At 38.1% G+C, this 144,179-nt stretch overlaps 3 protein-coding genes across 11 annotated transcripts in view; 2 read left to right on the plus strand and 1 right to left on the minus strand.

The window, feature by feature from the left end:
- irf6 (interferon regulatory factor 6) overlaps positions 1-6,389 on the minus strand; it is a 12,968-nt gene extending 6,579 nt beyond the window's left edge. The window contains 4 exon segments of one of the 2 annotated variants that reach the window (NM_001030322.2): positions 1,117-1,227; positions 3,102-3,306; positions 3,592-3,768; positions 6,376-6,389. In NM_001030322.2, the coding sequence (NP_001025493.1) occupies positions 1,117-1,227; positions 3,102-3,306; positions 3,592-3,765 (490 nt within the window). In that variant the 5' untranslated portion in view covers positions 3,766-3,768; positions 6,376-6,389. 2 annotated transcript variants of the gene reach the window in all.
- Positions 6,390-18,537: 12,148 nt separating this feature from the next.
- Positions 18,538-31,858, plus strand: irf6.2 (interferon regulatory factor 6, gene 2). Of its 5 annotated transcripts, none has more exons than XM_012963072.3 (8): positions 18,538-18,717; positions 23,142-23,318; positions 23,911-24,115; positions 26,151-26,261; positions 27,977-28,123; positions 28,610-29,002; positions 29,816-29,934; positions 30,367-31,858. In XM_012963072.3, the coding sequence occupies exons 2-8, from the start codon at positions 23,145-23,147 to the stop codon at positions 30,595-30,597; spliced, it is 1,380 nt and encodes a 459-aa protein (XP_012818526.1). In that variant the 5' UTR covers positions 18,538-18,717; positions 23,142-23,144; the 3' UTR covers positions 30,598-31,858.
- A 4,774-nt stretch (positions 31,859-36,632) lies between these two features.
- On the plus strand, positions 36,633-80,522 carry ibtk (inhibitor of Bruton tyrosine kinase). Of its 4 annotated transcripts, none has more exons than XM_031902136.1 (29): positions 36,633-36,725; positions 39,884-40,553; positions 41,938-42,034; positions 48,100-48,224; positions 48,421-48,531; positions 51,040-51,210; positions 53,414-53,531; positions 54,118-54,298; positions 54,408-54,531; positions 54,740-54,905; positions 55,285-55,441; positions 55,802-56,401; positions 58,471-58,557; positions 59,547-59,629; positions 59,708-59,745; positions 60,728-60,824; positions 61,310-61,411; positions 64,874-64,991; positions 66,241-66,301; positions 66,934-67,061; positions 67,389-67,501; positions 69,388-69,527; positions 70,090-70,253; positions 71,502-71,594; positions 72,550-72,693; positions 76,231-76,377; positions 77,946-78,011; positions 78,782-78,914; positions 80,030-80,522. In XM_031902136.1, the coding sequence occupies exons 2-29, from the start codon at positions 40,230-40,232 to the stop codon at positions 80,153-80,155; spliced, it is 4,014 nt and encodes a 1,337-aa protein (XP_031757996.1). In that variant the 5' UTR covers positions 36,633-36,725; positions 39,884-40,229; the 3' UTR covers positions 80,156-80,522. The 4 variants fall into 4 exon arrangements, with proteins under 4 accessions (XP_031757996.1, XP_031757999.1, XP_031757997.1 ...); XM_031902139.1 differs by lacking the exon at positions 36,633-36,725 and adding an exon at positions 36,738-36,823; XM_031902137.1 differs by lacking the exon at positions 36,633-36,725 and adding an exon at positions 36,938-37,258.
- Positions 80,523-144,179: the final 63,657 nt, after the last annotated feature.

A 144,179-nucleotide genomic window follows, 5' to 3' on the forward strand; every position in this document is an offset into this window, starting at 1 on the left:
GGGGATGACTGGTATAATTGGTGCTTGATTACTATATGATATTATTTGGGACATCTGGTTACTATTGGAAAACTATAAGAAAAACATAGCAAAAGAGCATCCACTAAAGTTTTGTAAAATTTTTATAACATTGACCATTCCCCTTTAAGCTAAAGGAAACTCTCCCAATGTTTCTATCTTCAGAACAATGATGAAGCATTAATGTACTTCAGATCTTGTTTCTATGAAAAAAAAAGTATTGTGGGTATTTTGTCTAGGGATACATTACACCATTATGTAAAACTATTACACAATTATGTAATTTTAAGAAAAAAGGAGAGGCGGTCACAAGTTCACATAACTGAAGCAAACGTAACTGCTTATCAAACCCTTAGCAGACAAGCACTTTACAGATTTCACATTCCTAAGGAAATATTAGGGTATCAAGCAAATTATTATGAGGAAAATATACCCAATTTTTACATGAACTCATTCAGTTGGACTTATTTAGAAAAAACAACTAACTTCAAATTTTTTTTTATTGTTATTTTTACACAGACATACCTTATCCCACAGATTGAAAGGAAACAATAACAGTCTAATAACACCCTCTTTTGGTTTACGTTGTAACCCCTCCCTCATCTTGTCTCACTGAACAGAGGGACTTCAAGTCTCAGAATTGATCACTTTACAATATGAGGAAGGGGTGGGTGTGCAGAACTGGTCCATGCAAGCATAAACAGACTACGCTGGTACTGTCTGCTTAAAACAAAAAAAAAAAACCCTAAAATACTAAAAAATTACAATTTTGGATGTTCAGATAGTGTTTATGCACCTGTTCTACATAGGAAGAATCCCTTACAGATTCTTTATAGAAGTTACATTATTTAATAAAAAGTGGATATATGATGGTTTATCACAAGACCTTCAATTTAACTTTCAGAACGTTACAGATGAACCTATTCTATGAAACTTTTCAAATGCTTTTCATTTTTTCACTGTATTTTTTTTCAACTGTTTGCTGTCATATTTTGCTTCTTTACAGCAAATAAAGTTGCAACAGCCTGTTACTATACATCTTATTTCAGTACATCACTCTAATGGAAAAAATGGATAACCAAATACAATTATACCCACCATTAATATTTAGACAGTTAAAGGGCTCTTGGATTGGTACATGGTTCTGAGACTGATTTAGCTCATCCTCTTCAAAGTCATCATCATCCCATGGTACAGATCCTGTGGAACCTGCAGCAGATATGTCAAATAGGACAGTGGAATGTAACAATGGTAATACCTGGTCACACAACAATGTAACAATTGATATTACAATTGATATTAAAACCCTACATGGAGCTCAAGTGACAATAATAAACAGGCTGCAGCTATCTACCTTTATGTGCTCTAGATTTTAAGCATATGTAGTATGATAGTATGTGCTAGACATTTCTGCACAGATGTGGATCACACTTTGATTCCAATGGATTAGAGGCTGCTGCTGTAAATCCAGATTTAAATAGATAAAAAGGTTTAATGCAAGCATTCCACGGTCCCCAAGTTCTATTACCATATAGAAATGGTCAAGACACGTACAGTATATGCTCTATTTGGTCTGCTAAAAATTGTGATCTTACTTTGGTTACTTCTAATTCTCATTTTACCATAACAAAAAAACAAACATGAAACAAAAGCTGGAGGCATAAAAACCTGAAAAACAAGTTTCTTAGCAGCAGCAGAATTTTAGTAGCTTTTTGTAAAGGACTTTAGTAGGACACCCTTAAGGGCATAGTTACCTATCTAAAAGTAAAGCAGTCATCATCTAAATATCAAAGAAACACCCTATTGACATACCCAGGAGGCTACAAAGGTTGCAAAGGTAGCCTTTTTAATGCAGTAATGTGTATTTGGCTCAACTACCCCGAGGCTAAATTCTGGCCAAACAAATGGAAGTCTATTTTGATGCAGATTTTTGTCTCTGAATGTATACCCCTCGAAAATACAATTCCGTCTTTTCAACAGACTACTGAAACAAGGATACAAATGGAAATCTCACGAAAATATGGCAGTGTAACAATTAGTAAATCCTAAGTGTCAAATGCTAAATGTCAAGAGTCAGTGTATATTTTTATAAATACAAATTACTTAATAACAGGCTTCACTATCTGCTTAACATAACTTTATCACATAGTATGGTGACAAGACTGGCCAGTATGGCTCTGGCTACAGTTGTTGGTGCAAGACAAGTTGCAGTCTTGTGCTACATTCACCCAGACAGCTGCCGTCCATTAACAAGTTTGCTGAAGATATAACAACACTCATTACACTGTAGTAGAAATGTGTAAAAGTCCATTTATTCCCTTGCAGTCTCACAGGTTAAGTCTTACTTTCAACTCAAAGGAAATCAGCAGAGCACTCTGACATCCAGACAGTACATTTTTAACCCCACTGTTAATATACAAAATACCAAGTGTTCTCTTCTAGAAACAGGTATACTAATACAGAAAGTTTAAGGTGCCAATCATGCACCCTCTCCAGCTGACTGGCCATCAGGAAAAAATGCACAACTTTGCCTTGTTTGCTATAGTTTATACAGAAGAAGTGGTAAGTTCCATGTTGTAGCTCCCACCCCTCCTAGCTATAGTCAGGTGATCCCAGTGGAGCCAATAAAGGGGCAACTATTTAACCTTGAAATCAAGTAAGTTGCAGGTAAAACTCAGTCCTTTTGTTAAATGTATATTGAAGCAACAAAATTTTTAATCAGATAAAAATGAATGTAGGACTGTCTAGACCAGGGTGACTTTGACGTAGTTGGCCAGCTTGAAGTATATTGCAATAAATGGACAAACAATCCCTGTTTGCTTAAAGGGGAGGGCATTTCTTGGTAATTAATGCACAAAATGTCTTATATATATCGGTAATGGATGAGTGCAGAGGAATTTTTCTGGCAACCTATTCCACTAATTAGCAAAGTTTTGGCTCCATTTCACTCCCTTATCTTCTGATGCACCAAGCTGCCCAATTCCCAAACAGACCAATATCCATAGGGGAAAGGTGTGGGGGGAAATCAGCAGGCCTCCATACATGCACAGAAAAATGCCACCTAAGTTCATTTTGTTGCTTACCTGGGTTGATGATGGATCCTTGGGACTGGGGGATGTCACGCACCTCATAAATTTTAACTGGGTTCATAGGAACCTCTTTGGTCCCATCATACATAAGTTTAAACTCTCTGCTCTTGTTTAGTGCACAGCGCAGCTGAGCTTTCCATTTGGCTGGGTCTGGTTCATCAGCTCCTTCTTGGTATTTGCCTGTCTCAACAGCCCAGGCCTAAACAAATACATAACTAGAGTGTTAAAAGTTTGCTTTTTTATGTCAAAATGAAGAAAACAGAAACTTTTGTAAACCCAGGGAAACAGATCAATTAGCATATTCAATGAATAAAACTATTATTTGTTTTTTAACCACCCAAAAGACACGTGGTTAATTCCTTTTCCACTGATTTGCAACTTATGACTCTACAGCAGCTAATGGCTGAAGGTAGATTCTCAAGTTCTATTTGCTACACTTATCAGAACATGTTGGTGCACTGGTTTATTGAAATTATATTTTTACCTTAAATATTGTTTTCTCTTCTTCCTGCTGGGGGCTATGCCTTGTGGCATGTTTCCACGGGATCTGGAACCTTTTGGCTTCTCTGTTCAACCAGATGAGACCAGGGTACATTCCACTATCTACCTGGGCCACCAGCCATGGTTTTAGCCGAACACGACGGGGGTGCATAGCCATGACCTACAGTAAAGCAAGAAGACAATTTAACCATGTGCTCCAGTCTGCACATGCATTAATCTTAGTTAATTACTCTGTGTTTCTTTCTACATTCTTATATTAAAAGGAGCAATTCAACTCCTTGTTCAGCATGCGTTAAATGAATAAGGCTTGTGCTAAACACCCTTTTTGCCTATTGTTTAAATAACAAAAATATATTTTGATTTCTTCCAACAGAGACAAAACTAAGGTCTTGTTCATGTGGGTATATGTGCAGCGACTAATCTCCCCGTGTGTCACAGCCCTGAATCCGAGCATTTTCAATGCTTCCCAGTGCAGGCACAAGTAGGAGAATTTTACAATAGTGGGGCATATTCTAGGCAAGCATTTTTAGGCTTGCTAAGAATAAGCCATGTCTGCCATAGCTCTTTGATCTATACCGCACATTTGTTTACATGTCACTTATAAGAGAGACATTGCTGGCACTGAAAGGGTTAAGAGTATCAGGTTTATAAATTATTTGTGTCTCTACATGAAACTCCTAGCAGTAATTGCAGCCACCATCACCTGCTTTTAAGAGCAACTTAGTATTTGCTTTACATGAAGAGATGACACTGACAATATCTTATTCTGAAATTAAACTTGGACACTCACAGACCTAAACAAAACAGTCATTGACTAAAAAAGATCACACAGTAATGAATACAATGCAGTTAGCAAGATTATTATGGGAAAAGAAATGAAAAATGTTTAGAGTTCTTTACATTTTGTCACCTGAGTGCTGTGCCTACTGGGCATGAAACTTGATCTTAGAAAATTACTGTTGCAGCCGAAGTTTTTTTTTCATTAAAAAAGGCACTGGATGACATTCATGAACAATTTTTTCATTAAAATGGCTAAATATAAGAAGCTATCACTTTAAATATTTTTTTTTTGTACCAGTGAAAATAATTAACCTGAAACTGAATTGTGTGTAGGTATATGTGTGTGGGGAGGGGGGTGATTGTTTATGCAACAGATTACAAATGTCTGCAGACAGAAAAGATAAGAAAACAGTACAATGAATACAAGGACTTTCACTCCTATGAACACACTTTCCGTCTCTACCCTAATGAGTAGGGGATATTTTCTGTACTTTCAGTCCTTCTTATATATTAGCAAGATGCTCCATTTCAGCACTCACTTCCATATGCATAACATTATGTCCCAAATGCATTAAGGAAATTAATAACTTTTGGAACCCACGCTAAACTGTGTTGAAGTGACTACATCATGATTTTCATGAGTCCAAAAACTAGATGTATTTGATACCCCTGTCATGGTTTCAAGTGGTTTAATGAGAACCAGTTTCTTTTGCATTGGTAATTAAAATATCAGTCACATCCTGCTGTTCTTCACATCATGAGTACAACAAGAGGCCAGCAACAACTTCCTGTACTAACAAACAAAAAGATGCGTGGATGCCACAAACTACATTTTCTGGGTGACAGGCTGTGCATCTGTAGGGTAACTGTCTCTTGCACTGCACTTATCATGTAATAAAGCTAAAGACGAGGATAACCCTAAATGTGCACAGCCCCATTTTAGCTATTTTGTATTTGTTGGCATGTATTAACATATATTTTCCCCAATCTGCAGGATAAAAAAGGCAATACAGCTTACAAATAAAATCAAAATGGAACAAAGCATCCAATTCCTGGCTGTATAAAGGGGAGAATCTGTTGCTACTGAATCTATGAAAAAGCTAAAATGAATTTAAATGAAGCTACTAATAAATACAGGACACTGTACAACATATTAGAAATAAAGAGAAGGATTTAATATCCAGGGGAAGTGAAAAGAAATACTTGTGAGGTGAAATTTCAGCAGCTATATGGTTGCTAGTATCCAATATCCCCAAGCAACAAGGTAGTGGTTTAAATGAGAGACTAGAATACGAGTCATAGGGTGACTATATAGAAAGATAAGCAATAAAAAGTCAGTAACCATAAACAATAAAACCTTAGCCTCACAGAGCAATTGTTATGGCTGTTGAGGTCAGTGACCCCATTTAAGGGCTGAAGATGGAGGAAAATAATTCAAAAACTATAAAAGACCAATTAAAAGGTTGTAAAGAATAGGCCATGCTATAACATACTGAAAGTTAACATGAAGGAGAACCACCACCCCTTAAAAGTGGCATGATCACCCAAACCTTAGGGTGACAAACTGATACAACATATCCCCAAATGAGATAAAACCAGCAGCATAAATTGGATAAAAACGCTCCCACATTAGAGAAGCAAAATTAGTTTGTTGCTGTTTGTTTTTTTTGCTAAAGAATGTCACAGTTTGTAATATTGCTTATCCTCATCAGATTGCCTGTGATAAGCGAGTTATCTGGCCCATACCCATTTGTACTGCGCTATTGATTCTGCCAGTTATAATGATCTACCTTTTACTATATGTGAATACATTTAAGGACATTAACCAAACAAGTCTGCCGGCAGCACAAGGAGCAATGCGGCTGTAGGTGAGCGCAAACAGCAGCGAATGAGACCCTCCCAGCAAGCAGCTTCCAGAGGTTTCCAAGCAGGAAACGCACAGCCCCAGTCCCAGCCTTCCCCCCACACACTCCCTTTTATAACTCACCTCTGCCCGGGGCTCAGATCACTTCTGCAAGTTTTGTGCGGGCCCTGTAGGTCCGAGTGTTAAGTGCCAATATTTCCAAACCGTGAGGAGGATCAACAACACAGCTCTCCTCCCACTGACTCCCGGACTGATTGCCTCTCCCCCTTTTCCAGCCAGCCCGCCTCCCTGCCTCAGGTATGTGATGACGTCATGCAGGCTCAAACCATTGACACACCTTAGGGACCGCGTCTGTACTGCCACCTACGCTCCTGGTTTGGTTAGTGCATCATGAATCAGCGCGCTGGGAACAGGAAGGGAAAGATGCTGCTTAGTTTATTGCTCAACTTTGTACAGACGAGCAATGGGATTTTGCCACGCATAAAAAGACATTAATGGATAAACATTTATAACAGGTGAAACTTCAGAAGAACTTTAGTAGAAGATATCATTACGTTAAATGATATTGTGTTACAACCATGTACTGTGAATACTCCATTCACAAACCTGACATGGCTGGGTGCCAAAATAATGAGGGATGGGTGCAAATGTAGTGCAGAGAGCTGTACTAAAAGCTATGAAGGAATGCAGTGGGCATGTTTCCTAAATATTCCTGCTGGAAGGTTGAAATTCTTTGCCATACTTACAAACATCATCCTAATTTTTTAAAGTGATTGTTTGCATTTAAATTACCTTTAAGTATGTATGTATGTATATATATCTTTATTTATAAAGCACTACTTATGTACGCAGCGCTGTACAGTAGAATACATCAATACAAACGGGGTTATTAAGATAATAATAGATAAATACAAGATACAGTTTCAATAAGTTAACAGTCAAAGACACAAGAGGATGGAGGTCCCTGCCCCGTAGAGCTTACGATCTGTATGGGAAGGTAACTTACAGACACAAATAGGAAAATATAAGTGCTGTAGATCACAGTGGGTGACAATATAATATAAGTGCCAGTTCCCAGATGTAGACATTACTATTCTTAGACAATTTGCAATTGGTTTTTAGATTATATTATTGTGTTTTTTCAGGTATTTAGCTTTTTGTTCAGCAGCTCTCAAATTTGAAATTTTAGAAGCTGGTTGCTAAGGTCTTGTCTACCTTGGCAACCAGGCAAAGGTTTGAATGAGAGACTGGAATATAAATGGGAGAGGGTCTGAATAGGAGCATAAAGAATAAAAAGTATGAATAATAACAAAATTGTAAGCTCACAGAGCAATAGATTTTGGCTGCTGTGGTTAGTGATCCCCATTTGAAAGCTGGAAAGATGTTGAAGAGGAAGAAAAAACTATAGAAAAAAAACAATGACCAGTTGCAAAGTTGCTAGGAACAGGACATTGTATAACATACTAAAAGTTAACTTTAAGGTAAATAACCCCTTTAAATTGCAGCATTGCATCGTAGCACTTTTGGCAGCTGCAAAGTAGGTAGATCAGGGCAGCCATGTCGAGAATAGTTACAGCTGCATTGTGCTGCCATTCCAGGTACATTGAAATGTTATATTTAGTATTGTTTACAAATAACAGAGGGCTAGGGGTATGTGCATTATGGCTCAAAGCCTATGTAAAGGTAAGCAAATAACTCTTTTATGTAATCAATAAGCAGACAATAGAAAAAAAGCATTTCTTCCAAACTATAGCAGACCAGACAGTTTATCATAGGCTATATTTTAGTTCTTTGGTAACACTCAAATAACCGTAAGAGATTGTAATACTGAGCCATGTGGTTGCAGTTCCAGGCTTCATGATCCTTATTAAGTAGGGATGCACCGAATCGAGGATTCCGTTCAGTATTCAGCCAGGATTCAGCCTTTTCCAGCAGGATTCGGATTCGGCCAAATCCACGGTCCTGGCCAAACCGAATCCTAAAAATCACATGACTTTTTGTCATGTTAACATGGAAGTGGAGAATTCCAAATCCTATATGCTAATCAGGATTTGGAATTTTCCACTTCTATGTTAACATGACATAGGATTTCATTTGGTTCGGTATTTGGCCAAGTTCCTTATGGTGGATTCGGGGGTTTGGCCGAACCCCAAAAACTGGATTCGGTGCATCCCTAGTTTTCAGTGAGATGAGGCTTCAAAAAAAGACAAAAATATCAGTAACAGACCTGAAGAACACAGGGAGATTAATTAATGAATAGGTGTTATGTGTGACACCTATTCATTTTTTACTACATATCTGCTGCATGTGTAGCAGCAACGATAGGGAAACAACAACATCAATTAATCAAACTTTCTAACTGTAGACTCTGGTTATGGGCCTTGGACAACCTAGACATTAAGATTTTTTCAAAGAGCAAGGATACAGTGAATGTATTAAAACCACATTGTAGTGGGCTTAATGTTATTACCAAAAGATTAGATTGAATGAAAAGAATACAGCTGGCAGACAACCTGGTGCTACCTGGTGCTACTACAAGCTACTACAAGGATGGCATATAGGGGAGATTAGTTGACCGCAACAAGGGAGATTAGTCGCGGGCGACTAATCTTCCCGTCTTCCACGGCCCTAAACACCTTGCAAGCCCCTTGCTAATTAGAAAATGACATTACCTTTCAAACTAAAATGTCTTGCAGTTTAACAGAACTGCATGGTTTATTGCATGGCTGCCCCATTAGAACAACTGATGGACAAGGCCAAACAACAAACACAAGGCAAAGTTTACTATTGACCAGTGGTGTTGCATGTAAGGAATTACAGGACAACTCAAATATGCCTGGGCTGCACTTCCTGCAATTGAAATGGAAATCAATTTAAGCAATTTTACCATTCTGATATGTGGCCAACTTGCACTTAAATACTTATACGTCGATTGTACCTCAGGACATTCCATTCCATAGCTTGTATGTTGATATTTTAATGTAGAGGAGCTAGCAGTGAACAAGTAGTTCAAATTAATCTTTATCCAAATTAAATCTCTGTGTAAGGTGATATTTTTGTTACTTAACGGCATTTAAATATGTAATTGCATGAGCTCATTCCTAGAAGCTGGGGAAGTCTGTGACTGTTGGACTCCTCCTATTCATGGCACTTCCTGCCCACTATCTGTGCAGTAAGGCATTTAATAAGTGGCGCTATAGTAAATAGCTTCTACCACTTGCTCCAAATGTAAATATATATACAATTCCAATATATTTATATTTCACATAAATATTTGTGAATGCTGCAGACTATCACAGTATCAAATATAGATCTAGATTTCTTTTAGTGATATTAGTCTCAGCACTGAAAAAATAATATTGCCCAATTTCATTTTTAGCAACAGAAGCGGCAACCCTTCATTAATTAGTTTTGCTTCTTTTTGACATTTTAGTATGATTGTTATATGGGTTGCCCAAAGTGCAACATTTCCATGAGGTAATCCTGCTTGCATGCGACAAATATATTTGGCTTTTCAGCCTCATAAGAGACTTGTTAAAGCACTGTTCTGCCTGGAGAGAATTAAAACTGATGAGGATTAAAAATAAATTGATTAAGTGTTAAACTTTTTAGTTCTCTAAGGGCTTCTATATGTGTGAAGAGGTTTTCATCAAAGAAACATAAACCAACATGCAGTCTGTTTACATATGTAAAGACTTAAAAATGTAATTAAGTCCTTTGCAGCAAACTAGTGCATTAAAAAAAGGCTGGCCCCAGTGTTTGACCCATTGTTTAGTGGGCCTGGCCACTAACACCTTTTCTTTTAAAGGAACCAGACAACAAAGTGATTGATAAGGACATTTTAAAAAAAACTACAACAACTTGGCTTACTGGTATTGCAGCAAGGTAAATAAAAATTTACATTTTTGGTTTTATTTGTTTATCAACTGCATACTATGATTTTTCAAATTGTTTTTATGTAGGTTTGGCAATGAACATTCAGGTCTTTCTGTATACATTCTTTGACTTTCACAGGTACAGTTATGATGTGCATAAAGCAGTAAACAACAGGCAAATTTTTGGCATTCACACTGATTGCAGACTTTATCATTGAACAACCAAATCTGTCCAATGGATTTTCAGAATTATATTAACCAGAAACAATATGATAACTTTACAAAGTTATTGGATCATCATGAAATCGGTCTCCTGAGAGTACAAAATATGACCATGTATGACCACCGATCTTTGCATTCCAAAATTTATTCAGGCCTCCCTTATTTCAAAACAAAGTCACAGATATAAAAACATGATTGTCATCATCACTGCAACTATGCAGCCAGAGGCCCAGAGGAAAGGTGGCCTGGACTAGTTAGTACCCACTTTCCAACTCTGCTTGCCCTGTCCCTGCTGTCTGCACCCATGCCTCAAGCATGGCCCAACCCCCTCTGCCCTTCCCAAGTGCCACACAATGCAAGCATGGAGGCAAGGGGAAGGGGGCTGCAGGGTCTTCATAACCTGGTGTGGCTGGAGGGCCCAGCTAAGTTACCTTACACCACTGGTTGTAATACTTACACTCCTATAGTTCCAGAGATATCCAAAACAGTAATAAAAATGTGTATAGAACCTCTAACTTGGCCACATTTAACTGCAAAAGTCCACTATGTTTTTTTGTTTTTAAGGGAATTATTTCTCACCATAAAATTATGAAATAGTCGCATTAGTCGCAATAATCAAGCCTAGAAATATGTTTGTCATCCTGTAGTTTGGAAGAAGGTCATGGTACAGGTATAAACCTACAAGTGACGTTCGAGTATCAGCCATTAACTGCAGTTATTGCAATTAATATAACTGGAACTCATTTATTAATAAGATTACATTGGTTGATTATATAACAACTTTGCTGGATGCTAGAAAGGCACTTGGTGTGGCCATATTTCAAAACAGGCTTCATGTGGTGTACCAAATAGCTAAATGACTCAATTCTTAACCAAAATGCCTGACACCTCCCATAGTATTTCTACCCATTGACATCAGCTGGAAGAAACATAAGTTGCAATATACCTAAGAGTTATTGCACAAAAACTTGGTGGTGGACAGCTTGGGCAACAATGACTAGTGCAAAGTGACTCAAAGCAATTCCAACACATGGTAGCAACACCAGGTTTGTAGCAAGTGCAACCGTCCTAAAAGTTCTTTGATGCTGTTTTGAACATTGGACTTGGGTTATCTTTTATGTAGTCTTAAGTAGGGATGGACGATTTAAATGGGGTAGACTATCAGGTTGGGGTTGTTCTCTCTGGGAAAAGTGGAACAATATGCTTGTGTATTAAACAAGGAATTTTGGTTATCTTTTATGTAGTCCTAAATTGTGACTTCCATGCCAGGATGCTAGCATGTGCATAATTCATGGGAATTAGTCATTATCCTAGAGTGATATGAATCTTCCTGGATATTTTTATGCTCATGGTGTGCCATTGTCCTCAATGTTCCTGTTCTGTCTCAGCATCGGTTGTACCTGCCACAAGCCCAGTGTAGACCCAGTCTGTGAGGATGAGTGCAGCAGGTTGAATGATCACCTTGACAGATAGCTTACTCAATGAATAAAGACTCCAGAAGTGTTTTTCCAATGCTTCTTTATGCTTCAAGGTAGCAAGGGTATAAACATAGAGACTTTTCCATAGGTAAATTTCTAATGAAGCTACACAGCTTACACACACTGCAGTCTCTTCATAACACACTAAACCAAAGGGGGAGTTACAGCAAGAAAATGGAGGGCGGGAGCAACTATCTTGCAAGAAACAGCAGGGGTGAACCGGATGATACCAAATATCATTATAACAATAACATGTAATAACAACTGCTAGGCAGTAAGAAGCTGCGTGGCAGCACAGTTCCCTTATGCATCATTTGAGACCTCCAATTGCACTGGTAAAAAATACATATGCACATGAGCCATGTGTCAGTATATTGCAAGTAAATAGCAGATGGTGTGCCTCACTAAAGTTTGATTAGTAACAAGTGGCCAGTGGTGCATATCTTTGAACAGAATTCTGCCTTATCTTATCTATTGAATTCAGCTGAGTGAGATCCAATAATATAACTATAAAATGAAAGAAAAGATACTTGAACACATGCAAGTTCTGCATACATCCATGTTCCATCTACAGGTAAACTGTAATATAATATATGTAAATATATAAGTATAATTCAGTGATAATTTGTTGTTTAAGATTAAAATTATTGGATGATGAATCATTTTTTCTTTATTCACACTAGCTGAGACACGGTGCATGCCCTTAACTTTCATAAAGTGAACAATGTTTTGGGCTTCTGTACCAAGGCAACTGCAGCCTATTAACAGTGAAGAAATTTGCCTCTAAATATCGGGGTATATCCCCTTCTTCAGGTGAAATAAATATGTTAAAGGCATTCCCGGTATGTTGGTTTGCTTCTTCCCTTCGTAAAGGTATATGGAATGGCTTGGGAGCAGCCGAGGAATTGAAGCACCCTACTTGAATATGTAAGTGGTGTGCTGAAGATTTTTTCTATAGTTCCCGATCACCTTCACGTTTAAGTGGAGGAACATGTTCCAAAACCTTCAATTTCTAATTCAAATCAGTGTGTCCACTTTCCGCAAAATGCTTTGACCCTGGCAGATTAACATTGCCTGTTTTAATGGTAGATGTATGTTGTGATATGCGCTTTTTAATCTTTAACGTGGTCTCCCACACATAGAGGACCAACACGTACTCCACAGATTTAGCTAAACAAGTGATAACCTTTCATGCAATAACCATCCAGTTTGAGGATGTATAAATGTATCACCCTTACTCACACACCTACATTGGTTACAAGACAGACAGGAAAACATTCCCTTCGATTTAATTCTTTGGTCCAGTGGTCCTATGTGTATCAGAGTGTACTAACTGATTTCCCAAAGTTTTACCTCTACAAAATGAAATCAAAGGAGGTTGATTGAGAAAGAGAATTCTGCAATAGTAGGATAGACAGACTCCAAAATTCCCCAATATTTCCGCAGCACAGTTACAGTGTCGCCACTGTACTGTGTCACAAAGGGAATACGTAGATCTCGTTCTCTCTGTTTTATCCTCGTATCTTTAACTTTTATCTTAGCCCTGTCCAATACACGTTGGGGATACCCTGAATTTCTCATACATCTAACCTAGCTGTTGTTCCTGTGTATCTGATTCACTCACAAATCTCTCCACCCGAGAGAACTGACTAATAGGAATGGAGTCTCTAATGTGTGTAGGATGGTAACTCTTACAGTGTAATAAATGTTTCCTATCCGTAGGTTTAGAATACAGCTCCGTTTCAAAGTTTTTTTTTTTTTGATAACCTTTACATCCAAAAACTGTATAGAAACAGGATCCATATGTAAAGTGTACTATATATTCGGATGTACCCAATTAAGTTTCTGTTGGAACCGCGATAAGGAATCCAGGTCGCCCTTCCATATGACAAATATATCATCGATGTATCGCCACCAAACAACACAGTGTTTAGCGAATGATGCCCAACGATATATACATGCCTCCTCTTGCCTGAGCAAGAAGGAGTTAGCATATGAAGGGGCGACATTGGACATTCTGTGCATTAAGCTATCAAGAAATGCCCTCCCCTCTAAGCAAAACAGGGATTGTTTGTCCATATATTGCAATATACTTCAAGCTGGCCAACTACGTCAAAGTCATCCCTTCTGGCCAGTCCTACACTGACTTATGCGATTCATTAAGAATTCTACTGCTTCAATATACATTTAGCAAAGGGACTAAGTTTTACCTGCAACTTACTTGCTTTCAAGGTTAAAACCCCCAAATGGTTGCCCTTTTATTGGCTTCAATGGGATCACTTGACTGTAGCTGGGAAGGGTGGGAGCTACAACATGCAGCTGGCCACTGCTCCTGTATAAACTATAACAAAAAAAGGGAAATTTGTGCTCAACCACTAAATTTTAAACAATTGGGGGTGCAATGAGGTTGTAACCACAAAATACATATAGCTCCATGTTCACAACAAATGCATTATAATGGTAGTAGTAGTAATGTAGTAATATATAAATACAGCAGGATGAAGTTACAATGATGAAGTGACTAAGCTTGTATGGTTGAGGCAGAGTCACAATTTTAAACCTTTTTACGGACCCATATGCCCCTATGGCTTTAAGCCCTACCATTTCCTATATCATCCTGTTACTGGGCAGAGGCCCATGTATCTAGTGTTCCATTTGCATATGTGCCTTATTGGTTAACAGGGAGACCAATCCCATGGCATTCTAATATAGTGCTTAGCAAAGGGGTGGGTCTTCCTCTTTGGCTCTGTTGATCAACTAGAGGCTACGTTTAGCTCTAGTGAAGTTGGGGAACCCCATGAATGAGAAGTAGTGAGTATCAGGATAATTTAGAATTTATAAGAGTACTTTCTAGGAAAGTGAGATAGTGAGATTAGTTAGAAAGAGCAGTTTATGGCTCCAACCAGGAGAGGTTAGCTGGAAGTAATCTTCCCTACAGGTACTGTTGCCTTAGAGCAGGACAGGGTTAAGACACAGGTATCAGGTCAGTTTCTATTCCTGATCCATAGTAGGCTGTAAGGGATCTTTGGCTACTAAGGTGTACACCCTGAGGACACAGATACTTGTCCAGGCTACTCTCCGCAGGGAGGCTGTGGTGGTTGGTGGTCCTTATCTTACCCTACCTGGTTGAATAAAAACAAGATTTACTACCAAATAAAGCCCCCTGTAAGCTGATAGTGTGCATAGAGGCTGCCTAATAGCCAATCTTAGCCCTTATTTGGCACCTCCATGATATTTTATGATGCTTGTGTTGCTCCCCAAGCCTTTTTACATTTGACTGTGGCTCACGAGTAAGAAAGGTTGGGGACCCCTGCTCTAATGCCTATCTAACTGGTATTTCCTGTTGTCTAGAGTTCTCATTTGCATTTTTATAATTTTGCTTTTCCTAGCTTCACAACAATGATTAAGTTGTGTAGATGAATGGAATTTTAGCCCTATAGGTATATGATTCCTAAAACCAGGGCCGGAACTAGGGGTAGGCAGAAGAGGCACCTGCCTAGGTTGCAACAGTGGGGCGCCAGGCAGGTACCTCTTTTTTCACCTACCACTTGTTCCGGGCTCTTTACCTGTACTTTAAAACTGTACGGCGTCTTCTATTTTCAGAACAAAAGCACTACAAAATATTTGGCATGCTTCACTGATTTTAATTTCAGTCATACGTTTGCCTTTTATATTTAGTATTAAAAAGAGTACGAAACTACGAAAAGATGTTTTGTTTGTATGAGCCATTTGTTGCAAAAATAAATTGCACATGAAACTAGATTTGAATCTCTGTGCTCTTTTTACAGACAGCAGTACAAATGTAATTTCATGAACTACACCAAAGGAAAATCTTTAGTGTGAAAATCTAAACTGCTTAAGGTCCCCATACACGGCCCGATTCTAGCTGCTGATATCGGTCCCTTAGACCCTTAAGCACTACCGACGGGCCTGGCCGACTGATATCTGACCTGAAATTGGCCAGATCTCGATCGGGCAGGTTAAAAAATCCAGTTGGATCGGGAACCGCGTCAGCTCGTTGATGCAGTCCCCAGACCCGACTTTCCCTGTACCTGCCGTTATAATTTGATTGTTCGGCCCCGGGGCAAAACAATCAAATTAGCCTGGATTCTCCCGATATCGCCCACCCGCGGATCTTAAGGTGTATGGGCACCTTTACACATGAAAATGTACCTAGAGAAAGTTACAGTGAATTGTTTGTCTGGAGCCTCACATGGATTTTTTATCTGGATTTACTGATACTGATCGAATAATGAATCTCTACTTAAATATCCACATTCATTTTCTACAATTTATATTAGGTGTATTTAGATTCTCAGTATTTAAAGTACCAAGGACAATTTAGCACAGGGTGATTTTGAGCATTTTGTTGCTCTGCATTATTGCTCTAAATAGTGACATAATTATACTCACCCGAAGTATCATTGCCTAGAGCAGTGATCCCCAACCAGTGGCTCAGGAGCAACATTTTGCTCACCAGTCCCTTGGATGTTGCTCCCAGTGACCTCAAAGCAGGTACTTATTCTTGAATTCCTGGCTTTCAGCCAAGTTTTGGTTGCAAAAAAAACAGATGTTCTGCCAAACATAGCCTCATATAGGCTGCCAGTCCACATAGAGGCTGCCAAATCTCCAATCAAAGTCCCTATTTGTAACCCCAGGTACATTTGTATAGTCCAATAGTGATGAGCGAATTTTTTCGGCAGGCATGGATTCGCAGCGAATTTCCGCATTTCCCCATTGGCAAATTGTTTTGCGAAGCTTCTGTGAAAATTCGCCGTGGAGAAATTTGTTGCGCATCAGAAAAAGTGGCAGTTGCATAAAAAATGGGCGCGGGCCCACCAAAAACCCCCACAGGCGACAAAAAAAGATGCGGACAACAAAAAAAAGATGCAGGCGACAGAAAAGTTGTGCGGCAAATAAGTTTCACAGATTTTCCACCGTTTGGCAAATTTTTTTGTTGTTTCGCAAATTTTATGGAGAAGCGAAATGGGACAGTTTCGCTCATCATTACTTTCCAACTCTTTTTACATTTGAATATGGCTTACAGGTAAAAAAGGTTGGGGATCCCTGGCCTAGAGTAATTCTATTCCATTTCCCCGAGGCAATTACAATATTTTCTCAATTGCTGTTAATAATTAATTTCCTATTGTTTTTCTAGATAAAGGGCCTTATTTACAATCAGCTGGCAAGGCTCAAATTGCAAAATATGGGTACAAAGTGCCATTTTTTTGCACCCCACTCCCTGTCCGTGCTTATCTCATAAATACAGTGTTGTCTGTGTTTGCCAGCACTGTATACATGAGAAGCAGGAGGGGGCATGGGTGCATCATTTATATGTGCCCTGTACTTATAGCCTATGCATTTATTCCACCGCTTGGGGACAATATGGTGGACTGAACAAATAGTCAACCCTATAGCACGTGTGTAAGAGCCCTTAGTATCATATAGGACAACTGCAGTTTCCAACAGCATCCAACCAATTATTTGTTTTGTTTGTAGCTTACTGCTAGTTAGTGCATTAGTAAATTAGTCTGTAACAATTTTGAAATAAAAATAAAGATCCTATTAGTAGCTAAGGGCAACTAATCACATATAATTTAGCACCTTTGTTAGTAAATTAGCTCAAGTGTTCTATAAGACAAGGCAAGGACAACTTTCTTTAATTAATTGCAAAGATTTATTGATGTCCTTCATTGCTGACTGTAAGAGCAATGACAGATGGGTTTCTTTGTTGTCTGATGGGAAATCACCTCACCAGCAGGTGACTAGTCACATGAAATAAACTGTATGGATCCACTAAAATCACTACATATACTTTTCATGTAGCAATCCTGGGAAATCACATGAAAAGGCATTACATGCAGTGATTTTCAATAGATCCAGAGGGAAGGGTATTTTCGGAGTGGTTGGTCACTGGTAGCAAGTGCAGAAATCTTGCAAATAACACAGCACCCTGTGTTTCATTACCCTAAAAAGCCAGTGGTTGTTTTACAAAGAAAATGAAACAAATAAGAAAGTTTAGTTAAGGCAGAAAAACAGGAGACATACTGTAAAAAAAAGATATTTGTGATCCCCTGGAATGCAAAAGCACTAAGGGGCACTACTTTGCAAAAAAAGGCAGCCACAAGTATCTATGATCTGAAACAAAGAGCAGAAGCCTGTGGCTATTTGCACATTGCACCACACATAAATAATGGCCAACAACAGCATTTAACTAGATGTGGTTTGTGACAGAGTGGGTGTTTTTTGGTTGGTTGTGGGTGGGGAGTAACCATTATGTGGCATGGCATAGGCAGATTAGCATGGTTTTGAATGGGCAGGCCATTTTATTCATTGGGGGCCCATCCTACTTTACAGCAGGGCTCTCTGCTCAGGGGGCCTGGGTACTGCATGGTACTGGCCCCATGGAGAAGAGTCCTGATAACTTTATTATATGAATTCCCTGACCCCTGATGGTGGCCCTGGTTAAAGAACAAGAAATTTCCCTCTTTAAATGCATTTTAAAAGAATCCCTAAACTTAGTGGGCTGACCATATTTATCTAAATATCTGTCTGTTCTAGCTTCATCAATCAACAGTCTAATATTAAACTAGGTTGCACAGCGCTGATTCACGATGCACTACCCAAACCAGGAGCGTAGGTGGCAGTACAGACGCGGTCCCTAAGGTGTGTCAATGGTTTGAGCCTGCATGACGTCATCACATACCTGAGGCAGGCAGGCAAGCGGACAGGAAAAGGGGGAGAGGCAATCAGTCCGGGAGTCAGTGGGAGGAGGAGTGAGTGAGGGGGACAGCTTGAGTCTCCTCACGTTTTGGGAATATTGGCACTTAACAGTCGGACCTACAGGGCCCGCACAAAACTTGCAGAAGTGATCTGAGCCCCGGGCAGAGGTGAGTTATAAAAGGGAGTGTGTGGGGGGAAGGCTGGGACTGGGGCTGTGCGTTTCCTGCTTAGAAACCTCTGGGAGCTGCTTGCTGGGAGGGTCTCATTCGCTGCTGTTTGCGCTCACCTACAGCTTCACTGGTCCTTGTGCTACCTGGAGGCTTCTTTTACTAAACATCAGGCCATTTATTTTTTACTTTACCGAAACCTGCCTAGAATGTATTACAACAAGGCAGTGTGTGGAAAAAATACATCGCGCAGGGCTGTACTGAAAACTGTTCACCCACACATTTCCCATTAGTGTGCCTTATTGACAATTGTTTTGTTTAGCCTTTACTAGAGGTTCCTGATACATTTGGGCTGTGGTTCTAAATTGTACTTAAAAGTACTTAGCTCCTGGACTTTATATTTTTATGTGTGTTCTTCCTTTTGCTAAAGTGAAACTTGAAAAGCAACTTAATGCTAAGGTCAGTGCTCCTAGGAGGCAAAAGTCAAACTGATCCTTACCCTTTCTTTATTTTGACACATTTATTTCTGTCCAAGGCCTGTCACATTCAGCCTTCTCTCTAGCATACAGACAGATCCTTGGTTGTTAAGACACCTTATATTCCAAACTGCAGCTGGAGCATTAACAAATTATATCATTCAAACATCATCCATTTAAGAAAAACCAAAAAAAAAAAAAACCAAACAAATAGTCATGGAATTAAACCATCATTGTGCTAAAAGTAATATTGCCCTTCATATTATACACCTTGGTGTTTCCATCATGGTAGTGCTTTTATAACAGCCTTACATGTATATGCAGGGGTCTGGAATGGTTAATAAACATTAAAATACATATGTACACAGTGGTATGCACACAGTTATGGACTGGAGCATCCATACCCGCTTTAGGGGCCTCCCCTGGCCCTGTAATCAAGGAGGGCTGGGAGAAGCACTACAGTTTTCGGTGAGGATTGATTCTAGGTCAGTGGGGCCCCTGTGTTTTTTCACGGTATACTGACTGCTCAGTTAACCCCAGATGCACATCTTATTTAGTCTTGCAACTTATTTAAAGGGATTTTGTCGTGAATATTTATGGTGTGCTTTTTAGGAGCCAGCACTACGCAACAGAACTGCTTTCAGATAATCTGTTGTTTCTCCTACTGAATGTACTGTTAATGGGACCCAAGTCCTATAATAACATAACAGGGTTTCTATTGCATGCAGTTATTATGTCTACCACTAGGTGAGGCATGTGAGCACGGTTAGCAATGCAAACAATTTCTAAATTCTTTTTGAAATCATTGCCCCTATGTATTTGGGGCTAAAGTTCCCACTGCTTCTCACTGTATTTAATGTATTTTTTTTTGTGCCACTACCCAATGTCTTTCACTATAATTAATGTATTTTGAATGCCACTACTTCTGCCCTTAACTGTATGCATGTAGGATCTGAAGTTATTGTTCATAGAAGTCAATGTACCATTATTTACAAGTGCATACTGTGTGTGTATATCTATATATCCCTCACTGTACAAACTAAATGAGGCTAATGGCAGACGGAGAAGTTTTCTTTACACAGTGTATTTTAGCTGCTGGAGCTGGAGCCACCCTAAATTACTGGCAGGCAGTTTTGCCTGTTAACCACTCGCTAACTTTCAGGACAGTACTAGCAGTGCTATTAGGCTATGGAGGCAGTATCAGTTCAGGCAGCTGAATCCTTCAGCAGAGGTGTCCGGAAGCTGCTATCTTGCTACCTTCCCATTGTTCTGCTGATCAGCTGCTGGGGGGGAAATGGAGGGGGTTGATGGCACTCCAACTTGCTTTGTAACAGTAAGGGCTGTGGCACACGAGGGAGTTTAGCCGCCCGTGACAAATTTCCCTTGTTGTGGGCGACTAAACTCCCCGATAAGACATCCCACCGGTGAAAATGTAAATCGCCGATGGGATGGCATACGCGGCGGCTCGATTTGCGGAAATCGCTGAAGTTGCCTCTGTGCCATCCCACCGGCGATTTATAGCTCTGTGGTATATCCTATCCTAACATTTGCAACAAACAAACTGATTTTGCACTATTTATTTTCATTGAACTAATTTTGTTTTCCTCACGTATTTCCATGAGTGACACAATTTCATCCTTCGCAATGTCAGTTTATGTGATAAAGAAATGCATGATTATGACACTTATTTGCTTTAAGGATTTTTTTTTATCATTGCAGTTTTGCATTAAAAAAAAAAAGTGCTTCATGCGTATGATGTGTTACCTCTGAACCAATTAACACATAACTGTTGCTTTGTAGACATGCAGTTTCTCCAAGGTAATGCAGTTCCTCCTACAGTTTGTTGCCAACAACTGGTTGTGTAGACTCAGGAAATGCCCTACATGTATCAACAGTAATTCCATCCAGCTGGTATTTTTAAATAGGTGTGATCACTATTGCTAGCTTAATGTTAAAGGAATTTAACCATTAAAGTGTTATGTAATGCTTCATTAAGTAATAACTGTTACAGCGGGTGTCTTTTTTTGTTCACTTTGATATTCTCATTCTGTTCTAATGGAATGTTCTACTATTGGTGTTATCTCCCTTTGTTTAAAACAAAATCTGGGGATTACACTACAGGTGCATTTTCATGGATAAACAAGTAAAGGAAAAGTCCTGAGACAAGTGGTAGTAAAGGTGCTCATACACCTTAAGATCCTACGGGTGGGCGATATCGGAAGAATCCAATCCTGGGGCCAAACGATCGAATTATAATGTCGGGCATAGGCAAAGTCGGTCCGGAGACCACATCAACTAGCCGATGCAGTCCCCGATCCGACTAGATTTTTAAACCTGCCCGATCGAGATCTGGCCGATTGTAGGCCAGATATCGGTCGGCAGTCCGGTCTGCAGTGCCCATACACTTGCCGATTAGCTGCCGAATCGGTCTAAGGGACCGATATTAGCAGCTAGAATCAGCCTGTGTATGGGGACCATAACACAGTAAGTCTGCCGTCTCATTGATTTAAACCTGAACTAGACAAGAGATCGTCAACCAAAAAAAAAAGAATCTTACAACAGCACAAGATTTTATTTGATTCTACACATTCCATGTTGTAATGAAAAATCTAATAAGATCAAGTTGGATGGTGTTTTGTTTGATGGGTCTACATTACATCTGACAGCCAGTATGTTTGAATAAGAAACAACTGTACCACTTTATCTTGTTGGGAGAAAACACAGCATTTCCTTCTGACAGTCATGTCATGTTGGGGGGGAAATCTTTCATGTAGTTTTCAGATCACATTTTAATACAGTAATCAGTTACATTATGTTTAGACACGTGCAATTACATCTGACTTTCTGGATAAGTCCAGCCTATAGTTCTGCTCTAAAACTACATACAATTACATAAGTTCTTGGGACAGATGCTGACAAAATATTGGGCTTTTGCAAGACTCTTTTTTTATCTGATTGTTGGCCAAGTTGCACCAGTCCAGTCATTTGACATGTGGGTCACATGGGTAGAAAGATCCCTCTATAAAGTATAAAATGGAGCTATCCATCAATCAGATATCACGTTTTGAGCAAAGAAGCAATAAATAATAAACAAGGTTGGGGAAATTAATAAAATTCAGTTAAATAAAGTCCTGGGGTGGATCATGCCTGTAAGTATATAATACAGTGCCAAGAATATATGCAGTGCAAGTATGCTCATTTAACTGGTTAACTCAATAGAGTGGTTATGCATATAATAAACTTCTTCATCCAATGGGATCCAAAGAATGTTTCTATTTATATGAAAGCCACTTAGAGCACCTAACAAATTATCAACCAGCTGGTGCAGGACATACTGTGGGATTTACGCAGCTTCATTTCAATCAAGTGCTGTTTTATTATTACTAAGAATAAGGAAATTTGTCAAAAAATAATGCTATGCTTAAATTGGATGACATTCCTGAAAAATGGGTTAGATCTTAAATGTGAGAAACTAATTGGTATTGATTTTATTGTTTAGTCGGTTAGCCATGTCAAAACAGATACTATGTGCAAAAATAGTCTCTGTTTATCCACATAAATGTACTATATTAAGTAGTTGAGCTGGCCATTGTGTTGACTAATGACACAAGCATGCTTGACAAAGCTAAATGTCTGCATGATGACAAAGCTGAAATACAGAAACAAATACAGTCATGCTAACTTGCAGAGATGATAACAAGAAATATGTGTGTAAGCCTATTATTAGCCTCTTCTTAAATGTAAAACAGGGCTTTTCCTGTTACCTGCAGGTTTAGCTTACTCTTGCAGAACAGAAAGTAAAAATTAAATCAGTTACTGGTATTGATTTTTTTTTTTATATTTTCTGCAAATGACCCCTGTGCAAAAAAAACATCCCCCAGTGATTTGGCCTTTCCTTGATTTTTAAAATAATGGAGAAATGTACTTTGCCTTTTTGCATTGCTGTAGGTCATGGCTTTGCAACCGCGACGTGTTCGGCTAAAACCATGGCTGGTGGCCCAGGTGGATAGCGGAATGTACCCTGGTCTCATCTGGTTGAACAGAGAGGCAAAAAGGTTCCAAATCCCGTGGAAACATGCAACAAGGCATAGCCCCCAGCAGGAGGAAGAAAACACAATATTTAAGGTAAATATTTATGGTTGCAATAATTGTATGGTTTTACAGACAAGTAAATTGAATATAAATTGAATGTAAATGAGGGATGCACCGAATTCTAGATTCAGCCTTTTTCAACAGGATTGGGATTCGGAATCCTTAAAATAATATGACTTTTTGTCACATAAACACGGAAGTTCTCACTTACTTTCTTGTCCTAATTTACATATGCAAATTAGGATTAGGTTCGGTATCAGGACAAATTTTTTTCAAAGGATTCAGGGTTCGGACGAATCCCAAAATAGTATATTCTGTGCATCCCTAATGTAAATGTACTATAATACCCAAATTATTTGCCTATTGCATAGCAATATTTGTTACATTTTTGGGGCTTATTTACTAAAGGGGAGTGTGTATTTCCAAGTAAAAATTGAAAAAAATTATACTTCTGTTTTCCATCATGTTTTTGTAAACTCACACAAAGAGCAGTTTTATAACTGTATAATACTAAAGAATATACTGGTGGTTTATCCTCTGCACTTTAATCAACCAGTTAAGCAGGCCTTCAATGTTTTTTATTTTGACAAAGGCCAGACTGTTAACAAGTTATATTATTGTTCAGGCCTGGGCTGTTGAGACCAGTAAATACCAAGAAGGAGCTGATGAACCAGACCCAGCCAAATGGAAAGCTCAGCTGCGCTGTGCACTAAACAAGAGCAGAGAGTTTAAACTTATGTATGATGGGACCAAAGAGGTTCCTATGAACCCAGTTAAAATTTACGAGGTGTGTGACATCCCCCAGTCCCAAGGATCCATCATCAACCCAGGTGAGCAACAAGCATAATGGTCCAGGTTAATGATGGGAAATGTAGTCAATCTGGTCAAGTAGAAAACTCCCAAAAATAACAGTTAATTAAAGATTGAGTTAAGTGATGTTCTTACCTGAGGGGAGGGGAAAAAACAGAAGATCATATTTCCAAAATAGTATCATCCATCATTGAGTCTTGTACCTTTGCAGGTAAAAATGTGGTGATTCGAATTTGGTTACACATAGTAAAATTGCACTGTAGACCAAAGCACAATGTGCAGTCATAAGAAAACCAGAAGTGGTCTGACAACGATTAAAAAAGATGTAGCTATAATGGCAAATTGTAAGGTGTGATCTTCAGTACCAAAGGAATGCTCAGCTTTTGAGCCTGTACAGCCCTTTGCATGATTTTCCTTAAAAAAAAAAAGTTGTAATGTTGAGTACAATATAGCAAAAATGATTTACTTTTAAAACTAAATGTGTCCCTGAATGCAGCAGTGTTGCTATAAATGAAGGCAAATACACTATATGGACAATAATATCCAGACACTTCCCTGTATAACATTTCATTCCAAAATCCAGTACTTTAATATGAAGTAGATCCATCCTTTTGCTGTTATTAGCTTATCAACTTGACATATATGGTTTTCCTCTAATGTTGGAACACTGTTGTGGGTATTTACTTCAGTTTATACCCAAAAACATCACTAAGAGCACAGGCTTACTAATGGGCACTGATGTTTGATGATTAGCCTTGATTGCATTTGGCATTTCAATTCATCCCACATGTCTTTATTTTGTTTGAGTTCACAGCTCTGTGCATGTCAGGTCTAACACTGTAGCAAACAGTACAGACCTTGCTTTGTGTATGGGGGTATTATCAGATTATTAATACAAATGGGCCTTCCTAAAACTGTTGCCATACATAGGAAGCACACAGTTGTCAAAAATGGAATTGGATTTTGTAGAATTGAAGGAAAACTAAACCCTAAAAATTAATATGGCTTTAAATGCCATATTTAATATACTAAACTTACTGCACCAGCCTAAAGTTTCAGCATTTCTAAAGTAGTAATGATCCAGGCCTTCAAGCTTGCCAAATGAAGTTACCATCTTGGATTTTGTTGGAAGTGTCATTCTGTTAAATGTCTAAATTCACATTTCATAGTAGCTCATTTTAGGGGGTTGCTGTCAATACAATGAACATGTTGCTGATATACATTGTATACATAACATGTACACAATGTATATCAGCAACATTATATGTTGGAGAGGTCCCCCTCCACTTCACACACATTTGGTTATACAGTGTAGGAAGAACGCTGTGAGTTAACCACTGCAACATTTTGTATGCTTAATTGTGCAGTGCCTCATGTACATTCAGCATACATTTGCCTCTACAGACATTTTGCCACAATGGTTGCTTTCTCAAAATGCTTTAAAAAAAAAAAAAAAAAAGAAAATGACTGATAAAGGGATCGCCTAGGTATACATTAGCGCCGGTGTGTAACCATGGCAACCACCTAACAACTTAAATCAAAACGATTATGTATTGTTTAAAATTTCCATACTTGTTAAGTGTTTATTTTTACATGTGGGATAAAAAAAACCCAGCTGTTGGCTGTTTTGCTGTATTTTGAATATTCCTTACAAAATCATTCCATTTTAAAGATCCAGAAGCAACTATACCCCAACCCCTTATCATTAGGATCATTAGAGTATTTCACCTCTGTTATATAAACATGACTGTACTGTGTATTTTCCATTCCATTTGGCATGGATGAATAGACCCACTTAGAAATACAGGATACCTACATTAGTGAGTAAGTGCCTGACTCTCTAATTTGATTTATCTATGCAGTGCTTTGTGTGAAGTTTTTAGCATAAGAATACTGTAAAGCCCCACCCTTCTGTTATTTTTTAGTGCATCTTTATGTTGTGCAATTTATGTTTTACTTTAAAAACTACATGGGCTCAATAATCAAGCAAGATCTTTCAGCTAGCTATATGGCAGAATGTTTTTTTGTCAATAATATATTTTTAATCTTTGCTAGGTTCTGCAGGATCTGCACCGTGGGATGATGATGACTTTGAAGAGAGCGAATTAAATAAATCTCAGAATCATGTACCAATCCAGGAGCCCTTTAACTGCCTGAATATCAGTGGTTTGTATTGTTTTGTTTTATTTCTAAACCTGAATACAGTAAAACATTTGCAAACCACCTACCGTATATACTATAGTATAAGCCGATCCGAATATAAGCCGAAGTACTTAATTTTACCTAAGGAAACTGGAAAAACGTATTGACTTGAATATAAGCCTAGGGTGTTTTTTTTTTTTTAACTGTCAGGCAAGCTTGGGAAGGCTAAGGAAGCTGCCATACTGCCACACATGCCGGGCGTGTGGTGATGCCATATATACTCACACAAGTTCCCCCGTGCTCCTCATATACACGCACCCTAGCACGAAGAAGTTCCCCATGCTCCTCATATAGGCGCTCCCTTGCATCAAGCTGTGCGCGCGCTGCCGGCGGGACCCGTCCAGCCACGGGGGCGGGTCCCGCCGAGGGTGTCTTTTCCAGCACATTTTTGGTGCTGAAAAACTCTGCTTATACTCGAGTATATACGGTACTCTATTGACACTGGGGTTTTTCAATCCTAGGCTGCTTCAGTCCACAATATCCACAACAAACAAATGGAGGAATTCTTATTCTCAATTTCAAGAAGCATAATTATACAGAATGCAAAAAAAACTAACTCTGTGTCTTTTCCCTAGAAAATAAATGAAAAGATGAATACTATTTAAATTTGATTAGCCATTGACCAACTTAAACAAATAAACAAGCAGGGTAAATTCATGGAATTTAAATATCCTTCATTTCAGACTGCTCTAGGGCAATATCCACCACAAACATAGAGATAAGGCACACATAATTCATAGTGGGCTATCTCCCTACAGTGTATATTGCAAAGCAGAAACTGACAGTACAAAGTCTCTGTCCTCTGTTTCTGCTTTACTGATACTAGTACTGACATGGAGCCTACCAATTTAAATCTGGGAATGTGAAATTACATTCCTTAAGAATATAATAATGTTGACCAACCTGTCTGCCAGGGTTCTGGAATGAAGTTACTTATGCTTACTTAGGTTTGTTGCTATAACATAGTCATAAAATAATACATCCTTTTTACTTTGGTTAGCTATTAGAGTACCAACAACATAGCCATTACACTATCTCCATATCTTTTGCGAATGAAACTACTGTCGTGGCATTTACTTGAAGCAGTCATTTAATAATGACACTGAGGCAAGCACAGTGCATATATAGTTGCACCATCTTAGAAAGAAAGACAATTAAAAGGGAATAGGGAAATAAAAAAAGGAAAGGATGTGCAGCCTCCAAACCTGTACTTTTGTAGAACATATATGTGTGCATATTTTGTGCATTGCATAGTTGTGTGTGTAGTCTACATATTTGAGTAGGCATTTATATTTTATTATGTATGCAAGTTTGTAGCGTGTCCTCATGCAAACTGGGGAAATTGATCTGAATCTCTCTGGAATTGGATCTGAGTTAACTGACAGCAACAGTATCTACCATAGGCAGAGCATTTCTAATATAAAAAAAAATAGCAGCTGCAGGTGGGAAACTGCTCTCTGCAAGGATCCTCACAGACAAGACCTTAGTAATCATCTTTATAAAAAATAATTTAGATATAGTTAGAAAAAATCGATAATTGCTGGGTCTGCTTCACAGGGTGAATCTGGAGTCAACATAGGCCTTCCAGCAGGCCTTACTATAATTTTGTTAAAGATAATTAGTCAGTTTCTGGGTAAAGCTAGCTAATTGCTTACTGCTATTTTTATATCTTGCAGCAGACTCACCCATGGGATCAACTAGCACAGGCAGCTGCACCCCTGAGCAAACATGGCCAAAGACTGAGCCCCAGGAGATGGAAGTGCCCCCAGCAGCAGGCCCTGCTGATTTTTTCAGTTCTCCAGAGATGTGGATCAGTTCCCTACCAAGTATGTAATGTTTAAATCAAGCTACAGTGTTACAATACAATAGAACCTTGCTGGCCCAGTGTTTATTATGTTACACTTTTAATGTGTTGTTATAGCTTGTAATTATAGGGTATGGATTCTCTCAATTTTTTTGCTTTGCTTGTCTGCGTGTACTATGCTTTCCAGAGGAAGATTAGAACCATTTAGCCACAATCATAACATAAGAATGTTCATAAGCCAGAGATTAACAGAGCAAACAAATACCTGGAAGAAACACATTAATATGACATGAAATTGCTAAACCCAGCTTTTTAGTGTAAAGGTTAGGTTTTAGTGTAAAGGTAAAAAATGTCTAATTTGTGGTTAACCTGGTAGGTATACAGCTGTAAGGTATATTCTGAGCTGCAGAGTGGTCCTTCTTTCTCTTAAAATTAAAAGAAAACAAAATGCACATAGTTATGTATCTGCTACACCATTTTGAATTGATATCAAAACTTTTGTGCTTAGTGACTGACTTAGAGATCCAGTTCTATTATCGGGGGAAAGAGATGGGTCAGGCGACGACAGTTAGTAACCCTCAAGGCTGCCGGCTTTTCTATGGTGACCTGGGACCAATGCCCAATCAGGAGGAGCTGTTTGGACCCATCACTCTTGAACAGGTTCGCTTCCCTGGAACAGAGCAAATTGTAAATGAAAAACAGAAGCTCTTTACTAGCCGTCTCCTTGATGTCATGGACAGGGGCCTGATACTAGAGGTCAGCGGGCATGCCATATACGCAATCAGACTGTGCCAGTGTAAGGTCTACTGGAATGGACCCTGCTCACCATCTCAAACTACCCCAAATCTTATTGAAAGGCAGAAGAGAGTAAAACTTTTCTGCCTGGAGACTTTCCTAAGTGGTAAGTATTCTGTCTTCATACACTTGTGAAAGAGTTTGAAAGCCCTTTTATTTGTGATATGCTGTATTGTGATATTATGCTGTATGTTTTTTGCTTGTTTGTATGACTAGTATGGTCTGTTTCTGATAAAAGAAGATGCTATTTTTTTAAAGTACTGTTGCGGTTTTAGCAGGCTGAGTTTGTGATATACTCCTATCCAAGTATGTTTACTTTTTAAGTATTTATACTTAGAGTAAGTACTTACTATGGACATAGCCATGATTTATTTCAAGAATTCCTGTGGGGACAGGTTCCTACTATAGGCAGTCCAATTGTTTCTGCCTTCCATTCCATGCTTCCTCTCAGCAGACTTATTAGTATTCTCTAATAATAATATACATAGAACTGTTTTATTTTTACTAATAATAAATGTTTCATCTCCCTCCTAATGGAGATCACCAAAAGTCTATTACTCTGTAGTGAAAACATTACTTGAACAAGTAGTTGCAGTATTAGAGTATTAAGCTAATTTATAATTCAATATTGTTCTTTGCTAAAAGAATATTTAAACATTAAATAAACCCAATAGGATTGCATATTTTAGTTGGGATCAAGAACAGGGTACTGTTTTATTATTACAGAGAAAAAGGAAATGATTTTTAAAAATGTAAATTATTTGCTTAAAATGGAGATTGCCTTCTTGTAACTTTGGATAACGTGTTTCTGAATAATGGATACATACCCTGTATTTTCACACATAAAGTTTGATCTGTTAGGAAAAATAATTGTCTAAATTGTGACTAAATAGTTTTCTTAATTTCTTCTTGTATGTAGAACTTATCTCTCATCAAAAAGGGGTAGTTACAAAGCAACCACCGTATGAAATCTACTTGTGCTTCGGAGAGGAGTGGCCAGATGGCAAATCCAAAGAAAGAAAGCTCATAATTGTTCAGGTATGCTACTCAGATGTTCATTCTGTGCATGTACTATGTATGCATTGTTATCAGGTTAAAAAGCAACGTATAGCTGGAAAACTGATTCCTGATGGAATAAAATGACAGTGGTAGTGCAATAAATGACTGTGCTGGAAATGTTTTTGAATTTGCTAAATAGATTTTTGAATTTACAAAGACTTGCATTTTACATGTTCTTATGTAAGTTTTGCCATTTTGGGTGAGGATAACCGTATCGTTTTTGGTGGTCCAGAAACATAATAAAGTTATTTTTTAAAGGGGTAGCATACCCTGTTGTTTAAGTTTAGTTCAATTAATAGAGGGTGTGCTGAACAAACTTTTAGCTCATTGTTTGAATTTCTTGCGCTAGGCTGAGGAAACAGGAAATCTGAACCTACTCCTGGTTTATTTTTTTTTATTAATTCTTCACAGATAATACCAATTGTGGCACGTATGATACTCGAGATGTTTAGTGGGGATAGCACCCGTTCCTTTGACAGTGGCAGCATTCGTCTGCAGATTTCCGTCCCTGACATCAAAGACAACATTGTTGCTCACCTGAAACAACTGTATCGCCTTCTTCAGAATCATCAAGGCCCAGATGCTTGGCCTCTCATGCAGCCACAAAACATGCACCTGGCTCAGACTCTTCAAGCCCAGTGAGGACTGGTTCCTCTGCAGAATAACTCTTGTCTTTTTAAAGCAGGACAAGCAACTGTCCCTGCTGGAATTTAACTATATAACTATAGAAAAGGATACGGATTAAACAAATATCTTTTTTATGCCGGGAAACTCCCCTCCCCCCGCCAAGATAGACCCTAGCAAGCATGTACCATTCGCACATATATGTGACGTGTATCTTTTGTAGTGTTATTGTAACTTTAAAAGCACAGAATATTTCTGGGTTAATAATAATTAGGCTGTTTTCTTCAGGGGATCCTGCAGCTGCTCCATGTGTTTAGTAACAGGATAGTATGATGCATGTCAGTGTACACACGGGGGATTTTGGACAAAAAAGCAAACACTGTGTGAGCAGTAACAGGTGGATCTCATTCAGTCCTGTCACTGAACATACAGTATGGAACTGAGGTTTTTTCTGCTGGTGTTTTTCCGCTGTAGAAGAAAACGCTTCATCTACCATTAGCCTTACCAATATATTTTGGCTGACTGCCTTGACAGCTGGCTTTTCTATGGCATGTTTAGAGAACCCACAGGCTCACCCAATCTTTCTATATAGTAATACTTTGGTGCTCAGTACTGAGTGGCATTAGGATTCACCTGGAATACTCAATAGAAATCACAGAACTAGCACACGCAATTGAATAAACTGAGCTTCCTGAAAATTTTACCACCATTTAAAATTGTTGCTACTTATTTATTATTTTTAATGCATTAAATTCTATTAACAATCTTCTCCATTAATTAAATGCATTTAATAAAATACTTTTATAATATGTGTATTCAGTGCTGTTAGTGTGAAATCATAGGGCTAAATGCAAAACAAATAATAATATCAACTGAACAAAATGGCTTTGCTGCCACCTAAATTACTACTACAATTTTAATTTGGTGGTTGGAAAAGACAAGATATAAATTTACTTAAATGTAATGCTGTTTAAAACATGCTAAAGTTTAGGTGAACATCGCCCTAATCTTTCTTTTAATAGCCAAATGGTGCTATTTGGGAAAAAATGTTGACTGCAATTAGTTTTTTTTTTTTTTTAATATTTAATTATAACCGTGCAAAATTTCTATGATTCTTTCTATACAGTTTCATGTTCCGCTGTGTAATTCCAAATTGTCTGCATAGGAAGTATGCAAATTAAAATCATATAAATAATTCTTTGGTGGAAAGAAATGTGTTCATAATCTGCTTATAAATACCCTTTTTACCTAAATAAATGAATTGGAAAATTGGTTGTAATTGTATTGTTCACAGGCTGTACATTGATGTCTTACAGTGACTCAAAGACTGTGTGTATCAAGTTGTCATAGTGGAAAATGTGGCCCCTTGTGGCATCTCTTGCTGTGCTTTTACAATTTTTCTTTTACTATACTGTGCATGTGCTAATCTAGGGAGTCTGCACAAGGGATCCCTGGGAAAAGAGGCAGAATGGAGCATAGATGAAAAACAACAAAATGGAAGAAATCCACACGCAAGGCAATTTCAACAGGAACCAAGTCCAGATGCACAAGTTTATTGTGTCTAAAAGTACCAACCACGTTTCGGCGTTGTGCCCCTTCAATAGGTGATATCCCCACCACTTCCCACACCTGTTAAATAGGCACCAATCCCTTCCCTCTCAAGAATACTAAATCAGTCACCAATTCCAACAATTAGAAAAATGTCCAAATATGTCCTACTTGAGAAAATTGTCCATGAATCCAACAACAGAAATAAATCCAAATATAGCAAACAACCTAGAATGACGGCAGTGAAAGCAAAAATTGACAACCACTATCCCTGATATAAGTAAGGAAAGTTTACCACACCCTGGATGATTCTCATATTTAATTAAATTTTCAAAAAATATTCTGAAAGCAAATGTGAAAGTTGCGCAAAGCCGCGATTTTTTCGTAGCGTTAACACTTGCGCGCAAAGTCGCGCCTTTTTCGTATCGTTAAAACTTAAAAGGTGCGACGTTTCGCGCAAGTTTTAACTCTACGAAAAAATCGCGACTTTGCGCAACTTTCGTAATGGCTACGAAAAACTCACGTTTTTACGCAAAAATCGTAAAGACGCCGAAAAAATCGCAAAAAATACGAAAAAAACGCAAAATTACCGATCATTACGAAAAAAACGCAATCGGACGCATTCGGCCCGTTCGTGGGTTAGTAAATGTGCCCCCAAGTGTACATGCTCAGTTAGTAAGACTATGAGGAAGCTTCCCGCTGATTGGCTTAGATCCACATTTCTAAGGGGGGGAGTTCTTAGCATTCTTGAGGGAGGGAAGAGCAGGAGAGAAGAGAAAACAGAGAGCTGCGTGGAAAACAGACACAAGAAATCTTTTGACAGAGAACTCAGTGCAGCGTTTCTGTGAGTGCTTATGGCTGTATTTACATAGACCTTTCTGATAAAGTTTACTTAGTTTTTACCTTTCTTTCTCCTTTAAGGCTGCTCCTTTGCTCGTTCCCCAGCCCCTAGGTAATGTGCAGAGGCAGGGAACAAGTGGCCCCTGGGGTGTGATTGCCCAGGGGCCCCTAGGCAACAGCAGGCATGTGTAAACTACATGCATTTTTGGATCCCCCCAGCGCCGCCCACTGACCCGATCCTTCCTGAAGATGCTTTACTTTTCATCCCCGGTCCTTCCTCCTCTTCCAGATGGATCTGCCTGCTACCCCAGGTTAGTGTAACACACAAAGCACATGGGATGCACCTAAAATTTATTATTTTTGGGTTTGGCTAAACCCCAAATCCTAAGTGAAATATTCAGCCGAATACCACACCGAATCCAAATTTGCATATGCAAATTAGAAATGGGTGTCAATTCTTGATTCACCTATATGTGTACTTTTCAAAAATGTATGGTTTTGGGGGGGGGGGGCAACTTATTTTTCTGTGTTTTTACCCCACAAAAAATGCAGCAATTTTTATGCACAGACTTTCTTTTGGGGTCTCTAAAATTCAGTAATTTACTGCTGGGAATTTTTAATCTATAGAAGTCAGAAATCTCCATGAATCTTCATAAAATGAGAAAACACAAAATGTTCAAAAAATGTCTGGCACTGACTGTAACTGAAATGTGAAATTCTGCTGGCAATTAAAGGGTTAACAAAAGTATGCGCAGAATAAATATTAATTCCTTTTTATTACAAATATAAGTGCCAGTAAAATTAGCAAAGAAAAAATGCCCTTAATTCATCTACACACAATGTTCTAATTAGGGACCAAACAAGGGGGAGCAGAACCGGTGTCCACAAAGTGGACCTGATAGGTACCCACTCTGCTCTCCCTTGCTGTGATTGCCTGTTTAATATGTTTAAGATGTTTTTGATACCCACCAAATATAAATCTACATTTTAACATGCATATTTGGTGACATCTAGTGGTGATTTCATAGTATTTTTACTCTTCATGATTTCTACTTTTTAACTACACTTTTAATTTAGAAATGTGTATGTTTTGTTCCTTTTGACACTAAACAAAATATGAAGCTAGTCTCAATTTAGCACTTCCTGTCACTTTGTAATCCCACAGAGCAATGGAGGAGTTAATAATGAATGAAGTGCCTCCTGATAATGAGCTGCTCCAAGGCTACTGCTTAGGGCTCTGGCACAAGGGGGAGATTAGTCGCCCGCGATTAACTCCCTGTTCGCGGGCGACTAATCTCCCCGAGTTGCCTACCCCTGCCATCCCACCGGCGAACATGTAAGTCGCCGGCGGGATGGCAGACGCGGCGACGCGATTTCCGGAAATCGCCCCGCCGCGTCTGTGATGTAATAACATTGTAAGTTCTTGTAGAACTGTAGGAGCATGGAGAAGATGCAGGCTTACAGTTTGAGTGAAAGCCTGGATACTTGCGACCCAGTAAAGTTCCATTTGTGCCTGTTAGGGTAGGAAACCCAAGTTATTCACCGAAAGTACTGTGCCAAGGGCACAAGATGGTCTTAAATTGCTTAAGGATTTGTAGCAACATAGATACAAACTCTTCTTATCAACTCTGAGTATCCAGAGTCTGTATAGGTTTCTTCCAGGCATCCTACCCTTTGTATGCAAAAATAGAATCTAAGACCATCGGTCGCACGAAACATCGTCAGATCCGCCACACACACTCAGGGCTGAAACAGCAGATAAGGAGGTAGAAACAATAGGATTTCTACCTCCCTCTGCCGATTCAGCCCTGATGGCAGTTTTTGTTCAGGCGCCTTCTATGGCGCCCGATCAAAATTTTTTAACCTGGCCGATTGGCGAGTCGTCCGATATCAGCAGCTTCCTGCGATATCGGTCGACTCGCCGACATGCCATACACGCACCGAATATCGTACGAAACGAGGTTTCGTACGATAGTATCGGTGCGTGTATGGCCAGCTTAAGTCTACAATATATGACTATATCCATGCCCAGACTGGCAATCAGTTTTACTTTTACTGAAACCAGGCAATTTTCTCCATTGCCATGACATAAATTACATCAAATTGCAGGGAGTAGCAGTAGGTTTCCCCAAAAAACTCTGCCAACCCAGCACTAAACTTATCTAAAGCCACCAATATAACAGTTCATTCATTATTTCCAAACAAACTTATTGGGGCTTGTCAAGACTGCTTCTGCTCTGCACTCTTCTCCTTTATATGCTGATCCAACAAAGTAGCCAGCTTTACTGAGTGCTGTGTGAGCAAGGAAGGGGTAGGTGATGCCACCAGTGCCATTCCTGCCAGCATCTGCCCCTGCAGAACCTCTTAAGCTTGCCAGTATCAGGTAGTTTACCACTCCCTGGTGACTGAGAAGTCTATTCTCAATGTAGGCACCCAAAAGCTGGACTTGGGGCAGGCTTTGGACACCAGGGCTGGATTTCCCAATTGGTCGCCCGAGACCGTCCCCGGTCGCATGCCCCCCCCCCCCGAGTGCGCATGCGCTGTAGGCCAAATCATGCATACGGAGCAGTGGGGAGAAGTCCCCAAGGTTTCTGCCGCCCTAGGCCCGGGCCTTTGTGGCCTTTCCACAAATCCAGGCCTGTTGGACACACTGCAACATTTCCTTCACCTTCACTTGGTGGCTCATTATAAGGAATGTGTGCTGTATAAATGAAGGCAACATAGAACTTTGATGGGATTCGGCTAAGGTAGGGGTGCCCAAAAGGTAGGTAGACCTTGAGGTAGAATGCACTGGAATGACATCCCGCCACTTCACTTTTGAGTGCGGCTGCGCAAGCCATCCATCTTTGTAGTTTCATCCCAGTATAGAAGATTTTCCCCACCGGGCCACTGTATATATTTGTTCCCACTTTATATATGTTTCTGTGTGCAGACTACAAAGTACTACAAATACTCTGTCAGGGCCATCATTTTCTGCCTCTTGCAGTGCATATTCTTTCTGTGGTGGGTAACAGCTTTGGAGCCATGAGGACACAATGCAGAGACGAAAGCCAGTCGACCTCCCTGACAGCACCTCGAACCAATGTATGATTTGATATTGTACAAGGTTCTTAAGGTGCTTTATGAAAAGTGCGTTGCTAGGCAATTCCTTAAAGAAATGAAAACGCGTCTGATTGCTACAGAAACACTGATATAGTTTATATGAATAACCGCTGTATAGCCAAGGGGGCAGCCTTTCAAGTTGAAATAGGGCTAAATGACCCAGCATACCTAACAGGTAAACTATGTACAATTGCACTGCAGACTGGTTGGGACTGAAAGGTTAGAACAGCAGCAAAGCAGAGTAGAAGAGGGACCTTCTTTCCACATCATTGCATTCTGGGTAATGTAGTTTTACGTTACCCTTGGCTGCATACTAATGGTAAAGCCAAACTACATTACCCAACATGCACTGGGAGAGACATGCCAGGTATACTAGGTAAAAAAAAAATTGCCAAGTTTTCAAAGTACACACCCGCCAAGGCTCCAAAAAGTATCCCAAATCCGTACCTTGGCGGGTTTGTACTTTGGAAACCTGCCTGAGCTTGAAACTAGCAGCCCAATTTGGTAACCCTGTGCAGAAGGCGCTTCAGAACTACTGCGCATGACCACATCTTTTCTGCTGTTTTGCAAGCTCTGCTCCGATTGGTGGGTTATGTTATCAGGAAATAACAGGCTCTTACAAGCTTTGCTACAGTTGGGCTATTGCTGCTGCTGCTGTAAGTGAGTGAGGGAGGGAAGGAGGCAAAGGGGGGTGGTAGCACATTTGTTTCAAAGAGCTGCTTTTCATGCAAACTATCAGAAAGATCTAGGCATGGTAATGTCTTTTGCCACACATGCTGGGGGAGGTGGGGGGCATGTTTGTCTCAGTGAGCAGCTTTCTTACGATCGAATACAAATGCTGGGGAGGGGGGAGGGATAGTAAGGGAAAGCACAGTCTGTGACGTCGGGAAGCTCTGCGTTGCATACAGGATAAGCGATCCGCCCCTTGGAAACTTTCTCTGATAGCTCTCAGAATTGCAGCTATTGCAGTAAGTTTTAAATGGCGCATTCTGCTAAATAGAGACATAATCTGTGTGAGACACAGGTTAGCAGGTTTAGGAAAGGTGAACAAATCCTTTAAGTTTACACATTTGTGTGATTACTCAATTCCTTTCCATTGATTGCCCATGCCATTCTTGGCTTGGATATCTGGTTTTCTCCCCTTGCTATGGGCTCAGGGCTGCAGCAGCTGGCTCACTAAAGCTTTTTGGTGAGTTCTAACCTGTTCATTGTATTAGAAGTTAAGTGATTTGTTACATTTAAAGTGAATCCAACTGAAGGCTAAAGTGACAGGTCTTGAGCACCCAAACCACTACCACCGTTAGGTTTATATAACTGCTTAAACTAGTAGCCATTTAAAGATGCTGTTATTTAGTAATGAATATTATCTTGTAAATGTTTATAAATATATATTTAGTTTTTATAAATTACATATTATTTCTACTTAGCTCTGTCATAAATTGATTTATTTCACCAGTTATATTGCTGTGCTCTCTGGCCTTCCCTACAGAGAACAGAGTTGCAGTTGCTATGGTAGGTGTGCTTGTGTGCCATGCAACAACTGGGACTCTTAGCTATTGAGATACAAAAAGTAAATATACAGCCGTGCTAGTTTCCAATAAGGCAAGGTGCATTCTCTTATGTGTTGCTCTCTGTGATAGACCCAATTCTAGTGTAGCCATAGGGACATTTCAGCTGGAAGAAGGAGATAAAGCACAGGTTACATAATAGATAACACATAAACTCAGTAGAACACAATTGGATTCTGCTGCAGCTTATCTATTATCTACTGTGTATCCCATGCTTGAATGGCTGCCCCCATGGCTACAGAGCAGCTTTTTATATAAACTATAGTAGGGTTTCTGAAGCAAAGTTTTACCAATGCAGGGCAACAGTACATTATATTGCCATTCCCTTAAAATACTGGAGGTGGGCATTGAAAATATTGTTTCTATTTTTGCTGACACTAAATTGTGCAAAACTATAAGTTCCATGCAGGATGCGGTCACTTTGCAGAGCAATTTTATAACATTGGAAACTGGGCAGCAAACTGGAAAATGAGGTTCAGTGTTGAAAAATGCAAAGTTATGCACTTTGGTCGAAATAATATTAATGTGAGTTATACACTAAATGGTAGTGTGTTGAGGTGATCCTTAAAGAAAAAGCAACACTAAAAATGTTTAAGTAAAAAATCTATTCTACCCTGCCCCAATAATTGCCCTGTCCTGCACACCATTTATTATTTTGAATGCTTTATTAGAAAATACCTGCTAAAACTTGGCTTCCGGTCATTTGAAATAAGGCGATACGGCGATGCAGGAAGAAGAATCTACTATGCGACAATCAATTGATTGATCCTAGCCTTTCTTCTGTATAGGAAGGAGTCGGGTTAGGCTCGATCAGTATAGTGGATCGAGCCCTGCATCGCTGTATCACCCTATTTCAAATGGCTGGAAGCCAAGATTTAGCAGGAATTTTCTAATAAAGCATTCAAAATAGTAAATAGTGTGCAGGACAGGGCAATTATTGGGACAGGGTAGAATAGATTTTTTACTTAAAAATATTTTAGTGTTAATTTTCCTTTAATTGAGAAGGATCTGTGGATTTTTGTAGATAACAAGTTGTCTAATTCTAGGCAGTGTCATTCTGTGGCTGCTTAAACAAATAAAGTGCTGCCTTGTATAAAAAGGCATTAACTCATTGAATGAAAACATAATTATGACTATGCAGTGCAGTTTTGGGCTCCAGTCCTTAAGAAGGATATTAATGAGCTGGAGAGAGTGCAGAGACTTCAACTAAACTGGTAAAGGGGATGGGAGATTTAAAGTGATACTGACACGAAAAAATTACTTTTAAAAATATTAATATACATAAAAAGTTACCTATAGGTCGTGTTGACTGTTTTTCGCTCACAGGGTTGCTTTTGTAAATAATTGTTACTTGAAGTTCATGAACCTGACTGTTTTGCCAACCTGACTGACCCTTCTCAGCCTGTCAGTTACAGATTTCAATGCTAACAGACAAATATGGCTGCCCCCTCATAGAGGAACATGGGGGATCAGACAGGTAATGTAAAAGCATCAGGCAAATACTTTTATGGCAAAATTATAAAGTTCTTGCAAAGACAATATTATGAAAGATGTAAAAAAAGATTTAATTTCTGGTGTCAGTATCTCTTTAAACTATGAGGTTAGACTGTTAAAGGTTGTTCTCTCTGGAAAAAGGCACTTGTGAGGGGACATGATTACTCTGTACAAGTACATTAGAGGAGATTATAGGCAGATGGGGGATGTTCTTTTTTCCTATAAAAACAATCAACGCACCAGAGGTCACCCCTTTAGATTAGAGGAACAGAGCTTCCAAGCTTCCATTTGAAGCAGCGTAGGTGGTTTTTCACGGGGAGGGCAGTAGGGTTGTGGAATGCCCTTCCTAGTGATGTTGTAATGGCAGATTCTGTTAATGCCTATAAGAGGGGCTTGGATGATTTCATGAACAAGCAAATTATCCAAGGCTATTGGGATACTACACTCTACAGTTAGTATTGATGGTGGCATAAATGGTTTATGTATGCAAGTGTGTAGATAGTGTAGATGTGTGGTATTGGTCTATGTTTGTGTGCTGGGGTTTGCTTAGAGGGGTTGAACTTGATGGACCTTGGTCTTTTTTTCATCTGTGTAATGAATACATTAAAATGTGTCTTTCTTTTACCACGCCCTAGTGTATGACACAGTTAAAGAATATATTATGTTTGATGGCTTTTAACAATTCTATTGCATTCTTTCTTACAGTATATTCTTGTATATAATCTGTGTTTCTTTTTCTTTGTTCTGCACAGATATATTTGCAATCATGGAGATCTGAAAGGACAGAAGTTTGAGTGGAGGGTTGTCCCTCCCTCTACATTCTTCTCTATATTGCTGCTGGACTCATGTCTTGAACATAAGAACAAGATTATATTGCACAAACATTTTCTTATAAACTTGTGGAAGTGGGTTGTAAGGGATTGCTTTGTAATAGTAATATTTATTATTAATTGTAATGAAGTGCCAAATCTATTTGTATAGCACAAAAAAACCATAGGGATATCATGGTATGAGTTTTCTATGGTACTTGGGCTCTTTTTTGGAATTTGCTTCCACTGCAGTGACATTTGCAAAGAAGAAATGTCAGATTGAAAAGAAATGGAAAGAGTATGGCCTGAGTGCACTACACGTTGTCGCTCTCTCCAGCATGCCTTGGATGTTATTTCCGTGGTGACTAGAGGAAGTGAACAGCAGATAAAGATCTTCCTTTCTTCTTACTGCTGTAATGCTACTACACTAAAAGATACCTTTGGGCGGAATGTTACTCATATTGCAGCATCCTGTGGGAAGAAAAATGTACTTGATTGGTTAGTTACAGAAAAAGGTGTTGACTTGTCAGTCAAAGACAAAGAATCAGGATGGACAGCACTACACAGAAGCATTTTCTACGGACATATTGATTGTGCATTATCCCTCTTAAAGGTTAGTAGTGTAGATACATTGTATTTAAAGGGGAACTAATATAAGGTTTAGCTCACTTCTATAAGAAACTTTCTAAATATAATAATTAAATATTGTATACTATGTCTAAAGTAACTATTTACTATTCCTCAGTCTGTGTCTTTATTCTCTCCTCATGCAGTAGTTGGAGTCAGATTTTGATTGTCCGTAATGTCTAATAGATGCTTTAGAAGTGCTCCCTTTGCCGAAAGATGTATTAGGGATCACTCTTTGAAAATAACCAGAAATACTCTCTCTCTACATTTAGGATTTGTGCTGGAGTCAGTTGTTTTGTTCGATCTTGTTTGTGCAGGAGTTGGTTATCTGAGTAAGCTCTAACACATATGCTAGGAAAGGAACTGCCCTCCCCAAAGTATTGTAACCACCTGAAACTGGTCATGTCCTTGGGATTACCCATACTTCCTTAATTCACCCAAAAAAACCCCCAAATGAACATCTTAGTATAAGAAGTATCCTTGGGTCACCAGCATTTTTGAGGGCTTGTCCTAGTCTTAGTTTATATTTTGACTTGTTAGCTTGAGCTTAAATAAACAAGAAATCTGGATTTACACAGTACTTCAATTTTATAGGAGGTGAAGAGGAATATTATAACCAGACAGCTTTTGAAAAGTGGAGACTTACACCAGGCTGTATATAGAAATGAAAAAAAAAAAAATATGAAGTGCAAGTGAACATTTGAACATTTGTGAATATTTATTTCTAAAGTTTTTTTTACATTTTATCTTAAAGGGGTTATCCACCTTTTAGTATAACGTAGAAAGTAATATTCTGAGACAATTTGCAATTGGTTATTTTTTATTTGTAGTTTTTTAAAAAAAAAATCAGTTTTTTTGTTCAGCAGCTCTCCAGCTTGGCCTTTCAGCTGCTATTAGGTTACTAAGATCCAAACTACCTTAGCAACCAGGGTGTGGTTTAAATGAAAGACTGGATATAAATAGGAGAGGACCTGAATAGAAAAATAAGTAATATAAAGTAATAATAACAATTTAAACAGTAGCTTCACAAAACAATAGTTTTTTGGCTCAGTTGTCAATGACAACTAAGCTGCAAAGAGTTAGAAGAAGGCGGTAAACAATTCAAAAACTATGAAAAACAATTAAGATCAATTGAAATGTTGCTTAGAACTGGCCTTTCTATCAAATACTAAAAGTTAACTTAAAGGTGAACCACCCCTTTAATGTGAATTTATACATGTATATCAGAGAGTTACGTCTTGGTTACTTATATAAAAGGAAATTTGGCTTTAAGACACTCTTGTAAAATATTGATGATCTTGTATTGCAGTGAAGCCTTTTTTAGTATAGCGATTATAGTATCTCACTTTTACTTGTCTTTATTTCCATAGCATGGCAGTAACCTTTACATTCAAGATAAAGATGGATATACTCCGTTGGATGTGGTAATGAAAGACAGACCTCCCCACATTATTTTCAAAACTAGCGGTATGACATATTATCTCTCTAGTTTCTTTCCATAACTTCCAAGCTTAAAACCAGTTGCAAAACTGTAAGGAACTCCTTTAATATTGTTTATTTATTGATTTACTCAGTGCAACTTTCAATAGGCTGCTCAATGTAAACACCAGTATGCCATGAACATGTATAAAAAAAAATGATTATTAATTGCACACCGCACCTCTCACAGGTAACAATACTTGCTTTTTGAGTTTTCGATACCACATGAAACAATGATAGTGTAGTACTTTCCAGTACTCATTATATTACAAAAATGTCTAGTCTGATATTCACGTTCAACTGGGGCACCGAGAACATACACCAGAGTCATACTGGTGCAGCACACTTGCATTGAATTCCTCTCTCCTTTCTAGAATTGCAGATTCAGATTTATGAATTTCTTATAGGAAAATTGTCATAAACCAGTTTAAAGGAGAAGAAAAGTCATTTTGGCCTTTTACTGCCAATAGATGTGCCACATTAGTGCCACCTATAACAATATATTTATTATGCAGAAACCATTAACATACCTGAGTAAACAGCTTTAGAAGCTTTCTTAATATAGCAGCTGCCATTTTAAAGTGATACTAACAGCCAATTAAAAAAAAATTTTTACGCCCTCTGTTGTGTTTTAATTTGTATCAGCTTTAAATTCCTTATAAACTAAATCTGCAAAGTTTTTTCGCTTCATAATTATGGTAGCACAAATTACAGACCCACGGAGCAGCAATGTTTGTTCCCCTCTTCCGGGGTTTAATTTAAATGCCTCCCAAGTGAATAAATATGCCCAATAACAAACCTGCAATGCCCCTTCTGCTTTCTGCCGGTGTGTGACAAGCTTCAGCTCTGTTGGAGAGAGCGGGGAGAGCCCTTAGAAGCAGGCCCGCTATTTAAATTCTTCATGCGAAGAGCAGAGGGGGGGGGCAGCCCTTTGAAGCAGGCAGGCAATGGAAAGGTCAAGCCTGCCTGCTATCTAGTTCACGATGCGATGCGAGGATCGAGGGAGGGGGAGCTCGTTGAAGCAAACGGCAAGCTGAATCCTCACAGTTTATGATGTAGTCCTTTGGACAGATTGAGAAGCTACAGTCGGGTTGCTTTTAGGAAAAAACAGTCTACATGACCTATAGGTAGGTTTGGAAGTAGGTTCATATTTTTAAAAGAAATTTTTTGGTGTCAGTATCACTTTAAGTTGCTTTCATCATGCAGTCTCTAGCCCTTATAGCTGAGATTACACATTCCTGGTGAAAAGAGAGGAAGGTTTGAGGGCACATTTTGGGACAAGGTTGGGTTATTTAAAAAAAAAAAAAAAAATTGCCGATCTGCTACAGGCAAGGGGGCTCTACAATATATTAAGGGCTTTGGTAGAAGCCTTTCCTTGCTCTTTAAGGATGTTTCTGAGAGAGGAAGTCAGACACTGGAACATCATGTTTACAAAAGAGAGACAAGAAAATCTGTGTTTCTTTTGATAGAGTACTCTATCAAAACTCTAGGTGCTCAAGGCTGTATTTACGTAGACCTTTCTAAAGAAGCTTACTTACCTTTTTACCTTTTCTTCTCCTTAAAAGTGATAATGACATTTATGTCAAAGAAATTGTGTCAGTATAATTTAAGATCATTCCTTGCACTGCATTTAAATTGTGTTTAAATAACCCTCCGCCCAGTGGTGACTTCAGGTGATGGGCTGTGTCCAGTTTCTTATGTAACAGCATTAGGTTCAAGCACTGCTCAGTTTGCTTATTTTACATGTTGGTGTAGTTACACTTGAGCCTGGTTTGGTCCCATTTAAATCTATGAGTAAACAGACTGAGCAGACCCAGTATTGTTGGTTTTTAGACTGAACATTTCTCCACTAGCTGGAATAAGCTGGTGCAAATATTGCCCTTTGTGATATGAGTCTTACGTGTAGGAGAAAACAGTAGTTCCAGGATGCAATTTTTGTATTGTATTTTGTATGAAGCATACAAATAAACAATGTTTATTTAATGTCGTAAGGGAAGTGACACACTGGCCACTAAAGAGTTTTAAACAAGTGCTTTCAGGCAATTGCTATATAATTTAAAGAATAAGTAAACCTTTTTTTTTTTTCCTATGTGTAAAATTACTCTAAACAGCCTCCAGAATTACCTAGGAACCAGGTCAGAGAGAATGCTGGGACAAAGGTAGGTAATTCTGGAGGCTGTCTAGAGTAATTTTACTCATAGAAAAAAAAAAAAGGTTTACTTATTCTTTAACAGAGGTGCTTTCACACACTGTGCCGTCATGTTCTTAGTCCAAAGCATTTTGTGTGTAGTTACCCTAAATTTTATTCTGCTTCATATGTGTGAGTGTAAATCTGCTGGGCAGCTAAAAGGAGAACCACCCTAGGGGGAAAATTAGCAATCAAATTCATTTTGAGGGTGCCTAACATATTAATACTATTAGTGAATTCAGCTTTGTCCTTTAACCCTTTACTGCCAGCCGTTTTGGTCAAAGCGGAACTTGTATTGCCAGACAGTTTTTGAACATTTTGCACTGTTTCACTTTAGGGGCCTTTCCTCTGGGGACTTTTAGTTTACCCAGGAAAACAATATATAGTTTTTTTCAGAACAACCTAAGCTTTCAAAATATGGTAGAATTTTTGTGTAATTCCAATTCTGTAACAAGATATGTCTAAAAATGCAAAAAAAATCAAATTTTCCATAATATAAACACACATACTAGAAACAAAAATTATTTTATGCACGAATATACAACTGATTTGGAAAGTCCCATGTCTCCTGAACGTGCCAATACCAAATATATATAGTTTTATGGAGATTTCTCACTTGTATAGGTCAAAAACTCCCAGCAGTACCCTACCAAATTTCCAAAGCACTGCTCCAGAAAGCTGCATACTTAAGATTTCAAGGACAAAAATTCCACTAACAGAAGGTTTATCCCAGAAAATTGTACATTTTTTGGAAAGAACAGATTCTGGGGAATACAGAATAGGCACAACTGTCTGTCTACTCCAAACTATCAAGTCACAATGCTTTCCTAAAGTTTAGTTTTTATCAAAATTTGTGATTTTTTTAAAAAATCGCTTCAAAGCTTCCAGTCTATAGTATCTTATCTCCTACAGGTCATAAAGTAACCAAATAAAACACCCTAAATATGAACGCCAGGGGTCCACTGAACAGTGTGATGCCCAATAGGTTTACTTAAGTATGTGGCATGTAGGGGCCCCAATGTGAACATACCCCCATATGTACTGTCATTTCTGTTATTTCAGCTCCTGCAAAATCAACACATTTACATCATTATATGTGGGATAAAGCTAGTAAAAAGTACGCTCACCCCAGAAAGTCATATATTTTTGAAAAAGTACACATTCCCCCGAATCTAAAATGGGTACCCATGTCTTTCTACTCCAAAGTACCAAGCCACACAGCTTTTATAAAGTTAGCAATTTTGATGACATTTCCAAAAATCCCCTCAAAGCTTCCACTTTGCAGCATCTTATCTCCCACATAGTGTTAGGTACCAAGATAAAACACCCTAAATTTGAACGCCAGGGGTCCACTGAACAGTTTGATGCCCAATATGTATAGGTTTACCTAAGTATGTGGCATGTAGGGGCCCCAATGGGAACATACCCCCATATGATCAATCATTTCAGCTCCTGCAAAATCAACACATTTACATCCTTTATGTGGGATAATGCTACAAAAAAAGTACACTCACCCCAGAAAGCCATATATTTTTGGAAAGTACACATCCCCCCAAATCTATAATGGGTAAACATTTCTTTTTGCTCCAAAGTACCAAGCTGTAAAGCTTTCCTAAGTTTGCAGATTTATATGACATTTAGAAAATCGCATAAAAATTTTGCAATTTGCCGCATTTATCTCTCACAATTTCTTGATAAAGATCAGATAAAGGCAAATCACCCCAAATAGGAACACCTATGGTCTACTGAACAGTTTGATGCCCAATATGCATAGATATACCAAAGTCTGCGGTATGTACTGACCCCAAAACCAAAATAGTGCATATGGATTTCTCGCCTGCCAGCTCAGCTTTTGCACACGGAGCCCCCTGGCAGCGTATTATGTGCAATAACCCCCCCCCAAACTATACAGAGACCCCCAGAAAACCATATATTTTTGGAAAGTACACATTCTGATGAATTCAAAATAGGTAAAGTTATTTTTGTACACCAAAGTTACACCTGGCAAAGCTACGCTAAAAACAGATTAGGAACACTTATACAGGGATAAAATGCGATAAAACCACAAAAATTGTGCAAATCAGTGAAACAACAAAATAAGTCACATGACAGTGTAATTAGTGGTCAGAATATCTGATCCAATAGTCAAGCTGTCAATATAAACAGTTTTTAGGTAAAAGAAACTAGAAACAAAGTGGTAAAATTAAAAAAACCAAAACAAAAACAAAGTGTCTGTGTATACATGTGTGTAAGTGTGTAAAAGTTGTGTGATAGGGTGGAAGTGTGTATATGAGAGTAAATAAGTGTATAAAAGTGTGAAAAATGAAAAAAAAACAACTGCTAAATTGTGTGCTGTAAGTGTGTATAAATGTATGTAAGTGTGTGTGTGTGTGTAAGTGTGTAAATGCAAAAAAAAAAAAACAAACACCTTACCTGTCCTGAAAACCCGATCGCCTCCTCCTCCAGTGGGCCGGCACTAGGAGGGGAATCGCTGCTTCCTGGAGGGTGTCGCAGGACCCACATGACAGCCCCCCTGGCTCTTTGCCCAGGGGGGCTGTCATCGATAGAAACTCTCTGCAGCGGCAGAGAGCGGCAGCGGCAGAGAGCAGCCTTTAAATGCCACTCGACGTATACGTCATTGGCAGTAAAAAGGTTAAAGGGGCCAACATATTCCTTGGCATTATTATGTTTTATTTATAGGTCTGGGGATCATTAAGAGGGAGACTATATTATTTGTTCAAACTAAACATATATTACGGAGGTTTACATAAATATATCCACCTCTTCACTGCTCCATGTTACTTATTTATTTTAAATAATATATATTTTTATAAAAAAAGAGTCTGTGATTAATACAGAAGAGGCTTTTGTAGGCTTCTGTAAACTGTGGTCTGCTGAACATGGTGGCTTTGTGGGGTTACGCTTCGCTACTCCAGGGCCAAGCACAATGACATAACTGCATGCGGTGTAGGTCACCCTATGCAGAGAAGGCTTGCTTTTTGGAGAAAAATCGCCCATTAAGGAATTATCCCCTATGCAATCAGTCCCGCAGAGATGCACAATTGTTGTAGAAGAAAAATAGGGGGACTTTTAAAAAGGCATTTATCATCTTAATGCCTATGCCTCCAAGTACCTTGCATTTACAGATAAGAAGAGCTGTTCCACATTTGTTACTAAAGGTGCCCAATATCTGTCCCTTAGACCGATTCGCCCTTAAGCCAGATATTGATCAGACAGGTTTGAATTTTAGTCTGATCAGGGACTGCATTGGCTCTTGATGTGGTTCGCGAACCGATGGACGCCTATACCTATTATTCTAATTTGATCGTTTGGCACCAGGGCTAAACAACTGAATTAGACCAATTTCACCCACCCGTAGGTGGGGATATTGGGAGAAGATCCCAAGCGAGCGGATCTTAGTGTGTATGGCCACCTTTAGACAGGTGTTGTGAGTGATTTTGAGCTAGTTTACTTTGACAAAATAGATTCCTCCTTTGGATAATTGGTTCACATGGGAGCAAGCCAATAAGGTAAAAGCATCACTGCACAGTAACTTAATCTGGCTCTGCTTATCAAACTTCATTCCAGTGTACTCTCACAAGCAAAATGCCTTTATCTCTGATAGTTCAAATTCTTTTGAACCATCAGCCATTAGCATGTTAGCCCTCTTCTTGGTGGGGTGTGTTTCAGCCAGCTACTGTGCAATCAGCCCAAGCAGGTGGGCCAATCTGTAATTCCGTCTGTGTTTCAGACCTAACCCCTGAGCAGTTCTTTGCCAGTGTTCTTGCTTCTGCATATATATTTACGATATTGTTGGTTTTTAAGGTCTCTAACATCTTTTTTTTCCTCAATAATTTTGTTTAAGATCCTACTGAGGTTTATACATGGGGGGACAATGTAAATTTCACTTTGGGACATGGTACTCAACAAAGCAAGCACCACCCTGAGCTATTGGAAACGTTTCCTCGTTCTGGAGTGTATATCAAGCAGGTAATGCTGGTAAAACCCATTCTGTCCTGTTCTGTGTGTTTATGTAATATATCTATATCTGTGTATATATATATATATCTATCTTAAAGCAAAGTGTTATAATCAAAATTTAAACCAGTTTGGATGCTTCCCTTAGTTAGACATATTCCTTCTGTTTACTTTTTGGTGTTTATTTTTGTGACATTGTTCCCTTCAGGTGGTACTTTGCAAATTTCACTCAGTCTTCCTGTCTCAGAAAGGACAGGTTTACACATGTGGACATGGACAAGGAGGTCGCCTTGGTCATGGAGATGAACTTACATGCTTGGTATGTTCCTGTTATTATTACACATAGATAGCAGAGTTTATGGTATAGTGCTCCTTAGACCTTAGTGATCTTTCATCTTACTTTTTTTTAGTAAATTAGTACTTCTGTCTTGTTTAAGACTACAGTAATCATGGAAACGGCTCTTTCAAAATATAGTTATTGACAAAATGGGATGTATTAAGCTGGCCATACACGCACTGATGATATCGTACGAAACTTTGATTCGTATGATTTTCTGTGCGTGTATGGTGACTTGGCGAGGCGACCGATATCGCATAAGGCTGCGGATATTGGCCGACTCGCCGATCGGGTGGGTTAAAAGATTTTGATTGGGCGCCATTGAAGGCGCCTGAGCAAAATCTACCTTCAGGGCTGAATAGGCAGAAGGAGGTAGACCGATGGTGGCACGCAAGATCGAAAATCACCATGTGTGTGGCCACCTTTACACAGCAATTTTTAGATCATTTGAGCTTTAATTACATTTTCACTACTTTACTTTATATGTATGCTATGAAATATGAAAATGTGATTCTTCCAGTGCTGTCAGTACCTGTTTTTTCTCTGTTAGTGTATCACTCCCATGCCTTGCTCTTTATGAACATGTAATAGCTGGCAAATTTGCAATCCTGATGCTGTCGGTAGGATAAGGGGTATAAGCTTGCAAGTTCATTTGAAGGGTTATATTTTACTAGATAGTATATGAATTAGACTGCTGCCCTTTAGAATAGGAATTGTGCCTTGCACCATGAAGAATTTATCAACAAAAGGGGTTCTGTCTCTTCATACAATATTAAAAACCCGGGCTTGTACTTTAAATGAAAAGTGTCCTATTTGAGTTTTTCTCTGGTACATATTGCTACAAGGGGTTTACATGCGGGTAAGGTTGGCTTGGGCCGACCTTTGCACAGTTCAGGCTGAGCCCTCTCTTTTCCGGCCTCCCCACCCGTGACCTCACTCTGCCCGTCTTTCGCCTCTATCATATTATATTTATAGGTGTGCATCTGCCCACCCCACCCCTTTGTGACATCAGAGATGGGCACATCCTTGGGGATTTATAAATATAGGTGCCTTGCCAGGTTGGGTTGGGAGTGGGTGGGTTAGGGTCGGGTGTGGTTTCAGATTGTGTCTACATCACTAAAGGGAGTCTAAACAGAACATGGCTTACTGATATGCAGTGCACGGCTTGTCATGATACATTGTTGAGCATCTCAATTCAGATTTTAAAAACATCCCCACTTCAGGATCTTCTGTCTTAGCTCTGCCCCAGAGAAAAAAAGTATAAACACTGCTTTCAGTAGCAATTTGTACAACATTTACAAATAACATTTATAGCCATTTAAATGTTTTAATAAATACATATTTGAAAGTTGCTTAGAATTACATTTTCTTACATTATGCAAGTGCTTGGATCAGGACAATCAAGAGATCCATATCTCAACCATATTCAGTTATTCTGCTTTTCACTTACATGCCCTTGTCAGGTTCCTTCTTTAAAGATGAAAGGGCTACAACTTTCAAAGGTGGATTATTGTTTGTACAATTAAATAAACGTGTATTGTAATTTGGGATTTATGAGGTGTTTTCCCTATTTTTGTAATTCAGTTTCCATGTTTCATTAATAGTTATTTGGGATTTCATTGAAAATAGTCTCTAAATTGCACTGCCATAAAAACTCTATGGGGTTGATTCAGTAAAGTGCGTTAAAACGAGCGCTATTTATAGCATGCATTAAAATTTCTATTGCTTCTTATTTTTTGCGACTTAACGCACGTTTCACTAAAAGGACAGGCGTCAAAATTTAGACGCAATGTTCTTTGTGTTAAGTCGCGATGAGTGTTTTTCTTGTGTTATTTTCTGCACGTGCGTTAATTCCCGCTGCACGTGATATATTTCACCGCTTGCTATATTAGCACACGATTTAACGCACGTAACCATTACGTTAGTAGAACTACTTTTCTGAAAATGACCATTACCCTGAGAACTGGAGGATGCATGACTCTAGGGCCGACACATTTTTGAAAAAATCCCACTGCAAAGTCCGTGTTGTGTTGCCAAAAGCTCACTAACCACAATTTTCTTTAACTACCGCCTGCCCCAAGTAGGTGTTTAATCTTCGCACAGACTAATGCCATATTTAGCGCGTTTAACGCTTCATATGTGTTTGTGAATCATGCGTTAGTATTATTTCTAACCGCAAATTAACGCATGCGTTAAAATCAAGGCATTGCAGTTGCGCGTGATTTAATGCATGCGAAATTACTTTGACAAATCGGTTGTTATTTATCGCGTCAATTTGAACGCAAAAAAACATGCGATAACTCTTATCAACCTTTAGTGAGTCAACCCCTATTTGTTTAGTCTTAACTTGCAAAAGAAGGAAAGGACTTTTTCATGTCACATTTAAATTGTTTAAAAGTGTTTTATATATATTTATATAATATATATATATATATATATATATATATATATATATATTAATTTTTTTTTTTTTTTTTTTTTTTCTGGAAGGTTCCTAGGCTAGTGGAAGGTCTTAGCACTCATCCATGTGCTCAGGTGGCAGCAGCAAAGGATCATACAGTAGTGCTATCTGAAGATGGATATGTTTACACATTTGGGCTTAATACATTTCATCAACTTGGAATTCAGCCGCCCCCTCCAAATTCAAATGTTCCAAAGCAGGTATGTGTAAATTGAATAGGCAAGTAAGCTGAAAGATAAGGTGAATTGATATAAAACAAAATGTAGAATTTTGAGCCATGGTAACATTCTCTCACACACATATAACAATCCTTTAAAACCGCATACATTGTTTATAAATCTCTAAACCCTTCTTTTCCTTCTTACCCATATTATGTTATTATATTTTTATCTGTAGTAAACCCTATAAAGGCCTAGATTGCATTTATGCACCACACTTGTTTCAGATTTTAAATAATGAGAAGGGCTAAAAGGAGTCAGAACAACCATCCAACGTGCAACGAATGCAGTAGGAATTCTTAAAGCTGAAAATATTTATATGTATACTGCTGTAACATTGCCTGAAAATTGAGAGGTTTAACCTTTGCTTAAAGAATTGTGGGCAGAGATATGCAAATAGTCCTTCATGTCCATGAGGCAACCTAGGTTTAATAGAAAAGATACAGCCTTATTTTACTTATCTTACTCAAATTTCAGTGTGTCATGTAGCAAAAGTGACATCACTAAACCCATTCTTTTACATAGGGCTCTTTTTTATGCATTTACAAATGCATGTTTAACGTGTAAAATACATTTGTGTGTTAAATGCACATACATGTGGGTTTAAAGGAATACTGTCATGGGAAAACATGTTTTTTTTCAAAACGCATCAGTTAATAGAGCTTCTCCACAAGAATCCTGCATTGAAATCCATTTTTCAAAAGTGCAAACATATTTTGGTATATTTAATTTTAAAATATCACATGGGGCTAGCAATAGTCTTCATTTCCCAGGGTGCCACGGCCATGTGACTTGTGCTCTGAATCTTCAGTCAATGCAATTGAAAGATTTCTGCAAGTTGGAGTGATATCACCCCCCCCCCCTTTCCCCCAGCAGCCGATCAGAAGAAGAACAATGGGAGGTAGCAAGATAGCAGCTCCCTGACACCTGTATTGCTAAAACTGGTAGATATCAGAATAGCTCTCAATAGTAAAAAATCTAGGTCAGGCTCATGACTCCTCCAGTTACATGGGAGTAGGAGAAACAATAGGGTACTTGAAAACAGTTGTGATGTGTAGCGCTGGCTCTTTCTGAAAATCTGAGACTGAGGCACAATGCACTGAGATGGCTGCCTACACACCAATATCACAAATTTTTTTAAAAAAAAAGTTTTTTTTAATTTTAAGAATAAAAATTTAAATGGTAGAGTGAATTATTTGCTATGTTAACAATGTAATTTAGAAATAAAAAGTACACCATAAAAATCATGACAGAATCCCAACCAGACATATTGGATAAATGTAAAAAATCCTAATTTTGTGGGCAATTGTGAATAATATGGTACTGGTTTCACTTTGGGCTAAAATTGAATACTGTTTGCAAAAATGGCCCCTTTATTGGAGCTCCCTATAGATCCTCTCAGGTCTCTGTCAGTGTTTCAAAATGAAGGGTGGGCGTGTCCTAACAGTCCCTGCCAGAAGCACAGCAGGAGGAGGATAGCCAATCGCAGCTCTGCAGTCACACAAGCAAAGATAGGCTTCAGTTTCTTATCAGGTCAGCCTAGCTGCTGATTGGTTCCTATCCTACAGTGCCTGTACTGAGAGCTGCCGGCTCCCCTGCACATCCAGAGAATTCAGCCAGCAGGTAGTAGAACAGATGGGTGGGTCTAGTGGGGTTTTGGGGAATTTCTCAATAAATAAGTTGGAAACACAAGTTCTTTCAGCACAATCCTTTGGAGAGGAGTATAATTCACTGGTACATTCTTAATTTTTATATATGTCTCCTTTAAACGCAATCATGTTTTAAAAGCAACCTTATATTCTAGTGTTAGAAAGAAAAAAAACATAAGTAAAAATGAATGCCTTAAACACAACTCTAAATGCTCATTAGTAAAACCAGGCAGAATAATAATGAAATCAGTTCACTGATGCGTTTAGGTGTGCTTAAACCTGTGTCTCAAGAATGCAAGTGTGCAAGAGCCCTTAAATAAAATAAATAAATAAATAAAATTGCATTTAATAAATATCTTTGATTTGACATTTTAAAAGCATTGCTAAGGAACTTTTAGAATTTATTTATTATGAAGCTATGCAGTTACTGTGATAGCTCTAATTGAATGAATCAGTTTGAATTTTGGGACTTATAAAGTGTGTTGCTGTCTAGATTACTTCAAGTGAATGTTAAAGGATTATTCATTTATTTGCAGGTTCAGGCCAAAACCATGAAAGGAAAGACTGTGTTAGGGGTCGCTGCTGGAAGGTTTCACACAGTTTTGTGGACTAAAGATGCTGTATATACAGTGGGACTGAATGGTGGTCAGTTAGGTAAATAGATTACTTAAATTTTACAGGTTTGTTATTCTGTGTCACAATGTTAAAATAAAAACTGGTTTTCAATATTGGCTACATACAGTATGTTATGTTTTTATTAACTGTTTAGGTTGTAAATAATGCTTTATTTGGTGTGACTGCAATCTTTAGGGTCTTTGCTTTTTACTAGACTACTGCTGCTGTCCAGCTATTTCCATGTGATGTGATAACAGTTCTTTAAATTGTTAGGTTTGGTTTGGTTGGCCTGCTTGTCTCCAAGAAGACAGCTCTGTTTAAGGCTTTTTTTTAATTTCATGTCCCCCCCTACCCACCAATACATGAGCTCCCTAAATACAACATAAAACTTTATTTAAAAAAAAAAAAAAAAAATTCTTTAAATTGACATTAAAACTTAAGGTAGGAGATTCAAATTACAGAATGACCCCTTATCTGGAAAACCCCAGGTCCCGAGCATTCTGGATAAAGGTACATTCTTCTTCCAAACCCTAACCAGTGAATATATCTGTCATTCAAATGCATTTATTTTATTAAACAGTGACCTTTGGTGTGCATAATGAGATTTTTACTTTGTTGCTTCTAGGATACTTACAAGATCCCAATGGAGAAAAATGTGTAAGTTGTCCTCGCCAAGTATCCGCACTCCATCACAAAGACATAAATATAACTCTTGTGTCTGCAAGTGATGGGGCTACAGTTTGTGTCAGTGAAAGGGGAGATATTTACCTTCTGTCTGAATATCAATGCAAAAAGCTGGCATCAAAGTAAGACGTTCTAATTTATTTTTTCAAGTTGCATTTATTATACAAGAAAACATTTGTGCAGATTTTTACATGACCGAAAATGCATTTTATAATTTTTTTTGCCTTTCAGGCAGTTAAACCTGAAGAAAGTTCTTGTTTCGGGTGGATTTTTGGAATATAAGGCAGCTCCTGAGCATCTTAAGGACAATGGGGGCCAACCTGCTTGTGTTCTTGCTCTGGATCAAGCTGGAAGAGTATGGCATTATGGTTTTTATGATAAATAGTTGTTAAGCAAAGATGTTTAACATAGTAGATTTGATAACTTTAGATTAGTGTTAGCTGCTTTTTAAATAGTACATTGTTTAATGTATATTGTAGGTTGTTGACTCAGGGACTTGCTGTTTGACATTTTCTAAATAAATTAGAAGTTATGACTAAAAGTTTTATTACCAATTTTTGTAGGTTTTTTGCTGGAAGTCTCCTGGCAGTTCACTAAAACAGTGCCGCTGGGTTTATGGTCGCCAAGTATTTATGTCCGATGTTGCTTTAAATAAGCATGAAATCATGTTTGTAACGCAAGATGGTGAAGGATTTACTGGAAAGTGGATGCTAGAAAAGAAAAAGAAAGGTAAAAAAAATGGAAAGACGGCCAGGTCTGATGGGAACACAGGCTGTGGCTCACCAATTTTAGTAAATAAAAAATTGGGGAATCATATGCAGTGCATATCATTTTTCACTGAAATTGTTATAGCCCGTGTCTTATTTTTAAACCATTGTAATAGAATATACATTCTTGCTAGAGTCTCTGTTACTACAGATGTATCCTTAGTTGAAACATGATAATGGTTTTCATTTGTAAAATGTTATTATTTTGTATCATTGAAAGTGAGAGGAAGGCTGTAACTACCAGGGTTAAATAATCACCTCTGATAGCTATAGTTGCCAAAGCATACGTCAGCTCAGAATCTCATTAATGTTTTTTCCTCTGCGTAACCTATTTTTTTCAGAGAATACAATTTCCAGTATAATGTGCCACTTTGACCCTCAGAATTTGTTTGAAAGAATTAACTTGCAGAAGCTTCCCTTTGTCCATCGGGCTGTTAGTGTTGCTACAGACCCCAGTGGATGTAACTTTGCTGTGTTACAGTCTGATCCCAAAACAAGGTAATATATCAACTCCAAGCTAATTTTTTGTTAGTTAGATGTTAGATGTTATTGAAATGCTAAATATTTGAGTACAGCTGATCTCTTACTCTATTTGATAACGTAATCTTAAAGGGTAAATATTATGTGTTCTCAGGTTGAAGTTTTATTATATTCTTTAAAAAAAATAGACATTTGCTGCAATACAAATTTTTTTTTTTTTTTTTTTAATTAATTTGAGTAATTAAACAGTAATACAGGTATGATAATTCAGTAGAAGCTGGTATATTTTTTGGTGTGCTCTCTTTTCTGAAAGGTATTTCAGTTTCCTTGTTAGATGGGTTCCATAAAATGTTCTAACACCTTGTTTTTTTGGTCTAGCCTTTTTCAGGTGCCTTCTGTGTCTTCCTCTGTGTTTGCTGAAGATTTTGAGAATTTTTTGAATGAAGTGAATGAAACAGATAGTATTCATGATGTCACTTTCCAAGTTGGTACAAAGATTTTTCCAGTTCATAAGTACATTCTCGCCCTTCGATCTGACTTCTTCGGAAAGCTTTTCTCTTCTGGAGAAATCAATTGCCTTGATTTTCCAGAGGTGCACCAGAAGGGGGAGGATGCAGCTGGATGTGATTTGTTTGTCATTGAGAAAATCCCCCCTGAATTGTTTGAGTATGTTCTCCAGTTTATCTATTTTGACTCTTGCGATATGCTGTTACAAGGACATAAGCCAAAGCTTCGGCATAAAGAAGAAAATGAAGATACAATTCTCCCTACCTTCCAGAAAATGGGTTTTCATGAAGAAATTAAGGGCAAGTCTGCCTATGAAGTCTATAAAAACAGCAGAATCAGTGCTGAAAACGAGAAGCAGAAAGGAAAGACAAAGCAATCCAAAAAGACCAAATCTATTTGTGATGAAACAAGCCCTGTAAAATTGCTGCAAAATACTGCCAAGAAGTTTGGATTGACTAACCTAATATCAAGGTTTGTCAGCTTTATTTTTTTTAACTTGTATCGTAGTGTTAGCAGTGCAGTTAAATAAATAAATATAAGTTGAATTTAATTTAACCTATAGCTTCTCACTTACAAGCTTTACACCCCCTGCACAACAATTATTGTCCCTTGAAAGCAGAGGTTTTCAATTCTTGTCAGACTCCTAGAATTATTTTTATAATACAGGAGCCATAAATATCCTGGATATTATATCCTAATAAATGCTGATTAGTTGTGTCATCAGTTATATATGGTGCTTAGTGATGTAATTTTTGTATTGTAAAAATTAGGGCTTCGAAGGGGCTCAGAACCATGGACAAAATATACAGTTGGGTGTTTTCTAGGGAAAGCTCTCCCATCCTGCCTTTTTGGGGTTTTTTTATGAGCTAATATATACTTTTCCAATACAGTCTTATGTTATCCATGTGTTTAGCAGTCAGGTGCTAAAGCAGTGGGTTACAGGGATGGGTTTCAACACAGTTCAAGACCAACAACAATTTTACGCCTAAGACATTCAAGTATTGTAAAGTATAAAAATGCTTTATAGCGTTAAGTCAGTTAAAGACATTAAGGGCAATGGCTCACAGGGATATTTGCTGCCCATGATTAACAATAGCGCATATTTATCCCGGCAACAAATCTCCAGAAAATGTCACCCATTTTGCTAACATAAGAATCGTCGCAAGGAAATTACTTTTGGCAATTTGGCTTAATTCTGGGGAAATGCCTTGTTTCGTATTCAAATCTTGGCAACGGGGATGTCATTTTCAGGAAATTTGTTGCCATTATTACCACTGGAGACAATCTTCCCATGTGCTTACTTTTGGAGTCCATTTTCTGGTTCCCCATCAACCAATTATAAAAATAGCATAATCTTTCAGATGTGTGTTTAGTGAAAAGCAAGTGCTTTTTTGTAGGGGTTGCCACAGAGCAGGACTCCAGACCAATATCATTAGAATTTATAAGAGCATATTTTTATGGGGTGAAAAACAGTAGAGGCAAATGACCGACTTCTCTGTTAACTTGTATGTAATTTTTTGGTGAACTCCTGAAAAATCAAAAAATTATAATTGAATAGAGAGCTATGAAATTGCCCCTGGAGAACTGTGGCAAGATATATTTTTACAATAACAATACATATAAATTAGAAGCTGAGCAATCACAAAATTTGATGCAGCAGTGTTTTAGGGCTGTGGCACACGGGGAGATTAGTCGCCCGCACACAAATCTCCCCGAAATGCCATCCCATCGGGGAGAAAGTAAGTGGGTAAAGACCATTGTTCTTTACCTTGGTAAAACTGAATTATCTTTTAGGTACTCCTCCTCCCCTCCCCTCCTTTCCCCTACCAAGCCAATTTAAGAAACGCAGAAGCACTTTAAATTACTAGTTAATACCAGTACATATTGGTCTAAGTATGATCTATCCAGTGTTTGTTACCAAAATATCAGTTATGGCTTACAAGGGTTAATATAACCTTGTACCTAAACTAAAATAGTTTGCTGCAGAACTCTCAACTGTAATCACTACAAGATTTTTATGCAATTTTGTGTTTTGCAGTACAAGATTAAAGGACTAGTAAAGATGGCTTTTCTTTGCATTTAAATATGATGTGCTATACCTCTTTACTGATACAAACTCTAATAAAGTAACCTAAAGTATAGCTATGAGGACAGCCATTCAAATTGAATAGGCATTGGCACACAATTCGGCAGCGGCATATGAGGCATTTTGTTGCCAGGGTAGCATTGTTAGCGCCAAAATACCAAATGTCAGTAAGAACATGCCATCACTTCAAAATACTCTGTTGAATTTTACGCGCTTTTACTGTCATGACTTTCGACGATTGCAATCCTTTACTGTGAAATTGTATTTTCAGGTTTTTTTTTATCAATTGCTAACAGGCCCTATTTCATTGCAGATTTGTTTTGTAATTTTGTCTGCAGCATTTATTTTCTTCCTGCTTAAAACAAGGCAGGCTTGAATTACTGACCATTTTAAAAACAATTCCTGATTCATAACTGAATTATTTAATTTTTGTAACTTATTATTTGTCTTGCAGACTGGATGGGGTCAGATATGAAAATGGAAGAATTAATGTTTTTCAAAAGAAAAGTGGAGACAAACTCAGATTCAACCAAGAGAAATGGTATCAGTTTAGTCAAAATATTTTGATTGTGATCTAAGATGCTAGATCTGTGTATTGAACTCAAAAGCAATTTTTGATTATTTGTAACATTTTTATTAAAGCTAAGAAAAATGATACAACCCCCTTGTCTTTACCCCAGTCCAGAGTTTTATTTAAAAACTAAAAAAAAAATGCCCTGGATACATTTCCACTAAGTGGCGCCACCATCATTTACTGTATTGTTACTGTCAGATTGACTGAAGATGGTGGTGCTGTACTTAATGGAAAAAGCAGGTGCCTTTTTACAGAAGAGAAACACCAGCTTGGGGTAAAAAGTAAACAATGATATTGTCTGGGGAGGGGGGGGGGGTGCCTAATTCTAATGGAAAATCTTTTTCCTGGAATGCTTGGGACCTGCGGTTTCCTGATAAGGGTTTTTACAGTGATTTTAGCATCAAATATGAATGCTACTAATTAATATTAAAAACTTAAAGGAGATCAGTCATTAAAATATATATATTTTTTTGTTACTCCTCCTGCTGTGCTTCTGACTCAAATTTTCTAACTAAATCCTCCCTCCTGTGTTATTGGTTTAGTTCCCATGTCAATCTTAAGTCTGGCATCTGTTCAAATCTGCTTCAAAATATTCTCTGTGACCTTGCTCCTCCTTGCATCTGATAAAAAAACCCTGTGTACTTGTGACAATGTCTTGCTCATTGTCTGATTTAGGTGATGTAATCAATGGAGTGAAAGAGAGATCTTCACAGGGGTACACAGGGGTTTTTTTTATTTAATAAAAGAAGGAGCGAGGGGATGGAGAATGTCAAAGGCAATGAGACTTTCATACATACATATTGGTTCTTACTACTTTTAAGAGAATTAAAAAAGGGGGGGTTATGGGCATTATTCTTCAGCCTTCTTGTGAGGACAACTGGCTCAATTTGATGTTCGAAGATTTGCCTGCCACTACATGACTAGTTTTTAATATCTAATAAATGTTTGATTTCCAGCTCTTCCCTTTATGACGTTATGATGAAATCAGAAGACGGTAAAGAATTCCATTGCCATAAATGTGTTCTTTGCGCAAGATTAGGTATGAGTCATACTAATATATATATATATTCCACTATCCTTATCTTTTAGCCTAAATTGTTGTTATTGTTTCCTGCAGAATATTTTAATAGCATGCTAAGCAGTTCCTGGATTGAGGTAAGAAAAACATGAGCTTATAACTTTAATACTTTGAGTTTTATGCAAATAGTAATTCAGTATCCTGTTTCTTATACATTCAGTACCTTATGAAAGTGTTCATCCCCTTATCTCTCATATAACTGAAGTACAAATCAAATGCTTTTTTGAAAGCACTAATTCTCAGATGGTGATGTCTATGTATCAAAAATTTAGAAAAAGAAAACATTTGCAATAGTTTAACAAAAATTGTTCAGCTGCTTTTTAGGATCTGGGCATCTTTTAAAATTAGAAGGAAAAAATTGATGGTGCAAAATACACATAAAATACTGCAGAAAATCTGTTGAAATGTGATAAAAACAGAATCTTGGGAGAAATGTAATCATTCAGCAGGACAGCTATCCCAAAGAGATGGGCAAATAAGTCACTCAAGGACACATAGGTGAATGTCTTGCAATAGCACAGTTAAAGCCCTGGTCTAAGTCTAGCAGAGAATCTGGGCCATTTGAAAATTGAGATTTACTGCTGTCCTGCTGGTGGGGAATTGGAGGCGGGGAGTAAGTATATGGCTAGCCCCATGTCAAATATCAAAATTAAATATAAGAAAAGAATCTTTTTTTTTTTTTTAATGGATTTCACTGCAGTGCTATTGCTGGAGCAGCACTATTAACTGATATGTTTGTGAGAGGGTGTTATTTTTGACACACACCTACTTTTTCACATCAATTTAAGCACTTGTTTCACACTTCTACACCTCACTGCATATTTTCATCATGCACTGAGCACTGAACAGGGGGGCTAGACAAAGTGGAAGCTGGCATCACCAAGAAGAGAAGAGTGAATTTGGGGGTTCCCCATCATTTTTGGGATGCAGTATCTCTGGGAATATAAAACAGATACATGCCAGTTTCAGTATGCATTGCCATTAAAATTGTATCAACATCCAGAGAGAACATGTCTAAAAATGTTCTCAAATCTTATATAATTCTTTTTTTTTCAATAGGCAACTTGTTGTAGTAAGCTGCAAATGCCCATCCATTCAGATGTCTTACAAGTTATTCTTGATTACATTTATACAGATGAAGCCCTTGCTGTAAAAGGTATGTGCGTGAAAACTTCTGCAGTTTTTTTAGTGTCTAAAAATTGAAATGATAAAAATGCAGATTTCCCTGTTAATTTCTCCATACATATTTACACATCCTGTTTTCCATATGGCTTTAGAGCAGTTGATATTTCATAGTGTTCAACTGTGGGTCTCAGACTTACTGTTAAAAAGTTTCCTGACTGGGACCTTAAAGCCTCTTTTAATATGGGTACTATAACTGCTTTAAATAAATAACTTAATGCAGAACGTAAGGGTTTTATTTGACAATGAAAGGGCAATTACTGGGGGAATGCCAATTAGTTAGGCAGCCCCAATGAATCTAATAATTAATTCCTTTTCATTGTGGGTAGTGCTAATCACTGGAGGTAATAGCTCAATAACTATAAAGACATTTATTTTAGCTTTTTTATTTTAACATATTTTTAACTAGTTCTTTAAAAAAAGACTTGGTTTTCTTCACATGTACTTTTTTTTCCCCAGAGTCTGCCAATGTAGAATTTATTTGTAATGTCCTTGTGATGGCAGATCAGCTTCTTATTGTACGATTAAAAGAAATATGTGAAGTGACAATAGCTGAAAGAAGTGAGTATTTCATTTTTATTTTTATCTATTGCCATGTAGAATGTAGGATGAAGCTGCTGCAAAGAAATGAAGACATGGATTAGTGTTAATGTTAAAGTCTCTACCATACGTATATTAGGGTACAAGTCACATTTAAGGTAGGGAATTGTGAGTGTATGGATGAAAAAAATCTGCAGACCCCCACGCAAAAATAAGGAAAATAATCTGTGAACAGCCTCTTTTAAAACTTTAAATACCTGCCACTCTGGTTGTTCAAAGGTTAATAGGAAGGCTGCAGCATCGTCTTAATCACTTGGGATTAATTTTCATCCACTAATAATTAATCAGCTCCCTCCCTCTGGGATTTACTTTACCTGTTTGCTACAGAGCATGCTCAGTTCTTCTCAGATTACTAAACATGCCCACCAGTCTAGCAGCCAATGAAGAGATTGGATTGCTGGTTCCCATAGAAACTCTTCTTTAGCTGTCTGCTCCTATTTTTTCTTCTAACTTCCTCTCCTGCCCTTAGCGTAACCATTACAGTGCATAATCAAAGCATAAGTTTTCATCAAAGTAAGTGTTGCCTGTGTAAGCATGCATTCTTTATTGCATGAACTTTTTAAAATACATGTGATGTTTGCAGATGTAAATCTCACTGATGATGTGTGACAGGGAAAATGGCCGCTGGTCGAAAAATGCTATCTGTTAAGGAAAATGTGATGGCGCTAGAAAATGGGGGCTGTATCCGCAGTACAAATGATACCATTTTGGTTGTGGAGATGTACCCAACTTATATAAATGGAAGAAAAATGTAGGCTTTGCATGTCCACATTATACTAGAGCAATACATGAAAGACATAACCTAGTTTAGAGGAGAACTAAAGCTTAAAGGAACAGTAACACCAAAAAATGAAAGTGTATAAAAGTAACTAAAATATAATGTGCTGCTGCCCTGCACTGGTATAAGTTGTGTGTTTACTTCAGAAAGTCTACTATAATTTATATAAATAAGCTGCTATGTAGCCATGGAGGCAGCCATTTAAAGGAGAAAAGGCACAGGCAGTTAACAGATAAAACACTATTGTATTCTATAGAACTTATCTGTTATCTGCTATGTAACCTGTGCCTTTTTTCCAGCTTGAATGGCTGCCCCCGTGGCTACACAGCAGCTTATTATATAAATTATAGTAGTGTTACTGTAGCAAACACACCAGTTTTACCAGTGCAGGGCAACAATGCATTATATTTTTATTACTTTAAAGCTCTTTCATTTTTTGGTGTTACTGTTCCTTTAACCAAAGAAGTGAAGCAGAAATGTTGTACGTTATGTTTAGGGCTTTTGTACCAGCCAAAGGCAACCACAGCCCTTTACCATGAAAAATCTGTGCCTACAAAGATCCTCCAGTAGGTCCCATCTTCTTTTCTGCTGATTCCCTGCACATGTTCTGTGCTGCTGTCGCTTACCTGAGCTTAGGGGAAGACTCAAAATATACTGTATATATACAGTTAACTCTTACTTAATTATACTTCTTAATTATACTCTTATACTTAATTCAATAGGATAAAAGTATTACTCACAAAGGAAGGAAGGTAGAGGTACAGCCTCTTCACTTCAGGTTGGTAATCAGTTGCCACCATAGTGACTAGTGACTAGATTTGTTAGTCATGGGTGTATTATTTTGTTTCATTTTGTCAGGCACAGCAGTAAACGGCAAGTCTTCTTTTCAGAATTAGTGACTGATCAGTAAAATATCGCTTTACAACTGACTGTGTAAATGTTTTTTTTTTTTTTTTAAATATCCGGAACACACGCATTTGCCATATGTTATTAAAAATGCAGATTTTTCCTATAACACAGGTAGAATCTCAGAGTTTTGATAAAGTAGATTCACAGTGTTAAAAAAGTTGAGTAAAGTGGTTAGTCAGTAAGTGTAAATGTAAATATTTAGGCATTATGCAATATTTTGTGCATTATTTAAAAAGTTTATACACCTGGTCTGACTTTATACAAAAAACCCTGACAACAGTTATTTAAGAACAAAACCACAAAATCAAACATCTAGTACTTTGTATAATGCAATTTACATTTATTTTGGGATAATGGCCATTCCTACTGTTATCAGTGTTTAATGCTTTTTCTCATCTCTTGGTACATTACAATGGACTCTATTGTAGCTCTGTGAATTCAATGAATACGCCTTTCAAAGCCTATATTAACTGTTTTGAGGATTTGCCTATCTCTAAAAAGAAGTATATCAAATGACTAGTTTATTTCAGTGATCTGGAACCCAACACCTTGCCTACTTTTCATCAAACTGTAAATGGAACCGATGAGCATTTGCTTTAAAATGACTGTTTCACGAAATCTAAAGATTTTCAGTGTAACTAAAGGGAGAGTAAGGTGTCTCGGATGTTATCTCTTTAGAAAAAACCAAAGCTTTTCTTCTCTATAGGATTCCAACCGAGTGGCAATAAGATAGGGTCTCCAGTCCTGTGAATCTAGAACTGTCAGTTACTGCAACTGTGGAAAAACTAAATTGTTGGCAAATGGTACACATAACGTTGGTTTAAAAAAATGAATTAAAGGAAAGGCTAAGTCACTTGGGGATGCCAAAATGTTAGGCACCTCAAGTGACTTTAATCGCTTACCTTTTACCCCAGGCTGGTGCCCCTGTTAGGAGAAAACCGCGCCAGCCCGGGGTAGCTGCAGCGAGTGTTTCCCCTTCCTTACCCCCAGATTGGGGTAAAAGGTAAGCGATTAAAGTCACTTGGGGGTGCCTAACATTTTGGCACCCCCAAGTGACTTAGCCTTTTCTTGTCCTTTTAAAGTATTCTGGAAAACTGCTATATCCACAAAAAACGTGATACTTGGAGATTGTTGGTGCATATCAACTCTGTGTGCCTGCACCCAGGCGCATTCATTGATTCTGGGTACAGGCTGACAATACGCCCCATGGGCCCTTGCACTAAAGCAGTCTCAAACTTCATCTTGGGTATTTTCCATGGTCAGTGTTCCCTCTAATTTCTTGGCTATGTGTGCAAACAGCTTGCAATTATGGAATCCAAAAAGACTGATTTAAGTTCCAGAGAACATGGTACTGGGCTTCATCTTACTTCATAATATTAAGCAAGTTTGTAACTTTGGAATGTTTATAATTTTTAATCTATACATTCTTTATTTATTGCACTGGAAAGTTGGATCAAGAACAAGTTTGTTTATAGGCCACTCTAAACCCTACTTAGTGCAGGGAAATACTAGTGCTGGTGAGCGATTTATGGAACATCTGTTAAGTCAGTGGACCAGGTTAAGGGACAGTTTCTACAAATGTTATGCCTAGAGTATTACATGATTCTCCATGTCTGTGTAAGCTGAATAAGTGGGAGAGGAATAAGCAGGGAGCTAAAAACATTTTCCATCTGGAAGTTACAAAAATGTCTTGTCATAAGGTTGCATTTATATTTATATGAATGTTTAACTTCCAGTTACACTGAAGAATGCAGCCGAACTCCTGGAAATTGCAGCCTTGTACAATGCTGACCAGCTGAAGCTTTCTTGCTTGCAGTTTATAGTGCTAAACATGGGAGCTTTACTAGAAGCAAGGTACGGGCAACATATTTATGTATTTTATTTCAGTAGTTCCACATGCTTTCCTTTTCCAGTTCATATCATTAATGTAATTGGAATGTTTCATTCTAGCTTTATAGATTCCTGTGTGTCTTTTCTTGTACATGTATAGGATCCGTTATCCAGAAAGCTCCAAATTACGGAAAGCCTTTCTCCCATAGACTCTATTTTAATCAAATAATTCAGATTTTTAAAATTGATTTCCTTTTTTCTGCAATAATTAAACAATACCTTGTATTTGATCCCAATTAAGATATAATTAATCCGTATTGGATGCAAAACATTCCCATTGGGTTTAATATCGTATTGATTTTTCAGTAGACTTAAGGTACGGAGAAAAAATTACAGAAAGACCCCTTATCCGGAATACCCTTGGTCCTGAGCATTCTGGATAACAGGTCCTATACCTGTACAGTGCAGTACATTTCTGTGTATTTCACACCCCAAATAATAGATGGACTGGGGCTTCCTAAGTGCTAGTTCTTCTGCTTAATAAAGCAAAACTTTAGTGTATGAATATCATTCTGCTCTGTTTAAACAGATAATGAAGATACTTATCAGATTCTATAAAATCATTTGATTTTTAAATACCTATACATGGGCAGAATGCATTGAAATACATATGCCTACACTCTGACAAAGCCACAGTCCCCTTTAAAGGTTTAATTAATAAAAATCATAAGCACAAACTGTGGTAGATAGTATTCATGGGGTGTTACACAGTAAAACTGGCAAATGTTTGTTTATGTTTAGCAACTCATCACATCAAGTGAAATCTAAATGCATTCAATACTTTATTGCTTTAAGGATTAATATTAGTAGTTATGGGGTCGTGGATCTGGACTACCTTTTGCCTTTGTTTCCACATAACCTGATGCATTAATACCACTAGCTGTCATTCAGTAGAGAAAAATACATTTTCCCATTTTTTACATTAGCTGTAGAAAAAAAGAAATATAAACAAATTCCACATTATGAAGTGAAAGGAAAGTAAGGGTGGCTTACTGCATTTTGCTATCACACAATACTTCCTAGTGGCTTACAAACAGTAGAAGTTTTAATGAAACAAAGCAACTTAAATTATATTCTTGCATGGCTACACAAGTATCATCTAACACATTTTTAGTGGCTTCCTTTAAAGTGAAGACATAAATCAGACCTTCAAAGCTAAAACCTTACTGGCAATTTTATGTTTATTGCACCTTTATTTTCTTTTCCTCCTCAGGTCTTTGGATGTTTTGAGTGATGATGTGTTGAAAGATCTCTCAGAAGCATATAGAAAAATGGTATTTCTTTTCTGTTGAGCTTTTTTTTTTATATAGTAATTTTAATATATAGGTTACCTATTACTTAATGTATAAGTTGTAGGTATCTGGCAACACCAGACCACTTTTTGGGCATGTTCACACACAGTGATACTATCTATAGTGTCTACAACTTGATTCATTATCCTATGCAGGTATTGGACCTGTTATCCAGAATGCTCAGGACCTGGAGTTTTTCCAGTTAAGGGATCTTTCCGTAATTTGGATCTTTATAACTTAAGTCTACTAAAAATCATTTCAATATTGAATAAACCGAGTAGGCTTGTTTTGCCTCAAATAAGGATTAATTATATCTTAGTTGGGATCAAGTACAAGGTACTGTTTTATTATTACAGAGAAAAAGGAAATTATTTTTAAAAATTAGAATTATTTGGTTATAATGGAGTCTGTGGGAGATGGCCTTTTCGTAATTCGGAACTTTCTGAATATTGTGTTTTCGGATAAGGAATCCCATACCTGTACTCATATTTTAGTGCTAAAGTGTAATTGAAGTAGATTCTGTATGTATATATCTTTTTTGGGGGTTCTGTTCAGACACACCAGGATTTAATCAATAGTCCCTCTTTTTATTGTTTTTGTGTGTGTTTATACAGATTCCACCCATGAACAAGAGAATAATCACACCATATCTGGATGGGCCAGATGTTAGTATCTTACAGTCTGAAGATATTAAAAGCCTTGTCTCTGTTCAGGATGATATTTATTCTTACCAAAACACTCAGTAAGAATACAATTTAATTATTGTAGCTTGAGGGGAAACATTCTAATGCTTGAAATTTGTAATCCGGGGGGGGAAGCAAAATCTACATAACTGAAAAAAATGTCAATTTTGCTCTTGGCATATTGTACCACAGTTGTAAATGAGCCTTGTTGTTGTCCATTTATGCTGGAATTCTGGGAGAAAAATCTGCACTGTGGGTAAACAGCTTGGCAATATGCTTCGGAACATTGAATTGTGTTGATAAATGAGTCTACAGTGAAATCAGCAGTATTTAAGGTGAACTTAACTGTAGTTACCAAGCAAATGCTAAATAAATGTCTTTTATAGGGAAGCTGCATTTAAAAAATCTAAGGCAAAAGCCAAAAAGAAGCCAAGAAAACGTTTGGATAGCTCTGGAGGATACAATCTTTCTGACATCATTCACAGTTCACCTTCGACAGGTATTTGTGTGTTTTGTTGAGTATTTGAGTTATTTTTTTTTTTCATACTGATGAAAGGATAAATGCAAGAGCCATATTGAAGCAAAGTATACTTGCTGTGTGATCAGGCTTCACTGAGAGATCTGTATGGGTGGTGGCTGCTGGAGCTTCTTGCACAGCTTAAGTAGGACGGACTAACGGTAAGAAAAAAAATAGTGCATGTATATTTAAAACGTACTAATTTTTCTGGATTTTTAATAGTCCCTTAACTAAGATAGGTTAATTTGATGGTGTTACTACTTCAGGATCAGACCCTGACAATAGAAAGGGATAAAGAATACATTTAGTTGCACTAACTTAAAACCCGTTGGAAATGTTAAATGACTTTATATTTTTTTTCATATTTAAAGTCTTTTTAAAGGACATGTAAAGCCTATATTTGCCTACAATGTATATCAGTTGGGATGTCTCCCCCACCCAAATGGCATTATTTGTACTGCATATACCCCCTCCGTTTGCCAGCACCATCACATTTTCCTAAAGCAAATAGCAGCTTTCACCGGAGGACATTTTTCCTCTGATGCATAATTAGATGCATTTAAATATGCAAACAGCATACACACACACACACACACGAAACCCTTATTCTGCATACATTTCATCAAGAATACAGGCTCACACACCTGTCTCCTATAAAAGTTCAGCAGTGGAGGTTAGGAGAAAGAAATTGAAGCAGACAGTTAGAGCTGAGTTTCTGTGGGAACCAGCAATGACATCTCTTTACTGGCTGCTAGACTGGAGGGTGTGTTTAGTAATCTGAGCTTAGAACAACTGAGCATGTCTGGCAAACCAGAAATCAAAGCAAATTCCCGAGGGGGATGGGGCGAGTGGGTTACAGGAGGAGAAGGATATCTAAGTGATTAAGGAGATGTTGCAGCCTTACTATTAACCTCTGGACAATCAGTGTGACAGGCATTGAAAGGTTTCAAAGAGGCTGTTCACTGATTTACATTTTTGTGTGTGGGGTGTACATGTCCTTTAAGGGGTCTGGCACACAGGGAGATTAGTCGCCCGCGACTACCGCGCCCACCGGCGACTTACATTTTGACCGGTGGGATGGTAGTTCGTGGAGATTAGTCGCCCGTGACAAGGGAGATTTGTTGCGGGTGACTAATCTCCCCGTGTGCCAGAGCCCTAATATGGCCATACATGAGGAGATGAGGCAAATTATAAAAAAAGATATTAGTAGTTTCAAACATCGTAATGCTGAGTCGTCAGGTAGGGGTAAAAAAATTCCTTTGTTTTTACCTGCATATCTGAGGAATTAGTTCTTAACGTTAGTAGAGTGGACAAATGATCTTTTCTATGACCAGTGGTCCTATAGAGTGAGCAAACCTAACTTTTTCTGTAAGAAGTTTAATTACATGCCTTGCGCTCTGGCTCAATCTATAAAATATATATAAAATCTTTATTCCAAAAGTCCGCTAATCAGTTTCCAGGCTTGCAAAAGCTATATTAAATTCTTGCAAAGGAAAATCTGTTCACATTTTGCAAATATTTTTCCCATTATCAACTTGTATTTCATTCCCTTAAAATAATAATTCACATTCATCCGTGATATCCATAACAATATACTTGCACCATATTTCTGTAGTAGTTCAAATTTAGTCTAACATCTTCATTAATCATTTCTCCTTATTTCCTTCTGGGTTTCTTGTCCATGGTTTCAGCAAATCATGTTTCTTATATGCCTTATTAGCTGTACTCATTGATATTTCACAAAGAGTGCTTGCTTTTATGCTTGATGCAGATTCATTTTCTTGAGATAACAATAAATCTGCCATTAACTAAAGGGGACTTGGTTTCTTTCTAAGTTATTTGACTTTATGAGTACACTTATTTTTAAGGCTTTGTGAAGCCAGAAAAAACAAATTCAGTGGAGTCTCTTCAAGATTTGCTGACCTCTGATTCTGAAGGAAGTTTTGTTGGAGCAAGCAGCCCAAGGGATTTGCAGTCCCCAGACTTCTTCCCTACCTTCACTCCTGAGGTTTGTCTTTCTGCTTTCTGATAGTTTTACTGTGGGAGTTGTCTTCTCTGCATGTCTATTTTACCCACTACATTGCTGGCTTTTTACTTATTTTGCATGATCCCTTTATAAAGTATTTTATTGTTGCCATAAATATTAAAAATGTTTTGTCTAAACGTAATGTCAGTTGAAACTGAGCAAGTAATTTGGTGTTTGGAAGTCTCTGGGTAAGTTCACTATATCAGAACAATCAGGGCTCCTCCTACTGAAAAGGATATCTACAAATATGCAGGTACATACTCTCCATGTGCAGAATAAAATGCTTGTATAAATGAAAGTAATTTAGAGTTAAACATTACTAATGCACTGCATATAGTGCCCATTTAATGTGCCCAGTCTGTGTATTTTTATTTATGTAATGCTACTTGTGTATGCAGTGTTGAACATATTTCTTATAGTGGATTAAAGGAACAGACAACAACAGCGTTAATAAAAGAAAATGCATTTCTTTGTTTACAATTGAAGTTTTGTTTGTTATGTGATTCTTAATTGTTAGGTCTGAAAACTTTATTTCATTTGACAGGCAAAAGAGACAATTTGTGTTGAAATAAACGGTTCCTCCCCGCCTGTAACAAACAGAGCAGCAAGCAAAAAGAAGCCCAAACCTACACCTTCATCTCCAGAAGTTATCCCAAGTTCTAGAATTACTCCATCAAGCTCACCAAACTGGGTCGCCATGCCCTTCAGGTTATTACAATTTTCAGATATTAATGATTTACTGTGTTCTCTTATTTTGCTTTTGCTTTCTGTAACCCTATCACAGACAACAATGTGCAATCTCTGTGGCTGCCAGATATACAATGGTATGTGCCAGTGATCTAGGAACTGCATTTCCATTGAAAGTAATACAAATGTTATCAGATTAAATAAAGAAAACACCAAGACAACTTGATGGTAATATGATGCACATGTGATGGCACACCTTACAAGTACAAAAAGCCTTATTAAAATTTAAGGGCTATACTAATTATGCCACTGGTCACTGGCTTAAGAAAGCCCTGTTGGGTTAAAAGTGCAATTGAAGCATGATGCAGTGCGGGATTGCTATTAACCATGCAGTGATACATTCTGAAATGCCATTGCTGCATCTGATTTAAATGCCTGATTCTTGACTAGGATCACTGTCTTACTTTAGATTACACTAAGGGGCAGATATATCAAAATGTGAGTTTTAGAGCTTAATACCTAAAAACTCATTGTATTCATTTCTATAAAATTTTTAGAAATGTATTTATCAAATGGGGAGTTCTAACTTTTACCCATTGATAAATACACTTCTAAAAATCCCATAGGAATGAATAGAACGTGGCTAAGTTTTTTTATGTATTAAGCTCTAAACTCACATTTTGATAAATCTGCCTCAAAGAAGATATATTGATTGCTTTTTTTTAACTATTTTTTTTTTGGCGTGTTTGGATATAATTAAAGGATAGAATGTTTGATAATAGCATTCCCTGTTCTCCATGTATATTTATGCTACTTGAGCCATGGAGTACTTGCAAACTGCACTACTTTCAGAGTTGTCATGTACTAATAATCTGTATTATTTACTCATTCATTTATTTACTTATTCCCTTGGTCCTTAAGCACAGTAACTGACAGCAGCACAGAGCATGTGCAGTGAATCAGCAGAAAAGAAGATGGGGGGTTACTGGGGGCATCTTTGGAGGCACAGATCTTCCATCCTAAAGGGCTGTGGTTGCCTTGGTCTGGTACAGAATCCCCAAAACATAATGTGCAGCATTTCTAGCCTACTTCTTTAGTTGAGCTTTAGTTTTATATCAGAGTGCTCTTTTGTGCACCTTTGTTTTCCATACCAGTCAACTGTCCGCAAAGAAATATATCTTGTTTAATACTGATTGGGTAATGATGCATGATGAGTGATCTATAAATGGTAATAGCTTGTAAAGGTAACTCTTTTGTGTATAATTTCAGCCCTTCCAGTCCTGTAGCAGTGGATCTCAGGGCCATCATGGAACTAGAAGAAAACAAACAGAAGTGTGGAGCAATGCCAAAGCTTAATTCTGGGTTAGCTTTGTATTTTCTTACATACATATAATAATAAAGTCTGAAGCATGGTTGCTCAGAAGATAAATATACCCCCCTTCCTATAAATTTGAGGCTTGTTTAATACCTTGTTTAATGGATTTCCCTGCCCTACTCACTATAGTTTTTTCAAAATGTCCTATTATGAACACAGGACTTCCTTTGTGCTAACATTAATATAAGTCTCAGTACTGCCCAGACAACTGACTTCATCCTTTTTCCCTCTACCTCTATTCATCTTATATTTTAGAGATACATCTTGTTTTCTCTAGTGTCAGATCTCCAACTGGATCTTTACCCAGGGTTCTGCATGGCCTCAAATGGGCCTGAATGTGCCACAGTCCTAAGGTTGATAAGACAAAACACTGTAACTGATTTTACCTTGATTTGTCTTGGTATTTGCTGAAGTGCCTTCTGTTAAGACACAGAAGAGTAAGGAGGTCCCTGCCCACAGAACTTATGGGAACAATACTCAGTGGGGGTCATTTATAAACAATCGGCAAATTTTCACCTGGGCAGTTACCCATGGTAACCAATCACATGATTGATTTTATTGTTCTACTACTGCAGCTGGCTCAAAAAAGCTAATCACTGGTTGCTATACAGTAGGTTACCACCCAGTATTTATAAATAAGCAACCAGTTAGCTTTTTCTCTGAACCTTTACCAGCCCTGGTTCCCCACTGTTTGCAGCCATACATTTTTTATGTTCCTTCAATTTGTTGGGACTCATCTTAAGATTGGGCTGTCAGTAGTAAAAACAATGTGCAATATTAAAAGGAATTTTTCACCCCCAAAATGTTTCAAAGTAGAAATGATGATAAATGCTTCTAACATCTTTCATGTACAAATGAAATGGTTTATTTTGATTTTGTGACTGTATTCATAGAAACAACATTTGAAATAACCAACCTCCTTTTTATTGTAACCTTTTTAAGGGGACCTAAACCTGTCGCTCATGGCATGAAGCTGTCTCAGAAGCAGAGGAAAATGATGGCAATGTCCTCTAAGGAAAGCAATAATGACAATAAACCAGCTATAATAACTGCGACAGCCTCTATCAAAAGCCCTGCCAAAACATGGTAATATTTTAAAAAACTGATTTAAATAAGTGTGTTCCTTTAGATGAGTTTATGTTTATAACAAGCTGCCAGAAACTTTTTTATACAGATGGATGAGTTTTCTCTTCGACAGGGAACCATGTGTGGGAGAAAATAGCTCACCAGTCACTCAAGCAAGCCATCCTACTTTCCTCTGAATCCCTTCCTAAAGATTTTCTGTTGATAAGTACAATGGATATTAAAAGTCTACACACCCCTGGTAAAATGTCAGGTTCCTGTGCTGTACAAAAATGAGACAAAGATAAATAATTTCAGAACTTTTTCCACCTTTAATGTGACCTATAAACTGTACCACTCAATTGAAAAACAAACTGAAATCTTTTAGGTGGAGGGAAGAAAACCAAAAATAATGTGGTTGCATAAGTGTGCACACCCTCTTCTAACTGGGGATATAGCTGTGTTCAGAATTAAGCTATCACATTCAAAATCATGTTAAATAGGAGTCAGCATACACCTGCCATCATTTAAAGTGCCTCTGAGTAACCCCAAATAAAGTTCAGCTGCTCTAGTTGGTCTTTCCTGACATTTTTTCAGTCGCATCCCACAGCCAAAGCCATGGTCCCCAGAGAGCTTCCAAAGCATCAGAGGGATCTCATTGTTAAAAGATATCAGTCAGGAGAAGAGTACAAAAGAATTTCCAAGGCATTAGATATACCATGGAACACAGTGAAGACAGTTATCATCAAGTGGAGAAAATATGGCACAACAGTGACATTACCAAGAACTGGACGTCCCTCACAAATTGATGAAAAGATGAGAAGAAAACTGGTCAGGGAGGCTACCAAGAGGCCTACAGCAACATTAAAGGAGCTGCAGGAATATCTGGCAAGTACTGGCTGTGTGGTACATGTGACAACAATCTCCCGTATTCTTCTTATGTCTGGGCTATGGGGTAGAGTGGCAAGACGAAAGCCTTTTCTTATGAAGAAAAACATCCAAGCCAGGCTACATTTTGCAAAAACACATCTGAAGTCTCCCAAAAGCATGTGGGAAAAGGTGTTATGGTCTGATGAAACCAAGGTTGAACTTTTTGGCCATAATTCCAAAAAATATGTTTGGCGCAAAAACAATACTGCACATCACCAAAAGAACACCATACCCACAGTGAAGCATGGTGGTGGCAGCATCATGCTTTGGGGCTTAGTTAAGATAGAGGGAATTATGAACAGTTCCAAATTCGAGTCAATATTGGCACAAAACCTTCAGGCTTCTGCTAGAAAGCTGAACATGAGGAGGAACTTCATCTTTCAACATGACAACGACCCAAAGCATACATCCAAATCAACAAAGGAATGGCTTAACCGGAAGAAGATTAAAGTTTTGGAATGGCCCAGCCAGAGCCCAGACCTGAATCCGATTGAAAATCTGTGGGGTGATCTGAAGAGGGCTGTGCACAGGAGATGCCCTCGCAATCTGACAGATTTGGAGTTTTTCTGCAAAGAAGAGTGGGCAAATCTTGCAAAGTCAAAATGTGCCATGCTGATAGACTTATACCCAAAAAGACTGAGTGCTGTAATAAAATCAAAAGGTGCTTCAACAAAGTATTAGTTTAAGGGTGTGCACACTTATGCAGCCACATTATTTTAGTTTTTTGGTTCTCTTACCTCCACCTAAAAGATTTCAGTTTGTTTTTCAATTGAGTGGTACAGTTTATAGGTCACATTAAAGGTGGAAAAAGTTCTGAAATGATTTATCTTTATCTCATTTTTGTACAGCACAGGAACCTGACATTTTACCAGGGGTGTGTAGACTTTTTATATCCACTGTAGAAGATTTGGGGGACTTGAAGTATTCCAGAGTGTACATGTACTGCCCACTATATAGCTCATGCATTCTTTGCTGAGCAACATTGACTCTGCCATCTGATTGCCTTCTCATGCTTGATTTAATTAGCTTTTAGTGACTTTACATCCACCTTCTACAGTTTCTTTCACTTTGATCCTTATTTCTGATTCATAGATATAAAATTCAGCTTCTCTGAATGTTGTTGATTGAATGCCAGCCCTTTAGGTAGTAGTGGGCCTGTGCAGTGCAGCAGTACTGGTAGGGACTTGTGGAATGCTCTGCATTCTAAGATGGATAGGGGTTCTGTGCATTGCTCTGTAGTACTGACTTACACACCCAATACTGCAGAGTGCAATACAGGGACTCACTCCTCACCTTGTACTGCAGAATACTGCACAGGACCACTCACAGAAGACAGAAAACATCTGCTCAACTGCAAACTGATTTACTCCATTTATTTCTTATTATAGTTTATTATAAAGGCTTGTATAACTCTAAAGCAGTGGTGTCCTGCGTGGACCTGTATTGCTTTATATTCAGGTTCATAACAAAATTATTGTCATAAGAAATGCATCAGAAATTTTTATGCAAGATAAGCCCCCATGCCTCATGGACAGCACTTACCTACTGGAAATATCACCATGATTTGATTATAACAAATTTATATTTAATGAAATGGGGTTTTTTTTTATTCCTCCTAACCATCTTGACATTTTACACTTTCAATTAGTGCCTAAAGCAATGCTTAAATCCTACCCGGTATGCCACCTAACAACCAATAGGTTAGTTTTTCTTTTAGGATTTCTTACTTTCCATTCATAAGTTCAAAGCTGCATAACTTGTAAAAATCATTTGAAATGAAATACTTGCTATGGAAATCCAGCAGCATTGCTGGAATAGTCATCGACCAGAAGGGTGGGATTGTTGCTGGCATCATGTGTAAGATGACTAAGGACAAAGAAACCTCAGACTTCCCCTGCCAAAGAAACCTTTCTCTTTTTTTTTCCATTTTTTAAGACACAGAAATACCTTCCTATAAAGCTATTTAGGCAAAGTCATCTTAGGTGAATTTCTCATTTCTGCCTCATCAATTCAAGAGAGTGTTTATGCTTTTTAAACTGGAAAATCAATTTTTCCTTTTTTCCGCTCTGATTTGTTCTAGTGATGCATATCAAATTTACCTTGACTATAACTTTGTGTATTCTATTAATTGGTTAGAGTTAGGTAAAATGTAGGGAGCCTGGGCAATAATGAAAATATATGGGAAAATATTAAACATCATGGGTCATTTTATGCTTCTGTATTTGCTGGCTACTGATGTCAGGTGTAATGTTACCCATTAACCATATATGAAAAATATGAACTGTTTGGCAAGGTATTATTTAAATGTCTGGCCCATGCCTAACTTTGGAACGCTAGTGTATAGGAGATGCTATAAAGTGCAAGCTTTGAGGCAATTTTTAGATATTTATAATAAGTTTTATGTTTAGCATAGCTTTGCCATTTAGCAGCTTGAAGTAGACATATTTGCACTTTTTAAAAATATAATAAGATTTCACTGTAAGGGGTACTTATGGGGTACTGTGTCATTAAAGATTGTGACTTTTGTGGCATATTATTTTGCAAACAATTTTGTGATCAGACAACAAAGCACAAACTAAGAGATGTATGAGATAATATTTAAGTATGTCTTAACTCCCATTTTGTCCCCAGGGCAGCAGCTTTTCATTTTGGAGAATGTAAGTCTTTCCGAGAACTTTTGCTTGAAGAAAACCAATCTGTCATCTCATTTCCTTCCTTGGGTAGTGATGTCAAAAAGACCAAGCATACAGAGGAATTAGATCCTCCAGAGCCGGCAAGGTAATACTGAAAGATAGTTCACAATAAGAGTAGCATTTAGTAAGTAGCCACTACAGTACCTGGGAAGGTTTTAGTACTGGTTAAAGGGCTTCCTCCACCTGTACTTTTACTTATAGTGATAGACCAGCATAGCACTCCTAACAGAAGCAACTCTAGATTAGCCTCATTATTTCTGGATTGTTCTGGAATAGCTTTTATCAATACCTCCATCTATTTATTAGATAAAAAAAACAAATTTCTAATATCTAAATATCTGGAAAGTGACTGCACATAATAAATTTATTCCACATGCTGTTACTTTCTTAACTCGTGTGAAAAAGAGGTTCCTATATCCTGGGTTATATGTATGATCCAGAACTGGGCGTCAGGTGTTTGCAAGCACAATAAGATAAGAAACAGTAAACACTAGAGTGTGCTGTTGTTCTTTTTAAACATTTACTGTAAGTGAAGTCAGTTGCTTGTGGCATATACTGTGTTGCATCTGTTTTTTTATTGCAGATAGTTAAACATTTTGGGACTTGATAAAAGGCACGTTTGTTCTGATGCAGTAATCTATAGAAACCAATTAAAGAAAATCTATGCAAATTTTCACTAGGACTGGAACCCATCGTTTTTTGTTATACTAACGCTCTAAAGTTAAGCAAAAAGAAAAAAATTGAGCTTGTGACTATTTCATTGGAACAATTTACACTGCTAGAACTAATAACCATCTGTAGGTAAAGGCAATACATGGCATTTTTGCAGTTAAACACATTCATAGGTAGAATATTGGTATAGGGTTTTTTCTTATCTGTATCTATTAACTCATTTACGCTTCTTGGGGAATTAGGAAATCGTTTTTTGTTATTTTTAGCAGAAATGTATGCAGACAGCTAATAGTAAACTGTATAGCAATAATTTAGCTTATTTGCCGTCATCTCTTTTTAACTTAAGATGAAGGTCTTTCAGGCCTGTGTGTGTGTGTGTGTGTAAATATTTGTAGGAATTTATTAAATGTTAGTCTGCCATACCCAGTGTAACTTCAAAAAATCTGTTCCTTTGTTTTACAGCATACTTTTTTGTAAACTTGAATATGTAAGCAAGCAAGTTAAAATGTATTCTTCTGAAACCAAGACAGACTGGCCCACTGGCAGCCTGAATAAGTGAATTAGAATTATTTAATTAGTATTTAGTAAATTGTTTGGATTGACCAAATTGCTATGCCCCCATTCATTTACATTGTATTTATTTAATGGAATTCTTGTTAATTTAATAAAGATTCTGTGGGGTGTTAAAGCTCAGTGCTACCACAAAGCTCTAACACTCCATAGCATATGGGTATGAATGGAATTTGAATGCTCTATGCAGTTTTATATACTCTGTTGGATCAGCACATTTAAAAACTGCTCTGCTGGGAATCCCTCTGTATAGTTTCTCTGCCCATTATTGTTACTTTGTAGTGTCCGTATCACATATAGTAATATTTAAACTAGATATATTACACATTTACTGTTTTGTCTTTAGTAAAACTTATTTTGGCAAGATGCCTGACTGAGGTGTTTTTTTTTTTTTTTTTCTTCTTCTTGAAGGCTCTCTGGATCCATAAGCCATGAAGCAAAATTGAAATGTGATGTGCCAAATCAAGACAGCTCAAAGTAAAGCAATTTGTGTGTGACACTGATGTCAATGTTTTCAGTTGCTTGAATGCAGGATTTGATAGAAATAGCAGTTTAATGTAACCAGACCAAATTTGCCAGTAGTTTGCCCCACGCATGATTTGTAGCTTGGTGTTTGGCAAAACATTAGGAAATACTTGCATGGATTGTTCACTGCTGCATTACTGAATGATATTGAGTGCACCAACAGGGTCCATTAGTTCAGAATTCAGGGTAATGGAGTCTCAATTCAGAGTATTCTGGCACCCACTGAAGAGGAAACCTTAAAGGCAACAATAGTTTTACCTATTGTTGCAGTCAACGGCAGGGTTGGACTGGGAAGCAGTACACAATCCAATCCCCACAGCTATTGCTCCCCCACTGCCCCCTCCCTCCCTCCCTCCCTAATCACTGCAGAGTATATGGTACACAGCTGGGGGGAGGGGTGGATGGCGTTGGGTGAGTAAGGCAGTCAGGGGCCCCCTGTGGGGTAGGCCTCTCACACCTCAGTCCGACCCTGGTCAACGTTTCCTGTGAGCATTTCCACTATGGTAATCTTTGTATATTTAATTAAAAATCTAGCTTCTAAATCTATCTAACCTCTAAAATCTATTTACCTCTAAAATCTACAACTAAAATTGAAGAGGCCTGTTTGTCAGATTTTAAACAGTTTTTTATTGTATTATAAATTGTGATACTGTTAGCATTTTTGCTGAATTGGATTGCTTCCACAGAATGAAAACGTCTTATATTTTTTTGTAACATTACAGTCCTTGGCATTTGACATTGAGCAAAAATACCTCCTCATCCGCCCCTGTGACTTTTACTGCCATTGTAGAGGAAGAGGAGAAACAAGAAGCTGCTCTCATCAGAAGTCGAGAAAAGCCACTGGCATTAATTCAGGTAGTCCTTGGTTGAAAGTGCAGGCTACACGGATCATGGAAGAAACATACTGTAACATACCGTAACACATTGATACATGCAACAAGTAGAGGTTCGATATGTGGAAAAGCCACAAAGGCCCAAGCCTAAGGCAGTATGATTTTAGGGGAGGCATGCTGGCCAGCCTCATCTAAACTCATTTGTTTATTCTGAAGCACTGGGGACCAGACACACAGGAGATTGACATGCAGTGCCCTGTAACAAACAAGCAATTAAATATGTCCACCAGGGGGCAAGAAGCTGCTGGCAAGCCTAGGGGCTTGTGTCTTGTGTAGCCTTACCAGCTTAAACTGTAGACCCCTTACAAGCGACATACTTTGTGATGTCTGTGGATGTAGAGAGAACTGGACACAAAGGCATGCCTGTGAACCTGGCTTTCTTAAAGGTAAAAAAAAAAAAGAGAGAGGCAGTACGTTTAACATCTCTTTGCTTTCAAAATAAACGCAAGGTGCAATGGGATGTTAGTATTTAAATAAAGAAACGAGCCTGCTAGCACCACATTTTATATATTTATCTGTAGTACAGTACAATCTTGATTACACTATGAAATTACCAAAAAATCGGATTATTTTTTTTTAAAGCAACTTGCTACCCGATATCGCCCACCCGTAGGTGGGGATATCGGGTAAAGATCCGCTCGCTTGGCGACATCGCCAAGCGAGCGGATCTTATAGTGTATGGGGACCTTTATTACTCTGATATCTGACTTGTAGATCCACAGTCTCACACTGAAGGGGGTCCGTGCATCTTTTCAGCAATGCTTATGTAACCAGTATGTTTCTTATATCCTCTCTCAATTAGCAGCAGCCTTGCTATTGTGCCATGGCTACTGGACATAGATTGGTGAATTTGTAGTATCAAATAACCAGCACTGCACCCATGTACCTATAATAGCAGTTTTAGGCTGGCACGTGGAATAGATTTAAAGGACAAGAAAAGGTAATTTGCCAGTTGGTTATGCACCAAGCAGCCCAGGCCATCACTCTTCTGAAAAATATTGGCAAGGGATACTTTGTAGTGTAGTAGTTGTGGTTCTCATTCATAACATTTAAGAATGTGCCTTCTTTGTTTTTTAGATAGAAGAACGAGCAATCCAAGATTTGTTAATACACTACCAGGCATTAGACAACCCTGAAGAATACATTACTGTTGAGAGGGCCGCACAGACACCTATGGCAACACCAATGTGGAACAAACATTAATCTGAATAATTGTGAACAGTGTTCTTGGTGCAGTGAGCATGAGTTTTTGATTATCTAAAATAGAAAATAATTTGTTTTATTTTGTTTATTCATTTCCTAACAAGTGTTTGCAATAACAATGTTAAGTTCAAAGAGGCAAAAACGTTATATACACCATATAAATTTAAAGAAACTCAAGTTTGTACTTTTTTTTTTTTTTTGGTTGTTTTGGTACAATTGAGCAAGTTCCCAGTCTCTAACTTGGCTTAATATGATTTAGTATCTGCCAAATTTATACGTATTTGATATTTAAAATGTGATTACCGTGTTTATTAATAATAATAATAGTAACCTATACTGCAAATAAAAGTGTGGCTTTAGCACTTAATCTGTTGTTTTTTGGTATTTATTTAAATGTCATTTGCATGACCTAACAAAAAGAGAATTTGGTTTTTTTTTTGTCAGTGGTATTCACAGAGGGCTTCACAGAGTATATTATTGGGGTAATATAGTAAAAAGTACTAGGTTTGCTGAGGTGCACTAACCCATAACAACTAATAAGCAGAATGCATTACTGCCCAACTATGTAAAAGCAAACTTCTTGTTGGTTTCTATAGGTTACTGCACCTGGGCAAATTTACGCTGACTATACATTATAAGACCTGCTCGTTTGGGGTGGTCGTCAAACAAGCAGATCCCATCTAGGAGAGCAGTATTGGGCTGATCCAATCATTTGGCCATAGGGCTTAAATCTGCTGTGTATGGCCACCTTTAGTGGAACTTGTAAGCCACTTGGATGAGTGGTGAAACATTTTCAAGAAAAGAGTCCAGTTGTTTTAGACTTAATTCTACTAGATACTGTATATGGTGACCTGGATGAATGAGAATCTTCATAGACAATCTTTCTTCATAGTTTAATTGTTCCATTCCATTGCATGTCTCTGCACTTTCTCCAGCTCATTAATATCCTTCTTAAGGACTGGAGCCCAAAACTGCCCTGCATACTCAAGGTGAGGCCTTACCAGGGACCTATAAAGAGGCAAAATTATGTTTTCATCCCTTGAGTCAATGCCCTTTTTTATGCAAGACAGCACTTTATTTTTGTTAGTATCTACTGAGTGACGCTGTTTAGAGTTAGTTTTTTATCCACTAAAATCCCCAAATCCTTCCCCATTGATGATTTTGCACTTTAATTTGTGTATAACTTGCATTCATGTGTGCAACCTTGCACAACTTCTCCCATTTAGTCAAATCTTTCTGCAAAGTGGCAGCATCCTGCATGGGGCTTAGTATCATCAGCAAAAATAGACAGTACTTACAGTGCCCACTTCCAAGTCATTAATAAATTAAAAAGCAAAGGACAGACCCCTGAGATACACCGCTAACAACACTGGTGCAATTAAAAAATGTTCCATCACTCATCCTTACCCTGTTCTCTATCCAAGTAAACATTTGTACGCCTCACAGAAGGTGTTTAAATTTGTCAAGATCTACTCGATGCTGGCACTAACTCATAGTACTGTGATTTGCAATATTTTCAAATATTGTATCTTATAACATATGGGCACAACTTGGAGAACAAAGGTTTGGGTATTGGCCCTTAAGTGCCAAGACTGGACCAGGTAATGTAGTGCTCCAAGAGGTAGGATAAATTGTACCTACTAGACACTAGGTGGCAGCATTTTACTTTGCATAACTCTAGCAAGTTGTATTTTATTATTATACAATGTTAATTAATTAACCAAACCATAGTGATGTTACACAGACAATATGTGTCCCTCGCCTACATGCAGTAAGCACACTAAGTGCTTCAAACTCTTGAAACATAGGGTACTTTAGGTATTTACTTAATCTTTCAGGGAAACCTTTGCGTATACAGATGGCCATCTAGCCTCTTGCTGCTCTTTTAAAGGAGAAGGAAAGGTAAAAACTAAGTAAGCTTTATCAGAAAGGTCTATGTAAATACAGCAATAAGCACTCACAGAAACGCTGCAGAGTCCTCTATCAAAAGAAACACAGGATTTCTTCTCTCTCTCTCTCTCTTTTTTTTTTTTTTTTTGTAAACATGTTGTTTAGATGTCTGACTTCCTCTCTCTGAGGAGAGTCTGCCCATTACTCCCCTCTCCTGCTCCCCCCTCCCATAAGAATGCTAAGAACTCCCTCCTCTTCCCTTAGGAATGTGTGATCTGAGCTATAGGCTAGACTGCAAACAGGAAGATATTTAAAATTGCAGCTGCTGTTTTAAGCAAATGGAGAAAGCTTCTAGGGCTCTTTGCTCAGGTATGGCAATGCTTTCTGCAGAATAAATATATTGTTCTAGGTGGTGATGCTTTTACATTCCCTATCTGATCCCCATGTCCCTCTATGAGGGGGCGGCCATATTTGTGCAGCAGGAGGCCGTTAGCATTAGAAGCTATAACTGACAGGCTGAGAAGGGACAGTCAGGTTGGCAAAACAGTCAGGTTTAGGAACGTCAAGTAACAATTACTTACAAAAGTAACCCTATCAATGAAAAATGATCAACATCACCTATAGGTAAATTTTTATGTAGATTTATATTTTGAAAAGTAGTGTCAGTATCACTTTAATGCCTCTCCAATAAAATTTCCCTCTGCGGCAAATTGCAGATGCTTAGCAGCTGTTAAAATGTTGTTTATATATCTAATAAACAAATAAAGTAGCAGAAGAGGAAGGCAAATAATTATTAAAAAAAAAAGTAAAATATAAGGTCCAAATAAAATGTTGTACAAGATGTTGTATGGTCTTTTTTTATTATTTCTCTTTTATTGTACTGTAAAATGTTAATAAAGAGAATTTGATAAAAAAAAAAAAATACTAATAGTTGAGAACTTCCCCTTAAAGAAAAACTGGTATTTTTTTTTATTCTAACCGATATCTTGATATACCTAGTCTTTTCCTACCACAGGAAGGAAGGTCTGTAGGTCTTTGTATTTTCTATTTGTAAGAATAGAAACTGAATGCAAATTAATCTCTCTTGTAACTAATTTCAGAGAAAAATTCTACATGTGAAGAGATGTTCAAGTGAGTGTAAAAAATAAAAAATAAATAAAGGCTGTGGTTTGTATTGCTAGCATCATTAATCTTTTAGTGACAGGAGTTTCAATATTGTTTTCTAGGAAAAGTTTCCTTCATGGCGCTGCCTAAACCTTAAATTAACCTTGGTGCTATCATTACGTAAAAACTTTTAGTGAGGGCTTTTCTCAAAGCCAGAAAAGATCCTGTCCGTGTTAAAAAAATGTGTGATGTCTGAAGGTTAGCAAGTCTGAACCATAGACGGGGAAGGCAGCGCTCTGTAAACACCTTTCTGCTATTTTCTGCACATTCATTCAGAACTAAAAATATGCTCTTTCCCACCACTGCCATCTTGTATTGTGCTCTATACGTGTCTTTGTGACTCTAAAGCTGTATAGGAGACTGTATGCCTATAACAGTGCCTTCAAAGTTGTCTCACCTTCTGCTGGATGATGTGTGTTCACCTCAGTATTTAAACAGTGCCACACATTCTCTATTGGACTGATATTAGTGCTTTGACTGGTCCATTGTAGGATATTTACCCTTTTTGTTCTTGGGTCACTTCACTGTTAGGTTAGCCTTGTGTTTAAGATTATTGTATATGAAACTTATTCTTGGACATCCCACATAAAATCTTTCACTGCTAATTTTGAGTTTCACTGCTTTGAACACAGAGAACAAAACGGCCCTGTTTGATTTGTAAGTTTAAAAATAAAGATAAAATAATATAATTAGCCAAAGATCTGAATTATTTTGTGTATTTTTACAAAGACAGGCAGATAAAAAAATAATATATGGATATATGGGCTTCTTAGAATGTCCATTCACCGATATGCAATGTTATGGGCATTCATTTTGAGTAGTAGGTAGGGGCAATCTGTGAGGCCCCCATGAAATCTTTATATATTGCCCATTGTTGATATATACAGGTACATTCTGGGGCCTATCTATTATGCTGTGTAAAATGAAATTCACCAAAAAACGGTGTTAAAAGTTGTGTAAAATGAATGGCAACTTTATCAAGGTGTGTTTTATTTTTCACTTAAAATGACACATTTACTAATCCACGAATCCGAATACCAAATGGGAAAAAATCGGATTGGAAACGAAATTTTGCGACTTTTTCATCGCCGACGCGATTTTTTCGTTTTTTGCGCGACTATTTCGTCACCGTTGCGACTTTTTCGTATTGAACTATCGTGAATGGTGGAAAAACCTTTCCGACTTTGCAGGATTTTGGAAGCCTCCCATACGAATCAATAGCACTGTGCAGCTCCAACCTGGCCCAAGGAAAGTCACGATACTGAAGCTTGAATGAATCCGAAACTTTCGTACTTGTTGCGACAATACGTTTTTTTCGCGACGGCGACAAAAAGGTCGCTGAAAATATACGACAAATTTGCGACGGTGCCGAAAAAGTTGCAAAAAACGCATTCGCATGCTTTCGGTCCGTTCGTGGATTAGTAAATCTCCCCCCTAGTGTGAGTAAGTTCCGGCAGAAGTCGCTCTAAGAAAAAACACACCAAAAATGGGCCTATTTTTTTAATGCGTTGAAGTCTGCCAATGTGTGGCGAATTTTGTCACCTGGTTTTACACCACATAATAAATCTGCCCCTCTGAACGCTCACAAGATTTCTTAAAATGTCTGTGTCTGATCAAACCGATCCATCTGAATGGAATAAAATATTACAGGACTGTTAAGGCTTCCCAGATCAGCAGGTAATTAGAAGTTACTTTTTTTTTGGTGTCAGGTGGTAGATTCATTAATAAGCCATTAATTAGGCCAATTAGCTCCTCACAGTCTAAATAAAGATTTTTCTGTTTTGTTTATAGCTGTAATTAGCAATCTATCATACATCAGTGAAGCTTGGTGCTTACTAGAAGACTTTATATACTATTTTTTACTCATTTAAGTACCAATGAACAGTCTTCATGACATGCACTGCCTGGTTATTGCACATATTGTACACTGCTATAGCACTTGCTTGCAGTCAAGCATTCGCAACTCCCATCCCCACCACTGTACTACAGGCCAAAATGGGCAGTTGAACAAGTTTTTGGTGCTGTGTCATTGTCTTGATGATGGTTTTTGCCTACTCATAATGTAATTTTACATAGAACCCACAAGGTCCCTTTAATCACACACTTTCTGGAATGGCCCTAATGACTTTGTATATCTACATATGATTTATATATCTACATATGTATATAGATAGATAGCACTAACTGCATAATCTACAATATATCAGTCTTTTATAGGCTTATACAAGATATAACAAACTGGCTCAAAAAGTCACAAGGAGATTACATAAATTAAAGTACAGAAATACACAAAAAGGGGGGGGGGGGGGGGAGCACAAAGGAAGTGAGACTGATCTGGCCAAATTAGCTAGCATGCAAGAGCAAGGTTTGGTCAATGCACATTTCCTGGTCCCCTGGTTAACAAGAAATTTAGTATCTATGCAAGCGCATATACTTTCAAAACCAGGGTTTTTTTTAGTTACAAAGTTATGGTCATTAAATTGGCAAGCCACCATACCATGTCTACGTAAACCCCTAAGGGGGGGTTAAATATGTTTGTAGCTAACTTGGCCAGATCAATTGCACTTGTATAATCAATTTAGCCTTGAACTGCTTCCAGGCAGGCAGAGCGATTGGAGGTACTTAGCACACCATTGAGACTATTCATTGTTGCTTAAATGAGTAAAAAAAAAAAATACTGTTAAAATTACATTTTATTACATGAGTTCTTTGAGCTAGGTCTTTTCCACCAAAACGCAGCGATTATTTTCACATGAAATGGCCAGGCAATTAAAGAAGAAATGAATTTATCATGCACTATGACTTGACTAATCTCACAAAACTATAGTTTGCAGAGCTGTATTATTGTGCAAGCAGTCATAGATCAAAATGCATAAAGATAAAGTACATAAATTTAGGAAACACCCTGTTGTTTGCAGTAAAACTAGCATAGCATGTCTGCATGTAATTCCGAGACACAGGTCACGAAAAATCTGTTTACTTTTCTTCCTAAACAGAAGGTTTTTATGCAGAAGGAAAGCTTATCTGACGTCTCTTGGTGGGTAAGTGTTTGCACAAGACTTCTGAAGTCCTTGGTGTTGTAAGATTTCTCCGCCTTATGAAAAGCATATTTTTCTGATTTTGTGCTGGACAAACATTCATGCCATATTTGTTCTCTCCTGCATATGTAAAGTTTGCAAGAGTAAGAATGGAGTAACTCATGCAGTTTGCCACAGATTGAAGCTTTATGTTCTGTTCTGGCATGCACTATTTGCACATAGGTTACTGAATATGTGGAAAATGTCTGAAATGGAAACTAGAGCAAACAGACAAGTGTTTTGCTACATTTACAAACATCTTCATAAACATTTAAGCCCCTTGACGTCATAAAGATGCTATACACTCAAAGGAGCATGATTTGTTTGTAAAAGAATAGGTAACCATGTTGATTCCACTGTCCAGCTATACAGTTGTTTCCTGATGGAAACAGTGGCACCTAGCCTCAAAGGTCTTGCCTTAGTCTGGTAGCAGGAGCACCTGATAATAGGTATGAGAAAATGTATATATTTCAAAACCATATAAACACCTACTTACGTTAGTCTTCTCTATTTTTAGCATTTCTGCTACTTAGAGTTGAAATACTGACAACTGGAATCTCCCATATAGGCAAATGAGCTGCCAGTGCTTCTATGGGGTCTGAAAGGTCCATTGTTTATTGCAGCTTCTTCCACTGCATTGCTGCCTGTACCTTTATAATGCACATGCAGTTGATTGGTGAGCTTTCCTGAGCATGCTTTTTCTTGACCTTAGCACTTTTTCCCACAGTTCTCATTGGGTCATGCCTGTAACTAGCAGAGGACATAAGGAGCATCAGGCTTCATTCTCTTTAGTATTTTCTGTACTTCTCAATTTTAAAAATCTGAATTATTTGATTAAAATGGAGTCTATGGGAGAAAAGCTTTCCGTAATTCTGAGCTTTCTGGATAATGGGTTTCAGATCCTATTCCTGTAATATGTTCCCCTGGGTAATCCTTGCACTGATCTCAGATCTATTGATACACATTAATCATATATTTTTGGTGGTGCCTTATTTAGGAGCAAATAAAAGAAATTTTGCAAACCATAACCTAAGTCCTTCAACCCCTTAATAAACATAATTGTTCTTTTCTGAACTCATTTAATATTTGATTATAGCTTTTTTTCTATACAATGTTATCATTACGTGTTTTGTCTGTTTATGAAACACACTGCCTAACACTGTACCCTGTTAAATCCAAGGTAGATTCTGCTACATATTTGCTATTTAAACTGTATTATTTTTCTCTCAAAATACATGGGCTTCCATTTTGTTATATACTATGTACTATCTGGCATGTACTTGTCCTTTTAACAGATGTTTCAGAAACACATCTGGTTCCCCTGCCTCAGTACTGTCCAAGATTTCACAATGCCATGGACCAGTCATCTGCTATTTCACATATTTGGGGACTGGATTATTGTAAAACAGAAATTACATACAAAGAATGTGGTGGAGGTCTTGGGCACGCTGGGGGCATACAGATCTCTAGGTGGGCCATATCTGGCCTGCAGGCCTCTAGTTCTGCATTATTACACCACTCAGCTTTGCACTTTCTGCAAGGGTTTATGCAGTACAGACCTGCTTCCAGATTACTAAAAATAGGATTAAAATCTGCTATACACTGAGTCCACAAGTACAACCTAGTTTATATTATTAGTTCATTTTATTAGCCAAATGTTTTATCCCTAAAATATCAAACTCTGTCAAATGTTTTGCAGATGATCTAGTGGGCTGTTTAAGCATTATTTTTCCATGTGTAAATTTATAAATGTTTCAATATATTGGATGCATTGCCATTCTTTGGCAAAATAGCAAATGTCTTATTTGTTCCGTTTAGGGCTCTGGCACACGGGGAGATTAGTCGCCCGCAGCAAAACTCCCTGTTCGCGGGCGACTAATCGCGAGTCTTTTTCGGCAATTTCCCGAAATCGCCCCGCCGCGTCTGCCATCCCACCGGCGACTTACATGTTCGCCGGTGGGATGGCAGGGGAAGGCAACTCGGGGAGATTAGTCGCCCGCGAACAGGGAGTTTTGCCGTGGGCGACTAATCTCCCCGTGTGCCAGAGCCCTTATAATACATGATACACCAGGCCCTGATAGCATTCAGCCTAGGTTCCCCAAATAGTTAAGTTATTTTTTTACCCAGACCAATCTGTTACATAATGATGTAACTTTCTTAGCTAAGGTGTTACACAATATATGAAAACCACAGGTTTTGCTCTGTTAAACAGGGGCAGAGAATTCAATTAGTAATTATAGATGACCAGTAAGCATAAAAACTAGAGCTTGGAAACCTCTTGAAGGCAAATTAAGAGAATGCATATTATATTACATCAACATAACCATATGTGAAACTAACTGATTAGTCTTACATAATAAGATGTTTTTATAATTCAATATGCCTTCAAGTTGTTTCCAGACTCTCGATTTCCATTTGTATTCTCCACCCCTTTATGAAGGACAGCACCACCTCTGCCTTATGCATATCACTTAGCATGAACCTGAGGACACTGAGCCCTCGGCTGGTGCCTTCTATTTTAAGAAAAACAAATGATACCTCTTCTAGTGTTAGTATAAGTTGAAATTGTAAATTATTCTCTTGCATGTCAGTTAGCTGTGGCTAAGGGGCACATACAGGGCAAAGACTTTTATAAACCCTATGGCAGGAAAGTTGCCGCAATTAGTCACAGTGACCAGTTTTTTTTAAAGGTTGCGGTGATTAACCCGGCGAGTCTTCACGCTTGGGGTGAAGACACACAGAGCTACTAGTTGTAGCTACTTGTCACAGCTGCTAAAATAGACAATGCTGATCTCTACGTGTGTTTTAGCAGAGGCAATTCTCATTATTGTCTATGGCAGGGTATTTCCTGGTGTTTAATAGCCGTGACAAGTAACTGCTACTAAGTAGTCTGTGTGTCTTCACCCTTATGAACGCTTGATCCTCCGTATCCCAAAACCAAGTGGGAGTTCCCAAACTCTCGTGTAGTTCCTAATCCGAAGAGCCTGAATCAGGTTTTTCATTTCCCCATTCAAATAACAAAAAGCTTGGCAGGTTTTAGGAATCAAGCTTTTTATTTTTTGGTCAGGGAAAGGAAAAAGCATATTCGCATTCCCATTTATAAATATGCCTGCAAATGTTCCTAGTAAGATTAACCTGCATAATACCAGCATTAGCAAACTTAATTGTAATGTTTTTCCATTTTTCTTAACAAGAATAAATTAATGTAATCTCCAACCCTGCATGGTCTTATGAACACGTACAAAAATAGCAGATAGCACGATGCCTCTGTTCGGCAAACTTAAATTCATAGTGAGGTATCGGACCCCTTATCCGGAAACCCATTATCCAGAAAGTTCCAAATTATGGAAAAGCCATCTCCCATAGACTCCATTATAATTAAAGAATTCACGTTTTTGAAAATGATTTCCTTTTTTCTCTGTAATAATAAAACAGTACCTTGTACTTGATCACAACTAAGATATAATTACCCCTTATTGGAGCCAAAACAACCTATTGGGTTTACTTAATGTTTAAATTCTTTTTTTAATAGCATTGTGGATAATGGGTCCCATACCTGTATAGCTGTATATTCATATAAAAAGAGGATTTACTCTTATTCTTGTTAACTAAGAGGGGGATGGTGATATTTTCGGCAAGCGTTTTTCTGCTTGCTGAAAATATACGCCAGACGCCTCGTCTGACATTAGCTTAGTAATACATCTATGTAGGTAAAATCCTTGGCATGCAGAATAACCAATTTTCTAGCAATTCTAGAAACACTAGCACATATACTGTAAATACAGTTTCCCTTGGAGCAGCTTGTAGGCGTTACACTGCCACATTGCTAATTTTATCTAATGCAGCCTGGTAGATATAATCAATAGCATTTCATAATCTCAACTGCTGAACAGTGGCGGTTTTTCTGAAGACATGTTATCAGATGTTCTGCTTCCTTCTCTCTGCATATTGAAGGCCTTGCTAAAATTCTATATAAATCATGCTTTATGTGTAAATGACAATCTATTATACTTGCATGTATTTTAGAATGTAAGGGGGTCAGTTTAGTTTTACCCCAGATGCAAGTGTAAAAGCATGCAGGGTCTGGCTGCACTCTGTGCCTAACACCGGTGGGTGCAGTGCAGCCCTGTTCTTAGGGCAGGTGGTAAGTACTTTGTGTCTTGCACCCATCTGCACTCCCTTACTTGTCCCTTATTGTCTGAATTTAGGTGCGGGAAGGGGGTGTCTATGAGCCAGATCCCCATGAATACTGTATTGCCAAATGTGGCTGATTGCACCTGTTTTTTCATGTAGCTATTTGATTCTCTATTACTGATGCCATCTAGTAAATTATCCTTTCCTCTGTTTTCTTCTGACTTTTACCTCTCAAGTCTGCCCCAAACACACTACCATTTAGGGGCACATTTATTAATGCACGAACTGTCTGAATCTGAATTTTTTGTGTATTTTATGCGACAATTTTGTACCTTTGCGTGACTTTTTCGTACTTTGTGACAAAATGTGTACATCAAAATCGTATTGTCGCGCCGAGTAAAGTTTCGGCTTCTTTTTTCATGAAGGAAGTACAATAAGGCATATGCCAACCATGCATACTGTAAACTGGCAGGAAACTGAGACTTCAAAAACATGAGTGAGCATCATGCAGGGCCAGAACTAGGAGTAGGCAGGTACCTACCTCCTCTGCCTACCCCTACTCCATTATCGCTTACCCCCAGCGTTGCTTGTAACTGCGCTCCCCCTCCATTCCTTGCATCACTGCACACGCGCATGCCTGCGTCTGCACACTCTCGCTTAGGACGGGGGCTGGAGGGTGGTGAGGTAGCCACCGGGTTGCCTAGGGCGTTTGTCTGGCTTGGCCCATCTCCGGTATTAAGAGTTGATAGATTAATATTTAGATCCTTACTGTTTGGTGGGATATTTCTAACCAGCCCGGGAAGTAGGTGTGTTCCCTTTGGTTAGAAAATAGGGGAACAGTTATTTTGATTCTACTCATAAATGAGGGTGAATTAAACAAAGAGCCTGAGGTCAGTGAGGCTTCAGTAGTGAGGACCCTGAGGGAAGAGGGCTAGCTCAGTGAGAACTAGATTGCATGTATAGCTCACTCTAGGAGTGACAATTGGGTTAGAATAGCTAGGAGAGCCGGTGGATTAGTATCCTAGGCATATTCTACCAGTGAAGGGACTAAGGCAGGCTCAGAGTAATAGGGAGAACCTTGGCACACACTTGGAATGCCTTATTCATCAGGGATGGGACTCCTTAGTGAATACTACCACTGTCTATAACTCCTACTCTGTGTGAGTCTCTCATGTGGAGACTTTTAGCTTTGTAAAATGAGTGATGAGTGTGTAAGACCCAGCACATAATCAAGTTACTGTTGTTTTCATAATAACCACTGATGCCTTGTGAGCAGTGAAATTGTATATGAGTGTGAGAATCAGAGTGAAAATCCTTTCTTTAACATGGTAGTGAGGGTCACCTGATAGAGCCAAATTGTCTCAATGTGAAACGACTGGTCTTAATAGATACAGAAAGTGTTAAATTTGCTTCAGACATATTTTATGCTTTTAAGGACAGACAGAACTTACTAAGAACTCATTGTCCCTGGCTAAGATTCAAAATAATGAACCTTGTAAACTGTATTAGCTTTTGCCTAAAAATACTGTATTAATAGAACAATTGAATGATAATTGATAATAATGATGGACCTATATCTTGCATTATAATCAATTACTCTCCTTTGGAGTCACTTATTAGTCTAAAGGACTTCAAAAACCTTGTCCTTATACATTTGGCTGCAAATTAAAGTGTCACTCATATGACTTGTTGGCCCTTAAGATATTTTTGTTTTTTGTGTTTGTTTGTCTAAGCAACTGGTGCAGCCCAGTAGCCATATTTAAGAATTTAAGATAAGTTGCACTTGCAACTAGCGCCCTGGAGTTATCCCACAACCCCTCTTTGTATATTTAAGAATGTGACATCATCTGAAGCAAAAATTAAACATGTTCTAGTAAACAGAGCAATTAGGGCTCTAAATATAGTTACAATCAAAATTAAACAAATTTAGTGGGAAAAAAACTGCTGAAGCTTGTTCTCTAGTTTCAACACTGCAGCCAGTTGTCCTACATGGATGAATAATATCTAATTACTGCAACAGTTATGATGGAATGTTGCAGCTGCATAGACCTTAAGCCTTGGGTGTATTATATCTTAAATACCAGTAGTTAGATAGGGTGACCAGATCGCTTGAAAATTCAGGGACACATCTAGAAAATCCAGCCAGCAGGGCTGACCTGTTTGCGGCTTAATTTAAATACAATCAGTGCTGCCCTGCAACATGTATTTATTCAACACGTCCCTGGATTTTTAATATGACCTGGTCACCCTAAGTTGATAGGTTTCTCAGCAGCATTGGCAGAATGTTAGAAACTAATGTGGGGCTCACCACCCTTTTTTACACCTAAGCCAACATTGCAACTTGGAGAGCAACACAAGCATGCAAAAATTTCCCGGGGGTGTAAAATATGGGCTGTGATGGGCTTTTGGTAGCCCCCGTCTAGTCCAGTACCCTACAGGAGGCTATGTTTGCCAGTACATGTTGTATGTGGCAACTAAAGCTTGAAAGCCAGGAATTTTAAAAATAAGCACCTGCTTTGAGGCCTTTGGGGGCAACAACCAATCGGATGGTGAGCAACATGTTGCTTGCGAGCCACTAGTTAGGGATCGCTGAACTAATGCATTAATTGTAACTGCTGATTTAGTAAAGGTCAGTATGGGGCTAGGGCCGCTGCAGTTAAGAAATGTCTTAATTACTGTATTCAATTTTCACATTTTAAAAAACTTTTTGCCACCCCTTATTGAGCTACTCTTGGGAAACAAGAGAGGGTGGTAAATCAAAGCCGGGCCACATAGTATTGCTGCCCATTGTGCCCTACTCGATTCTTTGTACCACTGTATCTAAATGGCAGACACTGCATGGCTGAAACTATCTCAGCTATCTGCTGCTCAATTTTCATGGCACAATTGCCTCACCTTCTCGATCCCCACTGACTCCCCACTGCCCACTTGCTGCCTCACCATCCTTTTCTTGCTCCTTACCTCTGCACCACTGGTGCCCAAGGTATGCACCTCTTCTGCCAACCCCTAGTTTCAGCCCGGCAGAAAATAAAACATAAAGGAGAACTGAACCCTAAAAATGAATATGGCTATTAATTCCATATAGTGGATGAGCGAATTTGTCCCTTTTCACTTCGCCCGAAAAATTTGTGACACTTTGAAAAGATTTGCGAAGCGGTGAAAAATTTGCAAAACGCAAACTTGTTAGCAGTTACTTCTGCTAACAGTTACTTCTTTAGTTAAGTTTAAGTTCTCCTTTAAATCAGCAAAAAAGAAAAAGCAGCTTGAAAAAGGCATTATTGGTTGCATATTTAATTAAAACAAATAAACAGCAGAAATGTATTTGGAAAGGAGAACTACCCATTAAATATAACGCAAAATAAAGCTTGGTGGGGAGTAAATTGTCACAGAATGCATTGTAACATGTTTTAATTTAGCAGTGAGACAGAATGGCAGACCTTTTATAGAAATGTAGGATAACAATTGTGGTTGACAAAAATGTTGTTGATACATTAGTTTAGGAATCATAAGAACAAATCAACATATGCTTTAAAGCAATTTCTTTTCAGTTTTCTTCTGATTTATCCATGTCATTAATAGTACATAATACTAAATCTAAATATTTTGACTTTGGAAAAGAAGGGAAAGCATTTAATTACTGCCATATTTCGGCATGGCATATTTTATGGAGAAAGTGTTTGCTATGTGTGTGCATTCTCCTGATATGTATATCTGGCCACACACACAACGGTACTCACATTAAACTGAATCAGGAGATATGTATCCATATGTCACAATAAGGATTGTGGAATGCAATGAAGGGGTAATGTAAAGGGAAAAAAACTGCATGTGGATCCCATGAAGCTCTGCAATGAAGGAAGATACTGTGCTGATTCATTTTCAGTGTGTTTGGAAAGCACGGTGTTTATATTCTGTCACCATCTGTGTCTTTATATCAGTATGTTCGGTATTCTGCCAATTTGAATCATTTCATATGTTTGCTGAAATGTGTTTATCACATTACTGGAAGCGAGTTATGTCTGCAAAAGTGTAATAAAATATTTTGAGACAGAAATAATTAATGTGACATTAAGAATAATTTTGCTCAGCTGTACAAATGTAAAATGTAAAATTATATCCGCCATAGGAACTGGATGGAAACACTGTTCACACAAGATACATGAAAGCTGGTTCAAGTGGAAAGGAAATAGGTCTTAAAGACATCTAGGGGCAGGTATACAGCTTTAGGCTAATGGCACACGTAGCTTTTTTTTTTTGCCACTGCCAGGGTATTTCCACAAGCAGAGGAATGTTTGCCATTGCCTATGTAGCCTACCGTTGATATGAGGGGCATCTGCCTGTCACTGGATAATAGCAAGCATCTTAGTTCGTTATTGATGTTTTTTAACTAGTGGAGAAGTTGCTGTATTTAATGCACTTTAATCTATGTTATTACCTGCTTATATCTTAATCAATTAAGGTTTTCCATTCAAACCATTGCTATGAGAGTGCATGAAGACAGAGGAGCTCCTTTTTTGGATAAAGGAAATTTAACCTGCATCTCTCCTGCTATGGTTGATCTACAACTCCCCTCCTCCACTTATCCCAGTTCAATAAAACAGGGACTAATGACATTCCTAACTTATATACTGAAATTATCATGCAAGGAAACAATTAACTACTATGGTAATTAAATAAATCATATACTGGTTAAGCTGATTTGCAATGTCAAAAGACATCTGTGATCTGGTCTGGAGTTTGTTGCAGCTGGCTAACTTTTTGCCTGTTCTTTTTATTAAGATTAGAAATATGCCCTCTGATAATTGTTCAAAGGCTTCAGGAAAAAGGTTAGGGAAAGTTTAGTTTTTCACCAGATAAACTGTACAATGGGTTATGGGCAAATACTAAGCATGTTTTCAATATATATGCATTAGCTAAAATTAATTGGAAAATCCAAGTAAACCTCAGTGAGGGCTATTTGTGTTCATGCAGCTACAGGGGATCAACAACACCTTTTGCTACTCCTCCTCCTAGTGCAGCTCAGTGCTTCATATGTCTTCATACGGCTGCTTCAAGCAATTTTGTGCATGTCTCCGCGAGTCCTCATTCACTGGACTGCTATATTATCCAATCAAATTTATTATTTTCTTTTTGTAGCATAGCAGGGTATGTGCAGTGAATCATAACCTTTTAAAGCAAATCATAAAATTTTAAACCAAACTGACTGACAGCCAATTGGCAGCAAGTAAGGGCAAGAGGCTGGGTGATGACAGGATGACCCTTCCATTTGACCAGTTTTACAATGGAAATGTAGCCCGCCTGTACACTAGTGTTAAAGAAAGAGCGCTGTGAAATGAGCTATTTCAGCAAAATGAAAGGTTTACTGAGAGGAAAAAACAATGGGTATTTGTTATTAGCCTACCTGCTTCATAATTATGCAAAGTTAGTGGTAAAGGTGAACAACTCCTTTAATACTTTTTAATGGCAAAATAATAGGCTGAATAAAGTTTTAAAATAACTGCTATTTATTGTACTAATTTTTAGGAAAGGTCTTTTTAGGTGTATACTGTACCTTTTAATAAGCTGCAATACAAAGTACAGGGCATTTTTAGCACTTTAACCACCATATGTAATAAAAGGCACTAAGTTTGTCTAGGAGCAGTAACCGATAGCAACCAATAAGATGTTTGCTTTTAAACGGGTGACCAGTAAATGGTTCCTGCTGATTGGTTGTCATGGATTACTGCTCCTGGGCAAACTTAGGGGCTGATTCACTAAAGGTCGTTAACACTTAACGCATAGTTAAGTACCAATTCATCAAAGTCATTTCGCATGCGTTACTACTCATATCGCATGCGCAAAAATCCTGATTATCGCAAAGCGTTATTTCTGTCGTATTGAGGTAATTATCAAATAGAAATAATACTAACACATAATTCACAGACATATTTGAATCGTTAAAAGCATAAAATGTGGTGATAATTAGTGTGAAACTTAATGCCTCCCAGGAGTAGGTGTTACTAAACAAAACTGCAGCTGGTGATTGTCTCTTTGGTGACAAGATGGAGTTTGCAGTCGGATTTTTTCATGTATGTGACATCCTAGAGTGATTCATCCTCCAGTTTTCAGGGAAATGGTAATTTTCAGAACGGTAGTTTTCAGAAAGTAACGGTTCCGTGCGTAATAGCGTGCGCTAATATTGCGTGCTACGAAATAACGCATAAATACAGTGGCTTGCAAAAGTATTCGGCCCCCTTGAACTTTTCCACATTTTGTCACATTACAGCCACAAACATGAATCAATTTTATTGGAATTCCACGTGAAAGACCAATACAAAGTGGTGTACACGTGAGAAGTGGAACGAAAATCATACATGATTCCAAACATTTTTTTACAAATAAATAACTGCAAAGTGGGGTGTGCGTAATTATTCAGCCCCCTTTGGTCTGAGTGCAGTCAGTTGCCCATAGACATTGCCTGATGAGTGCTAATGACTAAATAGAGTGCACCTGTGTGTAATCTAATATCAGTACAAATACAGCTGCTCTGTGACGGCCTCAGAGGTTGTCTAAGAGAATATTGGGAGCAACAACACCATGAAGTCCAAAGAACACACCAGACAGGTCAGGGATAAAGTTATTGAGAAATTTAAAGCAGGCCTAGGCTACAAAAAGATTTCCAAAGCCTTGAACATCCCACGGAGCACTGTTCAAGCGATCATTCAGAAATGGAAGGAGTATGGCACAACTGTAAACCTACCAAGACAAGGCCGTCCCCCTAAACTCACAGGCCGAACAAGGAGAGCGCTGATCAGGAATGCAGCCAAGAGGCCCATGGTGACTCTGGACGAGCTGCAGAGATCTACAGCTCAGGTGGGGGAATCTGTCCATAGGACAACTATTAGTCGTGCACTGCACAAAGTTGGCCTTTATGGAAGAGTGGCAAGAAGAAAGCCATTGTTAACAGAAAACCATAAGAAGTCCCGTTTGCCACAAGCCATGTGGGGGACACAGCAAACATGTGGAAGAAGGTGCTCTGGTCAGATGAGACCAAAATGGAACTTTTTGGCCAAAATGCAAAACGCTATGTGTGGCGGAAAACTAACACTGCACATCACTCTGAACACACCATCCCCACTGTCAAATATGGTGGTGGCAGCATCATGCTCTGGGGGGGCTTCTCTTCAGCAGGGACAGGGAAGCTGGTCAGAGTTGATGGGAAGATGGATGGAGCCAAATACAGGGCAATCTTGGAAGAAAACCTCTTGGAGTCTGCAAAAGACTTGAGACTGGGGCGGAGGTTCACCTTCCAGCAGGACAACGACCCTAAACATAAAGCCAGGGCAACAATGGAATGGTTTAAAACAACATATCCATGTGTTAGAATGGCCCAGTCAAAGTCCAGTTCTAAATCCAATCGAGAACCTGTGGCAAGATCTGAAAAGTGCTGTTCACAAACGCTGTCCATCTAATCTGACTGAGCTGGAGCTGTTTTGCAAAGAAGAATGGGCAAGGATTTCAGTCTGTAGATGTGCAAAGCTGGTAGAGACATACCCTAAAAGACTGACAGCTGTAATTGCAGCAAAAGGTGCTTCTACAAAGTATTGACTCAGGGGGCTGAATAATTACGCACACCCCACTTTGCAGTAATTTATTTGTAAAAAATGTTTGGAATCATGTATGATTTTCGTTCCACTTCTCACGTGTACACCACTTTGTATTGGTCTTTCACGTGGAATTCCAATAAAATTGATTCATGTTTGTGGCTGTAATGTGACAAAATGTGGAAATACTTTTGCAAGCCACTGTATATTGCATGCTTTAAAATATCGCTTAAAAACCTGTCATCGCCAGATAAATAACAACAATAACATCGCTTCTTAATTCAGACAAGTGTCCTTTTAGTGAATCGATCGTTAATTCTCAAAATATAAGAAGTGATGATATTTTTAACGCATGCTATAAATATCACTCGTTTTTTCTGCCTTTAGTAAATCGGCCCCTTAGTGTCTTTTATTACATAACCCCATTAATGTCCTCTGATTGCAGAGGATCGGTTTGAACTGAATTTTGTTGTCACACCCTCAATTAACCCTACTTACTACATTTGTAAAGGTGAACACAATTTCCCTTCTTGCTACACTGCAAATATCTGTCCATTGTTACACTGCATAACATTTTTTAAGCACTTTTAGAAACCATTTTGCCCTCGAAGGTGCCCATGTGATGTGGTTGCTGCGGCCCAAATCATATCTCGTAGTGTAAAACTGATCTTGTTTCAGTTTCACCTTACCTTTGTGTTTTTCTGGTTATTCCTGTCTATCTGTTCATTAAAAAAAAATGGAAAACAAAGTTTACTTACAAAATAGTACACTATTTTGTATGATCATTTACCAGGATCTTTCTATAGGCCTGGCAAAGTCACTGTCACTGAGGCTAATATTTACAGAGCCAATTTTATTGTGTTGCTTTTGTTGTGCCTGGGGGTAATATACACAGAACATGCATTGTGTTGCCGGTCTGGCTGGGAGTTGTGTGCACACAATTGGAAACAAAGCTCACACACACCTGGCTTCTCCTTCCATGGTTTCCGGGCCCACAGGTGTTTAAGGAGGACAGCACCCCACAGGTATCCAGATAAGATATGCTGCAAAGTGGGGGGTTTACTGTGCCAAACTAACCCAAAATGTATTCTTTTTGGTTGACACAGTAAACATATGTGCTTATCTCTGCTTTGCAGCATATCTGTGTGCCGGCTGTCTATTGTTTCCTTGTTTACACACAGCCCCTCTCTTGCCCTTTATTTCATTTTCATTATTTTAGAGAGATCATTTTGGGTTCCTGAAATTATTTACCAGTTGTACACAGGCAGCCAACTACAGAGCAATATTCATGATCCTTTTTAAACTCCTCCGCTCTATGAAACCAGCTCATACAACATTTAAATCTTTTTATTTTGCAAGCATATCACAATAATAATAAGCACAAGAGCCAGGCTGCAGTTCCTTGGGAGGCAATATTTCCATGTATTCTGCTTGGCATTTGGCAAGTAAAGTGCTTCCTGGCTGGAGTGTAATTTTGTCCTTTTCTTGTCTACCACTGGATACATTCACTTAGCTTCATTCTAAGATTAGTCCATCGTCTGGGATTCTGACTGCAGACAGTATCACTGCAGACCATAAATACTAACAAATCAAGTCAAATATAGCTGTGGGAAAACAGCAACTTAACATTTAAGGGAAAACCTTAAAAATATTACAGTGCACTGATGGTACGTTGGTTACTGTGGTTTTCATCTGGTTACTTTTATCTATGCTTGTAGTGCAAGTTTTACAATGCTATAATGTGAAATGTGAACATTTCTATTTTTAACCATTTCTGCCTTTCTCTCTTTTCTATACATATGGGTGTTTGTGTTTCTTTACAGAGAAGGCAAGAGCTGTGTCTGGCCCATTATTTTCAGGTAATAGTATATTTGAAAAATCATTGATCGATATTAGGACGATAATTGGTAACAAAAAATACTGGCTAAAAAATAGCATTTTCCAAGAAGTTAGGGCAATGACACACAAGGAGATTAATGGCCTGCGGTAGAGGAGGTTTATTGAGGGTGACTAATCTACTTATGTGTTATTGCCCTAACTTCTTGGAAGAGATGAGGAGATTAGTCACCCTTGATAAATCTCCCACAGACAAACAATCACCTGCAAATTCTTTCCCACTGGCAATAATGTAGTTCACTGGTAGGAAAACATGCGTATCGCTAAGTCACCTGAGGTTTCCCCATGAGATGACTTTGGAGAAACGAAGCGTTGCTTATGCTTTCCCACCAGCAATTTACATTATCACTGGTGGGAAGGCATTTGAAGGAGATTAGTTACCCATGGTAGAGCTGATTTATCACTGGTGACTAATATCCTTGTTAGTGTTCCCCTGCATTCAGTGGAACCGCATACAGTAGATAATGGGTGGTATACTAGTGTACTTTGTACATGTACAGTACATGCAAATAATACAGAACAACAGCAAATGCATTTTGTATACATCACAAATTGTGCTGCACCTGGCCGGTAAAAAACCTAGCTAAGGAGACTAATATTAAAAATGTACCAACCCACACCATTACACCCCTGATCCAACCAATACTGCTGTGATGCACATAGATAGATCTTACCTTGTATGTCACATGCTACTATGCTGCAGCAATGCTACAGTCAGTGTTATACAAGTAAGTAGCTGCTGATTTAAGTGTATTAATGGGCACTGAAATTCACATTCAGCTCAATACAGTGCATTTGTACATGTCCTCAACAAACACAAACATGGCCTGTTTTCTATGACTTTACAGATATTAAACTATGAATAGATGAGTTATCCTTTCACAGAACAAGTACATGAACATGTTTCAGGGCTGAAATGTGCCTTTGACCATCATTGACTGAAAGCCTGTACAAAACCAATTAATTATTCTTCCGTTCTACTGTATTCCCAGACTTTATCAATAGAATAGATTGATGTTTCATTCTGTTCCTTCTTACTCGAGATGCTCCAAAGGCCCTTAGTAATAATAATTTGTTATATACTATATTGCTGAAAAGTCAAGCTTTCTTCATTTAAGTGAAAGGTAGCTTTTATTTTAGTTTTCTCTATATTTTGCATTACAGGTATGGAATCTGTTAACTGGAAATCTGTTATCCAGAAAGCACCAATTTATGGAAAGGCCATCTCCCATAGATTCAATTTTAATCGAATAATTAATTTTTTACAAAATGATTTCCTTTTTCTCTGTAATAATAAAACATGTACTTGATCCCAACTAAGATATAATTAATCCTTATTGGAAGTAAAATAACTCTATTGGAAAGACATTTTTAAGATTAGCAGTAAATCACTGCAACATGAAATAATTGATATAGTACAGAAATTGACAATATAAAGCAACTAAAATAATGACTAAACAATTGTTCTCAAACAAGAACTGTTATGGTAAATAAGTTCTGTAAATATTATACTACAGGTTTTATACTCAAGTTACTATAAGTAAAATGACTATGTATGGATGAAAAGATATTCTATTTGATAGTTTAGTCTGGGTGCTGCTGACTAGGGATAGAGTTTCCCCACCTCGTTTATCCCCTTGTTCAATATGAGGTCTATGAATATATGAATATGGCTCACAACTGTCTTCCTCACTAACTCTAATGATGAATCCACGCCAAATTTTCATCATGCATTTTGTTGCACTCAAAAAAACCTCAAAACAATGGGAAAAACACCACAGACAAAACGCAGATATTATCAATATGTTCTAACACTCAAATAACATAATCTGCCATGATGTTGATGTTTCAATTCAGACTATGGCTGCTTTTTGCTTTTGCAGGAATGCGGATGAAAATGGATTGAGTTTTATGTACTTTATTTTGGGACATTCAATTAAGGTCTAGATCAGTTTTATTTGGGGCATTAGGTTAATTTGAGACATAAGGTTAAGGTCCAGACCAAATCATCAGCCTATATCCTATAATGACTAACCCTGCTCCCACTAGTATGTAGCGTCTTATATGTATATTGGCAGTTTCAGTGATCAGATTAATAAAGGTAATTAATGAAAAAAAATGTCTTAAAAAAAAGTACATAAAACTGAAAGCGTTTTTATCAATACACCTGTACATGCAAAAGTAGAACCCTACACCTTAACATTGAAAATTTGAGAGCTGGGAACTCTCACACCTACACTATAGCACATATTCATGGTTTTGGTGTATTGCCACATATACAGTATTTCTTAGTGGCCTAAAGTCCAGGTGATCATATGACAGTGATATCAGAGATCCTCCTTTCCCCACTACAGACAGAAAAGCAATTGTGGTAGGGAGCTTCTCTAACAATGTACAGTATATACTATTGCAAAACAAAAATGCCTTAAGTGCAGTGTAATTTCCCTTCCCATTAACTCCAGTGAATTTTGGCAATATTTTGCTTATCACTTTCCAACACTTATGTAGTGTACTATGATAGGACACTAGTCTGTTAGTTCATAACCTCATTAATGGGCCCCTGCATCCCTACATTTCCAATAAATGACTACCTTGGGATCTGATCTCTTTTCCTTGGATACTTAGGCCTACATCCACCTCAGTCCCACTGGCAGATTCACCCCTTGTCTTTGCACATGGCACTTACCTGTTGTTGAGAAGACATAGAGGAATCAGTCTGCTCTGTTAGCTGTAGTCCATTTGATGCACTGTAATGCTATAACAACCTGGTGTAACTGTAGAGGAAGCAGACCCTGTGGTCACTAGAGAGTCACCTGGGGGGCAGGAGGGCCCAGGCTCAGCTTCTTCTATAGTTGTTAAAAATGTCCCCTCCCCAGCTGCTCTCCTAACTATGGATGAGCAGGTAGACAGTGCCAGGTAGGGGTTGCTGCATGTGCCGGCCGTTTTTAAAGATTTTTTGTGGCGGGTGGCGGGTGGGGGTCCCTGCATGTTGTATTTATGCCACTGCTGTAGCAGATAAGCCATCAAGCTAACTTTATCCCAGTTGGGATTTTATTTACAGCATTTCTTTTCTACAAACTATTACAAAATAATTTACTTGATGTTGTTATTAGCTGTTACAAATCTCTACATTTAGCAGACATAGACTCTCATTTTCATATTTAGTATATTATTAGCAGATGTAGTTGGAAAGATCCCATATTTAACCTAAAGTTGCTTTCTTCTTTTACGTTTGGTTTTAATACTTGTCTATTTGTTTTATATCTGTAGCTAATGTATTATTAATAGAAGAACCTTATCTTTCTTCATGTGGTATACTAAGGTCACCTAAATGGAAAATCCACGAAGTACGATCCCTAGAAGCTATGATAAAACCACAATGGAAAGCACACTCATTGTACAGAAGTGTGTATTGTAATTTTGCTGCCCATACATTCTTTAGTATCACGTCAGACTCCTGAAAGAGCCTTATTAGCACATAATGTTCTCTATCCAATCTTGGCAGTAAAATGAGCTGTAACTTTATATCCCTTTTTAACCGTTCTCTTGCTGGAAGGACCTGCAAACCAGTTATATGCCACTAAAAAGGACATGGAATAAAGGGAAAGGAGTATTTTATTTTTCTGCTTTTGTGGTTTTCTACATTGGGTGGAAGAATATCTATATTTTAGAAACAAACTGTAATGTACTTCTCCTGCCTTTTCTCTATCTATAGTCTGAGTCTGAGCCCAAAACTTTGTTTTCTTATACATCTATTTGTGATAAAGCCATTCATTCATTATGATCAAATTAATGGGGCACATCATACCTATAGGTTTGTCCACACGTGACTTTTGGTTGCAAGCCACCTGCTCCTCTTTCGAGTAGTAGTTGTTATTAAAAGAAATATATTTATTTTCCTTTCGGTTTTCAAAGGGCTGGTTCTGACACCTGAAACAATGTAGCAGATGACAGCTAATTAGCAGACCTGTGAAGAAGCATGCAAGGTACTGTGGGAATTGGAGTCTTGACTTTGGAAGAAAATTGCCTTCTGCTACATTGTTTTAAGAACAAGAACCAGCTGTGTAGAAAGTAATCCTTATCCTGAGCCAGACAGGAGAGTAACATGCTTGCTTATAGTGGGCATCTAAAGTAGTGCTTGTAGTTCAATAATAGTAAAGTTTATGTATTTTAGGGTGTTCAAGCTATTCTGACCCAGGTGGCAAAACAGTCTGATCATCCCAGTTTGGCCAAGCATGTGGGTGGCCGAAAAAAGATTTGCAAGATCACCAAATGAATGGATTCTCAGGTTTGGACCCAGATTAAAGCTAAATCACACATAAGGGCTCATTTATATCTGCAAGTGCAGTGAGCAAAGTGCAATTTCCCACAGCATTTTTCCCAGAAGTGTCATTGCAGGCACAAAAGGTCATTGAATCTAATGCAACTAATGCTTGTTTTGCCGATATTAAAGGGATACTATCAAGATTTTGATGGTATAGTTTTTGTTTCTAAATTACACTGTTTATATAGCAAATAATTCACTTTACCATTTCAAATTTTATTCTTCAACATATTTAAATGATATATATTGAACAATAATATGAACAATAAATGTATTTTCTTAGCTGTAATATTGGTGTGTAGGCAGCCATCTCAGCGCATTGTGCCTGAGTCTGAGCTTTCAGTACGATCCAGCGCTACACATTAGAACTGCTTTCAGGTAACCTGTTGTTTCTCCTACTCCCATGTAACTGGAGGAGTTGCAAGCTGGACTTGGATTTCTTACTGTTAAGTGCTATTCTGATATCTACTGGGAGCTGCTATCTTGCTGCCTTCTTAGGGCCGTGGCTGACGGAGAGATTAGTCGCCCGCAACAAATCTCCCTTTTCGTGGGCGACTAATCTCCCTGATATGCCATCCCACCGGCTTGAATGTAAATCGCCGGTGGGATGGCATATACAGCATCGCGATCTCACAAAATTGCAACATTTCCTCTCAAGGTCGCATATGCCATCCCACCAGCGATTTACATTCAAGCCAGTGGGATGGCATATCGAGGAGATTAGTTGACAAGGGAGATTTGTTGCAGGCGACTAATCTCCCCATCTGCCACGGCCCTTATTGTTCTGCTGATCGGCTGGGTGGGGGAGGGGGTAATATCACACCAACTTGCAGCTCAGCACTAAAGTGTGACTGAAGTTTATCAGAGCATAGGTCACATGGCTGTGGCACCTTGGGAAATGAAGAATATGGCTAGCCACATGTGAAATTTTACAATTAAATATAAAAAAAATCAGATTTCAAAGCAGGATTCTGCTGGAGAAGCTCTAATAACTGATGTGTTTTTAAAAAAACATGTTTTCCCATGACAGCATTCCTTTAACACTCTTGCATGTTGCGCCTAATAGTTTTAAAGTTGCCTTGCATAGTTTCTGGTTTTTGGCATGCGAGTGACGTGTGCACCCAATTCTTTTGGCACAACTGCTCTGTAGTCGCTGACTCAGGGCACTGTTGGAACCCAGGGTTTCCCTTTATCAATAAATGCAGCTGGGCCTGATTCAGAACAGAAGGCAGGAAGAACTAAGAGGAGCCAACTGCAACTATATGGAAGTGTAAAAAGCACGTTTTGTGCTTATTTTTTTTCTGTACTGCTGTCAGTTATGGAACTTAGGGACCAGTGCACCATATACTGTATATATAGAATATAAATGTAACAGTATAAGGCTAATTATAGCATCAGAATGTAATAATAAGCCCTGTAGCATCAGTTTATATGAAAGACCAGCCTCATTTTCTGCTTGATAATTTGCAATTATACCTAAGCCCAGGTTCTCAACAGCTACCCAGAGCCTACTGAGCCCAGCTCCGGATTTGCATTCCGGGTGCCCCGAGGCCACCCCCCTCGATTGTGGCCTCTCCACAAATCCGGGCCTGACTGAGCCTGTGCACTGTCCTGGACATTTCTAACAGAATCCAAGATGGGGAGCTCCTGTGACAACTGTAAAGACATATCATTACTGCTTTAGAGATGCTGAAACTTTTGTAGTTTAGTATATAAAATATGGCATATCTAGCCATATTCATGTTTAGTTCTCCTAAAAAGTGGTAAGAATGATTTTGTGTATCAAATCAATAATTTCAATGGGGGAAGATTTATCAATGAGAGCGCATGACAGTGAAATTCTAACATTCTCTATTCCTTTCCATGCCTCTAATATGCCACAGGAATGAATAGAGAGCTAGAATTTTACTGCAGTGAGGTTTAATTTCACGCATTTTATCTGTAATGAGATACATGCCCTATGCGTTCTTATATCTTATTCTTATACCCTAAAGCAATTAATCTGGAGACCAAATGGGCCAATGGAGGGCAGACTTGGGTGTTTGTAACCTTTGTTTGTAATCAGTCCAATTATGATTCTCACTATCCCCTGTCAGGCAAAGGCAGACTCTTCATTATCTGCAGTTTCTGTTCCCAGACAGATTAAGCTTCAATCTTTATTCACTCACCAGAATATATGTTGTTTACACCACAAGTGACAGTAGGATAAAGAAAAATATTGTAAATATAAGAAAGCAGTGGACATTTTGCTCTAATGAAGATTATCTCTGACTGCCCAGATGCTTGCTTCTGCAGTCACATGACTAAACCAGAGCATTTCTTTACCCATATGCAGTTAGTTATCTAAAAGTTAAATAGGCAGTGTCAACTTTAATTATTTTAGGAAGCCATATTTATTATCATCATGTATTGGTTTGCACATGAGCAGCTCCAACCTAGTATCCCTCTAGAAAATATGAGAAACAGTGCCAGTAAGAGTGGGAAAGACACAGTCATTGTTTAAAAAATACTGATTATACTTATAAACAAATAAAGTAAATTATAATGACTGTTCCTGCCAGGTAGTGGGTTGTTACTGAACACCACAAGGTGATCTCTGAGGAAGCACACAGACCATCACAAAATTGTGACTTGAGGTTGGTTAGGTATTTATTCTAAAAGTATCGTTTTCTAAAAATATTATAATTATTATTTTTTTTAAAAATCAGAATAAACTCGTTTCCACGAGTTTTCTTACAGTTACTAAAAAGTCTGTACTGAAAAAGCAAGACCAAGAAAAGTCGCAGAAAAGTTGTGAAAATCCAAAATTGTTTGACTTGTCATATGAAAACCGTGACTTTATCGAATTTTTTTTATCTAAAAAAAAAACAGCGTAAAGAACCGGAAACCTCAAGTTTCAAAGCAAAAGAAGGATCCCCCGGAAGGGACATCTGCCATTGGCTTCTACATGATCTCGGCAAGTTTCAGCTGGCAAATTGTTAAATTTTTATCCGTTTGGACGCATAGTAAATCTCGTAAAAGTTGTGACTTTTTTTTCCTGCGACTTCTATCGCTAAAAATCCAATCAGAAAAAAAATTCCAATGGGTAGTAAATGGCCCCCATAGTGTTGTGCATATTTTGTGTCCTACTGTGAAAGCTCCATTTTTCTTTACCAATTTCCATTAGTTTCCAATTAAAGCTCCCACATCTTTGACTAAAATTTAAGAAAAATAATATCCTACTGAAGGCTCAGTAGTGTAACTGATATGGATGGGACTCTTGGTTTCTATTTCTGACAGGCAGCCTGGATGACATACTGTACCAGCTCTAACCAGATAATTGCAGACTACCTCCTGTTCTTTCATTAGGGGTTGCTGCGGTATCATTTTCCTGTGCCTAGTCATTGTGATTTTTCTTGCCCTTTCGTATGTTTACGTTCATCAGATCTTTGTGTCAGCACCTTAAACCATATCGTTTTACAGTCCTGACGTATAATTGAATGCAATATAGAGTTTCCTTCTCCACTGAGTTAAAACCCAAGTACGGAGCGTTACTAATAATAAGAGAAATGTGATTTGAATAAAAAACACATTATGAGTGTGAATACGATCACAGTAAATGATAATAAACTTGGCAGGAGATGGAGAAATAGAGATTTGTGACCTCACAGGAATACTTGGGCCCCAAGCTAAGAAAAAAAGACTTTCGATTTCGAGCCGTCTTGCTGTTGCACAGCTACAATTTTGAAATGTAATAATAATTATGATAACTTAACAAAGGATATTTTTTGGCTCAAGAATGTCCTCAAAGTCTAAGGAACCCAGAGAAATCCCTTCTCTGACCTACCCTAAAACTGTCTTTGGCGGGCACATGGCCCATAGGAAAGCTCCAGAAGAACCATTGTAAGAGGGGAGAGGAAAAGAGGATCCACTAGAGTGCTAGAAATACTATACAACATAGGATAACATTATGTAGAGGAGAGACCAGGCAAACTGAGATGCCAGGCAACTCCTTGGAGCAACTACAAGAAATAGGTAGTAAAATATAGACTGTTTGTAATGGGAGAGCTGAATCAAAACCTGAAATAATGGAACCTGACAAAGACCAAGAGGTTCATTGAAATCAGAATAAGTTGTTTTATTCTGCAAGGAGTCAATTATGAACAGCCTGGCAAGAAATATAATCACAACCAGTGAAAGGCCTTAATGTTACCGTAAGAACACTTCCAAGTTATGATATGGTTAGGGATTAGTTATGGATATTGGGCTACCACACTGAAGTTCCATATGACAATAGCTACAATGTAGTGGCATAATCTAATATTAGAGAGCCATAAGGTGACAGATAGATTTGCTCTCCCTCAACAGAAGCTGATGTTTTTAAAATACTTTGAGGGAGAGCAAAACTATCACTTTATGAGACAGAATTGACTCCTTACAGAAAAAAATGACTTGTTCTGATTTCCATGAACCGCTTGGTCTTTGCCAGGTTCCATTATTTCAGATTTTATGCAGTAACCCATAGTTACCAATCAGCAGGTATAATTTACTGGTCAACTGTTTAGAAGCAAACATCATATTGGTTGTTATGGTTTACTGCTACAGGGCAAACTTAGTGCATTTTATTACATATGGGGGTATGCTAGTTCTTAGAGACTAGGACAAGTGCAAAATATATTTCTAACCATCAAGCATGATCTCCCAAGGCACAGGAAAAGGATTACTTCCAGAGTCAGTTACAGTTGTGGGAAACATTATCCCAGGGGACTGGAGTAAATAAGGTCATCTCACTTATGCAATGGATGTAACTGAAATGCTATGTGGTAAAGTTGGATTCTAGAAATGTGGAATATCTTGATAACTGAATACTAACTATTCACATGAACAGTCCTAATGCCTATGATTCTACAATTTGGGTAAAGTTCTCATTTGGTCAAAATGATGTTTAGTTTCTTCCCTATAAGGACAGTAATTGTACAGTTGACTGGACACTTCTTCTTCACTCCTGTTTTCACAACAATGTAAAGAGCTCCAGATACTCTGGACTCTACAAGAGACAAACAGAACAACAAAATGCTGTCAATACTGTGTATGGCATCTTGTGTGGTATCCGTACATTTGACTTGTGGGCCAGTCAGTCAGATATCATACAAAGTGGCCCGTGTATGGCTACCTTTACTTGAAGGACTGACTTTACAACTGCTCACCCTTCTTAATTTCACTTAATGTTGACACTGTTCTCTGGTGCCAATAAAGCTGTCATGTAACTCATGGATGGAAAGAATTGAATAGAAATCAGCTCATAGTCCCGTGAGAGTGTTTTAGCAATGTAGTCGACCTTCTAATCTTATTGATTCTATCTGTTCTTGGTTCTGTATTAAGGATTTAATAGAAAGCAAGGAGTTTTTTTTCTCAAAGTTTTCTATGAACTGATTAAATCTGTGGCTGTTGGACAAAAATTAAAAAGCTGAGAAATATAATGAAGCATAAAATGCTTAACATTTTCTGCCTCCTGTCAAAATGTAAGGGGAAAGTAATAAAATGTGCAAAGCTTACCCAGGTAACCCATAGCTACCATTCAGGTGTTTGCTTTTAAATGGGTGACTAGTGATGGGCGAAATATTTCGCCAGGCATGGATTCGCGGCGAATTTCCGCGTTTTGCCATTGGCGGATTGTTTCGCGAAACGGATGAAAAAATTCGCCGCGGAAAAATTCGCCACACGTCCAAAATTTGTCGCCGGCGTCAAAAGAATAGCCGTGCGACGAAATAATAGCCGTGCTACGAAATAATAGCCGCGCGACAAAGAAACCATAGCCGCGCGACAAAATAATAGCCGTGGGTGACGAAACAATAGCCGCGCGACAAAATAATAGCCGTGGGCGACAATTTTTTTTGTCGCACAATATTTTCGCCGTTTCGCGAATTTTTCTCTGTTTCGCGGATCTTTTGAAAGATTCGCGAATTTTTCGCCGAAGCGAAACGGAACAGATTCACTCATCACTATGGGTGACCAGTCAGTCCTTTGCACTTTTTATTAAATAACCCCCAGAACAAAACCTGAAGTTGTGGGCTAATGTAATAAGATTTACCCTCTAATATGCTATGTAATATTTACAATGTAACAGCTGTCTAATGAAGGATATTGCATTGTGAAATGTGAATTTTTGTTCTAATTTATGCAATCGTTTTAGAATTTTTATTACATTCTCCCATTAAATTCTTATTTAAGAGTGGAAAAACCATTGAAAACGAATTATTCAAAAATCCACAGCCGCCAACATTTCTTGTTCTGGTTTAAATATAATGTTAACTGCTAAGAAAGAAAAGGATATTTCTGAAATAATTTCTGGCTTAATAAATGCCAGAGAGATTAGCACATGTTCCTCTCAATATTCTGTATTTCCTTCCAAACTTACGTACTTTCATTTTCCCATGTGGCACAGATAAGATATAATGTATTAAAATTATTATAAACAGCAACACCTAAGAAAATGGAATATATATAATTATTCACATCATGCTTCTAATCTTTAAAGTGCTGCAAGGCATATTCCTTGAAAGCCATAGTCAATGTTTATATTAAGGAATCTAACTGATCCATTTTGACAGGTTATAAAAAACGAATTGGAATAATGATTTGTTATTACGCATTGTTAAAATAAAAAAACCCTGTATCATTCTGAATTTTCTCTTAGTATCATAACTATGTGAACAAATGAAAAATGTACTGAAAATGGGTAAAATTCAAATTATGACATATTCTAGGTTACTGATATATTTGGGCTCTCCAAGTAGTTCACACTTTATTTTTAGTGTATATTGATGGTCTGTCCATAGTTGGAAAATTAGTAGACAATATAGGCTGTCTGTCAACAAGATCCCTAACAAAGAAAGGCACCCACCCACAAGAAATACTATAAGTATATGGCAGTACTGCAGCAATAAGTCGGTGAACCAACTACCAACTTGTCTCACTCAAATGACATTGGTTGCACCCCAAGCAAGCAACAGTCAGCACTCTGCACAGGGCTGGGCATTATTCTGTTTTTTTTTTTTTTTACATTGGCTGCTTCCAATTTACACCTGATAAATGTTTTTACTTTGTGCTCCAAGTAGCGATAGATAGTTAAATAGAAAAAAAGTTAGAATCCCTGGGGTGCCAGTTTGTCAGGTGCTCCTGTTCAATGAAAACTGAACCAGACTGGGGTACTACTGTAGGAATGCCACATCAACACCTTCTGTCACCTAGAGGTCCCTTGCGGCTCATTTGTGCATGCTTAGTAAAGTGAAAATTAATTGTAATTACTGGGGGTGCCTAACACATTCCCCCCCCATGGTTGGACTGGGGGGTGCAGGGACTGCCACACCAGGGGCCCCGCACCCCCACAAGGGACCCCTGCCATGGTCCCCACACATCCCACTGGCCTCTGCCACCTACCCAAACCCCACTCTGAGCACCCATACTTAGGAGCATTTGGAGAGGGGGACCAGCAGGGTCGGACTAGGCCAGCAGGACACCGGGGAAAAACCCGGGCCCTGCTGGCCCAGAACCGATCCCTCTCCTTTATGTTAGAAGGATGAAATCTTCCAATCCAAAAATGACAGTTGTGCGCAAAGGGAGTGAGGTGCATTTAATGGTACACACGAGGGCTCATTGTAGTACCAGGGCTCAGCTGCAGTACTGTGTTGACTCATGTATTGCCTAATCAGAGTACTATCTGCTTCTATATCATATAATGTACAGGCATGGGGTCTATTATCAGGACTGCTTGGCACCTGGGATTTTCCTGATAAGAGATAAAAGGGGGGATTTATCAATGCTCAAGTTTGATTTTTTTTTTTAGCTTTCAATTTTTTTTTTGCGCTAAAAAATCTTGAATTTGAATTATGTCTCAAAAATTGAATGTCTGTTATTTATTAAGTGCAAACTTGAAAACTTGAATGTAAAACCTTGCCATCTAAAAGCTTGGGAGTTTCTATAGAAGTCAATGGGAGTTGTCCTAGGGTATTTGAGTTTTTTTTATTCTAACCAGTTTACCACATCAATAAATAAGCAAACATTTGATATGCGAGTTTATTTGATTTAGAAAAACAAACCTGAATTCACAAACTAGAAAATTGATAAATAAGCCCACCAATAAACCCAATACTGTTGGTTTACCACCAATATGTATTTATGCAGCTTAGTTACCATCTTATTATCTTATCTTATTATTACAGAGAAAAAAGATATAATTAAAAACATGTCATTATTTGCTTAAACTGTATGGGAGTGGCCTTCCTTTTCTGAATATCAGGTCTCCAGATAAGACACCTTCTACATGTACTATCATGCCAAATGTCTTGCTGAATTATACTTTGTATTTGTATTTTGCTGCTTCAGGTACTGTTTCCTATCCTGTTAGATGGCAGTTGGGTATACAGATATACCTCACAGTATGATTACTAAGTCTTGATGCAGTGGATGGCTGCAGATATAATGTAATATGCTGCCTATATACTGACTAAAGGGTCCACAAAAAATTTTGGTTGAGAACAAACCTCTCTCTTAAGTGCAAAACAGAAGGAATTCTTTGAAAAACGCCTAGAATCACTCCTAAAATGCCAATTTGCATGGAATACCCTAAGTTTTGAAGCTCAATTGCTAGGTTTTAAAGCGCAGCCAGGCCAGTATGTGGATCAGATTCCCAAGTACAGACCTGTTTCACCATTATTGGGGCTTGTCAGTACAGTATATGGTTTTATGATCACCATATGTAGAGCAGTGAAGCAAACAACTTAAAAATTGCCAAGGTTTTATTTAGATTTCTGTCAACACTGAATATCCCTGCACTTGCATCTTGTACCGTCCTTTTTTCTTAGCCAGTTGTATTACAAAGAGTGGAAATAAAACACTCCTAACAGCACATTTAAAATGTTACGGACGGAGTTTATACATGTGTCTGTGTGTCAGTGTCTTGTATTTAAATGGTTTTGTCTGTTATTATTGCACAACCAGTGTTTAACTTTGCAAATTCAGCAATTAGTATCTCCTTCAAACACTTAGTCAACCTAGATCAAGGTCCAAAAAATGTTTGGATAACGTTAATTTGACCAAAATCCAGATGTTTGGGAATAATTAACAAAATCAAAACAAAAGGAGATCTAAGACTAGAAACTTTCTTCCCATAAATTTGGGCAGGTACGGAAGGAATTTTAAAGAGTAAATATTTGACAATATTATTATCTGAAATTCTAAACATACAATAATGAATATATTATTTTCATGTAAAACAAGTATAGTGGAATGTATTTATTCTGGTTTTCTGAAATGAATTGGATACTGTAGGAAGATGTTATCCCACCCTTAAGAACTGATTTCAAATTGTGTAACCAATTTTCCTATGTTTTCGGCCAATGGAATAACCAATGGGATAATGTAGGGTAGGGCTGTCCCACTGGCCCACGTGCTAGATGTGGACCTGAATGTAATATATGAAAAAAATGGCCCACTAAATGTAATAATTTGGACAGCACTGATGTAGGCAATTAGGTAGAAGGACAGTGGGATTGCTTTGATAAAGAAGGATTTGGACCAGATGCACTTTAAATGCTTGTACCACTGCTTCTGCCAAAAAAACCCAGCTATTTCATGATGCACTGGATGACTGTTTCAACTGTGGGAAATGTGTCTGGAAGAACTTTTAGAAGGATCTGTTTCAAAGGAACACACCTAGGTATAAAGAAAGTGGAAAAACATGTTATATAATATTGTGTAGCACTTTTGTTTTGAGACAACACTACACGTTATTACTGAGGACCTCCCAACATATGCTCCACACTTAGTAGCATCTAAAGACAACTACCAATATACTTTAGCTGCCATCTTGCAGTGTAAGTGTTTAAAAAAGTCAGTATTTTCTTATTGTCCTATAACAACTGGTGTCATATTTGAAAGTAAAAAGTAAACAGTGCATTTAACAAATAGTTCAATTTTATTGTCTATATTGTCTTTTCATTTCTTGCATACATATAGAACATACTATTGAAGCATGCCTGGTGCTAGGGCACAGAGAGAACAGTTGAATGTGTATACACACATATAAGCCACACAATAGTGTATCCACATCAACACCTTCTGTCTTCATAGAGTTTTCTATCCACGTTAAGTGAACAGTCCACCCAAATATTCTGCTTTTGAGATTAGACCCTGTGGGTAATAAATTGTTCTGTGAATAAGTATATTTCTATATAGATATGGTATAATTATGGGAGATGGTAAAACAAAGATGAGAATGGTAAAAAGGAGCCAGAGAAAGTCTGCTGATTGCGGTAGATTTCCCAGGGAAGGAACATTTCTGTTTAGATATTGTGGCCACTGAAATGGCATTATCAGGGCCAATACATTTACCCCTCACCAAAATAGGACTTCCATTACAATTAGAGGCATGCATAATTGTAAGAGTGTGGGGGTTATCTATTGCCTCAAATGCCCATGCAGTGTGGCTTATGTTGGCCAGAGAAGTAGAAATATTTAGTTTAAATTGTTATTTAAGTTATTTATTATTATTATTATTTATTTAGCACCATCAATTACGCAGCGCTTTACAGAATACATGGATACAAGATACAGAACAGTTAACATGTACATATAGATGATTCACAAAAATGGATTACAGTTGCATTTGGATAAGGGTCGGAGACACAAGGGGGAGGGCACTGCTCGCAGGAGCTTACATTCTAAAAGGGAGGGTGGCTGAATGAGACATAAGGTCAGGGAAACTAGCATGGTGTCAGAGATCATGTTGGTGTGTAAAGTGACAGTAAGTGCGGAGTGAGAGGTGAAAACCAGTGGTTAGTGGGTGTATGAGGAAAGCTTAGGGGTGCTCATTGGGTAATCGCATTTCTGAGGGTTTAGGTTATAGGCTTGAATGAAAAGGTGAGGTTTAGGAGATTTATATAAGATATTATCATTTTTAACAGGGTATAACATATTCAACCCAAGTGAAAATATCCTCACCTATCAGAGTCACAGCTTCTGTTTTATAATCTCAGGCTCTCAGAGTGCTCCATTCCTCCAACCAAGTGAGCAAACTGAGTGGCGTGTTTGCTAGTGGCAATCAGATTTGTTTATGTTTTACAAGTGCGACATGTGGGATGTTTCAGCTCAGAGAGGTGGGGATCTACCAGCATTATGTACAGTGTTGCCTTGTAAAAAAGTGCTTGTTCATTCACTGTAAATTATCCTTAGTAGATTTCTCTGTTACATGGGGATGAAAAATTCATGGTGCATTGCTGTGCATTTCATTCCCTGTACTATGCATTTTTCACAAGTGATCCTATTTAAAAGGAAGATCTAGCAACAATGATGTCACGTAAGGGGATTCCATCTCATGTTAATGGGCTAGGTTAGGCGTGCTATTTTTACCTCACTGACAGATAACAGGAAATCTTATGACAGGACCACTATAGCTGGCTATTTCAAAATAATAAGGTGCACACATCACTTGCATGCTGAACACTGGAAATGACGCCAGACAGAAAATATTTGGAGCAATTGTGCCAGCTTTGCTGAACCAAATGCACTTGTGGTACTTGAACTAATATCAGTTATAATAATAGCTTAATTTTTGTCCTAGACCAATTAAATATTGTTTGTTGGGCTACAGGGTACTCATGTAACCATATACATAACCCCAACCCCCAACCCTTAGCAAACTCCCATGTATAAAAGAATAATTCAAACATGTAGGATTAGTCCTTTTCTCTCCACCCACTAAATAAAAATAAATATGTAAATCTAATTTCTTATGCAGGTTACTCTCTGACAATATTTTCCAATATTCCATTATGTGCCAATATATATATTAAACCCCATCAATACAGTGGATGCATCCAAGTCATTTCTGCTGCTGCTCTTCTTTACATCCCTACATTTGGAAAAGATGTGGAATAAAACTACTACAGTATATTTGTGTTCATAAACCACCAAGCTTGCAGTCTTCCATGTTTAGGATACTAGCCCAAAGGTTTGTGAATAACAGGCGAGAAGATTCATTAAGAGGTGTTAGAGGCAAAAGCAAGAATTGATTGACAAGGTTGTTGTTTAGTAGATGGTCACCAGTAAAAACATTGGGTTTGGGTGCTAAGCCCCAAACCTACAGCCAAAGGGAGTGGATTAATGTCAAAGGTTAAAAAGTATGAGCAGTCACTCTAAAAAAATCCAAACATAAGCCATAGAAATAAATTATTTTTATTTTGTTTACATGTCCTTAAAGAAGGCTTACACTTTGGTATTTTTTTCCATGATTGTGTGGGTATTTATAAAGAGTTTCAAAAGGGTTAATCAGTACAGAGCATAGCAGGCAAACTCCCAGGAAAACAAGGAGCCTGGGATGATGTTTAAGGGTATAAATTATGATTTGAACAGATTTCTTCAATACACAACTTTTCTCTAGTAAATAGAACACTGGCCCATTAATTATTCTAACATCCTGGATTTTCTCTATTTATCATAATGTTACAATGCATCTTGAAAGGTTGGCTCAGAAATAAATCTAATGGAAGGAGAACAACAACCATCCAAGAAGGAAAGTAACTACAGGACACAACCTTTGACTTGTAAACAAAGGCTTGGTGTCCCAGCATATTATATATGAATGTGCGGAAAATGTTTATTGAGCAATGAACTTGAAACATGTCAGAGCTGTATATCAGTTTACTTGTAAGAGCCAGAAGGAAACCAAATCTTTTGTGTCATTGTATGAAAATTACAAAAAAAAATCCGACATTTGCATAGACTTCTCTCATCACCTAAAGCCTGAGTGTTATATCTAGATAAGAAATGGGATGTCAGAACTCCCAGTATAGCACAGCACAATGACAGTAATACAATCTGTATCTTTCAATCTGTCATTTCACCCACAGGTTCCCAGTGTTACGAAGCTGAAAACCTCAGAACAGTGACTCATTCCAATTATAAAAAACAACAGCATAGCTCAATCACAACAATCCTTTAAAGATGTACCACATTACTTTATTTCCCGTAAATTACACATTGTTTGGTTTCCAAGAAGCATAAAAGAGTAAATGGCGCAATAATATTCATGTTACATGATAGAAGTGACAATTAACCAAAGGGCTAAAGGAAGCACTTGAGTAAATCATTAATACAGATGTTATTGATACCATGGTGTAAGCAAGTTATTCAGAAATGAACATCCTAGGTGTGGTGTCTGTAAGCTTTGGCTCACCACATGTTATAACCATAACCATATAATATGGTTGCATGGCCAATACACTGATGTTTTCCTAGAAGCTAAGATGGGCCCTGACCAAAGGTTGGATCTACAAGATGGGGTTGAATTGAAAAAAGGTTGTGAAGCACAGAGATAAAGGAAGAAGTACTGTATCTGCACTGCATTACTTTTACAAAAATAACAGATTGGTGAATTCAAGGAAAATACAGGAAACCTGTTATCAGAAAGTTCTGAATTACGGAAAGGCCATCTCCCATGGACTCCATTTTAATCAAATAATTTACATTTTTAAAAGTGATTTACTTATAATAAAACAGTACCTTGTACTTGATCCCAACTAAGATATAATTAATCCTTATTGGAGGCAAAACAACCCTCTTGGGTTTATTTAACTTTTCAAGTTCAAAAATGTAGTATATGCTGGTGGGGGACAATGATCATATTCTTCTTTTATATGAGTATGGATGGATATTCATCTTACATGCTCTCTCCCCACATGGTTCAAAAGAGAGCATTTCTTTAAGCTCATTTCTATAGTGTCTCATACATTACAGTGTTGTTTTATTTTGCTCTTTCCTTTTTATGAACAATTAGTATGAACAATTATTGCATGGTAGTAAACGGCAGCACAAACAAAACTGCCACGTACAATTGCTTTAAGGGACACATTTTAGGTTCTTTTCATGCAGCTTTGAGGACAGCTTCAAAATATTTCAAATTACCTTCAATTACTGACAACTGGAATTACATGAAAGCACCAGCATGGGAGTTTTCAAGTGATTGGCATATACAGTTGCAAGAAACAGTATGTGAACCCTTTGGAGTTATATGGATTTCTGCACAAATTGGTCATAAAATGTGATCTGATCTTCATCTAAGTCACAACAATAGACAATCACAGTCTGCTTAAACTAATACTACACAAATAATGAAATGTTTCCATGTTTTTATTGAACACACCAAGTAAACATTCATTGTCGCCCACGACTATTCTTTCTTGATGCCTGCAACAATTTTTGGACGTGCGGCGAATTTTTCCACGGCAAATTTTTTCATCCGTTTCGCGAAACAATCCGCGAAATGGCGAAACATGGAAATTTGATGCGAATCCATGCCTGCCGAAACATTTCGCCCATCACTAGTACTGAAAATAACCATTTCCCTGCAAACTGGAGGCTACATCACTCTAGGGCCAAAATATACTTGAATAAATCCCACTGCAAAGTCCATATTGTGTTGCCAAAAGCTGATTAACTGTACTTTTCTATAATTACCGCCTGCCCCAAGTAGGTGTTAATTTTCGCATAGACTAATGCGATATTTAGCGCATCTAAGTTACATAGTTATATAGTTACATAGGGTTGAAAAAAGACCATTGTCCATCAAGTTCAACCCATCCGAGTAAACCCAGCACACAACCTATACTAACCAATCTATACACTCACATACAGTGGTGTGAAAAACTATTTGCCCCCTTCCTGATTTCTTATTCTTTTGCATGTTTGTCACACTTAAATGTTTCTGCTCATCAAAAACCGTTAACTATTAGTCAAAGATAACATAATTGAACACAAAATGCAGTTTTTAAATGAAGGTTTACGTTATTAAGGGAGAAAAAAAACTCCAAATCTACATGGCCCTGTGTGAAAAAGTGATTGCCCCCCTTGTTAAAAAATAACTTAACTGTGGTTTATCAATTTCAATTTTCAATTTCAATATCAATTTCTGTAGTCACCCCCAGGCCTGATTACTGCCACACCTGTTTCAATCAAGAAATCACTTAAATAGGAGCTACCTGACACAGAGAAGTAGACCAAAAGCACCTCAAAAGCTAGACATCATGCCAAGATCCAAAGAAATTCAGGAACAAATGAGAACAAAAGTAATTGAGATCTATCAGTCTGGTAAAGGTTATAAAGCCATTTCTAAAGCTTTGGGACTCCAGCGAACCACAGTGAGAGCCATTATCCACAAATGGCAAAAACATGGAACAGTGGTGAACCTTCCCAGGAGTGGCCGGCCAACCAAAATTACCCCAAGAGCGCAGAGACAACTCATCCGAGAGGCCACAAAAGACCCCAGGACAACATCTAAAGAACTGCAGGCCTCACTTGCCTCAATTAAGGTCAGTGTTCATGACTCCACCATAAGAAAGAGACTGGGCAAAAATGGCCTGCATGGCAGATTTCCAAGGCGCAAACCACTTTTAAGCAAAAAGAACATTATGGCTCATCTCAATTTTGCTAAAAAACATCTCAATGATTGCCAAGACTTTTGAGAAAATACCTTGTGGACCGACGAGACAAAAGTTGGAAGGTTTTGGAAGGTGCGTGTCCCGTTACATCTGGCGTAAAAGTAACACAGCATTTCAGAAAAAGAACATCATACCAACAGTAAAATATGGTGGTGGTAGTGTGATGGTCTGGGGTTGTTTTGCTGCTTCAGGACCTGGAAGGCTTGCTGTGATAGATGGAACCATGAATTCTACTGTCTACCAAAAAATCCTGAAGGAGAATGTCCGGCCATCTGTTCGTCAACTCAAGCTGAAGCGATCTTGGGTGCTGCAGCAGGACAATGACCCAAAACACACCAGCAAATCCACCTCTGAATGGCTGAAGAAAAACAAAATGAAGACTTTGGAGTGGCCTAGTCAAAGTCCTGACCTGAATCCTATTGAGATGTTGTGGCATGACCTTAAAAAGGCGGTTCATGCTAGAAAACCCTCAAATAAAGCTGAATTACAACAATTCTGCAAAGATGAGTGGGCCAAAATTCCTCCAGAGCGCTGTAAAAGACTCGTTGCAAGTTATCGCAAACGCTTGATTGCAGTTATTGCTGCTAAGGGTGGCCCAACCAGTTATTAGGTTCAGGGGGCAATTACTTTTTCACACAGGGCCATGTAGGTTTGGATTTTTTTTCTCCCTAAATAATAAAAACCCTCATTTAAAAACTGCATTTTGTGTTTACTTGTGTTATCTTTGACTAATAGTTAAATGTGTTTGATGATCAGAAACATTTTGTGTGACAAACATGCAAAAGAATAAGAAATCAGGAAGGGGGCAAATAGTTTTTCACACCACTGTACATAAACTATAAATACAACCACTAGTACTAACTGTAGATATTAGTATCACAATAGCCTTGGATATTCTGCTTGTCCAAAAACTCATCCAGGCCCCTCTTATAGTTGTTAACAGAATCTGCCATTACCACATCACTAGGAAGGGCATTCCACAGCCTCACTGCCCTCACCGTGAAAAACCACCTACGCTGCTTCAAATGGAAGTGTTTGTGAATCATGCGTTAGTGTTATTTCGGCGCACGAATTAACGAAAGCGTTAAAATTAACACACGCAGTAATACTGTAGTGAATCGCGTGCTAATTGTCGTGTCTATTTTAATGCAAAAAAGCATGCGATAATAATTAACGCACTTTAGGGAATCAACCCTTATGTGTGGAGAAAAAGAGGCACAGCACACCAACATCAAAACCTCATCCCAACTGTGAAGTATGGTGGTGGGGGCATCATGGTTTGGGGCTGCTTTGCCGTGTCAGGGCCTGGACGGATTGCTATCATCGAAGGAAAAATGAATTCCCAAGTTTAACAAGACATTTTGCAGGAGAACTTAAGGTCATCTGTTCACCAGCTGAAGCTCAGCAGAAGATGGGTGTTGCAACAGGACAACGACCCAAAGCATAGAAATAAATCAACAACAAAATGGCTTAAACAGAAGAAAATACGCCTTCTGGAGTGGCCCAGTCAGAGTCCTGACCTTCACCCAATTGAGATGCTGTGGCATGACCTCAAGAAAGCGATTTACACCAGACATCCCAAGAATATTGCTGAACTGAAACAGTTCTGTAAAGAGGAATGGTCAAGAATTATTCCTGACCATTGTGCACGTCTGATCTGCAACTACAGGAAACGTTTGGTTGAAGTTATTGCTGCCAAAGGAGGTTCAACCAGTTATTAAATCCAAGGGTTCAGATACTTTTTCCACCAGCACTGTGAATGTTTACATGGTGTGTTCAATAAAAACATGGAAACATTTAATTATTTGTGTGGTATTCGTTTAAGCAGACTATGATTGTTGTGAAGATCAGATCACATTTTATGACCAATTTGTGCAGAAATCCATATAATTCCAAAGGGTTCACATACTTTTTCTTGCAACTGTACAGCAATGGTGGGTGGCAGGTTTTTTTTCCATCCATTATTGCCAAGGTGAATCCCATGGCATTGCTGTTGTAGGGTTTTCATGTCATTCCCATGTACACCCTTACATTGCTTCCAATCCCATGGGCACTTCTAAATGAATCTCTTCAGTACTGCGCCTGTTTATAAAGTAACTATTTTTGAACTTCTGCTGCTTTAACAGCACAAACAATTCAAATGCAAAATGTTGCTGGAAAAATCTCATTAAAATCCATTCTATGTAATTTATTGTACTGATTCACAGTGGTAAATATCTGCCATTTTGTTGGAAAATGTGTAAGCACTGGTGCAAAACTATGCCAAAAGAGACACAACACTACAATATACTATTGCCAATATCATAACTTTTGTGCAAAAGCCTTGCATAAATAATCCTTTCATCAGTCGTAACCTGTACATGGAAAATGTGAACAGATGGGGCCTTATAGTAATTTGTCGGAAACAATTGAAGCACCTGTGTAAATAAGACACAATTGTGATATAATTCTTCACTTTTTAACCCACTATGTAGTGTATTTAATATATTTCTCTTCATTACATGTTGACTATATATTTCCATGGCAGTAATAACCTGTTGTATGTTGTGTTTAAACTCCCTCATGTCATAGACTTGGATGTCCATTGCCATTCCAGGAATGTGAGCAATAGATAAAGCCGAAATACTCACTTTGCATTACAAACAGATAGCCAGTCTGCAACATGAAACAATGTGCCTGTACCTGTGTGGCCATAACCTAAAGGTGGTAATTTATGTTTTAAAGATAAATGGATGTCCTCTAAGTTTTGTTGACTTTGAAGTATATGTTACCAAACATTATTGGGGAATCACTTTAAGCAATGACAAGCTGTGCTCCTTTTCCGCTTTGTTATCAAGCAACAAATTAAATTGAAAAAAAGTTGCAATGTTCCTAGCTCAAGTTAGTCAGAAAGGGCAGAATAAAGATAACCATCAGGCCCGGACTGGCAATCTGTGGATTCTGGCAAATACCAGAGGGGCTGCTGTAAGATGCCATAGAAAGTCACTATTTATTGGGCTGGTGGGGCTGTTTTGGCCTCTGTACTTGAAATGCCAGGGCCTATTTTGCATCCCAGTCCAGGCCTGACTGTGTAAACACTGAGGATCATGTACAAAGTACTGTAGAACCTTTATAAGTCTCTAATTAGTTTTTTTAGTTAGACTACTTCATATACAATGGAAGGCAGATGAGTTTGAGATCTGAGCGCTTGGATCAAGTTGGAGAGTTAGAGCCACATGCAACCAATGAAACTCATTCTCCCCACGACACATCCTGAACATCTTTTCTCCACCTGGTACAAGAATGCTGCTCCAGCTGCATGATAGCTCATGTCATGTTTGCATTCCTTTCAATCTTAATGCCGCTCAAGCCCAAAGTTAACATAGAGAGATCTGCCAAATTACACAGTCTGCACATAGTGGACAGTCTGTATACAATTCAGAGGACATGGAAATGGCTTTGGTCTCTACCATTTCAGCCAGTGACCAGGCAGAGCACACTGTTGGCTCAAATTGATAAAAATTCACCCATTTCAGTCATTCAAATAGTTATCTTTACAAAGTAGTAATGTGGGTTTGTTTGGCTACACAGTTACTAAAAATATAGGGACACTTTGCAAATCAGGAGATCAGAAGCTAAAGTTGTCATTTTGACTGTAACGTACATTGGATCTTGAGAGCAGATGACTGTGCTGGAGATGTAAGAAATCTTGTTTAGTTTCCTATTGCTTACTAAATTACTAATTTAGCTAATACAGTAAATAGTGGTTCCAGAGTACATTGGCCAACATAATATAAACTGAACATTAAACACTGGGTTGCTATTGCATATGCTAGGAGGGTAGTGAGAGAAACTAAGGGCAAGCAGGTGGTGGTAACACATTCCAGTTCTTTACTGATTTTGAAAATATGATTAGGTAACATGATAACTAATTTTAAATGTTAAAAAATATTATAGTTTCTATTTACTGATTAGTTAGTTTTAAGTTTATCAAAACATAAATACTGCTGATCTCACCTTAGATATGTCTTACAATTGGTGATTTGTCTGGGCTTAATACGTACATTAAACTCTTGCAGATATTTCAGCAGTCAAAAAAAACCCTAATTTGCATATTCATATTTGGCAAATCACCAATATCGATCATCTACGTGCCAAAATGCGTTGCTTTTTATACAGATTCAATGCATAAATTCACATGGTATTAAAAGTTTGGATTTGGTTCAACTGGATATGAAATATTCAACATAAATGTCATAGATTCATAAATGAATCTACATTCCTCAACAGAATTCTAGAGTCAGTCTGCCATTTTATGGTACGGTATACTGTATATGAGCACGACCCATCTTTTGGCTGGTCTTTCTTGACTTATTGGGCAGAAGACCTGTCTATATTGCTGAGGTAACATGTACACACCCACATTCATGTGTTTTTGGTTTTGGGTGACTTTTTTCTCTGGCACTGGGAATCCTGTCAGTGTAATGTTTTGTGTTACTTTTGCAGAGCATATATATAGGGATGCACCGAACCCACTTTTTTGGGTTCAGCCAAACCCACCCTGATGGATTCTGCCGAATCCCGAACTGAATCCTAATTAGCATATGTAATTAGGATTGGGAAGGGTTAAAAATCACTGCGTGCTGCAGGCGCTTCGAAATTTTTTTCCCCCCTACCATTTAACCCTTCAGAATGCTAATTAACATATACTAATTTATGCTAATTAGGATTCGGATTCAGTTCAGCCAGGACAATGGATTCGGCTGAAACCGAATTCTTCAAAAAAAGGCTGGATTCAGTCAGAATCCCGAACCGAATCTGGGATTCGGTGCATCCCTACATATTTATGAATGAGAAATATAAGTTAAAGGGTAGGTTCACATTTATCTTAACTTTCAGTATGTTATAGAATGGTCAACTTTAAGCAACGTCTCAACTGGTCTTTATTATTTATTTTTTTTATAGTTTTTTAATAATTTGCTTTCTTCTTCTGATTCTTTCCAACTTTCAAATGGGGGTCACTGACCCCTGCAGCCAAAAAACAGTTGCTCCATGAAACTACAATTGTTTTGTTATTGTTACTTTTTATTACTTATTTTTCTATTAAGGTCCTCTTCTATTCATATACACTGTACCAGTCCCTGGTTGCTAGGGTAATTTGAACCCAGACAACTCTTGAAATTCCAAACTTAAGAGTTGCTGAAAAAAAAAGTGAAATAATTAAACACAAATAATAAGAAAATGAAGACCAATTGCCAATTTTCTTAGAATATTACTCTCTACATCATACTAAAAGTTAACTCAAAGATGAACAACCCCTTTAATAAAAACTAGATTGTTAAATTAAATGATCTGACAGTCATACAAACCAATAACAATAGCGGGGGGCACTCATGGGACTAACAGATTTACACTACTAATGTCATGAAAACCAAAACAAACAATGTAATGCAATTTGCTCAGAAGAGCACACTGAACAATTTTCCACTAATTCTTTGGGGAGTGTGGGTCCCCTTTAAAAATCCAACCCTGATCTCACTTGACTGCATTTCTCAGTGTGTTTTCTACCTTAATAACATGTTAGAACATGCCGGTAATGGTAGCGCAGCTAGTTGTGGGTGGGGCAACACAGCTTTAAAATTATTTCACCTTTAATAAATTAAAATTTTTATGAATTATTTAAAAATTGAATACTCTACAGAGATATTAGTTAATTACAGTTATGTTTGTTTGGGGATATTTCATCATTTTTTCCTCCAGAAGAGCTATCAGTAATTTGATATATTCTTTTTTTAAAGATTCTTAAGAAATACAGAAACTCATCATCATTTTCTTGTGTGTCTTCCTGATTTTGAGTTTGTATAATGAAGGGTTTTAAGCAAGCTGGGGTGCTCAAAAGCATCAATATTTTCAGTTCCTAGACTATGGCTGTATATTCCATTTAAGCCTAAACATTTCCCTGCCACATAATGGGACAATTACGGAATTATTCTTGATTACAGCGAAGCATTGTCTTTAGCTGTGGTACAATGTAAACACATCATAGTGTTTATGTAAAAATATACAATTCAAACATCCCCACATGATTTGATTCATGGCAAGTGTATAATGCTAATACAATCTAAAAAATGTGCTTGTGTTTATTATGCCTGAGGTATTGCACCGCTGCCAGATAGCAGTATTGCACCTTAATGTGCCAGGGTTTGAGTCTATACTTACAGCTTCACATTTCTTCTCACTGCAATGAATTGTTCTTACGGAATAAACTACTTGCATTAAACAGTATGGTTCTGAAACATGTAATACAGTTGAATTTGAAGTTAATATTAGGAATACTAAATGTGACTGAATTAATCAAAGGGGTTTCCAAGGTATGGGTGTTTTGTTAATAACTACATAAATATAACATTAGAAATTATTTTCATCAGTTGACTTAATAAGGTCCAGATTTTCCATCCCAGATATAAAACAGCCAAATGTGAAATAATGTTGGCATTTAAAATTGATATGAAACTTTACTGTATCCCATGTATTAATTCTCTAACGTAATTAGATGGACTGTGTATGATAAAATCCTAAAGTACATGCCAGTTGGAATTCATTTGAATTACTGTAGATACTCAGAATAACAGTGACCACATAGGGACTGCTTCAGTTCTGTGCACTCAAAACCTGATTTTTAAGCCAGCAAAATGTCAGCTTGTTACCTTTTCTATAGGCGTTATGGTAATTCAGTAAAACACGAGAGTCATTTGGGACATTCATTTTTTTTTTTTTTTAATAAAAAGGCACATTACAACTTAGATTAGAAAGACAGTCAAAGCTAATTTAACATTTTTACTCTTTCTTAATTGTAAACTAGGAATTAGTGTTTAAACTTAGGCACAATGTACAGGCCTAGTAGGTTAATTACAGAATAAAAAGGAAAAACCTTGGCTGTAAGTGCAATGTACTAATATATACACTTTCTCCCCCAAAAAGTTGAAACCAAGACACCAACCCCATTTTGCAGGGCAGCTAAAAATACAATCCATTAAATTTAACCTGCAAAAATACTTACAGTATTCAGAGTAAGCCCTATGCTATGGAAGCAAAGGCTTAAATATTTTAAGGTCCACCATTCTCTCTTAAAGGAGAAGGAAAGGTAAAAACTAAGTAAGCTTTATCAGAAAGGTCTATTTAAATACAGCCATAAGCACTCACAGAAACGCTGCACTGACTTCTCTGAAAAAAGATTTCTTGTGTCTGTAATTCCTGTGCCACAGACAAGCAGCTCTCTGCTGTCTCCTCTCTCCTGCTCCCCCCTCCCTCAAGAATGCTAAGAACTCACTCCCCCCCCCCTTAGGAATGTGGATCTGAGCCAATCAGCAGGAAGCTGACTCAGTCTTACTAACTGAGCATGTTCACTTGGTCTGGGTTTCGGTGCAGGAGTGAGGCATTATGGGAACTTTCTTTACACAGCTCAGCGTTTTTTCTTCCTGTTTGGCTTCTGATAATTTGAACAGGTGAAATTTGGGGAGACTTAAGGGCACTATTGAGACAACTGACGGTATGCCTGCAGCTTGAGATTAACTCTTTACTAGCCTTTCCTTCTCCTTTAATGGGAGATGTCAGTACTAATTCAGGGTCAGCAACCCCCAAGGAGGCCAATGCCTAAATATCAAGAATTTTGAGGTCTGTTCTTCTATTTCTAAGCTCCAGCTTGGGGGTAAATACTGATCTGGAATAATGCCCATGCTGAGGAGACAGAAGCTCAGATATCCAGTATCATTAGGTCTGCCCTTTTCTCTAATTCTAAGCTCCAGTTTGGGTGTCCATGCTAAGGAGGTCAAGGCTTAAATTTCCACCATTTTGAGGTCTGCTCCTCTATCTAATTCTAAGTTCCAGCCAGGGAGCACCAGTTTTGCAATGTGCAATGTCACAATAATTATAATAATAATTATAGCATAGTGGCACAGTGATTAGCACTGCTGTCTTGTAGGACTGGAGTTCCTAGGTTTCAAGGCACTGTCTGCATAGAGTATGCATGGCCTCACTGTAATTGCATGAATTTTATCCAAGTTTTGCACAACTCCCCCTTGTAGCCATCTCTTCCCACAGGTCAGGTTAATTGGTTCCTGATAAAACTGACCGCAATGTGTGTAAAGGTGATAAAGTTAGATTCTTAGCTTCACAGGGGCAGGGGCTTATGTAAAAGTTGTATATTTCAGTAAAGACCTGCAAAATATGTCATATAAATATTAGATACATTATTTTGACAACAGATTCTTAAAAAAATGCCTAAAGGTGAAGTAAGAAAGCATGTCCATGTATCTGTAAGTACTGTTTGTTCTTTCATACACAGGTAATCTGAATTTTATTCTTAATGCACTGGAGAATTGAATCCTCCTCATCATCTTTACTGTAACTCTAATGCACAAACAAAATCAGACTAATTTCATTTTATCTTGATTATAGTAAGTAAAGGTTTACAAAACTGACAAGAGGGATACAGTCTTATGGAAGAATGAACTCACAACATGCATGGCATGAAAGCCAGCTGGCGCCACATTTATGCTTTCGGAGGATTAAAGCTATGTTATTGTGCGATTTCAGATTTAACCACAAGCACTTTGGAACAGATAATGGCAGAGCCCCAACCGTAGCAAGTCCAAGGGAAGAAAAAACAACAAAAGCCATAATTTTTGGCAAAAACATTAATGAAGTTGATGCTACTCAAAATTCAAGGATTCTAGCTATTCATTTGAGCTCTAATTGGAAATCCTAGGCTAGGCTACATACTGTTATTAAACTGATGGTGCAAGATAAAATGACATAGTGTATGATAAATTGTACTTATATACAGTAATGGTAAGCTTGCTTGTCTTCTCCTTTGTTCATTTCGCCACCCTGCCTTTGTGCAAGTTACACTGTGCTTACACAAGCACACAAGCACACACGCGTAAACTTGATTTCAATCTACTTTGATGTTCCACTGTCCTGGGATTTTAAATGATGAGATGTGTGCTTAAATTAATTGGGGTTCTCTTTAATGAGGCCCATTAGAGTTCATAAGAACTGTGAAATATGTTGGCACTTTATAGATATGTTTATAATAATTTAAACGGCATGTCAACCCAAAAATAACATTTTGCCTAATGACAGAAAACATAATTTTAACTTCAACGTAGCCAAATGTGTTTTTTTGGGGGTTGAGATACTCTTAAAGTTGCTTGTCTGCCATATGAGTGGCTTCCTGTCACCCAAATTCATTGCAATACTGGCCACATTATATTAAGCATACATGCTTCCAGATTAATGCAAATAAATAATGACATATACTATGCCCATACACATGCACACACAACAACAACACATAAATAAAAATATTGATCACACATACAAACATAGGCATACGGTATATGTATATCGATACAAGTATAATCATTCAGTATCTTGAAGACAATAATTGGTGCTCTACATTGGTGAATGCCACTCAAGGCACAGTACAGTTGGAGCCATGCAGCCTTGCATCTAAAACCTGCCCTGACCAAGCATTTAAGTGTTTTCCTATTTCATTAGGAATCTACATTGGCGCTTAAACAATAGGAAAAACAACCCCACTCTGGTTGATTCTATTGCACCCCATGACCATATATAAAACTATTGTTTGGATCTATGTTGTGTTCTCCTTTTATGCCTAATCCCATGTGTGTAGTGGCAGGAATAAATGTAATTTTTTTGTCACTGCACACATAGGGAGGATTTTAGACAGAAAAATAGAAATATGCTCTGTGTATGCAACAATGCATTCATTCCTGGGGCCCAATGATCCAGAGTGAAGCAGAGAGAAGCAGGGCATGGCAGTGCTATGAGGGAAGCCCATTCCCCCCCCCCCCCCCTTGTGTTCCCTTCTTCTTGGAAGTTTATTGGTTAAGGGACTTATGGGTGGACCCAGAAGTTGATTCACTAGTACCTTCCAGCAGGCCAGGCAACCAGGAGGACAGCATTGTCCCTCCCACCCTCCCAGGGGTAATTAAAATGGGCAGTTGGCAAGGTCAGGGGGTAACTGGGTAGGCCTGGGGTCCCGGGGGGGGGTGTATAACTTTGGATGGGGGACTTGGGGTAGGAGGCAGGACCCAGGTATTTTGGAAGACTGGTAAAGTTGTTTACTGCTTTTTTATGTTTGTAGTACAAACAGTTCTGTAACAATAAGTTATAATAGTATGTATATGTCAATTTATGTTAAATTTCACATTAATAAACATTGCAACCTTTTCTTTAAAACCTCAATATTTGGTGAAGGTGTGTGGGGGTTAAAGAAGGGAAGAGGTATTGCAGGTCTTGACGCTGCACCCATCATGTCGCTACACACATGGGACTATGGTGGTGATAACCCAGTGTGTTTCATAGGGCTAAGGGTAATAGCAGACTTGTGGGATTATGTAACAAAAAGCACTAAGTTTGCCCAGGAGCAGTAACCCATAGCAACCAATCAGCAGGAAGAATTTACTGGTCACCTGTTTAAAAGCAAACATTTCATTGGTTGCTATGGGTTACTGCTCCTGGGCAAACTTAGCGCCTTTTGGGGGATGGTGATTTATAGTATTCTCATGCTGCTTGGGGGAGACAAAATGTTAGAAATGAGAAATGGTGCAATCGCTTAAAAGTAGTAATGTGCGAATTGTTTCACTAGGCATAGATTTGCTGCAAAGTTCTACATTTTGCCATTGGTGACTTCCTTTGCAAAACTGTTGCAAAGATTCACCACAACAAAAATTTGCCAAGTGAGGAAGAAGTCACAGTCGCGGCAAAAAATATATATATAAAACAAAGTTGTGGTTGCATCAAATAAGTTGAGGTTGTGTCAAAAAAGTTGCACATGTAAAAAAAAGGCAGTAGCTGCATTTTGCAAATTTTTTAGCAGTTTTGTGAAATTTCAAATGAAGCGAAAAGGCACAGATTCACTTATCACTACCTGAAAAACTTAAAGCCCCAGGGTTTGGGGCTTTAATGTTCCTTTAAAGCAATACATGTAGCCTGAGGTGTGGGAATGCTTTCTATTTAAAAAAGGCATTTAGTCTAGTTATTGTAATGTCTCATCCTAACCTTTCTTGCCTACGCTTTATAAGTGAATTTCCAATAATTGCCAATTAAAAGATCTAACAAGATTAAAAAAGGATGTCTCATATGTAAGGCTGAAGTTGTGCTACTAAATGGGCTAGTGTACCTTTTTTTTCCTAACTGAAATATTAAAAATAAAAAAATATATATCCTACATTGGCTATATTTCTTCAGTGATGAAACATATTGTGTCTCAGCTTTTAGCTTTAAACCTTGTCCAAGCAGCTATTGATCAACAGCAGGCCGCACGCTCTTTTCCCACAGGGCTCCTAACATAGGAGCGAAACTGGCAACCATAATACTAGGGTTAAGGCTATGCTTGTGTATGGGATGCGCCATGCCAATACCTTCTGTTTTAAAAAGGCTTTTACTGCATTTAATGAACAGTGGAGGGATTTTTTTGTCTTATTTTAACCTACTGTGCTGTAATCTTTCTGTTGTAAAATCAACACACACACATTCATTTTTCTTTCCTCTCTTGAAGGAAGAATTGTATCATCATTTATCCTTCATGTAATAGGAAAGCACAACAGTGCGGTTAAAATTATTTAAAATAAGGTCTGTGATATGCTTCACCTTTTGGTTGTTTATAGGCTCTCACCCCATAAGCAACTAGAGGGGTCTTAGTATGCCCACCCTAGTACATTGTAAGAAGTGGGTAGCCTTATTAATATTTTAATGAAAGAAAAACATGTGATTTTCAAGTGGTCGCCAGTTCCAACATCTTTCAAAGAAAAAATTGCCCACAAGCTTGCAAAATTACCTAAAATCACTGTGTGCCCTATAAATAACATTCCCTGCGCTTTAAAAGCAATAGCTTAGACATGTTATGGAATAACAATTCTGCTTGGATAGTTTTCACAATGAGCAATTTGGATCAATTTTTGTTTAATCCACTTTGTGTGCATGAAGGCAAAAAGGAACAGGCTGAATCATTTACCAGAAATCTCTTAATATCAAAACAAATGAATCACTTACGATTCATTCAATAAATAAAGCAAAACCATTACTGGCTGTACACTGTCATTCATCTACTGCCACAAGCTAAATTATCAGTTGTACCGCTGATAAACACACATAAATATAACCTTGAAGTAGTCCAAATGTTCCATATAGTGTAACAAAAGGCCAGGCTACATAAAAGAAGGGTTTGAACCAAACTAATGTAACAGGGAGAGACAAGCCAGACTGAGCAATCACAATTAAAATTCACTAGTTTACACTACTTTAAACAATGAAAGTAATAAAAGGCACTAAGTTTGCTCAGGAGCAGTAACCCATAGGAACCAATAAGATGTTTGCTTTTAAACAGGTGATCAGTAAATTCTACCTGCTGATACATTGCTATGGGTTTCTCCTTCTTGGCAAACTTAGTGCCTTTTATTACATAACCCCATATGAGTCTTAAGTAGCCCAAAAATGTAGCAATGAAATGCCTGAAATAGCCTTGTGCCACCACCCATTGGGCAATAGTTAACTGAAAATGCCCAGGACTCTTTGGCACCAAGGATTCTTATAGCTTAAAAATATGAAGCTCAAAACCCTTGAATGTGGTCTGGATGTCATAACTGTAAACATTATTTGCTCTGCCTTGTTCAAAGGTGAGAACAGATCAAAGATAGATTACAATGGTTGGTATCAACCTGTAAGGGATTTTGTGGGGGAGTGTGTCCTTCAGGCAAGGAGCATACTGTGCAACAATTACTAAATGAGGGCCAGCTAAAGTCAGAAATTGAAAAGGCAGGAGCGGGATGTAGAGGACGAAGAGTCAGGGACAGGCAGGAGCGGGATGTAGAGGACGAAGAGTCAGGGACAGGCAGGAGCGGGATGTAGAGGACGAAGAAGCGGAGCACCACGTGGTGAAAAAATAAATAAAATCAGTCTTTATTCAGTTACATTAAAATGGCACATGTACAGCATCAGGACTTACGCTTACTATTATTTTTTCACCACGTGGTGCTCCGCTTCTTCTGGATGGGATTGTATAGTTCTGGGACCATTGGGAGTTGGTCCGCGAGTAGCACACGTGGATAAATAGCGGTAAGTGCTCCCGTGTTGATATAACTATGTTGCGATGTAGAGGACGAAGAGTCAGGGACAGGCAGGAGCGGGATGTAGAGGACGAAGAGTCAGGGACAGGCAGGAGTGGGATGTAGAGGACGAAGAGTCAGGGACAGGCAGGAGCGGGATGTAGAGGATGAAGAGTCAGGGACAGGCAGGAGCGGGATGTAGAAGACGAAGAGTCAGGGACAGGCAGGAGCGGGATGGAGTGTGTGAAGAGTCTGGACCAGGATGGAGTGGGTGTAGACTCAGGTACTGGTACGAGTGGGATGGCGTGGGAAAAGAGGAATCTGTACTATAATAGGATTTAAAGTATATAGGTATATAAGTAATACTGTATTTAAAAAGAAATTCAGGATTTAGAGATCAAAATAATTTAGGTCGAAATATTTAGATTAACTGATTATGTGCCTCAAGGCAAGTTTTAAAGAAGATGAATAGATTTTAATGTGAATTTAAAAACACAAGGAATTCTTAGAAGGAAATAAATATTTAAAGTGCACATAGATTGGTCCGAACATCGCACTGGCACATTTCCCTTTTTGTAACCTGGTAACCCATAGCAATCAGTTAGCAGTTAGCCTTTATTGCTTTACTATGATTAAAATAATGAAACCAAATGTGGTTGGTTAGAAAGGGTTACTGAAGCACACAAACATTGTCACTTTCATTACATTTATTACATGCATGCATGCCTATAATCCATATCAACTCATCAATAGGGGGCTTGTACTTGCCTAGTGACTTGTACTTGTCTAGAATATGGATTAAAGAATTTTGGTAGAAAAAAATTAAATACATGTTACAGTGTTCAGTTCCTGGGGTTACAGCAACACAAACAAAGCTAAACAAATTTGACTCTAAAGAGATGGAAATGGGAAAATATTTCACTATCCAGCAAATATTTTGTTAATATATTTTGTACAGGAGAACTTGCCAAAATGTGCAAGGATTCATGACTATTACAACACTTTAGTCATGCAACACTCAGCTACATCAATCATTAATATTCATCTCTCTGAGTTGACACAATATAATAATACTTAAGGGAGACTGGGTTTCACACAAATGGAGGACACTTGCTAGTTTCTATGTGGCAAGAGATTAATGGTTTTAGGAAATTTACTATATATGCCAAGTGTAGCCAAAGAAATGTGCCAAAAGGTGAGTTTTCCCTTTATATTCTCTATAGTGAAGAGATTGGTTTCTCTGTTTAAAGAATCTTGCTGTCAGGTCCAAAAGAACCTGCAGGTCGATCACTCTATTCAATAAGTCCAGCTTGTGTATTGGAGTTCACTTTTCATAGGAAGGCTGTCCTGTGTAATGATATTTAATTGTAATGAAAATGTTAGGAAGGTCTCTAAGAGCAAGGTATGGAGCAGGAAGGTGACCTATCTATGTAAAGAACTCCCAGAGGGGCTGGTGGGGGTCCTGCCTACCACTGCAAGAAGCAGATGAGCTTTTGACAAAGGGACTGAGTCTTGACTGAGTTTGACCGAGGGACAGAGAGTCTGAGTCACAGAGGAATTGAGAAAAGCTAGGAGGCTGAGCAATCCCCCAAAGGAGTATCGTGAGTACAGGGGTGACTCCAAACATGTGTTTTGCTACTGGTTGTCCACAAGGGGCCCAGTTTAGTGAGGGAACTTATCAAACGTGTGAAGATTTGCCCCAGTGGGCATGAGTTATTTTTATGATCTATGTTTTGTATGCTAAAATTGTCACCCCGGTGTTTGAATAAACTGCTTTAAATTGAAGAAAGTTTCTGTTGTGGATCCTGCAAGTTTATACTGCTTGCCACCATTTCTGACACAAACAATCTACAGTAAATGATACAAACAACCTGGGACACAAACATAAAAAGTTCAGAGAATGATCAGATGTCAGACCAAAATGGTTGATGATATTAGGACTAATAACCAACACCCACCAAACACAAAAGGCTTTTGTGAAATGTTGGCACTAGCAGTTTAGACCTGTATAGAATTTTGGTATTGGAGCGTTATTCCATGCAATGTAAAGCATTTATTTAGTGCTTCTTCCTTTTGGCACTGGGTGGTTTAAAAATGTCAAAAAGCTTTTAACTCCAACAACATTTGGTTGGAGCAACACTTATAGAGATGGTTATATAAAAATAATTAAGGATGACTACAAAGGTCTGAAAATTAAATTACCTTATCCCACTTGTGGGACAGGGTCACACAGATCATTGGCTGTTTTCCTGAAATTCACCAGAGATTGTATATACTCATATGGAGGGTGTAAGTGTGTAACAAATTACTCCACTGCACAATCAATGCATATAGGGGTTATTTATATGTGTGTAAAAATTGTTTACACAACTTTTGGGGTGTGAGTATCAAATGTGCCCTATTCTCTTGATGCAACTGCTTTGTGGCTATAGGCCCAGGGCGCAGTGGCAACCCTGGAGCTATAGCCTGGTCAGGAGGTGGTGGTAGCCTCAGTGTTCAGGCAGGACAGGCTGAGTGGAGCCAAGCACAGCTATAGAGAAGTGTGAAGAGTGAATTTTAATGCAAGTACCTTTAATGTAAGTGGTTTTAAAGCAACTGACTGCAGAAAAAAAAGTGCAAGTTTCCCACTGCACTGCTGGCCATAAATGAGCCCTTTTGTCTTTAGCCGCACCAATGTTTTGCATTTATTGTGGCCGTTCTAAGCAGAACTTGAGGAGTACAAAGGAATGTTGTTTGCCTCTGGTGTTGAAAAACATCACATACCATTTTAGAACTCTTAAATTATGGAAATGTCCACATCCATATTTGTATTGGTGACAGCATGAACTTTCACATAGGTGCTACTTGTGTATTTTTCCATAGTCTTCATGTAACTGTAGAAATATACACACTTACAATGAGGCAATTCAAAAAACACTGTAAGCAATGAAAAGACCAATCTGCAGGCATGTATTTAGTTTTATCTAAATTCCGTCTACTAATCTGAGTTCCAACAATGCTTAAATTAAAAAACAGTTCAAGATAATGTAGCAGTGGCAACTGCAATGATAACTTCTCTTGTTTTTTTCAACAGTGCATAGCTGCTATTAGAAATAAATGAATGCACATGGAATGAATCAAGCATCATACTGAACTTTGTAATTAAGCTGTAATTTAGAACATTTGCCTTCATAAAAAAAATATCTCTAACATATCACTTTTTATTTTCATGCTAGATAAAGATATTTTGGGGCTTTGACTGGTATGGAAACAGTGAGTTTAAAAAAAAATCTTTGAGGGGCATATATTTAACTTGGCAGTAAAGATTGTTTGTGTTAAAATGTAACAGATTGGACCGGATTGGTGGAGGATGTTTGCTTCCAAAATTACTGTAGTGTAGTTTGCCAATAATTCCCACATATCTGCTATGTTGTGTTATCTGGTAACTGATTAGTGATACACACTTTCACTTCACAGGAAATCATAGCTTTCTGCAAGGTGTGTTAAACATTTACAAATAATAACATTAAGGGCTCTGGCACACGGGGGAGATTAGTTGCCCGCGACAAAACTCCCTGTTTGCGGGCGACTAATCTCCCCGAGTTGCCATGACCCGCCATCCCGCCGGCGAACATGTAAGTCGCCGGCGGGATGGCACACGCGGCGGCGTGATTTCCCGAAATCGCTGAAAAAGACTCGCGAGTCTGAACGAGAATGAGCAAAAATAGAAAATCACAATTTAATAGCACTGAGTATCTTTACCATATTAACAACAAAACTTGGCTGGCCAGCCTACCAATTCTCACAATCACATATAACCACAGTTTAGATAATTAAAAATAGAAAAACATTGTGTACTTAAAAGCGGATAGAAAGACACAGCCTTTCCTATCCACTGGTTTTCACCCTTCGTTGGGGTTTTGCACAAATCTTGTCTCTCTTAACTCACGTTCTTACATTGGTTTTCATCTCTCCTTAGGAGAAAACCAGCGGATAGGAAAGACTGTGGGGTTGATTCACTAAGATAACGCTTATCGCATGGTTTTTTGTGTGAAAATTGACGCAATAAATAACGACCGATTTGTCAAAGTAATTTTGCATGCGATAAATCACGTGCTACTGCAATGCGTTAATTCGCGTGTAGAAATAATACTAACGCATGATTCACAAACACATATGAAGCGTTAAACGAGCTAAATATTGCATTAGTCTGTGCGAAGATTAACACCTACTTGGGGCAGGCGGTATTTAAAGCAAATTGTGGTTGGTGAGCTTTTGGCAACACAATATGGACTTTGCAGTGAGATTTTTTCAAGTATGTGTTGGCCCTAGAGTCATGCATCCTCCAGTTTTCAAGGAAATGGTCATTTTCAGAAAAGTAACAGTTCCGTGTGGATCGTGCGCTAATATAGCAAGCGGCGAAATATATCGTGCGCAGCGGGAATTAATGCACTCGTGGAAAATAACGCAAGAAAAATGCTCATTGTGACTTAAATAACATTGCATCTAAATTTTTACGCCTGTCCTTTTAGTAAATCGTGCGTTAAGTCTCAAAAAATAAGAAGTGATAACATTTTTACGCATGCTATAAATAGCGCTTGTTTTAACGCACTTTAGTGAATCAACCCCTGTGTCTTCAATTCGGGTTAGGTGGTTCCACATTTAAATACACTATATTTTTCTGAAATTATGCAACACGGATATAGCGGCTGGGGACTTCCCAGCTAGATATTTCAACCACTTGCAGTTTACATCAAAAGAACTAGGATTTGTGCAATTGTTTTGCTAATTCTCTCAATAACCCCACCAGTTTTACAGGATTAAAGAACTGGAACTTGTGCATGTGTATAAAAAGGGCTTGTGGTCACTGGGGGGAAAAAAAGCCTTTCTCTCAAAATAATTTTTGAACAATCATAATAATTTTTTAATTGTTATTTTGGGCTATTTATAAAACAATACATATCAAGTTTCAAGTTTATTGTCATATACAAATAACAATGAAGCATCATTACTGTAATGAAATTTTTTTGACTCGTGTTCCTGCCAACTTTACATAGAAAAAAAAAAAAAAAAAATACAAATATTAAATATAATAAAAGTGTGCAATAAAGGTACAAGTATTTACAATAAAAAAATGCAATGAAATATTTGAAATTGTGCAGTGAGGATTTAAAGTGGCTTTGCTTAAAGTATAAAGTGAGGTATTAAGTGAGTATTTAAGTTTTAACTTGTTTTTAATGTGGTAAAGATACTTAATACTAATAAATTGTGGTTTTATTGTAAGGATACATACAGTGGAAACCTGGTTTCAGGCAAAACATACCATCACAATAACATAAAAAAATAACTTAAACAGGAATATATATAAGTAAATATTGCCCTGTTACATCTTTTACCTTGAGCCACCATTTAGTGATGGGCTGTGTGCTCCCTCAGAGATCACATGACCAGAAATAATGCAGCTCTGACTGTAACAGGAAGTAGTGTGGGAACAAAAGACTATGAACTATGTTCATTAATTGGCTGATGTGACCTAACATGTATGTGTGCTCTTAGTTTGTTTGTGTCCATTGTGAATTGTATTCTTAAAATGGCAATTGTCTATTTAGGAGTACCCAATGGCACAGACTACTAAACGAAAATTTTAATGAAAATGGTTTATTTAGATGAAGCAGGGTTTTACAGTATGTATGAGCTGTTTTATGCAATATATTATATATTTATAGAGACCAACATTGTTTGGGGGTTAAGTTACTGCACTTGAACAGCACAATTGAAAAGTGTACACTTATTTCCCTAAGAATGCATAATGTGGGGCCTAACATGAAAATATACTCTACTGCAAAAATCAGTGAAGTTCAGTTCTCTCATTATGACCTGAGGGGCTATTGGTTGTAGTCTAATTCTGGCCTTAGCAGTCTGATTAGCTATTCCCACGGAACCAAAGCAACTTGGGCATTTAAGATAGCAGACTACTGCAAGTGAAATACCTTTAATCAACCAGTCCTAGAATGTCTGTACCGGTCACCTTTATTATTCTGTTATATTGTGCTCAATTAAAACCAGAAAATGGACCAGCAACTGGTCTGGGGAAAAACCCCCTAGTGATGAGCGAATTTTTTTGGCAGGCATGGATTCGCAGTGAATTTCCGCATTTCGCCATTGGTGAATTGTTTCGCGAAACTTCCGAGAAAATACGCCACCAAAAAATTTGCAGTTTATCGCTAAAGCTCACCCCTGGTTCTATGTTTTATAACATGAACAAATCTATATTAATATTTGTTTTTGTCTCTTAAAGGCAAAGAAGAAAAGATGGCATTTATCTTTGGATCATCGTGCAGGATATGGCATTTTTCATGTTCCTTTTCTTCATATCCAGTATGGATACTGTGCAATATGTGTGCAAGGCAACCCTTTCTCTGTATCCACAGGTTTACTATCAAGCAATTTTTAAATTTAAAGCAACTGGACCTGCTAAGATTAATTTTACTCCTAGCTGCAATATCCCTTTCCATCTCTATTTTAGCTTGCCTGATAGCTTTTTTGCATGCTTTATTTGCTTCCTTGTACCTGATGAAGGTTTCTGCTGTCCCAGCTAACTTGAATGCTTTAAAAGCAGGTTTTTCTTACCAACCTCAGTGTTAACAGAATCTGAAGTGCAGGCTCTAAGGGGGGAACTGGCAGCACTGAGGGCAGCTGAAAACATTGGGGAGAACAGGAGGTTCACTGAGCAACCACTGGCAGGGGCTAGTAGTGGGGGGTGGAGAAGGGAAAGTAGAGGTTAATGAGGGAGACAAGTTTGTAACAGTCAAGAGGGGAAGTAGGGGATGGAAGGGTAGGGGACTGGTCCACAGCTAGTTCAAACCAACAGATTTGCCATTTTGGGCGAGGATGCTGGGGAAGACACCTCTAAACTTGCATGTACAGAGCAGGCTGACTCTCAGAGCATGGGGGAGAAAACTTGCTTGGGGGTACTGATAATGCCAGGGAGGACCATAAGTTGTATATTCAAAATTCTCATGCTGGTACCAGTATTAAATGTATGTTTCCTAATGCAAAGAGTTTTACTGGTAAAATGGGAGAGCTGGAGGTACTAGCGTTGGAGAGGAAATATGGTGTGATTGGTGTTGCTGAAACTTGGTTGAATGAGTCTCATGACTGGGCAGTTAATATTGGGGGTTATACATTGTTTCGGAGGGACAGGGGCAATAGAAAAGGAGGAGGAGTGTGTCTGTTCGTTAAGCAGGAATTAAAAGCAAATAGTGAAGTGATGGGGGTAACAGAGGGAGCTGAATCCTTATGGGTTGAGCTTTTCACAGATAGTAAAGAATCTACCAAACTAATTATAGGGGTATGCTATAGACCCCCTAATGTAAGTGAGGAGGAGGAGGCTCAGCTCCTGTTGCAGATAGAAGGCTGCTAGTTTGGGACAAATGATAATAATGGGGGATTTGAATTACCCTGATATTGACTGGAGCAACAGTACTGCCAGGACAGTAAATGGGAGCAAGTTTATAAACCTGTTGCATAAAAAACTAAAAGTGCCCATACATACTTGGCGAGGTCGCCAAGTGAGCGGAATTTCTCCCGATATTCCCACCGACGGGTGGGTGATATCAGGAAAATGTAGGCTAATTCGTTTGGCCCTGGGGTCGGGTATGGCCGTCGTTTCTGCCCCTACTCGGGCCAATAAGCTGCCAAAACGGTCCAAGGGACCGATATCAGCAGCTACAATTGGCCCATGTATGGCCTCCTTAAGTCACAGGTTGTTGAGGAGCCAACCGGAAACCATGCTGTACTAGATCTAGTGATCTCTAACGACCCAGAACGTAAAGCAAAGGTGCAAGTGACTGAAACCCTGGGTAATAGTGACCATAATGTTATTTCATTTGATATTTGGTGCAAAAAAGACCTTGCATTTTAGAAAAGCAAATTTTAGCTCCTTAAAGGACATGTAAAGCCTACATTTGCCTACAATGTATATCAGTTGGGCACATCTCCCCCACCCAAATGGCATAATTTGTACTGCATATATCCCCTCCGTTTGCCAGCACCATCACATTTTTCAAAAGCAAATAGCAGCTTTCACCTGGTGGCCATTTTTCCTCTGATAAATAATCAGATACATTTTAAGCTGGCCATACACGCACTGATAATATCGTACGGAACCTCGTTTCGTACGATATTCGGTGCGTGTATGGCAAGTGGGCGAGTCAACCGATATCGCAGGAGGCTGCTGATATTGGTCGACTCGCCGATCGGCCAGGTTAAAAGATTTTGATCGGGCGCCATAGAAGGCACCTGGGCAAAATCTGCCGTCAGGGCTGAATCGGCAGAAGGAGGTAGAAATCCTATTGTTTCTACCTCCTTATCTGCTGTTTCAGCCCTGAAGGTTAGTGGTGGGTCGCACGAAAGATCACAGATCGCCACGTGTGTGGCCACCTTTATTCTGCAAACAGCATACACACACAGACCCTTATTCAGCATACATTTCATCAAGAATACAGGCTCACACAGGCACAACTGTCTCTGATAAAAGTTCTGTGTTGTTCAAGCTGAGCTCAGGAGAGTTGGTTAGGAGAAAATAATTGAAGCAGACAGCTAGAGCTGAGTTTCTATGGGAACCAGCAATGGCATCTCTTTACTGGCTGCTAGACAGGAGGGCGTGTTTAGTAATCTGAGCTTAGAAAAACTGAGCATGCCCACAAGCCAGAAGTCAAAGCAAGTTCCTGAGGGAGGGGGCTGAGTGGGTTACAGGAGGAGAAGGAAATCTAAGTGATTAAGGGGAAACCCAGGCAGAAAACCAGTTAAAATAAAAGCAGTGGTCCAGGAAAGTGGTAAGCAAAACAGTTCATGAAACAAGCAGAAAGTCAGGGCAGGCAGCAAGTAAACAGAGTTCCTCTGAAAGGTTGATTCATAGTAACTAGACAAAATGTGTGAACACCTGTGTTTTGATTCCCCATCTTTATGACTGGTGGAGTGGAAACATAAGTGGCCCCTGATTCCGTTCTCAGGGGCACTTTATATCCACTGTTTGACCTTCCCATAGGCAGCAGAGCAATGCAGCAATGGCGTGATGGAGAAAGAAAAATCTTGTCCGGTCCTACTTGTCTCCCAGCCTCATGGTGGAGTCCTGAATAAAAAATGAAACTGCACCCATTAATACCTATAGGCACCAAATCCCTGAACATATCATTTTTGTCATTTCTTTAAATAAGCATGGTCTAACTGACTCTCATCAACATAAGGGTAATCATAAAGTCCTTAACATGACTACCTAATACCTACTGCATACGGCCTTCTCCTTTGTGGTTTGAGGAACAGCTGAAGAGGAGCGGGTTATATAAGCAAAGAATCAGTCTGACAGGGAATATATAGTCTCCCAACTGATTTACTGCAAGCCCATTTGAATTGAACCCGACAATATAATTGTGTGCTCTGTTACTGTAATTAGATATGCCAGATGTTTGCTAGTCTTGTGTAAGTGATTATTTTCTCAGTGGAAAACTGGCTGAGATCATGTAATGCATGCATAAAATAAAAAGATGTTGTATCATACCACACTAACTGGTTTCATTGTCCTTCAATATCAAGTGCTTTAACATTTTCATGTTAGTACTTTTACTGGAATAAGTACATATTATATGAGTTGGTAGGGAATACATTTAAATTATCAGCTTTAAAATGAGCTATATCTGCTTTTCTGTGTCCCACTAGACTCATCATTGAAACTATCTACTAACAGCAAGACACTTTTTTAAAATATGAAGATACTTGCACAGTTTACAATTCCTACTGATCTACAGTTTATATGGGATGTGTCTACAATTTCAGAATCATAAAATATAAAAGTTTATCTCCCGCAGCATGAGACGTTTTGAAGGTGTGGGAAAAAATGATACACTTAGGGGCACATTTACTAACCCACGAACGGGCCGAATGCGTCCGATTGCGTTTTTTTTCGTAATGATCGGTATTTTGCGATTTTTTCGGAAATTATCGCGACTTTTTCGTTACCAATACGATTTGTGCGATAAACCGTGAGCTTTTCGTAGCCATTCCGAAAGTTGCGCAAAATCTGGCGATTTTTTCGTAGTGTTAAAACTTGCGCGAAAAGTCGCGATTTTTTCGTAGAGTTAAAACTTGCGCAAAACGTAGCGCCTTTTAAGTTTTAACGCTACGAAAAAGGCGCGACTTTTCGCGCAAGTTTTAACGCTACGAAAAAATCGGCAGATTTTGTGCAACTTTCGGAATGGCTACGAAAAACTCGCGTTTTTTCGTGCAAGTCGTAATGGCTACGAAAAACTTGCGTTTTTTCGCGCAAATCGTATTGGTAACGAAAAAGTCGCGATAATTTCCGAAAAGTCGTAAAGGCGCCGAAAAAATCGCAAAAAATACGAAAAAGTCGCAAAATGTTCGTTTTCCAATCGGAATTTTTCCAATTCGGATTCGAATTCGTGTCTTAGTAAATCAGCCCCTTGGGGAATTTTTTTAAAAACAAAAATGTATATTAACTTAGTTTTCAAGCAATGTAAGACACAATTTGCTAAAACTGTTAAAACGATTTTTTTTATGTCTATTTTTTATTTTTATAATAAAATAAGTCTAGGTAATGCAGCAACATGCATCGATCCAATAACTGATATGCAAACATATATGACAATAATTGAGCATTTTAGACCAAATGCCCGAAATATGTACTTTCTTTATGAAACCTGAACCCCAATGACCTTTTTGTGCACAGACAACTTCAGATTCTTTTTGCCCAAAAACTTGCAAATTGGAATTATGGTTTCAAAGACTCAAATGTTCAATATTTATTAAAATATGTGAAAAACTCAGATGTAAAACTATCTAAACATCTAAAAGCTTGCAAGTTCAGGTAGAAGTCATTGGCAGTCGTCCTAGACAAAATCTCAAAAATTTATACTCAAATTTTTTAGTAAATAAGCAAACATTCGAGTTAGGTAAAATTTTGAGTTTATTTAAACTAAAAAGAAAACCCTAGAACTGACAAATTTGAAAATTGATCCCTATCCCCTACTAACACCCTTCCTCTCCACCCCCCTACCCCCTGGGCATTGTACTATATGTTATTGAAAAAAGATGTTCTTTTTTGTTTGCCTTGTTGTCACAATACAGGTATGGGATCCCTTATCCGGAAACCTGTTATCCAGAAATCTCCGAATTACTTTAAGGCCATCTCCCATAGACTCTATTAAAAGCAAATAATTCTAATTTTTAAAAATGATTTCCTTTTACTCTGTTATAATAAAACAGAACCTTGTACTTGATCCCAGCTAACATTTAATGAATCCTTACTGGAGGCAAAACAATCCTATTGAGTTTATTCAATATTTAAATTATTTTTAGCAGACTTAAGGTATGGAGA

This window comes from Xenopus tropicalis, chromosome 5, assembly GCF_000004195.4.
Source record: "Xenopus tropicalis strain Nigerian chromosome 5, UCB_Xtro_10.0, whole genome shotgun sequence".
Taxonomy (NCBI): domain Eukaryota; kingdom Metazoa; phylum Chordata; class Amphibia; order Anura; family Pipidae; genus Xenopus; species Xenopus tropicalis.

What these genes read in the sequence shown, in the direction of transcription:
- ibtk (XM_031902136.1), top strand. Translation starts at nt 40,230, where the DNA reads ATGGAAAGAGTATGGCCTGAGTGCACTACACGTTGTCGCTCTCTCCAG. An exon ending in GAGATGAACTTACATGCTTG is followed by an intron (nt 48,532 to 51,039) that starts GTATGTTCCTGT and finishes TTTTTCTGGAAG; the next exon opens with GTTCCTAGGCTAGTGGAAGG. An exon ending in ATGCCAAAGCTTAATTCTGG is followed by an intron (nt 71,595 to 72,549) that starts GTTAGCTTTGTA and finishes AACCTTTTTAAG; the next exon opens with GGGACCTAAACCTGTCGCTC.
- irf6.2 (XM_012963069.3), top strand. Translation starts at nt 19,123, where the DNA reads ATGTGTGTTCTTCCTTTTGCTAAAGTGAAACTTGAAAAGCAACTTAAT. An exon ending in GTGGATCAGTTCCCTACCAA is followed by an intron (nt 28,124 to 28,609) that starts GTATGTAATGTT and finishes TTTTGTGCTTAG; the next exon opens with TGACTGACTTAGAGATCCAG. An exon ending in CCTGGAGACTTTCCTAAGTG is followed by an intron (nt 29,003 to 29,815) that starts GTAAGTATTCTG and finishes TCTTGTATGTAG; the next exon opens with AACTTATCTCTCATCAAAAA.